The sequence below is a fragment of the Chrysemys picta genome, chromosome 11 (assembly GCF_011386835.1).
Source record: "Chrysemys picta bellii isolate R12L10 chromosome 11, ASM1138683v2, whole genome shotgun sequence".
NCBI lineage: Eukaryota > Metazoa > Chordata > Testudines > Emydidae > Chrysemys > Chrysemys picta.
The window spans coordinates 2,110,305-2,250,213 of NC_088801.1; the positions used below are offsets into that span (position 1 = coordinate 2,110,305).

Here is a 139,909-nt window from a genome sequence, read left to right on the forward strand (position 1 = left end):
CCGGCTCTCTCGGGGTCCCTGCTGTGAGCCCAGGGAGCAAACGGGGCGCAGAATCCGTCCCCAAACACTCAGGCAGTGCTGCCTGTGGGCAGGGGAGCTGGGCACCCCCCGGAAAGTGCCCTAGGGGGGCGGGACCCTTCTGCTCCATCCTGGCCCAGGCCCAGCTAACTTAGGGCTGGGCGGTGATGGATGGGGCTGGCGCTGGGGGGCGGGTGGCTGGGCCGTGGCCTGCCAGAGACAGGCCACAATGGAGACATCTCCATCAATTTGTCCTCGTTACCATGTGAATGGTGCGGGGTGGGGAGAAGGGGCCTCCCCCGCTCCCATCTGGGGCAGCTGCCAGCCCTCCCCATTGGCTCCTCTGGAGGGGGGCGTCTCCCCCGCCTGAGCTCAGGGGATGGGACCCGCTGGCCTCTGTTCCCCGAGTGAAAAGGTGACATGACCCAGAGATGTTAACAAGGGGATCCCCCGCCCCTCTGTCCGCCCACCTCTTGTCCCTCCCCTCCCCTCCAGCCCCAGGCCCCACCCTGCCTGCCAGGGGGGACAGGGCTGGAGGCACAGAGTGGGCATCGTATGTACTCACACGGCTGGGGTTTCATGGGCTTGTAGGTTTTTCCCCTTTACCGGCTTTGCTCTGCTCTGTGCTGGGGGCAGGGACTCTGTCTCCCTGATTCAGTGACCGGGTGACCCAGGGAACCAGCCCGATCCAGTGACCAGGGAACCCGCCCGATCCGGGAACCCGCCTGATCCGGTGACCAGGGAACCCGCCCAATCCGGTGACCCAGGGAACCCGCCCCGACCCAGTGAACCCGCCCTGACCCAGTGACCCAGGGAACCCGCCCGATCCGGGAACCCGCCCGATCCGGTGACCAGGGAACCAGCCCCGACCCAATGACCCAGGGAACCCGCCCGATCCGGGAACCCGTCCGATCCGGTGACCCAGGGAACCAGCCCCGACCCAGTGACTCAGGGAACCCGCCCGATCCGGTGACCCAGGGAACCAGCCCCGACCCAGTGACCCAGGGAACCCGCCCGATCCGGTGACCCAGGGAACCAGCCCCGACCCAGTGACTCAGGGAACCCGCCCGATCCGGTGACCCAGGGAACCAGCCCCGACCCAATGACCCAGGGAACCCGCCCGATCCGGTGACCCAGGGAACCAGCCCCGACCCAGTGACTCAGGGAACCCGCCCGATCCGGTGACCCAGGGAACCAGCCCCGACCCAATGACCCAGGGAACCCGCCCGATCCGGGAACCCGTCCGATCCGGTGACCCAGGGAACCAGCCCCGACCCAGTGACTCAGGGAACCCGCCCGATCCGGGAACCCGCCCGATCCGGTGACCAGGGAACGCGCCCGATCCGGTGACCAGGGAACCCGCCCCGACCCAGGGAGCCCAGCTGGGTACAGGATGCCAAGGGGCACACATGGATCCCTGAGACCCCAGCCACAGGCTGGAGCACCATGACCCCTCCCGCTCATCTGCCCCCAGCCAGGAAGGGCTAAGCCCAGTGGGGAAGGAAAATGGTTTAGTACAAACTGCCAGAAACTCAGGGGCAAAGTGACGCCCCCAACCCGGAGCCCCCTGACGCTGCCAGCGCAGCCCCCGCGGGGCCCAGCCAGCAGGCAGGGCGAGGGCACGATGGCGAAATGGGAGCCGGCCAGGGGGCGAGCGGTGCCCAGTCCATCCAGCAACAGGGAGCTGGGCCCAGCCGGGATGGGAGCGTCCAGATGGAGCCTTTCAGAGCCAGGCACGGGGTCCTGCCCCAAACCGAGCGGAGACCTGGCCGCAGCAGCCCGGCAGCCGGTGACCCCGTTACCTCCGGCCTGGCACGGGGGAGAGAGATCGGCCCCGGGGCTCGAACCCCCACACCTCCCGAAGCACCGTCCTCAGCAGCCCCAAGCCCCTCGCACAGCCCGGCGGCTCTGCCCGCAGCTGGCACGGCCAGTGCTGAACTGCAGCAGGCAGTGACGGGCTCGTCGGGCAGCGAGAAAAGGAGCCACGCGGGCCAGACCCTCGGCCACTTTAATGATGGGCACAGGAGGAGACCCTGGGCAGGGTCAGCCAGGGGCCACACACGGGTATTAGGGCCGAGAGGTGCTGCGGGGGAGGGGGGCGATGTGTGTCAGGGCAAGGGGACACCCCATGGGCATGGGGGGCAGAGAGGCCCTGTGGCTGGGGGGCAGGTGCTCGGTGGGGGGTCTGGGAGTGGGTGGGAGGCCGGGGGCGGGGGCGGGAGGTGCAGTTAAGGCAGCACACAGGGTGGGCTCTGTTTATTGTGGTTAACAAGCTAACAGATGCCTGAGGAGTCTGTCAGCCTCCGACAGCCGCCCCCCTGCCCCCCTTCCCCAGCCCCTCTGCCACCGACACCCTATTGTGCTGTGCAGGCGGGTGTTCCGGGGGCGGGCGCCGGGGGGAGGCACTGGGGGATTCCAGATGCCAGCCACACACTGACACTTTCATTAGCCTAATTACTTCTTCAAGTGCGCTGGGCCCCGGGGGCGGCCGGGCAGGACCTGCTGTGCACTGAGCTGCTGGGAGGGGGGGAAGGACATTCTTGGACTTGCCAGAGCTACTGAGGGCCGGGGACGGGGGCCAGGTGGCTCCGGGGGCTCCGCTGTGCAGCGAGCAGCTGGCCTGGGGCAGCCGGGGCTTCGGGCAGAAATCTCACCCAGGGCTCAGTCTGGGAGAGCTGCTGATTTGGCCCTGGGCTCCCCTGGCTCTGCTGGTGCCCCCCACTCCCGACCCGCAGCCCCTGCTAGCCCAGCCCTGGACTCCCCCTGTCCCCAGCTCTGCCGGTGCCCCTCACTCCCGACCCGCAGCCCCTGCTAGCCCAGCCCTGGGCTCCCCCCACCAGCTCTGCCGGTGCCCCCCAATCCCGACCCGCAGCCCCTGCTAGCCCAGCCCTGGGCTCCCCCCCACCAGCTCTGCCGGTGCCCCCCACTCCCGACCCGCAGCCCCTGCTAGCCCAGCCCTGGGCTCCCCCCCACCAGCTCTGCCGGTGCCCCTCACTCCCGACCCGCAGCCCCTGCTAGCCCAGCCCAGAGCCAGATTGCGATGAGCATCAATGTGAAAGCTCCAAACTTACTTTGCTTCTGCCCAGCACCCAGGTCTGCCCTGATTTGCAGGGCTGGGCCGGTGCCCTCCCCGGTTGGGCCGCTCAGCTCTGCCTGTGGGCAATGCCAGGCCGGCCCTCTAGCGGCAGGAAAGGGGGCGGCCCCAGTGCAGGGGGCTCCCTCCCACACTTTGGATCCAATGCTCCATTGCCCCACATGGCTGAGCGGCTGGCGTGTGAGTCCGATGCTCCTTCCCCCCTCCCCCCGCGCGGCTCAGGCTCCCCCCCCCCATGGGCCCAGGCCCCCCCCATGGGCCCAGGCCCCTGGCCAGAATGCAGCGCTTTCCAATTGAGCTAATGGGGTCTCACGAGAGCCCCCGTGACAGGAGCGATCGATGGGCCGAGGGAAGCCGGCACGGGGCCATTACTCTAATACGCTGGCGCCAGCACTTGCACCCCCCCACCCCCGCCCAGGACCCCCTGGCTGGGCCAGGCTCTGGGGGTTCAGGCTGTATCTGTCCCCTCCAGCTCGCAACCCCCCAGGCACGGCCCCGCCCCAGCCTGTACCAGGGCAGCCCCTGCAGCACGAGCAGAGCCTGGGGGTGTTGGTGGTCAGACCGGCCCTGAAACCCTTTGCAGGAGGCTTGTTGTGCCCAAGGGGATCAGCCACCTTGGTCCCCCACTCGTTCCTCTCACCTCCCCGCCCTGGGCCAGGCTGGAGCGAAAGGAGAATCACCATTAGCCATCAGCAGTATAGGGGCTCTGATGTAAAGCTGAGCAGCCCCGATTTCCTCCTGGAGAGGGCAGTGCTGCATGTGCGCGCACACACACACACACGTGCACAAACATGTGCACACACACACATGCGCACAAACACACACATGCACACGTGCGCACGCACGCACATGCACGCTGTGACGAACTGGGACTGTTCTTGCTGGGGTGTGGGAATGCTGACAGGGGAGTGTGGCTAGGATGGTCTGCATCGGGGGATGGGAGCCGGCCCAAGGGAACATACCTGAGCTTGTAACATGAGAACCAGGAAGGGGTTGGAGGTCAGGTGACTCCGGGGCCCGGGAAACTGAACAAAGGCTGTGGGAGGGGTCGCTGAAGCCAGAGTGCTGGAAGCAGGCTGGAAGGAGGCTGGAGAGATGGCTGGGAGGCAGAGATGGCTCTGACCCCCCAAGGGAGGTGGGCTGGCATGCCCTGGGACCCCAAGCTGGACCTAACTGAGGGGGGCCCTGTTGTCTGTGCCTGCAAGACCTGTCTTGGACTGTATTCCTGTCATCCAAATAAACCTTCTTCTTTACTGGCCGGCTGAGAGTCATGGTGAATCGCAGGAAGCCGGGGGTGCAGGGCCCTGAGTCCCCCAATACTCTGTGACAACTGGTGGCAGCGGTGGGATCTACTGCACCCCGTGGACGGCGCTTCCTGCAGTAAGTGACTGGGGAGCAGTAAAACGAAGGGGGATTGACGGGGACCAGGCCTGCTGAAGAGTGGGAGAGAGACGGTTATTACCCCTGGGAGTGTGTGACCAGCGAGAAGGACTTTTGCAGTAACAGGGTCCCCCGGGGGGATCGCAGCGAGTGGTCCCAGGGGCGGAGGAGTCTGCAGCTCGACCCTGGCAGAGAGGTGGTGACCTCGAGAAGGGCTGGCACACTAGGGGTCCCCCTGGGAACTGTGGGGAGCTGTGAGCACACAGGCCGGTGAGTGGCCAGCAGGAAGATGTATGCCAAGCGGCTTAAGAGTGACCTGGTGGAGCTGTGCAAGCAGAGGCGGCTGCGCATTGGGAGGCTCACCAAAGAACAGCTCATTGCCCAGCTAGAGGCGGAAGATCGCGCGAATGAACCGATCCCTGTGTCTCAGGGAAGCAGCCTGGCAAATGCAGCGCAGGCACCAGTGTCTGTCCCAGCTGGGAGTGGTCAGCCGGCTGCTGAGGGCTTCCCGAGACCCCTCCTTCCTATGCCTAGGGGAGGGGTGGGGAGGAGCCCAGCAAATACCGAAGGCGCCGTGACCCCCCCGGCCAGCAGGGGACCCTCCCGGCGAAGCTCGCCGGCCAGCAGAGGATCCTCCCGGCGACGTTCGGCATCCGGGGAGCGGAATTGGCTGGAATGGGAGAAAGAGCTAAAACTGAGAGAGCTGGAGGATCGTGAACAACAGAGACAGCATGAAGAGAGACAGCATCAGCGTGAAGAGAGACAGCGTCAGCAGGAACGGGAGGAGAATGAGAGACAGAGACAGGAGAATGAGAGACAGCGTCAGCATGACCTGGAACTGGCGAGATTGAAGGGCAGCGAACCCCCGGCTGCGGTGAGTGAGGGGGGACCCAGGACTGCACGGAGCTTTGATAAGTGCATCATGGCCCCATACAAGGAGGGGGAGGACATGGATGACTTCCTGGAGGCCTTTGAGACGGCCTGCGAGCTGCACCGGGTGGATCCCGCGGACAGACTCCGGGTCCTTACCCCCTTACTGGACCCCAAATCCGTGGCATTGTACCGCCAACTGGGAGAGGCAGAGAAAGGGGACTACGAACTATTCAAAAAGGCCCTGCTACGTGAGTTTGGGCTGACTCCTGAGATGTACCGGGGAAGGTTCCGGAGTCAAGATAAAACCCCTGAGATCTCATATCTGCAACTAGCCGTCCGCATGGAAAGATACGCCAGCAAGTGGGCTGGTGGGGCCCAGACGAAGGAGGACCTGATTAAACTGCTGGTACTGGAGCAACTGTATGAGCGGTGCCCATCCGACCTGAGGCTGTGGTTGGTGGACAGAAAGCCAGAGAACCCGCGACACGCCGGGCAGCTGGCTGATGAGTTTGTAAAGAGCCGGTCAGGGGGTGGCAGGGAGGAGCCCCAAAGGAACAGGCCCGCCGTGATGCAGAGAGAGAGTCACCCTGGGACCTCCCAAAGAGGGAATATGGGGAATCCCCTCCCACGGGGAATGCCCAGCGTCAGGGACAACCGACCGGCTCGAGGGGACCCACAGGACATGAGCTGCTATTACTGCGGCCGAAGAGGCCACGTTCGGGCCCAGTGCCCCAAGCTCAAGGACAGACTGAGCAGACCGAACCCGCATAGGGTTAACTTGGTAGAGGCCCAGACGGACGAGGGGCAGGCTTCTCACGCAAGAGGGGCTGGCAGCTTATCAACTGCTCAAGAGAGAGAAGGGCCCCAGGCCAGCTCCTCTAGGGGGCTGGATGCCCCAGACTCAGGGTTTTTGGTTTATACGGTGGGCGCGGGGCTGTCCCTCCGGAGAGAGTACCTTGTTCCCCTGGAGGTGGATGGGAGGAAGGTCAATGGATACTGGGATACGGGCGCAGAGGTGACGCTGGCCCGGCCCGAGGTGGTGGCCCCAGATCAGGTGGTGCCCAACTCCTACCTGACCCTGACGGGGGTGGGCGGAACACCAGTCAAAGTGCCCGTGGCAAGGGTACACCTGAAGTGGGGGGCCAAGGAGGGCCCCAAGGATGTGGGGGTACACCCGTATTTGCCCACTGAGGTATTGATGGGGGGGGACCTGGAGAACTGGCCAAGCAACCCCCAAAAGGCACTGGTTGTGACCCGCAGTCAGAGCCGGCGAGGGGCACTGCGCCCTGGCCTTGGGGGGGGTGCCTTGCCTGAGGCGCAGGACCCTAACCTGGTGGGGAGGGAACGCCCAGGGACGCGGCTCAGGGAGGCTGCAGCTTCGGACCCAGCGGGCGAGAAAGAGCAGGTGGCCATCCCTGTCCCAGCTGCTGAGTTCCAGGCCGAGTTACAGAGAGACCCCTCCTTGCGGAAGATAAGGGACCTGGCCGACCTCAATGCGGTACAGACCATGGAACGAGGTGGCCGGAAAAGGTTCCTGTGGGAGAAGGGGTTCCTGTACCGAGAATGGGCTCCCCCAGGGAAAATGGAGTCAGGGGGGATCAGGAGGCAGCTGGTGGTACCCCAGAAGTATCGCCGCCAGCTGCTGTGCCGGGCCCATGACATTCCCCTCTCAGGGCACCAGGGAACCTGGCGTACCCAGCAGAGGCTGCTACGGAGCTTTTACTGGCCTGGGGTCTTTGTTACTGTCCGACAGTACTGCGGATCCTGTGACCCCTGTCAGAGGGGGAGGAAGGCCTGGGACAAGGGGAAAACAGCTTTAGGACCCTTGCCCAGCATAAAGGATCCTTTCCAGAGGGTGGCCAAGGTTAAAAGGGCGGCTCTAAACCAAGAGAGCCCAAAGCACAGACCTCCAGACTGGAGCGCTGGGAGAAGACCACAGCCCAGTTGGAACCCCAGAGGTATGGGGGTGGGAAAAGGGCACAGGCCGCATAAACCTTCCCACATGCGAACTGCGAGTGCCATCAAGCACCCCCGACCTAAGGGGGGGCGTGGAACGGAAGGGGCCTGGTGTAACTCCCACCAAGGAACTGGAGGGATGCGGGGGCATCCATGGGAACGGGGGTAGGTTCGAACTTCCCCAGGTCACTGGCTAAAGTGACCCCGCTCAGTTCGGTCTCGAAGGGGGGAGAGATGTGACGAACTGGGACTGTTCTTGCTGGGGTGTGTGAATGCTGACAGGGGAGTGTGGCTAGGATGGTCTGCATCGGGGGATGGGAGCCGGCCCAAGGGAACATACCTGAGCTTGTAACATGAGAACCAGGAAGGGGTTGGAGGTCAGGTGACTCCGGGGCCCGGGAAACTGAACAAAGGCTGTGGGAGGGGTCGCTGAAGCCAGAGTGCTGGAAGCAGGCTGGAAGGAGGCTGGAGAGATGGCTGGGAGGCAGAGATGGCTCTGACCCCCCAAGGGAGGTGGGCTGGCATGCCCTGGGACCCCAAGCTGGACCTAACTGAGGGGGGCCCTGTTGTCTGTGCCTGCAAGACCTGTCTTGGACTGTATTCCTGTCATCCAAATAAACCTTCTTCTTTACTGGCCGGCTGAGAGTCATGGTGAATCGCAGGAAGCCGGGGGTGCAGGGCCCTGAGTCCCCCAATACTCCGTGACACACGCACACATACACATGCACCTGCAGAAACACGCGCGCACACACACACACACATGTGCGTCTGCACACACGCGGCTGACAGGCCACGCTCGCTGTTCAGCGTTAACCTTCCAAGCCCGGATGCTGTAAAGTAGCCGAACCCAAATCCAGCCCCAGCAGGAATTTTACCCCCTGCGCCCCCCACGTGACTGGCTCCTGGCCTCCCCTGCCCCCCCCCCCCCCACCAGGCTGGCTCTGCCTCCTTTATGTGCTTGTCGCTGGGCCCTGTGTTTGCTTTGGGCTTTGCCCTCCTGGGGCCCGGGCAGGGCGGGGCCTGTCCAGGCTCCCAGCGATGCCACGCGATGCGGATGCCCTGGGGGCAGCTCATCCCCCTGGCGAGTGCCCAGGAAGGACCTTCGCTCCGGTTCAGAGACTGCAGCGGGCACAGACCTGGCAGGCTCAGCGGTGCAGGGCACTCCCTGCAGCATGGGCAGGCATCTGTGGGCGCATCCTGGTCCCTCTGACCTCCGCCCTGAACCCCAGCAAGGCCCCCCAGCTAGAGCCCCTCTGTCCCAAAGTGCTAGACACAAGAATCATTCCCTCCCGCTCCTGGGATGCAGCCACTTCTGGGACGGAGCACACCAGCTCTTTTCAGCCCTGCGCAGCCGCTTAGAACAGGAACGGAAGGCGAATCCAACGTGCAGGCCAAGGATTTAGGGGATGTGAAGTGCACAGCTTGTGAGACCAGCACCCTGGTTTCCTTCCGTTCACCGCAGCTCCCTCCGCCGCCTCCACCCCACCGGAGCCAGCTCCCTCGCGTGTCGGCGCCGGGGCAGGGCAGGGAGCGAAGGGGACAGAGTGCGGGCTTTGCACTCCCGCTTCTGCATGACGTGTCGCGAGCCTGGGCAGAGACAGATCCAGCCTTTCCCGGAGTCGGACCCATCTCTGCTCCAGCGAGCTATTCCCGACTCCTGGCACATCACAGGGAGAGACAGCCCCCCTGCAAAGCCAGCCCTCCCTGCTACAAAGGAGGGCCAGGCATGAGCCCCACTCCCCAAGGACTCACCAGCAGCCCCCACTCGCCTAGCAGCTACCCGGCCCGTCAGGCTGTTCACAAAGGGAGCTGCTCCCCCCAGCCCCTGCTCCTGGCACGTGAGCTCCCACCCAGCCCCCTGGTCTTGGGGTGTCCCCTGCAGCTGGAGAGAGCTGAGGCAGGGGCTGCTGCATCCATACCCCACTCACAGCCTCCCCCGGCGGTGTCTGCCAGCCCCACGGTCCCAGCACTGGCCCAGTGCAGCCCCTCCGGGATCCCACCCACAGCACGGCCCCATGGTGCAGGGCCCTCCCTTCGTGCTCCCGCCTCCTCTCCTGGCCCATTCACGGGAGCCTGCACATGGCCCAGTGCGGCTGTGGGGCCGCGTCTCACCCAGGCCCGACGATGCAGCCTGCAAGCCACTCGGAGCTAGGCCTGCCGGGGCATCCTCATGGGCGATGCCCGAGGGGTCCCTGCAGTGCCCTGGGGGTCCTGGCGAGTCACTGGGGCAGCCCCTGGCCTGCTCCTGCCCAGCCCAGCATCAGGCTGAACCAGGCTGCTGGACTATTGTAATGCCCCCCCGGGGGTGCCTCATTGGGGACTAAACCCCAGAGCTTCAGTGCTGGACGCCCACGACCCTACGTCCGCAGCTAATGGAATGGCTCCACTAGCTGGTAGCAGTAATAGGCTGTTACCTTCTTATATGGACCAGTCACTAGCGAGCCGCAGAACACACGAGGACCAGTGGGCCACATGATAACTAGTAGGACCCTCTCACCTGCTAACAGGGCTTTGCGACGGGCTCCGCGGGAGGTTTGCCGAGGAACGCTCAGCAATTTCATGGTGACCTTCCCACAGACAACTCTGGGGGGCGGGGGGTTGGCCGACAGACTGCAGAGTTGGGGGGGATAAAATCTAATCAGAGCCCTTTTCCTTAATAAATCATTCATCTTAATCAAACGCCCTCCCTCCTGCTCTAATAACTCAAGGCGTCAGGCACCCAGAAGCCACAACAATGCAGCTAATGGAACGATTTATTTTCATAATGGTGCCGGTGGGGAGGGGAGGTGGAGGGGGGGAAATCGGACGCACCGGGGGCAAGAGTTTCTAATTAGTGAATGAAATTTGATGTAAGGCTGGAGGAAGATGGATTCGCGGCTTGACAAGGGCCTTTCAGCTCATCAACGCTCCTGACAAGAGAGGTAAATTAAATTATTTCTAATTCGTCACTAACCTCCGGGGAGTCGCCCTGCCACCAGGGAGAGGTGGGGCCAGGCCTTAGATAAACAGGCAGCTGAAGGACTGCGGCGAAGCGAGTGCGGAGAGACGGGCTGGGTTCTCGTAACGCCGGGGGAGGGAGGTGGTTTGCCAGATGGGGGGTGAATTTCTACATTGTCAACAAATAAAATAATAATGCTGATCAATGACTCCGTTTTCTGTTTGGCTCGAGTCCATCCTGGAGCCTCCCCAATGCTGTGAAGTGCAGCGAGCTCTGGGGTGGAACGCAGCAGGCCACTCACAGCACCTTGGCGGGACGCTGAGACTCGCGCAGCTGCGGAAGGTTTCGATTGTGGGAAAGATTCGCGTTTCCGGCACAATTGGGGTCGCGGGGCCTGAAGCAGCTGCCAGGCGGGTCCTGGTGCCAGTCTCAGGCCCTGCTGGGCACGTGTCTGAGACCAGCAGACAGCATCTGCTTTCAGGACTCAGGACAGGTGATAGCTTGACCCAGCCCAGATCCCGGCCCCTCTTCCAGCGCTGCTGAGGGACTTTTTGGGACATCACCAGCTGCAGGGCTGGGGCAGGAGGCTGTCCTGGTGAATCACACTGGGCCCTCGGTGCCACTAATGCTCGAGATTTGATTGCCAGGCTAGTGAGACTTTGTGTTTTTCCTAAAGCCCCAGCTGCTGGAGTCCTGTGATGAGGGGCCCTGCTCCTGTCTGGGGCTGGAGGGCAGGTGCCAATTGTGGTGATATGACATCTCCAGAGGCCCGCGAGATTTCCCTGGGCAGTGGGAGTGGCGCAGTGCAACCCGCGTGGCTGGGCCCACGGCAGCCAGGGACGAGCACACACGCATTGAGCCCCCCCCGCTGATCCCCCACTGCCCGGTGATGCCATAGGGCTTCTCCCCAGCAGGTCTCCTGAATGATCAGCCACCCTCGTCCTCCCTCGGCTGGTGCCTTCCCTGTGGGTGGCGCGTGGCCTGCCCTGGGCACCGCAGGGGAGACGCCTCCATCGGACAATGGAGGGAAACGGGCTTTGGTCAGGAACCCGGGCGGCCACGTCGAAGGGAAGCTGTGGCCCAGCGGCGTCTGATTTCCCAGATGAGCCGTGCAGGGGATAAAGGTGGGGTTCCCAACCATTCCCTCGGCCACGGGCTGCCCCTTGACAGTGGTTCTCTCAGGCCAGGGACACGGCCGAGCAGGCGTCGGCCAGCCTGGGGCATGTCCCCGTCTCGCTGCCGCTCAAAACTCTTCCATGGGGGAACGATACGAACGGAGCTGGGCCGAGATGGCGTCAATCCCCATCGTGTCGGGCTCCTCACGCTGACGGGCCAGGCCCTGGAGAATGGCCAGGAGGGGACGGCCCCGCCCTGGCTCCGAGGCCTTGGACTGAACTGGCCTCCTCGTTATCATGAATGGGGCTAATGCGGCTCCGTCCGTCTAGCCGCGGTAGCCAGAGGGGATCTGTCCCGCAGAGCAGCCTTCTGAGCGCAGACAGCGGCTTGGGCTGAGTTTAGCTGGAGGGCATCAGAGACCCTGGCGTCTTCTGCAATCTCAAGGACACAAAGCTGGGGGGGAGGAGGGGAGGAGGCTGCCAACCCTTTGGAGGCCAGAGCTAGAATTCAGAGGGATCTGGAGAACTTGGAGAACTGGGCTATAGACAACAACATGAAATTCCCCAAAGCCAAGCGGAAGGTGCTGCACTTTGGAAGCAAAGCCAAACGCACAAACACAGACTGGGGGAGACCTGGCTGGGAGCAGCGCAGCTGAGAAGGAGCTGGGAGTCGTGGTGGGTCACACTCCCAACCGCAACATGGGTCGGCAATGCGATGCTGGTGCAGAAAAAGCCAATGCACTGTTTGGTTGCTCTAACGGAGGCAGAGCCTGCAAGTCACGGGAGGGGCTAGACCTGCTCCTCGGCACTGTTTGGCCGCAGCTGGAGAACTGGGTCCAGTTTTGGGCACCGATGTACAGGAAGGATGCAGAGAACCTGGGAAGGATCCAGAGGCGAGCGACAAAGATGATCACAGGGATGGAACGCAGCCGTGCCAGCAAAGGCCGAAGGAACTGGGTATGTTCCGTTTGGAAAAGAGGAGATTGGGGGGGACGGGATAGGGGGTTTCAGATACCTGAAAGGCTGCCATAAATAAGATGGAGAAAGTTGTTCTCTCTTGCCACAGGGGGCAGGACAAGAGGCGATGGGTTCAAACGACAGCAGGGCAGAGTTAGTCAATCTCAGGAGAAACTCCCTCACTGGAAGAGCAGTCAGACAATGGCACAGACGCCTCGGGAGGTTGTGGAAGCCCCTTCACTGGAGGTTTTCGAGAGGAGGCTGGAGCCGTCTGACTGGGATGGGTTAGACCCAACAAGTCCTGCATTGGCAGGGGTTAGACGAGATGACCCGTGTCCCCCCTGTGGGTCTGTGGTTCTAGGCTTGCTTTGGGGACTGGCCCTGTGCCCTCACCATGGTGCAGTCTGTGGGGTTACCTAACACCAGCTCGGGGGGGACCAGTTCTAGCCGGTGACTCCCCCAGACTGTCGCCTGCGTCCCCTGGGCGCTCTCCTAGCCAGGCTCCACGCCGCTGGGCTTGCCAGGTCTGCCCCGCTCGCAGGTCACTGGCTGGCCGGGCTGGGGCCCTGTAAGCGTGCGGGACTCACCCCTGCGGCGCCTCCTGCTGGTCTCTCAGGGAATTAGCTCATCCAGCCTCCAGAGCGCCCTCTGCAGGCCGGTGATCCGCCTTACCGCTGGCCCCCGTGTCCCTCCCAGGACCCCGGTGCCCCTTTCTCTGGGGTGCTGCCCCTCTGGCAGTAACCCCTCAGTCTCGGGGTCTCCCCACCCAGGGGAACCCCCACCCACTATCCCCACCTTGCCTCAGTGTAAGGCCACTGCCAGTCCCCAACTAGCCCCCGTCCCCTGGGGCAGACTGCAGTGTCAGCCACTCATCACTGGCAAGGGGGGTTTGGCCTGCTGCCTTCTTCCACCCCCAGTACCTCTATGGGCCTGGAACCAGGCCCTGCAGCCTGGGGAATCGCCAGCCTGGAGCTCCCCTGCTCCCCAGCCCTGCCCCACTCCAGGTACCGCTCAACCGCCCAGCAGCCAGGCCTGTCTCCCCCCACAGCTAGAGGAGAGAGTGCTGCGCTTCTGGTGCCCTGGCCTTCTTACAAGGCCCCGTCAGTCTGTCTGGGGCCTGGCCCCGGCTGCAGCCACGTCCCCCAATCAGCCGGGGCTTTGCTCCCTCCCGCAGCCCCCGCCCTCTGCAGGGCTTTCCCGGCTGGCGTGGGTGCTCACCCCGCTACAGGCCCACAGGGCATCAGGGCCTGGGTGCAGGAGTCTGGAGCGGGAAGGCGCAGGATGGAGGACGTGGTCACAGGGCCCACTCCCTTCCCTGAACTTCCTGCTCCCCGGCTGCTCCCTCCCTCGGGGGCTGTGCCCACGATCCCTGGGGCCTGGCAGCTGGCACGGTGGCAGGGCCGGCTCCAGGGGTTTTGCCGCCCCAAGCGGCGTGAAAAAAAAAAAAAAGCCGCAATTGCGATCGGCCGCAGCTCCACCGCGCCGCTTTCTTCTTCGGCGGCAACTCGGCGGCAGGGCCTTCCCTCCGAGAGGGACCGAGGGACCCGCTGCCAAATTGCCGCCTAAGACCCCGACGTGCCGCCCCTTCCCCTTGGCCGCCCCAAGCACCTGCTTGCTGGGCTGGTGCCTGGAGCCGGCCCTGCATGGTGGTACCACACAGCCCCCTCCCGGCGCAGAGTGGGGGTCTGCCAGGCACTGGGCCAGCCCAGCCGCCCAGAATAGCCCAGCCGCCCACCCCGACCCTGCTGCCCGTGATAGCCCCAGCCGCCCGCCCCGGCCCAGCCGCCCGCCCTGGCCCCAGCCGCCCGCGCCGGCCCAGGAATTTCATTTGGTTAATATATTCCCCGGGAAGAAGTCCATAAATAAGCAGCCCCTGGGTGGCCCCTCGTCTCGCTCTCCGAACGAAGGTGGCAGCTTAACGAGCCGAAGCCCTCAGCCTGATTAACCAGCCGCTGGTCCCGCTCAGAGGGAGCTGAGCGGAGTGATTGATATAACGAGCTCGTTAGACTCCGCGGCTTCGCTCGGTTCCGCGCCTGCTTTATTTCTTGCCTTAGCAACCGGCCGACGGGCCCAGGGCACAGGGGAAGGTTGGTTTAGGGGCTCGCACCTTCCACGGGGGGCTTCGCCCCGCCTCCTCCTCCCCCCCGGCCCCCACCACTGCGCCTGGCCACCGGCCCTGCTCTGGCCCTGCAGCACTGGCCTGGCTGTCCCCAGTGCCGAGGCGAGAGGTGCCAACTCCTGGGGGCTGATACCAGCACCAGGGCGGCCCAGGCCCCCATCGACGCTCTCCACAGGACCACCCGAGGGGAGCAAATTCAGTAACATTAGCACCGAGCTGGGGGCTCGAGCCCCAGCCCCACGCCGGCCTCACACAGGGAGCCAGAGCCAGCTCCAGGCACCAGCTTAACAAGCAGGCGCTTGGGGCGGCCAAGGGAGAGGGGCGGCACCTGCGGCAATTCGGGGGCGGCAGGTCCCTCACACCCTCTAGGAGCGAAGGACCTGCCGCAGAACTGCCGCCGCCAATCGCGGCTTTTTTTTTTCAATTGCTGCTCACGCAGAAATGCTGGAGCCGGCCCTGCGGGGAGCTCAGCACCTCGCAGCCTCGGGCCCTGCCAGGCTCCGTCGTCAGAACAGGGGCAGCCCTGCCCACCCCCACCCCCCAGAGACGTCCCGTCACCCCGGCCCCCGGCAGCGAGAGCGGGGCTGAGCTCCAGTCCCCGGGGATGATATCCCCGCAGGGCGAGGGTGGGGGGGCAGCAGCCCCACCAGTGACTTGGGGGGAGGGGGGCTTTGAGAAAAGCTGGGCAGGCCCCTCCCTGGGGCCGGGGGGTCTCAGCGTAGGACCCTCGCTCTCCCTGGATGGGGGGACGCAGGGCAGAGGTGCAGCTGGCTCCAATGTGAGGCTCCGGCCCGGCCCTGGAAAACCCTTGTGCCAGGCCCAGGCCTCGCTCTCTGCACCGAGCCGCGTGGCACTGCAGCGCCCCAGGGCACCTCCTGGATGGGCACGGGGGGAGGAGGCTTATCCCCTCCCCCATCGCTGGCCGCATGGCTCCCTCTCCCAGCAGGATGGGGGTCCCCTGCGTTCCCACCTGCCCCGCACCTCTGCTCAAGACGGGCACGTGCTGCGCACAGGAGCTGTGCGGGGCAGGCCAGGGCTCGGAGGGCAATGGGGCTATGCGGGTGCCTCTGGGAACAGGCTTTGGACTCAGACAGGCACCCCCTGGAAATGCAGCTCTCTCTGGGGTGGGCCATGGCAGCCTCTGACGTCGGTAACTGGAGCTAGGAATCCTGCTGGGAGAGTCCACCAGTCCCATGAGCGCCAGGCCCTGTCACACTGGGCCAGAGCCCAGACCCAATGGAAGAGGAAGCTGCCAGCCAGAGCCCCGTTTCCCCACACTCCTCTGTCTGGCCCCAGCAGCCCCCTGCGAGGGACCCTGCAAGCTCGCCTGGGGCGGGTCTCCGAGCCTGGGCCAGAGCATTCTCCCCACGGTACGGGTGGGGAAACTGAGGCAAGGGGCTAATAACAGTGCCTGTTTCTTCTAGAGCGCGTTTCATCGGTAGATCTCAAAGCCCTTCCCAGGCTGTAACGGATCGAGCCTCACGCATCCCGGGGAGGCCGGGCAGGGCTGTCATCCCCTTTGCACAGTGGGGAAACGGAGGCACAGAGAGGCCAAGTGCCTTGCCCCATTCACACAGGGAGTCCATGGCACTCAGGGAATTGACCCAGAGCTCGTGGGCCCAAGGCCAGGGCCCTAGGCCCCCCTGCCCCTCCTTCCTGCCCAAGGGCACCACCGGGAATAGAACCCAGGAGTCTGGACACTCCAGCTGTGCATCACCACCTTGCTTACTCCCTCGTCTCCCCAAGCCAGACCCTGCCCCCAGAAGTGCCCCCACCCTCCTGCCAGCCCTGCCCTGGAGGCACCTCCAGGGCCTGGCACTGGGTCCCCTGCTGTGGCCACCCCCCACGCTGGGGAAGGGGTTAATCAGCAGCCAGAGAGGCCAGGTAATAAATGGCTGTTATCTTGCTAATGAGCTGACATTAATTAGAGCCCAAGGTCCTGGGAGAAGCGGCTGATTTCAGGGATGCCCTGCGAGCGGGCGCCCGTGAAACCCAGCCCAGGGCTCAGAGGGCTGCATTCCCCCCTGCGTGCCCAGGCCCTTCCCACGCCCTGCGCTGGCCTGGTGCCAGGCTCCCCCTGCCCGCTCCATGGCCAGCGCCCAGAGATGCCATCGCCAGCCTGATGCAGGTGGGGGGTGGGGAGCCTTCTCTGGACAGCTCTGGGGTAGCGACGTTTCGTGCTCGCTCAGGACAAATGGTACTGCCACACCGGGGGAGGGGGCGCTCCACACACGCTCGCTGCCAGGCCGTGGGCACCCCCCTGGCACAAGTGTGTGTGGGGATCTCCTGGAAATGGAACGAGTGAGCACTTTGTGCTGGGACCGGGGCCGGGGGAGAGGGAGGGGAGGAGCAGCTGGTGGTGGAGGGGAATGGTCACCGGGAAGTGGTCATGGGGGACGTGGGGGCAAAGACAGAAAAGTCTTTGCCAACTTTGCCAACTTTCCTGGAAAGTGACACGCAGGTGAACAGAGGCAGATGTGACAAACAGACAGATTGGGGGACGGCAGGCCGCAGCTAAATTCTGGGCTTGTTATCCCAGGCTGCAAAATTGGAGACATGTCACAACCCGTCTCCAAGCCCCGGGGCTGAGGAGACACCTGGAGGTTTGCTCCCTCCCTCTGCGACCCATGAACCAGGCCTGTCAGACACGATCCCTTTGCGCTCCCCACTGAGAGGCAGCCACCTCTGGGGTGGAATGCAGCAGCTTTTTATGCACGGCTTGTCCCCCAGCAACTGAAACGCCATCACCTCTGTCTGTGCTGGGGCCCTGCCCCTGGGTGCACCAGCGCTGGCCACGGCTGGAGACTGGCCATCGGGCGGGGAGGGGCAGGGCTCTGAGGTGGCACCAAGCATTCTCTCTCTCTCGGGTGTGTGGCTGGCTGGCTCTGGCTCACACGCCCAGGGTCTCACTGATTGCCGTATGTGGGGTGGGAAGGGAATTTACCCCCAGCTCAGACTGGCAGGGACCTTGGGGGTTTGTCTCCTTCCTCTGCAGCGTGTGGGTCACTTGCCAGGTTCATCTGGGTGTATCTCACGTCAGCATTGCCCTGCCATGATGGGGGCCTCGGGCACTGGTGCCCCTCGTGCCCTCCTCTCCTCTGCCTGTGGCACATCATGGGCTGGTCTCCTGAGGGTCTCATTTCGGTGGATAGGTTTGTGTGCAGGGGCAGCGGCGGGGGGGCAGACTGGATGATCCCAACTGGCCTCAAACGTCTGTGTTTGTCTACACTGCAACAGAAGACCCGCGGTGCGGCTGGCCCGGGGCAGCTCACTGGGGCCCGCAGGGCTCGGGCTGTGGGGCTAAAGACTGCAGCATAGATGTTTGGGCTGGGCCTGGAGCCCTGGGAAACCCTGACGGAGGGTGGGTCTCTGAGCCTAGGCTCCAGACCGACCCCGAACGGCCTCACTGCAATCTTTAGCCCCGCAGCCCAGCCGGCCCGGGCTCTGAGACCTGGTGCTGCAGGGTTTTATTGTGGTGTGGACGTACCCTAGGAATTCTAGCCTGGTGCCCCTGCCCCCTGGGCCAGCCCCCTTGCTCTGTCCAGCAGGGACCCACTGGCACCAGGGGATCCGGACTCCCGGGCCCCTCCAGCCCTGGCCCCTTAGTTCCTAGGATGTTATTTCTAACGTGTGCGGTGCTGTACAGACACAGCCCCTGCAGCCTGCCGTCTGCTATGATTTGTATTGCAGGAGCAGCTACCGGCCTGGGGGGGGGGTGGCTCAGGCCCCACTGGGCAGGGCGCTGCACGCCCCACGGCCCGACCCCCACGGTGCCCAAGAGGTGGGTGAATCAGAGACGGGGGTGGGGACAAGGCAGCAGGGAACGCCGGAGTCCCGGCTCGCTGCTCGCCTGGCACTGGCCTGGCGATGGATGTGCCGGGCGCTCGTGGGCCTGGTGTCGCAGAGATGGGCCCGGGAGGGGGGCTGAGAACAGCAGGTACCTGGTGTCACGGAGTATTGGGGAACTCAGGGCCCTGCACCCCCGGCTTCCTGCGATTCACCATGACTCTCAGCCAGCCAGTAAAGCAGAAGGTTTATTTGGATGACAGGAACACAGTCCAAGACAGGTCTTGCAGGCACAGACAACAGGGCCCCCCTCAGTTAGGTCCAGCTTGGGGTCCCAGGGCATCCCAGCCCCCCCCTTTGGGGGGTCAGAGCCATCTCTGCCTCCCAGCCATCTCTCCAGCCTCCTTCCAGCCTGCTTCCAGCACCCTGCCCTCAGCGACCCCTCCCACAGCCTTTGTTCAGTTTCCCGGGCCCCGGAGTCATCTGACCTCCAACCCCCTCCTGGGTTCTCATGTTACAAGCTCAGGTATGTTCCCTTGGGCCGGCTCCCATCCCCCGAGGCAGACCATCCTAGTCACACTCCCCTGTCAGCATTCACACACCCCAGCAAGAACAGTCCCAGTTCGTCACATCTCTCCCCCCTTCGAGACCGAACTGAGCGGGGTCACTTTAGCCAGTGACCCGGGGAAGTTCGAACCTACCCCCGTTCCCATGGATGCCCCCGCATCCCTCCAGTTCCTTGGTGAGAATTACACCAGGCCCCTTCCGTTCCACGCCCCCCCTTAGGTCGGGGTGCTTGATGGCACTCGCAGTTCGCATGTGGGAAGGTTTATGCGGCCTGTGCCCTTTTCCCACCCCCATACCTCTGGGGTTCCAACTGGGCTGTGGTCTTCTCCCAGCGCTCCAGTCTGGAGGTCTGTGCTTTGGGCTCTCTTGGTTTAGAGCCGCCCTTTTAACCTTGGCCACCCTCTGGAAAGGATCCTTTATGCTGGGCAAGGGTCCTAAAGCTCTTTTCCCCTTGTCCCAGGCCTTCCTCCCCCTCTGACAGGGGTCACAGGATCCGCAGTACTGTCGGACAGTAACAAAGACCCCAGGCCAGTAAAAGCTCCGTAGCAGCCTCTGCTGGGTACGCCAGGTTCCCTGGTGCCCTGAGAGGGGAATGTCATGGGCCCGGCACAGCAGCTGGCGGCGATACTTCTGGGGTACCACCAGCTGCCTCCTGATCCCCCCTGACTCCATTTTCCCTGGGGGAGCCCATTCTCGGTACAGGAACCCCTTCTCCCACAGGAACCTTTTCCGGCCACCTCGTTCCATGGTCTGTACCGCATTGAGGTCGGCCAGGTCCCTTATCTTCCGCAAGGAGGGGTCTCTCTGTAACTCGGCCTGGAACTCAGCAGCTGGGACAGGGATGGCCACCTGCTCTTTCTCGCCCGCTGGGTCCGAAGCTGCAGCCTCCCTGAGCCGCGTCCCTGGGCGTTCCCTCCCCACCAGGTTAGGGTCCTGCGCCTCAGGCAAGGCACCCCCCCCAAGGCCAGGGCGCAGGGCCCCTCGCCGGCTCTGACTGCGGGTCACAACCAGTGCCTTTTGGGGGTTGCTTGGCCAGTTCTCCAGGTCCCCCCCCATCAATACCTCAGTGGGCAGATACGGGTGTACCCCCACATCCTTGGGGCCCTCCTTGGCCCCCCACTTCAGGTGTACCCTTGCCACGGGCACTTTGACTGGTGTTCCGCCCACCCCCGTCAGGGTCAGGTAGGAGTTGGGCACCACCTGATCTGGGGCCACCACCTCGGGCCGGGCCAGCGTCACCTCTGCGCCCGTATCCCAGTATCCATTGACCTTCCTCCCATCCACCTCCAGGGGAACAAGGTACTCTCTCCGGAGGGACAGCCCCGCGCCCACCGTATAAACCAAAAACCCTGAGTCTGGGGCATCCAGCCCCCTAGAGGAGCTGGCCTGGGGCCCTTCTCTCTCTTGAGCAGTTGATAAGCTGCCAGCCCCTCTTGCGTGAGAAGCCTGCCCCTCGTCCGTCTGGGCCTCTACCAAGTTAACCCTATGCGGGTTCGGTCTGCTCAGTCTGTCCTTGAGCTTGGGGCACTGGGCCCGAACGTGGCCTCTTCGGCCGCAGTAATAGCAGCTCATGTCCTGTGGGTCCCCTCGAGCCGGTCGGTTGTCCCTGACGCTGGGCATTCCCCGTGGGAGGGGATTCCCCATATTCCCTCTTTGGGAGGTCCCAGGGTGACTCTCTCTCTGCATCACGGCGGGCCTGTTCCTTTGGGGCTCCTCCCTGCCACCCCCTGACCGGCTCTTTACAAACTCATCAGCCAGCTGCCCGGCGTGTCGCGGGTTCTCTGGCTTTCTGTCCACCAACCACAGCCTCAGGTCGGATGGGCACCGCTCATACAGTTGCTCCAGTACCAGCAGTTTAATCAGGTCCTCCTTCGTCTGGGCCCCACCAGCCCACTTGCTGGCGTATCTTTCCATGCGGACGGCTAGTTGCAGATATGAGATCTCAGGGGTTTTATCTTGACTCCGGAACCTTCCCCGGTACATCTCAGGAGTCAGCCCAAACTCACGTAGCAGGGCCTTTTTGAATAGTTCGTAGTCCCCTTTCTCTGCCTCTCCCAGTTGGCGGTACAATGCCACGGATTTGGGGTCCAGTAAGGGGGTAAGGACCCGGAGTCTGTCCGCGGGATCAACCCGGTGCAGCTCGCAGGCCGTCTCAAAGGCCTCCAGGAAGTCATCCATGTCCTCCCCCTCCTTGTATGGGGCCATGATGCACTTATCAAAGCTCCGTGCAGTCCTGGGTCCCCCCTCACTCACCGCAGCCGGGGGTTCGCTGCCCCTCAGTCTCGCCAGTTCCAGTTCATGCTGACGCTGTCTCTCATTCTCCTGTCTCTGTCTCTCTTCATGCTGTCTTTGTCTCTCATTCTCCTCCCGTTCACGCTGATGCTGTCTCTCTTTCTCCTCCCGTTCATGCTGACGCTGTCTCTCTTCACGCTGATGCTGTCTCTCTTCATGCTGTCTCTGTTGTTCACGATCCTCCAGCTCCCTCAGTTTTAGCTCTTTCTCCCATTCCAGCCAATTCCGCTCCCCGGATGCCGAACGTCGCCGGGAGGCTCCTCTGCTGGCCGGCGGGCTTCGCCGGGGGGACCCCCTGCTGGCCGGGGGGATCACGGCGCCTTCGGTATTTGCTGGGCTCCTCCCCACCCTTCCCCTAGGCATAGGAAGGAGGGGTCTCGGGAAGCCCTCAGCAGCCGGCTGACCACTCCCAGCTGGGACAGACACTGGTGCCTGCGCTGCATTTGCCAGGCTGCTTCCCTGAGACACAGGGATCAGTTCATTCGCGCGATCTTCCGCCTCCAGCTGGGCAATGAGCTGTTCTTTGGTGAGCCTCCCAATGCGCAGCCGCCTCTGCTTGCACAGCTCCACCAGGTCGCTCTTAAGCCGCTTGGCATACATCTTCCTGCTGGCCACTCACCGGCCTGTGTGCTCACAGCTCCCCACAGTTCCCAGGGAGACCCCTAGTGTGCCAGCCCTTCTCGAGGTCACCACCTCTCTGCCAGGGTCGAGCTGCAGACTCCTCCGCCCCTGGGACCACTCGCTGCGATCCCCCCGGGGGACCCTGTTACTGCAAAAGTCCTTCTCGCTGGTCACACACTCCCAGGGGTAATAACCGTCTCTCTCCCACTCTTCAGCAGGCCTGGTCCCCGTCAATCCCCCTTCGTTTTACTGCTCCCCAGTCACTTACTGCAGGAAGCGCCGTCCACGGGGTGCAGTAGATCCCGTTGCTGCCACCAGTTGTCACGGAGTATTGGGGAACTCAGGGCCCTGCACCCCCGGCTTCCTGCGATTCACCATGACTCTCAGCCAGCCAGTAAAGCAGAAGGTTTATTTGGATGACAGGAACACAGTCCAAGACAGGTCTTGCAGGCACAGACAACAGGGCCCCCCTCAGTTAGGTCCAGCTTGGGGTCCCAGGGCATCCCAGCCCCCCCCTTTGGGGGGTCAGAGCCATCTCTGCCTCCCAGCCATCTCTCCAGCCTCCTTCCAGCCTGCTTCCAGCACCCTGCCCTCAGCGACCCCTCCCACAGCCTTTGTTCAGTTTCCCGGGCCCCGGAGTCATCTGACCTCCAACCCCCTCCTGGGTTCTCATGTTACAAGCTCAGGTATGTTCCCTTGGGCCGGCTCCCATCCCCCGAGGCAGACCATCCTAGTCACACTCCCCTGTCAGCATTCACACACCCCAGCAAGAACAGTCCCAGTTCGTCACACCTGGGGCACTGAGGTGCCTGCTCGCCGGGCAGAGGGGAGTCCGCCCGAGAGGCGGGTACCCCAGTCCTGGGAGGTGGACTCGGCCCTGCTCTGGCGGGGGCCGGGCAGAACTGGTTAAGAGCTGGTTTCTCACGTGCTCTGTGGCCAGTTCATGGTCACAGGTTACTTCTCAGCTCTTCATTTTGCCACAAATCATTGCAGGGCTGGCGGTTTATTTACCTTCCCCACCAGCCGTCCGGGGCTTCCCAGACTCGAGAGCTAGCAGGGACCCAGCGGGAGGCGGCCCAGAGAGGAGGGGCAGCAGCCCAAGGCAGACTCCCAAACCACAGGGCTGGCTCCCAGGAGGCCTGTGAGGTGCTCAAGGCCTCTGGAAAGGCAGTGGCGCCAGGGATCTGTCCAGCTGATCCAGTGAACGGCAGCGTGACCTAGTGGGCTGAGCCCTGAGCTGGGAGCCAGGACTGCTGGGGTCTCCCCCCAGCTCCACGCTGACCCTGCCCAGCCTCCTGGGGGGCAGAAACGTGCGTGCCGCACTATGCACAACCCACGGCTGGGAAGCTGCCGGCTCCGCCTGCGACTCCCTGGGGCCTGATTTCATCCCGTGGCCCTCGCTGTCGTTTCAGGGGTGACTTCGCAAAGGTTGGGGCCTGTGACTCACCGAGAGGGGGGAGGCGCAGGGCAGGTCTGAGAGGGCAGCTGCCCCGTGCAGCAGCGCAGCGCCACTCCCCAGCCAGAGGGGGTGCCGGTGAGCAGCCTAGGGCCACTGGAATTCACGACGGCGGGTCCAACCTGGGCTAGGCACTGACCGCTGAGAGCCAGGCACCGGCAAACTCCCAGAACGTACCTCTGCCAATGCCCCTCAATCCCGATCCGCACCCCCCTGCTAGTCTAGTCCTCGGTCCCTGCTCCCCACCCCTCAGCTGTGCCAATGAACCAACCTCCCAGAGAAAGACACCTCGCTGTGGGATGGATCACAGGGCTGGAACTGTGGTTCCCTGCCCCAGGAAGCTGCGCTGGGAGCAGTGGCCGTGATTGGAAGGACGAAGACCCCTAAGGACGGTACAATGAAGGGAGCGTGGTGAGGTTACCCAGCGTCTCCGGGCTCAGGCGGCACTCAGGCCTTGGCAGAACGCTGCCTTGTGGTTAGTTTGTGGTCGTGCACGTTCCTGGGAAGGACGTTCTTGCAAGCAGCCAGGGAGTTTACTTTCTAACTACAGTCAGTTCTTGGGGCAGTTGGTCCCTGGGAACCAGGGGGTGGCGTTCGGGCTGAAATCCCTGAAAGAGAGGACTTACCTGCCTGCTCCTTGTGACCACCTCTGTCCCAGGACTGGGGAGTAACCAAGCAGCACTAAGAAAACACCCAGACTCCATGTCACTGATTGCCTCTCCAATGGGAAACTGACGTGCAAGGCCCTGACAGCTGCTGCCACTCGACAGAGGGGTGACAACGTGGCCTGGAACTCAGCACCCATCCTGTCTGCATCCTGCTCTCCCCCTGCCCCGCATTGTTCCCAGCCGGCTCTGCCCCCTCCAGCGCTGTGTTCCCGTCCCAGTGAGCACCCTGCATGCCAGGGAGCTGCACAGACCACGATGCACAACGGGGCTTTTGAGCGTACAGCCCCCGTCCCAGCCCTACCCTGCAGCTGCCGCCCACAATCCAGGAGCGCCGGGCTGCACACGGCTGCTCTCACATGGGTCTGGCCTGGCTGTGCCCTGGGGCGGGGGCTGGCAGGGGGAAGGGGCCAGGCCATGATTGCTTTCACTTCCTGCAATCCCCAGTGTTAGTTAGCGGCCAGGTGCTGTCACTCCCGGCTTGATGGATGGGAAAGCCAGCTCCCTCCTTCCTGAGCTGGGAAATGAAGCTAATCAGACCCCAGACACCTTAGTCCAACTCTGATCTGATTAATGACCCCTAAGCCTCTGAACTCATCAGCCGTCCTGGCATCTATCAAGGCCTGGGTGCGTCCCCTGCTGCTGGCTGCCTTGTCAATGGGATTCTCATCTATGCAGGCCCGGGGCCCGTCTCTCTCCCTGCCCCCTTGTTCTCTTCAACCTCCTTTCCCTGCACGCTGCACGGAGCCAGCTGTGCCCAGAGGCGTTGCAGAGGGAGCCCCAGAAGGGCCGTTCTGGGATTGTCCAGCTGGGGATGAGGATTTGCAGAGGGGTCTGCCCTGGGGAGGGGATGCCTGGGGCTGGGGGGCCCGGGGACTGGGCTGGGGCAGCATGCTTGCTAGCAGGGTCACCCTTTGCTCCCCTCGGCTGGCTTTCTAACCTGCTCTTTCCAAATCTCCTCTCGCTTGCAGGGCTCCAGCCATGTCCTCTCCCCAGGGAGCGCCAGGGCCAGGCTCGAAGAGGGAGCCTCTGGGGCGAATCCATCGGATCCCTGGCCCGGGTGCTAGTCATTCACACCCGTGCACAGCGGGTGACTTGCTGGCCTGTCCCACCCGCTTTGCCCGGCTGTTGCTGGCTGCACAAGGCGCAGGGCAAGGACGAACCAGGTGGTTTGATGGGCTGAGGCCCCAGTCTCTGGCCTCTGCCCTACGCAGGAGACTCCCTAGCCCTCCAGCCGGTGTAACCACAGGAAACGGGGCCCACACACAGCAGTTATGGGAGAAACCTGCCTCGGGACGCAGCCAAGCTGGAACAAGGCAAGAGAGAGAACCAGGCCAGCCCTGAAGTCAATGGAACTGCCCCCCAACACCAGCCAGTGGGTCTCCGCTCGCAGGCAGGGCTTGCTGGGGGCATCTCCCTGGAGCTGGCCAGAAAACGGAGTTCCTGTCCTGTGAAAAATGTGGAAACCACATTTTGTCCCAAATCAGGACGAAAAAGCCAACACTGAACGATCTGCAGGAACTGAAATCTGGGGGAAGACCTGTGTTTGCTCCTTGCATGCACTGGCGGGCGGGTATTTTGTTTCAGTTTCGGCCCCTTTGGTATTTAAACAATTTGTGGCTCACACAGAGTAGATTCCGAAGTGACGACTTCGTCCCAGACAGGGCAGAACGCTGCTTCCCCGTTCTTCCTCCTGAGACAAAGGCTGTCAACATCAGGGCTGATTTCATGGGGACAAACGGGTTTAATCAAAGCGGATTTCCCAGCGGAAACCTGTTTGGAGGAAGTTTTCCCGCCCAGCTGCGATCGCCCTGGCTGCTGGCATCACCGTGTGCTGGAGACGGCTCCGCCGGGGGCTATTTGCCTTCTCTGGATGGCATGGCCGGCCCCACCGAAGAGCTCCTTGCTTCCCCTGGAGAACCAGGTTCTGCCTGCAGCGTGTCTGTGCCGGGGGGGCTCCTGGAGTCAGAGATTCCCGCATGCAGCATGGCGTTGTAGGGGATGCTGCCCGCTAGTGCCGGCACCAGCCTCTTCCCGGGGAGGGGAGTGAGCTGCGCTAGACAGAAAATTGGGGGGGCCTGTGCCCCCCCTTGCCACAAGGCCCCTCCTCTCTCCATGGCCCTGCCCCCGTTGCTCCTCAGGTAAGTGCAGGCTCTGTGGATACTCACCCCTTCTTGTCAACTGTTGGGAATGGGCCACACCCACCCTAATTGAATTGGCCTCGTTAGCCCCCACTGACCCCCACTTGGTACGGCAACTCCCATCTTTTCATGTGCTATGTATCTATCTCTGCCTACTGTATGTTCCACTCCATGCATCTGATGAAGTGGGTTCTAGCCCACGAAAGCTTATGCCCAAATAAATCTGTTAGTCTCTAAGGTGCCACAAGGATCCTCGTTGTTTCTGCTGATACAGACTAACACGGCGACCCCTCTGAAACCAGGAGCAAACATTTGAAATCCAGGTATAGAGCCAATACTCATAACTTCCAATACAAACATGATACATGCCTACAGATAGCAGAATCCTAACCAGCCAATCATAACCTTTCCATAGACATCTTACGTGACACATTTTGCACAAGATTTGTTGCAAATCTATAATGGTGGTTGCAACAATGATTTCTATAGTCATAGTTTAATCAGGTAACGTCACACCTGTCCTCAGAAGTTAAGAAGAACAAATTTTCTCCCTCCTCCTTGTAACAACCTTTTATGTACTTGAAAACTGTTATCATGTCCCTGCTCAGTCTTCTCTTCTCCAGACTAAACAAACTCAATTTTCCCAATCTTCCTTCATAGCTCATGTTTACTAGACCTTTAACCACAGCTCTGCCAATGCCCCTCACTCCCGATCTGCAGCCCCCTGATAGCCCAGCCCTGGGCTCCCCCCACCAGCTCTACCAAGGCCCCTCACTCCCGACCTGCAGCCCCCTGATAGCCCAGCCCTGGGCTCCCCCCACCAGCTCTACCAATGCCCCTCACTCCCGACCTGCAGCCCCCTGATAGCCCAGCCCTTGGCATCGGCAGAGATGTGTGGGAATGGCTTGCTCAGAGCCAGCCCTGTCACGGCTCTGCAGTGAAGTGGCAACATTTGCAGATGATACAAAACTACTCAGGATAATTAAGTCTAAAGCTGACTGTGAAGAGCTACAAAGGGATCTCACAAAACTGGGTGACTGGGCAACAACATGGCAGATGAAATTCAGTGTTAATAAATGCAAAGTAATGGACATTGGAAAACATAATCCTAAATGAACTGTTACCACTCAAGAGAGAGATCTTGGAGTCCGTGTGGCCAGTGCTCTGAACACATCCACTCAATGTGCATCGGCGTCAAAAAAGCGAACAGAACGTTGGGAATCATTAAGAAAAGGGAGAGATAATAAGACAGAAAATATCATATTGCCTCTATATAAATCCATGGTAGGCCCACACCTTGAATACTGTGTGCAGATCTGGTCGCCCCATCTCAAAAAAGAGATATTGGACACAGGAAAGGTTCAGGAAAGGGCAACAAAAATGATTAGGGGGGTGGAACAGCTTCCGTATGAGGAGAGATTAATAAGACTGGGACTTTTCAGCTTGGAAAAGAGACGACTAAGGAGGGTTATGATAGAAGTCTATAAAATCATGACTGGTGTGGAGAAAGTAAATAAGAAAGTGCTGGGGTCACCAAATGAAATTAATAGGCAGCACGTTTAAAACAAACAAAAGGAAGTGTTTCTTCACACAACATACAGTCAACCTGTGGAACTCCTTGCCAGAGGATGTTGTGAAGGCCAAGACTATAACTGGGTTCAAAAAAGAACTAGATAAGTACATGGAGGATCGGTCCATCAATGGCTATTGGTCAGGATGGGCAGGGATGGTGTCCCTAGCCTCTGTTTGCCAGGGAATGGGTGACGGGGATGGATCACTTGAGGATTCCCAGTTCTGTTCATTCCCTCTGGGGCACCTGGCATTGGCCACTGTCGGCAGACAGGATACTGGGCTGGATGGACCTTTGGTCTGACCCCGTCTGGCCGTTCTTATGTCCTTATGCCCTTCAAAACAGCAGCAGAGCAGAATCCCGGTATATTGGAGAAACAAGGTTGAGGAGGGGATAGCTTTTATTGGACCAACTTCTGTTGGGCGAGAGAGGAGCTTTGGAGCTCCGGAGAGGACCTGAAGCAGAGCTCTGTGTCAGCCAATGAAAGATTCCCTCCTCCTCCTTGTCTATTACAATCGGGAGCATTGGACCCTGAGGCCTTGTCTAGAAACGTGTCCTGGGTTAACTGTCTACACTAGCTCTCTTGTCGGTATAATTTATGTATCAGAGGGTAGCCGTGTTAGTCTGTATCTACAAAAACAACAAGGAGTCTGGTGGCACCTTAAAGACTAACAGATTTATTTGGGCATAAGCTTTCGTGGGTGTAATTTATGTCACTCAGGGGTGTGGAAAAAAAAGTTTTTTCCCCTGCCTGAGGTAAGTTTCCCTGGCAGAAGGCCGGTGTGGACAGCGTCTCCTGCCTACGTGGCTCCCGCCGCTCCTTAGGGGTGCTTTAATGATGGGGGGGTTCTCTCCCATCACCACAGAGCAGTTACCTGGGAACCCCTACAGCTGTGCCGCTGTTAGCTCTCTAGTGTAGACATGGCCTGAGGAGATAAACCATTTCTAAACCGATTTAAGGACATTCACACACGGGTTTGCCCTGATTTAAGGAAACCGCCTCTGCGAGAAGCTGGGAGTGGAGGGGTGGGGGCGGATCATTCGATAACGGCCCTGGTCTGTTCATTATCTGAGGCCCCGGCACTGGGCGCTGTCGGGGCTGGATGGACCTTGGGGCTGACCAGTCCGGCCCAGCTCTCAGTGCAGGTGTGACTGGAGTAGATTGGTAGAGACAGGCTTGTGAATTTCACCTTCTGGCCTTTTCTGTGGCCTTCCCCTCACCCCCGGGCCGGGCTCTCATTGGCTCCTACAGGCAGGTGTTTCCCGCGGAGGCCTTGGCCAGCTCTGCCTGGGAGCAGGAGCTGCCTTGCGCAGGGAAGTGGGCCCGTGTCTGCCCGAGCCCCGCCCGCAGACATTTGGCAAACAAGCCGGGCAGGAGTTCGACAAACATCGCGCTCGTTATTAATTTCGCCCTTATCTGCAGGGGGTAATTCAGCGCCTGTGTAGACGTTTGCAAGGAAAATAAGCGCTCAGATCAAAGGTGAAACGCCTCCCCCGATCGAAAGTCAACAGCGTGAATAATCTCTGGGGTCAGAGAAAGGCGCGTTTGTGTGGGAAAAGAAACACCCAGGGCCGGGGCGTGAGCGGGAGCCCCGTGAAGGGGGTCGGTGGAGTCCAGCGCTAATGACCCCCATTACCCCCAGGCTAGCGGCTCCGCCGGGGGGAGGGCGGGGACCTGTCAAGGCAGGAATGTGCCGAAGGAATCCGGAGCCGGAGAGGGGGCAGCAGGCAAGCGGAGCGCGGAGGAGACGGGGCAGAGGGGGGGAAGAGAGCAGGGCCGGGGCAGGGTATGGCGCATCCCCCCGGGTAGCTGGAGTGTGGCGCAAAGCAAAAGCAAAGGGCCCGGCTGGGCTCGGCGCTGGCGCAGGAGGGGGGGCAGAGACGGCCCTCGCCCCTCGGAGGAGCCAGCCAGCGAGACGGACACCTCTTCTCTCCCCAAAGCAGGGGCCGCTGCTCCTCCAGCCAGCGCGGCCCTTCCGTTCACACGGGGTCTGCTCCGGTTTAGACCAGTCCCGGAGCGAATCGCCACGAGGCGAGCGTGTAAAGTGGCGATGCACTATTAGCGCGAGGCCGCTGTGGGATTATGGGGCGGGGGCGCGTGGTTCCCCCAGACACCGGCACCCGAACCGATTTCGCTCCAGCTCCTGGGCCAGGAACCGGCGTGTGGCCCGTGCCCAGGGAATGGGCTGTGGCTGGTGCCACAAGAGGTGGATCAACCCCCCCCCCCGTGACACGCACAGACCCCTCCCTAGCGCCCCCGCCCCATAATCCCTCCTTCTCGAACCCGAACGGTTCGGGCCTGACCCAGAGCCAGCGAGCCCAGACTTCCCTTGGGTCCGGCTCTCGTTGGGACCGGCCCAGGAGCTGAGCCGGGCAGGAGGTGGGAGGCTGCCTGGCCCGGGTAGTAACAGCCAGCCCCAGGCAGGGGGCAGGACTCGGGGGACACGACGAGTACCAGGACTAGAGCTGGGGAGCACCTGACCTGCCCCCAGCAGCCTGGATCGCTCCGTCTGCGGGGCTGGGCTGGGCTGGGGGGTTTTACAGTTAGCGACATATTTGGAGTCTCTCTTTGCAACGCAGCTCAGAGCTAAGGAGCCCCCCTCTCCCCCCAGCAATAGTAACAATTAATTAAGCGCCCTCCAGTTACTGGCCAGTCTGTTACTCGGATCTCGCCGGTTCCCGTTGGCCGCCTGGATGTTTAAATTCGCGTTGAAATTTCATGGAGATTCGGATTGAAAATTCACAGAATTCGTTTGGGGTTTGACGTTCTCCGTGTCCTGCTGGTTCCCGTCTCTCCACCAGCCAAAGGCACCGCCCCGGGGCCCTGCAGGCCTGGGGATCTGGGCCTGGGCATAACGGGGCCGGGGTCAGGCCCTGAGTTTGCATTTCACCTGCCCTTGGTCTCCCAGCCTCGCCCTCCGGATCCCACCTCCTCCAAACTGGAGTTTGGCTCGGATCCGACCCGCAAAGGGGGAGTCGCTCGTGCATTAGGGAGGAGTCCACTGCCTGGGGGCAGCAGCGGGGGGGCGGGGGGGGGGCAGTGAGAGCCCGGGAGCAAAGGGGCAGGTGGAGGGGCGATGAACCCGAACCACCGGGGGGGGGGGGGCTGTCCAGAGGCGGGGTGGGGGGGAGGCTGTCCAGAGGCGGGGGGGAGGGGAGGGGGGAAAGGAGCCGGAGGAGGAGGAGGAGAGAGGGAGGTGACTGCAAAGAACCCACCAGCCGCTCGAGCGGCGAAACTTTCCAGCGCCGGGGCCCCCATCCCGGCGGAGCCGCTGCAGGTGCGCTCAGGCAGGGGGTGAAGGCGCCCTGGGGCCGGGAGCCCTCGTGAAGGGACCCGGGCGGCCCCCTGGAGAAGAGGCAGGGCTTGCCCTGGGAGGAGGCTGCGGACGGTCCAGTGAGGAGTGAAGCCGCCGCGGGGAGCTCCTGCCTCCGGGGGAGCAGCGAGTCTCCGGGACTTGGGGTGGCCGAGGGCCCCCCCGCGTCTCTCCCGAGGGCGCCGGGTCCGCAGGGGGCCGGGCTGTGCAGCCCCCATGGAGAAGTCCAGGAACTTTCGGATCGACGCCCTCCTGGCTGAGGAGCGCCCCCGGCCCGTGCCGAGCGCCTCCCCGCAGGGCCTGAGCCCCGAGAGCTCGGCGGGGAGCCCCGGCTCCTGTGCCCGCACCGAGACGCCCTCTCCCCGTGCGCCCCAGGGCGTGGCCCCCTTGCCTGCCCCGGGATTCATCCCCAAACCCGGCTTGTTGCATCTGCCCCCTCCCGGACTGAGCGCCCTGCCGGCCATGTACCCGCCCCCCCTGTACTCGATCGGGGCGCTGGGGGGGCAGCACCCGGCTTTCCCTTATCCCGGCTTCGCCCACCTGCCTCAGCCCGGCCCGGAGCACCTGAAGGCCGCGGCAGTGGCTGGATCGTTCTCGCTGGAGCACTGGATCCGCGCTGGAATGATGGTCCCCCGCCTCTCGGACTTCCACGGTGAGTAACAGCTCTCGGGGGGCAGGAGACCGGGGGCCCAGGGCGCAGCGACCAGTAACTTCCCTAAAGGGAGCGAACTCCCGGGGACCCTTGGGGAAGAACCCCCCTCTCGTGCGTCTGCTCCGGGCTCCCCGGCTCGCACTCGCTGCGGGGCAGAGGCTGGGAGCAGGCGGGTCAAGGGAGGGTTTTTAGGCACCTAGAAACAGGCCGGAGGAGGAGGTGGGAAGCGGGGAATCCCACGTGGGGAAACCGGCGTAAAACCCGGCCACCGCCAGCCGCGCTGCCCAGGGCGCGGGGGAAATGTCTCTCTCTGATGGGTCCCCCCATTGCCCGCCGATATCCACCCGGACCGCCTCCCCGAGGGGTCCCGGGTGCCCAGCGGTGCTCGGAGCCGGTGCCAGGGCCCAGGAATACGGGATCTTGGAGAGTTTGGGGAGCCGGATGCGCTGGGGGGGGAGAGTGTCGTCGGTTCCCCGTGGGGTGTTTCTTCCTGGGGGGGCTTGGGGACGCGATAGGGGGTGCAAGGCACCAGCGTGTCTAGGGTCCACGTGCGCTTTGCGCACCAGGGCCCCGGGGCCTTATCCCCGGAGGCAAGGCCCCGTCTGCGCCTCTAGCCTAGAGAAGCTGAGCGCGGAAACCCGGCAGAGCGCGCAGGGGTCAACGAAGCAGGGTACGCTCGGAGACACGGCCGGCCCCGCGCACCCGGAGCCTGGCTAGTCCCGAGTCACAGGCAGGTCCCTGGACACGGGCCCAGACCCCTCGGCCCCAGGGCACTGGAAGGCGGCTGCTGGGGGTCGGGATTTTGCTTCGGATTTTGCAACATCCGTATAAACGAGCTTTCGGATCACAACCGAACCCGGAGCGCAGCAGAGGCGCGATCCCGGAGTTCACTGGGCTGCGGCCCGGCGCAGCGGCTGCGGGTGGAGATGGGACGATAGATAGATAGATATGGGGGGGATAGATAGATAGATAGATAGAGGGGGTCTGTAGCACACAGCGGCTGGGTGCGGCCATCTCCGTTCTCGGGCCCACTTCTCCTGGGGCCAGGGACAAGCTGTCAGCCTCGCCGCGCTCTTCTGCGGGTCCTCCGCGGCTCCAAAGCCCGACCCCCACCCACAGGAGCTGGCCCCAAACCTATCACCTGCCCCGACCTCGTCTCTCTACTGTCCTGGGATCCACCGGGCCACAACAACACCACAAAGCGCAGCGTTGTGAGCTGGTCCTGTACTCCGATCCCTCCCCCAGTCTGCCGGACTAGGGGATCCTTGCGAGAGACAGACCGGGGTGCGGGATAGATAGATTAGATTGTAAAGATCTGACTATTTTAGTCTCTCTCTCTCTCGCCATACGCCCTATCTATCCCCATCCACGCCCTCTATCTATCTATCTATCTATCTATCTATCTATCTATCTATCTATCTATCTATCTATCTATCTATCTATCCCCATACACCCCATCATCTATCTATCTATCTATCTATCTATCTATCTATCTATCTATCTATCTATCTATCTATCCCCATCCACCCCATCTATCTATCTATCTATCTATCTATCTATCTATCTATCTATCTATCTATCCCCATACACCCCATCTATCTATCTATCTATCTATCTATCTATCTATCTATCTATCTATCCCCATACACCCCATCTATCTATCTATCTATCTATCTATCTATCTATCTATCTATCTATCCCCATACACCCTATCTATCTATCTATCTATCTATCTATCTATCTATCTATCTATCCCCATACACCCCATCTATCTATCTATCTATCTATCTATCTATCTATCTATCTATCTATCTATCCCCATACACCCTATCTATCTATCTATCTATCTATCTATCTATCTATCTATCTATCCCCACACACCCCATCTATCTATCTATCTATCTATCTATCTATCTATCTATCTATCTATCTATCTATCTAATCTATCTATCTATCCCCATACACCCCATCTATCTATCTATCTATCTATCTATCCCCATCCACCCCATCTATCTATCTATCTATCTATCTATCTATCCCCACACACCCCATCTATCTATCTATCTATCTATCTATCTATCTATCTATCTATCTATCGATCCCCATACACCCCATCTATCTATCTATCCCCATGCACCCCATCTATCTATCTATCTATCTATCTATCTATCTATCTATCTATCCCCATCCACCCCATCTATCTATCTATCTATCTATCTATCTATCTATCTATCTATCTATCTATCCCCACACACCCCATCTATCTATCTATCTATCTATCTATCTATCTATCTATCTATCTATCTATCTATCTATCCCCACACACCCCATCTATCTATCTATCTATCTATCTATCTATCTATCCCCATCCACCCCATCATCTATCTATCTATCTATCTATCTATCTATCTATCTATCTATCTATCTATCCCCACACACCCCATCTATCTATCTATCTATCTATCTATCTATCTATCTATCCCCATACACCCCATCATCTATCTATCTATCTATCTATCTATCTATCTATCCCCAGACACCCCCTCTCTCTGTCTAGCGGCAATGATCTCATAGTCCGGCAGAATGATCGAGGAATGAAGTGTAGACGGATCGGGGGGCACCGGGCCTCTGTCTTGCGAGCTGCCGCCGGCACATTTTCAGAATTCAGCGGAAATTACAAAAAATAAAAGTGAAAATCACCTGCCGAAACGAGCGAGCAGCAGGAGCTAGGAATGGAAGGCCAGACAGACAGACGGGCACCTGCGCGCAGTGGATGGGGCAGGGAAAGGGTCCCGCGGGAGTTCGCGCCTCAGCCAACAGTTTTCTCTTGCCGAGAGCGGCGCTTTTCTTGCAATTAACGAATTGTCCCGGTGCCCCGTCAGCCGCGGGGACCCGCCCTGCGGGGTGGGGCCGGGCCGGGCCGGGCGTCTCAGCGGGGAAAATGGAGCCCCGGAGGTTCAAAATCTGCACAGGGCGGCGCAACCAAACCGGGCCGGGACCTTCTGGGCAGAACCGCCCGGAAACCCTCCGGCCTCAGGCCACCGCCCGCTCCTGGGCTGGGTCCCTCCGATTCCCGGGGCGAGGGGCGCTGGGGGGCGGGGGCGGGGCCAGCTTTGCAACCCAGAATCGAAACATTTGTTTCTGCAATTCCTCATTTTCCGTCGCCCCCTCGGTCCGTCTCGTGGGCCAGGCAGCGCCAGGCGAAATGCCCCTCTCCGAGCCCCCCAGCCCGGCAGTTCCGTGCCCCTGGGGAAGCCAAATTCCACCCAATGAAAGTATTTCCCCCGCTCTGAAACGCCGGTTTTCTGCCTAAAGACTGAAACGACCGCCGGGGCGGGGTTGCGAAGACCCCCCCGCTCTTTGCTCCGGGGGGGTCCCGCTGTTCGAACACGAGGCAGGAGCGGGAAGAGACCCGCCAGGCGCCCCGCACGGGACATTTCGATCCCTGCATTACTGCGCACTGACAGCGTCCTGCGCCGCACCGGGCCATTGGCCCAGGGCCTGGCAGCCTCGCTCGGACCCCGCATTGGCTTCAGCACCTGCCCCCGCCAGGCTCCGGGACCCAAAGTCCGGACTTTCGTTTCTAATTAAAACAAAGCTTTTCAGGAGGCAGCGGCGGGAAATTCGGGGGTTTCCGCTCCCCAAAACCTCACCTACCGGGAACCCACTTTCCAGCCTCGCTCCCCAACCGGTCCCTGGCCCGGTCAACCGACCGCAGCCCCCCAAACTCGAAGCGAACTGTTATGACCTCGGTCTGCCCCCCCCGCGTCTATCCAGCGCCCGGCCGGCACACGCCTTGCCCATTCCTCCCCCTGCTCCGGGCTTTGCTCCTGGTCCCCGTGTGAACGGGCCCGGCCGCCTCGGGGTTATTCGGTGCGCGGGTCTCTCCGCCACTCCCTGACGCAGGTTTCACGCGCGGCCAAATCTCGGATTTCCCGGGAATGTGGGTAGGTCGGTTCGTGGCGCCCGGGCTCAGGAGTGAGGGGCAGGGGGAGCAGCTCCCAGCTGGTCCCCCCCAGCGCCTGCGATCTGCCCCCCACCCGGCCGGGGGTCTGCAGGACCCGCCAGCGGAGGAGGGACGGGGCTGCTTGTCCGCAGCGTGGTTCAGACCTGGGATCCCTGGCCGGAGCCAGCGGGAAATCCCCCCCCCCCGCCCTAGCTCCCCGCAGGGGGCCCCAGCCCCCCGGGCAGCGCATCTGGGGCCGTTCCCAGGAGCCCGATCCGGGCCTCAGCGGGGCGTGTCCCCGTTTCTCTCCCGGGGCTGGGTTCCTGGAGCGGGGCGCGGCCCCTGGGAACGGGTGTGAAACGGCTGCGGCCCCAGCGCGTCCGAGCCCGGAGCGGGAGGGGAGCAACCCGCGTGTGGATCTTCCCCGGGGTGTGGGTCTTTCTCCAGCCCAGAGCCCGCGTTCAGTTCCCTGCGGCTCGGCGGTTCCCTGGCCGGCGGCGGGTAGCTCTGGGCGGGAGAGACCCCTTCATCGCCTCCCGGGGCAGGGGGAGACCCGCCTGGGGGTCCTCCTGCCTCTGCGCCTTAATCCTGAACCCGGCGCGCCGCGAACAGGGAGCGGGTCGGGCCGGTTTCTGGCCGGTGCTAACGACCTCTGGACCCCGCGGGGGACAGGCTGGGAAGCTCCCGCGGAAACGCTGATCAGTCCCGGGCCGAGGGGAGACTGGGGTGAAGGTGGCCGAGTTTCTAGACAATGAAAGGGGGGGGGGGGTGTCACTAAATGTTTGTGCTTGAAACACACTGAACAGTAAGGGGGGGGGGGGGATACCAGCCCATAAGCCGCAGACAGGCCAGCAATGGCAGAGATGCCAAGACCAGAAGGAATCGTGTCCAACCTCCTGTATAGGGCAGGCCAGAGAACTGCCCCCCCCATCTCCGGAGCAAAGCTGTTACCCCAGCCAGGCCTGATTTACAGATGGTCAGTGATGGGGAAACCGCCCCCCCCCACTTGTTCCAGGGTTGGCTGTGTGGCATCAGCCACAAACGAGCCAATCCCAGGCGGGTGGAATCAGTGTTGGGGTTGGGGGGGGGCGGGAGTTTTCTCAGGGGGAAGCCGGTTCCTTTGGACTCTGTCCTGCCCCTGGGGAGCGCTGAGCCCCCCCCCCCCCCGGTTCCAGCCCAGTTGTAGAGACTTTCTGAGATGCAAACCCGCTGGGTCCGGGCGAAATCTCTGAAATCAGTTCAGTTTCTTTTGGTCACCTGTCGATTTAAGTTACATTGACACAAGCCAGATTGAAATCGGTTTCAGTGCCTCTGTAGTCGGGGGTTGTAGGGGGCTTGAGTGAACTCACCACTGCAACTTTTCTAGCACGGACCAGCCCGGGAGGGGCGTGATGGCCAGGAAGCTTCGGGCTGATTCTCTGCCCACCGGAGCCGCACAGGGGGCAGGGAAGGGAGGCTGGGAAGAGAGAAGCGGGAATGCACCAGGAGATCCACTCATACAGCTCCGGGCGTTGGGCCTTGCAGGGGCACATGCCTTGTACACTTGCTGCAGGCAGCCAAGGGAGCTGGTGACTTGGCAGAGGCTGACAAGGCGGTTGAATTGACAGGCCGCCAAGGTGACTTTGTTGGCAGCATTTTGGGTGGGGTGGAGGGGACCGACGGGGGCCTCAGAGACCAGGCTGACAATGCTGATCATTAGCTCTGTGTCCATGGAGCTCATCCCTGGTTCCTAGAGCACCAGGCCCGGTACTGGGATGTGCAACACATCGGAGAGTTTGTTAGAGGGGCTGGATCCTCAGGCAGATCGCTCCGTGACTTGTGTGGAGGTTTGGCCCGGGGACGGGCTGAGGGCTGCACGGGGACTTTTGCCCTTGGCTTCAATTGGATCAGGAGCAAGGGGCACTGGGCTGACCCTGTGCAGAGCACAAACAGAGTCACTTCACCCCATGGCTGGTGGGTCACCCTTGAGGCCTGACCGTGAGTCACAGTGAATGAGTCAGAACGTGGCTGTTCCTCTTGTACGGGACCAGCCAGCCTGTTTCTGGGATTGACTCACGAGGGGCAATTCTTTGGAAACAACCCCCGCCAGTGACCCTGGCTCTGCAGAGCATTAGCGGCTTGGGGATAGTTCCTCCTGGTCATTTGTGGTGCTGTTCTGGTCCTGGTCCACGTGGCTCGCAGAGCTAACCCGGCCAGTGCAGACTGGGGATGGGCCAGTTGAACCTACAGTTTGAATTTTGCTTCTGAGGAACGTTCAAACTCAAATTTCACATGTACATGTTTCTGTGCTAGTGACTCTCCATTTTGTGGATATTTGCAGGGAAAAAAACTGAAACAAATATTCACTGGTCGCTTCTTCCCCCGTTTACTCTGCTCTAGTTGTGACAATAACAGAACCGTAATTTGCCTTTGTGTATTTGCAATGACTCCTCCCCACAATGGGGCATTAGCAGGCTTTGAAGTCAGGTCCTGCAGTACCAGAAAACAGCCCTCTACCATTGAAGCTAACAGTGAACATAAGAGCGGCCAGACTGGGTCAGACCAAAGGTCCATCCAGCCCAGTGTCCTGTTGTCACGGACTCACAGGGCGTGCCCACTCTTAGCCGCGTGCAGTCCGTGGGGGAGGTGCCCCTTTCAGTGCGACAGCCCTTCTCGGGGGTCCACTCTCTCTTGGGGTCAGGCCCCTCCACCTCCTGGAGCCGCACCTCTCTGAGCCTTAGCACGTCTGTCTCTGCCGTGGGCCCCCTCAGGGAGTCCCCTCGCTCTGGCCCCCCGGGGCCTCCACCTCCGAAGGGGTTGACACAACCCTGTTCTCTAGACGGGAGGGACTCTCAGCCAGCGTAAAACAGGAGGGTTTATTGAGAGTTGAACACAGCACAGGAAACTCTCAGGGCCTCAGGCCTGGCCTCCCTCAGCCCAGCACATCCCAATCTCTCTGCATCCAGGTGGGCTCTGCCTGCTTCCCCTCTCCAGCCCAGAACCCCCCTTGCTTCCCAGCTGGGCATCTGAGATCCCCGGCCCCAGGCCCCACCTCTGTCCATTGTCTTCTCTCCAGGTAAACAGGGTCGTAAATCGGGGCCTCCTTGCCTCGCTTCTCTCCTCTGGCTGGAACCGGCTGGTTCGGTCACTGGGTCCTCACTCTGCAGCCCATTGTCCGCCCACTGGCCAGAACCGGCTGCAACTCCTGAGCTGGGTCTCTGGGTCGGGGTCTCAGGTCACTGGTCACTGGGGTATCCATCCTCCAGACCATTGGCTGGGGTCCCAAGTTCCCTCTCCAGTTCTCTGCAAAACAAACTCCCTCTCCCCTCCCCTCATTAAACCAGTAACACCCAGGGGAACTGAGTCCCACCCCCTCCGCATGCAAACCATTGAAACCCCACCGAAAACAAGAAAATCCCCCATTTCGTCACACCTGTCTTCCGACAGTGGCCAGTGCCAGGTGCCCCAGAGGGAGTGAACAGAACAGGGAATCATCAAGTGATCCATTCCTTGTAGTCCATTCCCAGTGTCTGGCAAACAGAGGCTAGGGACACCATCCCTGCCCATCTTGGCTAATAGCCATTGCTGGACCTATCCTCCAGGAACTTATCTAGTTCTTTTAAGAACTCTGTTAAAGTCTTGGCCTTCACAACATCCCCTGGCAAGGAGTTCCACAGTTTGACTGTGTGTTGTGTAAAAAAATACTTTTTTTTGTTTGTTTTAAACCTGCTGCCTATTAATTTAATTTGGTGACCCCTAGTTCTTGTGTTATGAGAAGGAGTAAATAACACTTCCTTATTTACTTTCTCCACACCAGTCATGATTTTATAGACCTCTATCATATCCCCCCTTTTGCCGTCTCTTTTCCAAGCTGAAAAGTCCCAGTCTTATTAATCTCTCCTCATATGGAAATTGTTCCTTCCTCCTAATCGTTTTTGTTGCCCTTTTCTGAACCTTTTCCAATTCCAATATATAACTTCAGTGTAACTCTATTAACATGCCTCAGTAGTAGGCTGTTGTCTAGTGAACCAGCCAGTAGAGTGGGACTGGTAACATACGTTTCAAGCATATTAGCCAACACACCAGGCCTATAGCGCTAAGGTGTTGGGACCTTGTTCTGTCCGGAGTTTTCTCTCTAGTTGAGAGGAATAGCTATTTATAGATCTGTGTCCCAAGTCTGTCCTTGCCCTTGTATCTCCCATTGAAGTCAATGGAAATCCTGCTTGTGCGGGATTAGGTCCCGAGTCCTTAAAATGAAGCCCGATTCTTTGATGAATTGGCTATTAAAAGCATGGATTTATTATGTAAGTTTAGTGATTTAATAACTTCAAAGCCCATTTAAAAAAATACAGCCAGGCAATCTGGTTAATTAAAAGCCCAGCCGGATGAGTAATGGAGAGTTAAAAGGAAAAGCCCCATTATCTCCCATCTCCTGAAATTAAACACCTCATGATCGGGCCAAGCCAGCCGTGGGGCCGTTCTCTGGGGATAGGCACCTTCCTATGGAATGTTTCCTCTCTCCTCCCCATGCAGAAGTGGGGTGTGTGTGGGGGGGAGACAGATCCATTTACAGCTTGTATTTGGTGTTGCATTTACAAAGCATCAGGTGTTAACTGGCTGCATTTTCATACTTCATGGGGATAAATACGACTACATTCACTCCCGGGTGGAATTCGCCCCTTTGCCGAAGGCTGGCCTGAGGGTGAGATGCCCTTTGAGCCCCAGGGGCTAAAGAGGGGCTATGGAGTGTCTCGGGCTTGGGGCAGCCTTTGGCAAAGGGGTGAATTTCACTCTTCTAATCACATTTACTGGGCAGAATCTGAACACCTGCAAGACGGGGCATAGTCACCGCTCGGTGCCTGTCTGTTTTCGGTCTGTTATTAATATCGCACCTGTTGCCTGGAAGAACTGGACTCCCAAATGCTACACCAGCAGTTCTCAAACTTCATTGCAACAAACATTACTACACGGTCCCAGGAGGTGGGACCGAAGACCGAGCCCCGCTGTCCTGGGGGGTGGGGGGTGTCAAAGTTGAAGCCAAAGGGCTTCTGCCTTGGGTGGGGGGCATGTAACTTTAGCCCTGGGTGGTGGGGCTTGGGCTTGGGCTTCAGACTTGCTGGGGCCCAGGGCCAACACCAGCTTTGGCGACCCCATTAAAATGGGGTCCCGACCCACAGCTTGAGAACTCCTGGGCTATAGTGACCCCAGACATTGGGCATCTGATCGTCCCCAGAGACACGCAGGCAAGGAGGCAAATCCCGAATCAGACAAATGCCAACGGCCCCGCAAAGACGCGGCTTTACTTCCACGAGTAGCTGAACTGAAATCAATGGGGCTGGCCCAGTGCTGCGTTATTCCTACACTGGCCTGAGATGGGGAAACTAGACAAGGCCCAAGCTCCAAGCATCGCAAGAAGTCCCCGGCAGGAATGGACTGGCCCAGCGGAGCTGCACATGGGAGTAAAATCAACAAACATGTGGCCAAGGGGGATCCAGTGGACATAGTATACTTAGATTTCCAGAAAGCCTTTGACAAGGTCCCTCACCAAAGGCTCTTACATAAATTAAGTTGTCATGGGATAAGAAGGAAGGTCCTTTCATGGATTGAGAACTGGTTAAAAGACAGGGAACAAAGGGCAGGAATTAATGGTAAATTCTCAGAATGGAGAGGGATAACTAGTGGTGTTCCCCGAGGGTCAGTCCTCGGACTGATCCTATTCAACTTATTCATAAATGACCTGGAGAAAGGGGTAAACAGCGAAGTGGCGAAGTTTGCAGATGATACTAAACTGCTCAAGAAGTTGAGACCAAAGCAGATTGTGAAGAACTTCAAAAAGATCTCAGAAAACTAAGTGATTGGGCAACAAAATGGCAAATAAAATTTAATGTGGATAAATGTAAAGTAATGCAGATTGGAAAAATAACCCCAACTATACATACAATATGATGGGGGCTAATTTAGCTACAACAAGTCAGGAAAAAGATCTTGGAGTCGTCGTGGATAGTTCTCTGAAGACGTCCACGCAGTGTGCAGCGGCAGTCAAAAAAGCAAAGAGGATGTTAGGAATCATTTAAAAAGGGATAGAGAATAAGACGGAGAATATCTTATTGCCCTTATATAAATCCATGGTACGCCCACATCTTGAATACTGCGTACAGATGTGGTCTCCTCATCTCAAAAAAGCTATACTGGCATTAGAAAAAGTTCAGAAAAGGGCAACTAAAATGATTAGGGGTTTGGAACAGGTCCCATATGAGGAGAGATTAAAGAGGCTAGGACTTTTCAGCTTGGAAAAGAGGAGACTAAGGGGGGATATGATAGAGGTCTATAAAATCATGAGTGGTGTGGAGAAAGTGAATAAGGAAAAGTTATTTACTTATTCCCATAATATAAGAACTAGGGGTCACCAAATGAAATGAATGGGCAGCAGGTTTAAAACAAATAAAAGGAAGTTCTTCTTCACACAGTGCACAATCAACCTGTGGAACTCCTTGCCTGAGGAGGTTGTGAAGGCTAGGACTATAACAGGGTTTAAAAGAGAACTGGAAAAATTCATGGAGGTTAAGTCCATTAATGGCTATTAGCCAGGATGGGTAAGGAATGGTGTCCCTAGCCTCTGTTTGTCAGAGGGTGGAGATGGATGGCAGGAGAGAGATCACTTGATCATTGCCTGTTAGGTTCACTCCCTCTGGGGCACCTTGCATTGGCCACTGTCGGCAGACAGGACACTGGGCTGGATGGACCTTTGGTCTGACCCAGTCTGGCCGTTCTTATGTTCTTATTTGAGAACCGAAGTGATTGCAGGATCGGGCCCATAATTGTAGCAGGTCCCACTGGTGGTGGCCACCGGACCAAGATAGAGAACCGCAGAGAGGCCACCAAAGCTGCTGAAGCAGGAATAACCGGCAACTCCAGCGCCCGACTGGCACGTGTCCCAGCGGGACGCAGCCAGAAGCGGCAATCTCTTGCCACCGTAAATGGTTTCTTCTTGGGACAGCTGAGACTGGAGTGACGAGCAAAGAGACCGGTCTGGACTGGGTCCTAAGCAACGCCCTGGGGCCAGATCCTGAAGCCCTTCATTGTATTGGGGCAAAGTGTAGCGGAGTCAACGGGAGTCTGGTCCGAGTACAGGCCGAGTTAGGGCGGGAGTCTGGTCCGAGTACAGGCAGAGTTAGGGCGGGAGTCTGGTCCGAGTACAGGCCGAGTTAGGGCGGGAGTCTGGTCCGAGTACAGGCAGAGTTAGGGCGGGAGTCTGGTCCGAGTACAGGCCGAGTTAGGGCGGGAGTCTGGTCCGAGTACAGGCCGAGTTAGGGCGGGAGTCTGGTCCGAGTACAGGCCGAGTTAGGGCGGGAGTCTGGTCCGAGTACAGGCAGAGTTAGGGCGGGAGTCTGGTCCGAGTACAGGCCGAGTTAGGGCGGGAGTCTGGTCCGAGTACAGGCCGAGTTAGGGCGGGAGTCTGGTCCGAGTACAGGCAGAGTTAGGGCGGGAGTTTGGTCCGAGTACAAGCCGAGTTAGGGCGGGAGTCTGGTCCGAGTACAGGCCGAGTTAGGGCGGGAGTCTGGTCCGAGTACAGGCCGAGTTAGGGCGGGAGTCTGGTCCGAGTACAGGCCGAGTTAGGGCGGGAGTCTGGTCCGAGTACAGGCCGAGTTAGGGCGGGAGTCTGGTCCGAGTACAGGCCGAGTTAGGGCGGGAGTCTGGTCCGAGTACAGGCCGAGTTAGGGCGGGAGTCTGGTCCGAGTACAGGCCGAGTTAGGGCGGGAGTCTGGTCCGAGTACAGGCCGAGTTAGGGCGGGAGTCTGGTCCGAGTACAGGCCGAGTTAGGCGGGAGTCTGGTCCGAGTACAGGCCGAGTTAGGGCGGGAGTCTGGTCCGAGTACAGGCCGAGTTAGGGCGGGAGTCTGGTCCGAGTACAGGCCGAGTTAGGGCGGGAGTCTGGTCCGAGTACAGGCCGAGTTAGGGCGGGAGTCTGGTCCGAGTACAGGCCGAGTTAGGGCGGGAGTCTGGTCCGAGTACAGGCCGAGTTAGGGCGGGAGTCTGGTCCGAGTACAGGCAGAGTTAGGGCGGGAGTCTGGTCCGAGTACAGGCCGAGTTAGGGCGGGAGTCTGGTCCGAGTACAGGCAGAGTTAGGGCGGGAGTCTGGTCCGAGTACAGGCAGAGTTAGGGCGGGAGTCTGGTCCGAGTACAGGCCGAGTTAGGGCGGGAGTCTGGTCCGAGTACAGGCAGAGTTAGGGCGGGAGTCTGGTCCGAGTACAGGCCGAGTTAGGGCGGGAGTCTGGTCCGAGTACAGGCAGAGTTAGGGCGGGAGTCTGGTCCGAGTACAGGCCGAGTTAGGGCGGGAGTCTGGTCCGAGTACAGGCCGAGTTAGGGCGGGAGTCTGGTCCGAGTACAGGCAGAGTTAGGGCGGGAGTCTGGTCCGAGTACAGGCCGAGTTAGGGCGGGAGTCTGGTCCGAGTACAGGCCGAGTTAGGGCGGGAGTCTGGTCCGAGTACAGGCAGAGTTAGGGCGGGAGTCTGGTCCGAGTACAGGCAGAGTTAGGGCGGGAGTCTGGTCCGAGTACAGGCAGAGTTAGGGCGGGAGTCTGGTCCGAGTACAGGCCGAGTTAGGGCGGGAGTCTGGTCCAGGAACCGGCTGCTGTGTGTCCTTCAGCTGAGTCACTCCATGGCAGGGGCCACGGTGTAATTACCGTAAGTTCAGCATCCTTGGGGGAAGAACAGCATCACAAATTAACCCTCTGACGCTGATGGTCAGGCAAGAGGATTAAAAACATCTGAGGAAGCTCGTTAGAAAGAACGAACCCAGGAGCCTCACATTAAAATCCTGACACTCACCATGGGGGCTACTTACGCAGCAGGACGTCTTGGAGCCCCAGAAGCCATGTGCACCCCGAAATGCAAACAGAAAGCAGGGAGGAGAAACCACCACTGTGGCTAAAGCACAAAGTGCAGAGATTGCTGGAGCCGCGTCCCTAGCCCCACAGAAATGAGCCCGAGCGGGGACCAGGAAAGTGAGCGCTGGCGATCAGGGGAATGGTAGAATTTGAAGAGCAAATCGCCAAAGACAGAAAAACAAATAAATTCTGTGGGGAGAGCAGAAGCCGGAAGCCGGCGAGTGTCCGTGAGTCCAGCAGGAGGCAAAGGGAGCAGTCAGAGAGGATTAGCATATGGGAGAGAAGCTAAAATGATCCCTTTCTATCCATCTCCACCACGGAAGAGTTGGGGAAAATACCTACTCTTTCCGGGTCGGAGAGGTGCGGGGAGTCCGAAGGGTTAAGAGGAAGGCCTGGAACATCATGATAATGCATGTTCTCCCTGCAACAAGTCACCAGGACTGGTTGGTCCATCCCAGAGCTTTAACTTCAGTGCATGTATCAGAGGGGTAGCTGTGTTAGTCTGAATCTGTAAAAAGCAACAGAGGGTCCTGTGGCACCTTTGAGACTAACAGCCTGGCGCTAACAGCCTGTTAGTCTCAAAGGTGCCACAGGACCCTCTGTTGCAACTTCAGTGCAGTTATTCTGGCTGACGCCTGTGTCAATCAGGAGACAAATCAGGCTCATTCTTTATACACAATATGCATAATTAACCCGTGGAACTCATTGCCACATGATTCAGAGCCCCCCCGCCCCCAGGAAGTAGCTGAGCCCCTCACAAGTTTTGATGGATGTAGACCCACAACACCCCTGTGGGGCAGGGCAGGGCTATTCTCCCATTGTACAGATGGAGAACTGAGGCGCTAGACATTAAGGGACTTGCCCGCGGCCACCCAGGCATTTGTGGCAGAGCAGAGTCGCAGGCTAGTGCCCTCATCACTGGATCATCCTTCCTCTCAGTAGCACTCACCCTGGTACCCCCTGGTTGTCACTTCCTGGGCGAAACCCACCCTAAGCTTTGCTCTGGCCCGCTGCACAGGTTGACCTTCACTCACTAATGAATATACCATCCCCCACCCAGGGGAGCCGGGGTCAATCTCTTTATCCCCATTTCACAGGTGGGGGAAACTGAGGCCCAGGCAGGGGCAGCGACTCTCCCAGGCTCACCCGGAATCATTTTATCTGAGTGAGAAAACAAACGATCCGATTCCCCCCTCCGCTCCTGTGTCTCCACGGCCCCCCGGGACCTAGGGCTCAGCACAAGGCTGAGGGGAGGAATTCTTTTGGGGTTCCCTGAAGTTTTGGCAGAACATCCTGGATTGGCAGCTGCCTCTCAAAGCCAGGCTAGACTGCGTCCAGCCAGGCAGCGTGGCCTCCTGAGCCATCCAAGCTTGGGCACTGGGCTTGGTGTCTGGCCCTGGGACAGCTCAGGGAATCTGTGTGTGTGTGGGGGGGGCTCTCTTCTGCTTCCAGAGCCAGGAGAGATCACGTGGCCTTGCGGCTTCCAGCCCTTGGGTCTGATCCTTCCCAGACTAGCACGTTTGCTCTGTCGCACATCGAGACAGGAGGGATCCAGTCCAGGCGGGCGTGAGCCGGGGCCCAGCGAAGCCAAACAGAGCGGAGTCTGCCAGGGCTGCGTTTCTCCCCAAGCCTTATGAGTTTCTTAGCTGGTGTTGGCTGGGGACCCGCTGGGCTGCGCCGATGGCCACACGTGAAGGGGTGGCTGGCGCAGGAAGCCGGTGTGTGTTCAGATTCCCGGGGGAGGCTCTGATTTCTGTGCCCCCTGCCAGCAGGAGGGAAGTGCCATGCAGGCCGGTGAGGCCCTGTGCACAGAGCTGCCAAGCTGGAGATTTATGGGCATTGAGAGACTTGATATATCTCTCTGGACGGCGAGCGTGTGAAAGCTCTTTGCAAGAGTGAATCATTCTCAACTTTCCCACCTGTGCCTGGCTGGAGTCAGTGAGACCTTGGACAGGAGAGAGGCAGGGCCTCCGGCTCTGCCCGCTGAGCTCCTGCAAAGGGAGCGGCTGGGAAGGCACAGGGCTGTCACGCTCCTGCGGGGGGAAAGGTGTCGTTCTAGGGTCAGAGCCCCCCCTCCCCCAGCTGAAAGAAATCCGGGCTTCTTAGCGGTGGGCTAGGCCCCTCCTGCTCCACCAGTGGGGTGATGGGGTAAACAGACAGGGGATTCCCAGGGCAAGGATGATGCACTGGACTCGGACTCAGGGGATCTAGGTTCAGATCAGCCACCCGCTCCTGGGTGACCCTGGGAAAGTCACTCGGCCTCGCTGGGCTCCAGGTCCCCAGCTGTACAGTGGGGACAATGACCTGTCCTCCCTGTGTTGTCGTGTCCATGTAAAGGGGATGCCCTGTCTCCTCCTACGTGCCTGGACCCTGGTCTTGGTCAGTGCCCAAGTTCTGCCTGCCCAGGCCAACGCAGCACCAGCGCCCAGCACTCCCCCTGGTTTGGATTCAAGCCAGATCCTGGCAGTTAACGCTCGCTGGCCTGTCCCTTTTACACCCTGGGCGGCAGCTTGGAGGTGGGCCTGATGCTCACCCACTTCGGCCCCGTTGTGGTTTAAACCCCGGGAGCTGGGGACAGTGATTCCTTTTCAGCACTGCGGGTCAGAGACCCGAGTGCCCTGGGGCAGTTCCAGCTCACACAGGCAGCCCGATGCACTGTCATTTCAGACAGCTAGCGCCCAGCGTCCAGCGGGTACCACGGTGTGATGATGAGCAGGAGGAGGGAGGGCTAGGAGAGGTCGGGGCGCTGGGGATGCCAGGCCAGGAGGCCGGGGCACTGGGGGACATTGGTCTTGGCAATCAAACCCTATTTCATTCTTTGCGATGACAAGTTTGGTTGATTCAGGTGGCTGCGTAGATGTAACAGACAGAGCCTTCTGTACGGCGTTTGGCTCGGTACCATCCCAAATCAGCAAAGAAGTGGGTGACTGACAGATCTGCAAAGTAGTTGTGAATGGGGCCTCCTCACTGAACGGGGCCTTTCTCGTGAGGTTCTGCAGGGATCAGTTCTAGGTCTGATGCTATTCCAGATTGTCACCAGGGATCTGGAAGAAAATATCTAATCACTGCAGATGACACACGAGTGGCTGGGTGGAAAATGATGCTGAGGACAGGCCAGTCATATAGAGCGATTTGGATTGCTCGGTGTCACGGACTCACACTTTGTGCCCACTCGTGGCCCCGTGCGGTCCGTGGGGGGGGTGCCCCTCTCAGTGAGACAGCCCTTCTCGGGGGTCCACTCTCTCCCGGGGTCAGGCCCCTCCACCTCCTGGAGCCGCACCTCTCTGAGCCTTAGCACGTCTGTCTCTGCCGTGGGCCCCCTCAGGGAGTCCCCTCGCTCTGGACCCCCCGGGGCCTCCACCCCCCGAAGGGGTTGACACAACCCTGTTCTCTAGACCGGAGTGACTCTCAGCCAGCGTAACACAGGAGGTTTATTGAGAGTTGAACCCAGCACAGGAAACTCTCAGGGCCTCAGGCCTGGCCTCCCTCAGCCCAGCACACCCCAGTCTCCCTGCATCCAGGTGGGCTCTGCCTGCTTCCCCTCTCCAGCCCAGAGCCCCCCTTGCTTCCCAGCTGGGCATCTGAGATCACCTCCCCCAAGCCCCCTCTGTCCATTGTCTTCTCTCCAGCTAAACAGGGTCGTAAACCGGGTCGCTTGGGCCTCCTCTCCCCTCTTCTGTCCTCTGGGCTCTCTGGCTGGAACTGGCTGGTCCAGTCACTGGGGTCCTCTCCCCGCAGCCCATTGTCCTCCCACTGGCCAGAACCGTCTGCGTCTCCTGATCTGGGCCTCCGGGTCACCAGTCGCTGTGGTATCCATTCTCCAGGCCATCGGCTGGGGTCCCAAGGTCCCTCTCCGGTCCTGTGTAACAACAAACTCCCTCTCCCCTCACCTTGTTAAACCAGGAACACCCAGGGAAACTGAGTCCCACCCCCTCTGCATGCAAACCATTGGAAAAACAAGGAAAAAACAAGAAAATCCCCCACCTCGTCACACTCGGTAAGCTGGGCCCATTCAAACAAAATGGATTTTAATAAAGCCAAATGCAAGGCCAGACATCGAGGCTCAAGGACTGCAGGGCAGATCTCCAGAATGGTCCTATGGCTAAGACCACCAGAGGGGAAGCGAGAGGAAGGAAACCAGGTGGCGGGGGAGCCCGGGTCCCAGGAGGAAAAGCCAAGGCAGAAGCCCAAAGTGACAGGGTGTAGAAGGTGGCCATTAAGCGCCGTCTGTGGGGCCAGACTGATATAGCCAGTTCAATGGGTCAAGTGGGTCAGCGTCAGCTCTGTTGTCTGCCCCAGCTCCTCGGAGTCCTGACCCTGCACCAGGCCCACCCTGGGCTCCAGTGTGATCCGTTCTGTTAGCGACAGCGAACAAGCACAACGTGTTAGAGACCGAGTGAAAACACAGTCGGTTAATATCAGATCCCAGATGAACCCAGGTACCAGCCGTCGGAGCCAGACCAAAGAAGCCAGCAATTCTTTATCAACGTTACCTAATAATCTAGGGAGGCAGCTGCGTTGTTTAGCGCTTGGCCCCCAAAGCCCCAGTCTGACGGCCAGGCAGTGTCCTGATATTCCAGCCGAATGGCGGATGTGGTGAGCGTCACATCATTTCCAGCCTGCAGCAAATGTGGAAAGTAGCTCGGATGTCAGTCAGGACAGCCGGCCCGATGTTTTCCTCCGAGCTGCAGTAGCTCAAACAGGAATTAACGCAGGCCAATCCCATGGAGCTTCACATTAGGTGATCACAGTGGTCTCTTCTGGCTTTGGAATTGACGAACAGGTCGATATTTCTGCAGGGGGAGCGTACTGTGACCCTGGGAGTTTCGTTCTCTCTCAGGAAGCTGGTACGGGGTCGAATAGACCAGCTGGTGGTTTTATCGGCTTGGCTGATTAGTATCAATGGACTTGCTGGCTGGCCACGGGTTCCTGGCTTGTAGACGTCAAGTCTAGGTGTCACATGTTGCTGGACAGCCCCTCGGTGGCCAGCCGGGGAAGCACAGGCCTCTCTCCAGCATGGTGGTATTGCATGGCCAGAGCCGAGCGGTCAACAGCAGCCTTGGCAGCAGGTGGAAGCCAGGTCCTTCTGTCCCTTGTGCAGATGGTGGCCTGGCTGGTTCCTCCCCTTTGGGGCTTTTCCTGAGCGAGGCTCCTCCTTGGGAGTTTCTTGACAAATCAGAATGGGGCGTTCTCCTTCCGAGGTCATTGGCATCACCCAATGGGGTTGGATTAGGTAAGAACCGCCCCATTCTAGGAATTTCTGTCTCAGAAGGACCTCACAGGTCCTTGTGTGTGGGCCAGTGAGGTCAGGGGTCAGCCCACAGCCATGGGCCACCTGACAAGTCTCGGCTCGGAAACTGTTGCAGGCTGCACGGGTAGCCCAGAGCTGGAAGTGATGTGAACTTGGCCAGAGCAAAAAGCCTTTTACAATTCCCACGAGCAGTTCAGTTTCTAACTGCAGGCCCCTCCCTGCCCCACATGGTGCAACAAGGCAGAGAGCGGGCAGGGCTCCCCTCAGACACAGCCAGGCCCTACGGCTGTGACATCCCTGAAACACACGCCCAATCTACGTGTGTTTCTGGGGTTCATGTGGACACAGGAAGCCATGGATGGGTCTGAAATAATCTGAGTCGAGGTGGTCGCTGCATGGAATTTCACTGCTGCTGCCCTGAGCTGGTGTAACAGGGCTCATCCCTGCCAGGGCGCCCTTGTGTGGGCAACCACAGCAAGGCAGAAAGTTCCTGCCTCGGTTTCCCTAGGGCCATCTGTGACGAACTGGGACTGTTCTTGCTGTGGTCTGTGAATGCTGACAGGGGAGTGTGGCTAGGATAGTCTGCATTGGGGGAGGGGAGACTGACCCAGGGAGAATACCTGAGCATGTAACGTGAGAACCCAGGAAGGGGTTAGAGGCCAGGTGACACCTTTGCCCGGGAAACTGAACAAAGGCTGTGGGAGGGGTTGCTGAAGGGAGAGTTTTCAGAAGCTGGCTGGTGAAATGGCTGGGAGGCAGACAGGGCTCTGACCTCCCAAGGGGCTGGGGTGCCCTGAGACCCCAAGATGGACCCAACTGAGGGGGGTCCTGTTGTCTGTGCCTGCAAGACCTGTCTTGGACTGTGTTCCTGTCGTCTAAATAAACCTTCTGCTTTACTGGCTGGCTGAGAGTCATGGGGAATCGCAGGAAGCCGGGGGTGCAGGGCCCTGAGTCCCCCATACTCTGTGACACCATCGGAGCTGCCCATCCTCCCTGCCACAGATCAGACCAATGGTCACCTCCCCTGCCTGGGAAAGGAATGTCATCCCTCCCAGAGTCCAGTTCAAGCCCTGCTTCTGGGCACAATTTATTTGTATCAGTGCAACCCTCAGCAGATCTGTCAGTCAGACAGTTCCCAAAGCCCCAGAGTAAAATGCAGCCATTCCCCACCCCCATTCCAGGGGCCGCCTCCAGACTGCCCACCGGAGATCCCCCACCTGCAGCATTTCCCAGTTCTTCTGCCTCCCTCGCCAGGCCAGCCACCTGTGAGTGGACAGGCCTCTTCCCCAGTGCCAGCGCCCCTATTCCAGGGCCTCCGCGCCCCTGGCAGTTCTCCATGCTTGCTGCAACTCTTCTCCCACAGCCTCAGCTCAGGCTCCTGCGAGCGAGCTCCCCACGGCACTCCACTCCCCAGGCCCCTTCACGGGCAAGTCCTGCCGGTGCTGAGCAACTTCTCATGGGAACCTGCCTCTGGAGTGAAGCCTCTTTCTCCCGGCCCAGCCTGGCCCGACTGAGCTGGTTGTGATGGGTTCAGTCCCAGAGACCCCCTTGGGACTGTCACCTGACGTGCTGAAATGACCTCTGAGCCCGTTTTCCCTGCCAGCTTGGGATTCCAGAACCCTGCCTTGTTGAGCCAGACACGCCAGCCTGCTACAACACAGACCCAGGTCTGGGCCATGCCCCAAAGCTGCAGGCTTTAACCAAAAACTGCTCAGCAAGTCACCTATCTCCAGCCCCCAGACACCCAGCTCCCAATGGGATCCAAACCCCAAATAAAGCCATGTTACTCTGTATAAAGCTTATACAGGGTCAACTCATAAATTGTCTGCCCTCTCTAACACTGGTAACGAGATATGCACAGCTGTTTGCTCCCCCAGGTATTAATCAGTTACTCTGGGTTAATTAATAAACAAAAGTGATTTTATTAAGTATAAAAAGTAGGATGTAAGTGGTTTCAAGTAATAACAGACAGAACAAAGTAAGTCACCAAGCAAAATAAAACAAAAATACGCAAGGCTAAGCCTAATACATTAAGAAACTGATTACAGGTAAATATCCCCCTCAGAGATATTCCAATAAGCTTCTTTCACAGACTAGACTCCTTCCTAGTCTGGGCCCGATCCTTTCCCCGGTGCAGTCCTTGTTAGGTGTTAACTAGGGGTTTTCTTATGACTGCAGCCCCCTTTATTCTGTTCTAAACTCTTTTATATCTTTGGCACAAGGCAGGAATCTTTTGTCTCTCTGGGTCCCCACCCCCCTTCTAAATGGAAAAGCACCACGTTTAAGATGGATTCCAGTATCAGGTGACATGGTCACATGTCCTGTGAGACCCCAGCCTCCATTCTTCCAGGGCTGGCCCGCACGCACCCAGGAAGGTTTGCAAATAAACAGAGCCATTGACAACCAATTGTCCTAGTCAATGGGAGCCATCAAGCTTCCAAACCACCATTAATGGCCCACACTTTGCATAATTACAATAGGACCTCAGAGTTATACTGGATATTTCTAGCTTCAGATACAAGAATGATACATACATACAAATAGGATGATCACACTCAGTAGATGATAAGCTTTGTAATGATACCTTACAAGAGACCTTTTGCATAAAGCATATCCCACTTACATCATACTCACACTTATAAGCATATTTCCATAAAACATATGGCATGCAACATCACACTGGTGTCTCCCTTTGCCCCGGGGCCTCGGCGCGGACCTTCTGCTCAGCAGGGTTTCGCAGCTGTGGCCGGTTCTCTCCCACAGCTCCCATCAGGTCTCTACCCACCAGCTCCCAACTCCTGCTGTCTCCATGCAGCTCTCACCAGCTCTCAGCCGCGCCTTCTTAACTGCTGCCTGGCTCTTTACAGGGGCCCCCTATCAAGCTCCGTTGGGAGGCAGCTAACTAGTCCCAGGTGAACTGGGCCCGTTCCCTCTTACAGGGGCCAGTGACCCTGGGACAACAGGTGATTTGGGGGTGGGAGCGGATATTGGTGTGGGGGGGTCTAGGCCCTTTGATCCCTGCTGTTTTGGGGCGGGGAAGATCCCTGCAAAGGTGTGAGCCAGGAGGGGGCTGTTTAACATGGTCCCCTGTCTGGCCCAGGCCTCTCTTCTCAGGAGCCGTCCCTTGGCTCTGACAGGCTTTCTCGCTGTCGCCCTGGGCTCAGCCTCCTGTTTTGGGGAGGGGGTGTTGAGCGGGGTGCAAGGGGGCAGCTCTGGCCGCACCTGGCGCTCTCGGACTCCCTTGGCCTGGCCTGGCTGTGGGACAGTAGCTGCTGGTGGCATTGGTTAGTGATCACCCCTGCCGATGGAGGAGGATTGAGTTTTCTGGCCAGCTCTTGTTTGGCCCATAAACTGCCTTCGGTAGCGCTGAGCCCCCGTACTGACTGTGTGCCCTTCCCCAGAGCGGGCAGCTGGAGTCCCCGTCACAGCTCTGCCCTCCGGGGTACCCCGGTCTGCCTCGTCACCCCGGCGAGCGTATCTCTGTGATAGCTCGTCCCTCACACCATGAATCACAGCAACATTCAGGTTACGCCGAGTCCCAAAGGACCCGTCACTCACACCAGGCCAGTTGCTCTTTAGATCTCACACCAAAGCAAACGCTTGTAGCCAAGCCTGTAATAAACGATACCAAGATTTATTAAATAGAAAAAGGAAACGAGAGAGGTTAAAGCAGGTAAACATCTATATGCAAATGAGTCACTATCTTAAATTTCAAAAAGTAATAGAAGCTTTTATAATAAAAATTTGTTAGTCTCTAAGGTGCCACAAGTACTCCTGTTCTTTTTATAATAAACGAGTTCTATATCATAGAGTCATAAGACTGGAAGGGACCTCGCAAGGTCTCTAGTCCAGTCCCCTGCACTCACGGCCGGACTAAGTATTATCTAGACCATTCCTGACAGGTGTTTGTCCAACCTGCTCTTAAAAACCTCCAATGATGGCGATTCCACAACCTCCCTCGGCAATTTATTCCAGTGCTTCACCACCCTGACAGTTAGGAACTTTTTCCTAATGTCCAACCTTAACCTCCCTTGCTGAAGTTTAAGCCCATTGCTTCTTGTCCTGTCCTTAGAGGTTAAGAACAATTTTTCTCCCTCCTCCTTGTAACAACCTTTTATGTACTTGAAACTGTTCTCAGGTCCCCCCTCAGTCTTCTCTTTTCCAGACTAAACAAACCCAATGTTTTCAATCTCCCTCATAGCTCATGTTTTCTAGGCCTTTCATCATTTTTATTGCTCTTCTCTGGACCTTCTCCAATTTGTCCACATCTTTCCTGAATGTGGTGCCCAGAACTGGACACAATACTCCAGTTGAGGCCTAATCAGTGTGGAGTAGCGCAGAAGAATTCCTTCTTGTGTCTTGCTTACAACGCTCTTGCTAATACAGCCCAGAATGATGTTCGCTTTTTTTGCAGCAGCGTTACACTGTTGACTCATATTTAGCTTGTGATCCACTATGAAACCCAGATCCCTTTCCGCAGTACTCCTTCCTAGGCAGTCATTGCCCATTTTCTATGTGTGCAACTGATTGTTCCTCCCTATGTGGAGTGCTTTGCATTTGTCGTTATTGAATTTCATCCTATTGACTTCAGACCATTTCTCCAGTTTGTCCAGATCATTTTGAATTTTAATCCTGTCCTGCAAAGCACTTGCAACCCCTCCCAGCTTGATATCGGCTGCAAACTAGAAGTGTACTCTCTATGCCATTATCTTAATCATGGATGAAGATATTGAATAGAACCGGACCCAGAACTGATCCCTGCTGGACCCCACTCGATATGTCCTTCCAGCCTGACTGTGAACCACTGATAACGACTCTCTGGGAATGATTTTCCAACCAGTTATGCACACACCTTATAGTACAGGTTGCATTTCCCTAGTTTGTTTATGAGACGGTCACGCAAGACAGTATCAAAAGCCTTACTAAAGTCAAGATATACCACGTCTACCATTTCCCCCTAGCCACAAGGCTAGTTACCCTGTCAAAGAAAGCTATTGGGTGACTGTTATTTATCACCTTATTATCTTCTAGGTGTTTGCTTAATGATTTGCTCCATTATCTTTCCCGGCACAGAAGTTAGGCTGACTGGTTTGTAATTCCCCGGGTTGTCCTTATTCTCCTTTTTATAGATGGACACTAGATTTGCCCTTTTCCAGTCCTCTGGAATCTCTCCTGTCTTCCATGACTTTTAGAAGATAATTGCTAATGGCTCAGATATCTCCTCAGTCAGCACCTGGAGTATTCTAGGATGTATTTCATTATATGTCCTTTAGGACAGTGCTAAACACAGGGGATCTCTTACTTATGCCTAGTAAACCTTGCACCTGAGAGTCCAAGCAGCACAGAGATACGGTTCCTTCTTGTTAGGGGTTTTTATACCCGTTCTCCCCTGGGCTCAGAGCTGCAAGCTCAGCTGACGGGAGGAATCCACTTGCAAGACTCATCTTCACCGGGGAGAAACAAGCAATCAGGGCCGGCTCCAGGCCCCAGCCCAGCAAGCAGGTGCTTGGGGCAGCCAATGGAAAGGGGCAGCACATCCGGCTCTTCGGTGGCAATTCGGCAGTGGGTCCCGCAGTCCCTCTTGGAGGGAAGGACTGGCTGCCGAATTGCCACTGTGAAGAATGAAGCGGCGCGGTAGAGCAGCCGCCAAAGTGCCGCCGATCGCGGCTTTTTTTTTTTTCTTCGCTGCTTGGGGCGGCAAAAAAGCTGGAGCCGGCCCTGCAAGCAATGTTTTTTGTCCTCTTTTTCGTCTCACAATAGCCGTAGGGAGTTGGACCTTCCCTGTTGCCCAGGAGATAACACCTTCAGCTGGAGACCAGCACATCGCACTAGTTAATGTCTCTCTCCTGCCTGGTGAGTTCCGATGTTCCCCTACACCACGGCACACAGCTGTTGTAACTGAGATTAACGCTGGGAGCCACTCACAAACATTCAATTAAGTCTAAACACTAAACACGTTCTTATCGTTCTAATACCGATTTTACTAGCACTAACACAGGGTAGCCAGACTAGGCCTAGCTATGTATCTCAGTGTTCAGCTGACACATGGGGACCTTGGCCCAAGCTGGCCTCTGGTCTGCCAGCGTCCCGAAGGTGGAGTTCTATTCCTGCTTTTGCTGAGTGTCCTATTAGCCATGATGTGTGGCACAGCCTGATCTCTAGGCTCTTACATGGCACCTGGCATCTGGGCACCTCGGATTCAACCCAGGGCAACTTTATAACGTTCAGTTAATGCAACATCCATAAATTCCCGCATGACACATCATTAACTCGGTGGCCTAGCCCCAGTTAATTGACTCCTGTTTGTAAAGAGCGGTGACAATGGAAAGTGCTGTCTAAGGGCTGCACACTGCTATTAGCTCAGGGAGGTTCCTTCCTGGTACCTTTGACTTCGGTTCCCATGCCGACAAGTTCCCTGTTTTGCTGCTTTGTCTGTATATTTCTCATGAGCTTGTGAATTTTGAGCAAGCACTTTAGGGTCGCCTGCATCAGTGAGGGTGGGCAGAGGAGGGGTGTCCCTGTACAGAGCCTATGAAATTCCTCCCTTTTTGGACCCATCTATCCGTGAGATCCAGGTCACATCCATGTTCCAGTCCCTTTAACACCTCCCACCCTCCCCCTTCCCTTCCTGGCTACTATCTGCTTCCTCAATCCACTTCTTGAGATGATTGCCCTGCAGATGTCAGTCCCGGAATATACTGACAGCTTTAACCCTTCGAACCCTGGCACTTTGCAGCCGGCTGGCCCAAGGAGATCTCAGCGTTTGGGGGGTGCGTGGCACTGCGGGTGCCAAAAGGTTAACAGCCCCTACGCTTATTTCGGGTGTTTTCTCGCCTGGAGATAGCAAAGGTTGATCCTCTTGTAGAACCAAAAGGGGCAAATTCCATGTGTTGTCAGCTTGTTTTCATCCAAGCCTCTGCCCCCAGTTTCACTTCCAGCCACTGGAAGATGTGGGGCGGGCAGGTAACAGCTGTGCTTTGCAGCCTTCTAGCAGGTTTTTGAGAGCTACAGAGACCCATTTCCTTATGCATATTAAGGGGGATTCTTTTGGAAAGGAGGGCAAGGTGCAGTCCTTGTAATACGACTGGGAGCCACCAGTTGGTGCTGTTAGAGATCGTCTTACAAGTTCCATTTCACTGACTATATGGGCAGATGGATCTTGGAGAAATGTTTGTTGTTAGCTGTGGTGCAGTTCTAAGTGGTTCCCTGCCTGAGTCTCAGGGCTGGGTGTGGAAAGAGCTCCTAGCTACACTCCCACAAACAAGCCACTAATAACACTCGGTGTCAAAGCTTGACATCCTTATTCAGTGCGATGCCGTGCTCCATAAAGAGCAACGGTATCTAAATGTGAATCAGGTTTCGATTTTAACAGGGGCGTCCTGTCTATAGTAGGGTTCAGAACATAAAATCACCTCCTTCCGGTGACACCTTCCGTCAGCTGGTGTCGTGAATGCCGGCTGAGGTCAATGGCAGAGCTGTAGGCCGTCCTAGGGGAGAGTGTAGTGACTGACGTCTGCACAGGATCTGTAAAGCACCCTGCATCCCAAAAGGCCCAAAGTGCTTTACAAGCCGTATGAATCAACTCCTCTACCAGTGGAGGGCAGCCTGCTCAGCAGTGCTCAGTGCCAGGGCAGAGTGTAGGACAGGAAGTGAGCAGAACACCTTACGCAGGGGGCGCTAGGGAAGTCGAATAGGATTACCAGAGCCGAAGCGGGGCCAGGACTCTGGGGTCAATGTTCAAGGTGCCATAGGCGCAGGCTAGGTGTGAGATGCATCTGCTAGAACTGAGCTAAACTTTGTGACTGGCTCTGAGCCGCCTGGCAGAGAAGTGCTGGAGGCAGGAAATTCCTCTTATAAAGGATTATGCGAATTCTCCTGGCAGTCGCTGGCTCTGGGGACATGGGGCAGATCTGCTGGGTGTCAGACGTTCAGTGTTGAGTAGCATGCTGCAATCTCACGGTGTTAAGTCCACCGGATGCTCCGGCACTGCGGACTTCCTCCCTTTTCCGATGGGCATTACAGCGTCTCCGGGTGGGAAGCTAAAAGCTGAGCCGAAGATCCTACCCTCCCACCCACCTTGGGCCTCGTTCACTGCCACTCTGCCCCTTGTGCTGTCCTTGCGCCAGTGCACGGACCGCAGGGTGCCCCACGCGGCCTCTCAGCCCGGACATGCTGCCAGCGTTGCAGGCTGATAATTCTCATGAGCTCTCTCTGGCCTCAGCCTCGCTCGCCCGTCTCCATGCAGAGACTTGGTGGGACATGCCCAGGGACCTGGCTGCAGCCTGACCCCCAGCAGTCTCTCCCGTCACCCCTCCATCTCCTGCTCAGCACCTCCCACCCCGCCACGGACGTGCTGGTTTCGATAGCTGCTGTTCTCCTGAAGAAGGGCCGTAAAAGCGGAGCCCCAAAGAGCCAATAAAGAGGGCAGAGCGGAGATGAAGGCGGAATCAAACAGTGCGTGCCCTGTCTCTGCCATGCAGGGAGACGAGCCGCGCTGGGTTCTCAAAGACTCTTTTGTTCCCCTCTCTCTTGATTCAGCACGGCCCTGCGATAACGGGTGATTAGCGAGATAGCAGGCCCTGGGCCCCGCTGCGCGGGCTGCTGCCCTTATCGCAGACCTTGGCAGCTGGGGGTAATTAAATACACTTCACGCTAATCAAGGAGTTTTCATTTCGCTAACGGAATCGATTTCAATCGCCAAACGACCCTGATAACGTCGCTGCCAGTTTAATATCAGCTGGGCAATAAACCCATTATTGGACGACCAGGCGATGACAGCGACACTTGGCGCTCCGCACCCCCTGCTCTGCCCCGGGGCCAGGGGGCACCGCATCTCCAGCCTGCGCCGGGGTCCTCTGGGGAGCCCTGCCGGCTCTTGGGGGCTGGGCTGTGGCCAGGCCGGGGCTCCTTAGGGAGCAGTAATGGTGACTGGGGAGAAGCCTCATTTCCCTGGGACTGCGCCAGGCGTTCCCACATGCGCTGCTCAGCGTCTGCTCCTCCGAAGGGAGAGCGTCCCCGACCGAACCACCACGTCCTCGGGCACATGGGCTGGCCAGTGGGGCCTGGCCCCCGGGGCTGGCCCTGTTCAGCCATGAGAGCCCCACCCAAGCTGGTTTGGGTGCAGAGAGTCTCGGCAGCAGAATCCCAGCCGGGACGGGGCCAGTTTGCAGGGAAATGAGCTGGGCCAGGGGCCCCACCACGGCCTGGCCTGGCGTGACTGCCCCTCTCCGTGCCCCTCGGCGTGTTTGCGATGAAGCGACCCTCAGTGCCCACATGCCACGAATTCGCCTCCTCATGGGCGGCGGGCGCAATAGGCCAGGGGAGGCCATGCCTCCCCAAACAGGATGCGGTGCACCTCCCTTCGGGGGCGTGCCACCGGCCTGCCGCCTTCGGAGTGCTGCCGACGAACAGGTGCCTGGGCCGTGGCTCCGCCCAGGCCCCATGGCCACACCCACGCCCGCCCTGTGGCCACGCCCACACGGCTCCTCTTCCCGTCCCCGCTCCACCTCTTCTCCCATGGCAAGGGGGCCCCTCGGGAAGGGGCTGAGCGGGAGCAGGGCCTGGGGTGGGATAGGGGTGGAGCATGGGCGGAGGCTGAGCAGGGGCAGGGCAGGGGGTGGGGCCACGGTCCAAGCACCGGTGGCTCCTCCCGCTTCTAGGGAGCTTCGGGCTCTAAAGGCCCAGCCTCCCCAAATGCCCATGCTCCTCCCTGCCTCTAGTGACGTCCCGCAGCCCAGGCCCTCACAGCCACCTGCACTGTCCATCCGCCCTGGACACTTCTTCCATCTTCAGGAAGCGCCTACCCCCTTCCTGCTCTCACCCCCCACCCAAAGGGGCGTCAGGCTTCCCTCGCCCATCCCCTCTCTCGAGCGCCCACCCGTCAGCTTCGCAGGGGCGTCCCGTCTGCTCCATCCTCCTGCCTCGCCTAACCCGGGGTCACCTCAGCGAAATGCCCCCTTGTCTTCATGGGTCACGGCTCCCAAATTCCTGCTGCCCAGCCCCACCTCCTCCCCCTGCCCTGGCCTTTCCCCAGCAGCCCCGTCTGCTCCCCCGCTGCCCTGTCTAGCCAGGGCCCTTAGCTAGCGCCCGCTGCCAGGGGAGCTTAGCACCTCCCACTCTATAGCAGCCGCCCCCCCTGCAGGGCGGAGCAGCGCGAGGGTCCGACTGAGCCTCGCCCACGGTCATGTGCGGTAAAGCGGGACTTGACCCTGGGTCTAGGCGCTCAGCACCGGGCGGGGCAGACGCTTGGCCCTGCCCTCAGGGAGGGGCTCGCTGCGGCTCCCAGCTCCCCTCCCCCGCTCGCTGACCTGTGCCCGCTCATTGCATTTCAGCCCCTCCGCAGGCCGGCCTGATGGGCAAATGCCGCCGGCCTCGCACGGCCTTCACCAGCCAGCAGCTGCTGGAGCTCGAGAACCAGTTCAAGCTCAACAAGTATCTATCCAGGCCCAAGCGCTTCGAGGTGGCCACGTCGCTGATGCTGACCGAGACGCAGGTACGGTCCCCGCAGGGGCTGCGGGATGGGAAAAGGGGGGGGCAGGAGGGGAGTTGCTCACTGGCCTCCCTCTGCACCTATGGGTGAGGGGCAGAGCCGATGGGTCCTGGGCTCCCATCCTGCAATGATGACCCCAGAAGGTTTTCCTCTTTTACTAGCACAGCGACTCCCATCCAGAAACCGGTCACCCAGCAGCAGGGCCCGTCCCCGCGCTGTCCTCCGGGGCTACTGGTCTGGCACCGTGTGTGTGTGTGTGTGTGTGTGCGCGCACACCGTTCTGGGACCCTGGGCTGATTCTAGCCCCTCTAGTCCGTGTGTGTGTCCCCTAACACAATGCTATATCCCTAAGACTCAGCCCCTGGGGGCCCCTCCTAACCCCAACCTCCAGGGCAGCCACACTCACCATGTTCTAGCACTGGGGATACTGGAATCCCATCCAGTGACCCTGATTCTCCATGATGCCGTGTCTGTGCTTGGAGTGGGCACTGGGGGCTGGTAGTTAAGGTGGCTTTAACCTTTCTGCTCCCTGTATTCTAGGGCAGTGTGGGCACCTGACCAACCCTCAGCGCTGCTCTAAATGTCTCCCCAGCACCCGGTGGACCTAGGAGGCAAAGGACAGCTGTAGAACTGAGCACTCTGGCCATGCCCTTGATCCACCCCTATACTGGGGGCTGGGATCAGGGCAGGTTTAGGGTGACCCGGGAGGAGGTGATCTCCAGGGTGGGTGACCCGGGAGGGGGTGATCTCCAGGGTGGGTGACCCGGGAGGAGGTGATCTATTAATTTGTTTGGCTCCTTGGGGTAGGGACTTTCTCACCGGGTGTCGGTCAGCGCCTGGCCCAGCAGGGCCCGGCTCTGCGCTCATGGTAGTATAACGTGTCTCAGTGATAAATGACGACGCGTGTGCCGTGCCCTGCCCTGGGGCTGGCAGCGTGTCAGCGCTGGGAGAGGCTGCCCCCAGATGCGTGGCTGGGGAAACCCTATAGTCACCCTCCTGTCGGTCTTCTGCAGGTGAAGATCTGGTTCCAGAACCGCAGGATGAAGTGGAAACGCAGCCGGAAAGCCAAAGAGCAGGTGGCCCAAGCCGAGGCCGAGAAGCAAAGAGGGGTCAGCAAAGCCGCCGAGAAGCTGCTGCCCAGCGAGCCGCAGGGGCAGGAGCAGGGCCCTGAATTCAACAGGCACAGTGCCAGCGTGGAGCTCCTGCCCCGCCACCCCGCAGAGCTCGGCTACAGCCCGGGCTCCTCGTGCTCCGGGGAGGAAGAGGAGCAGATCAGCTCCACGGACAGGAAGATCGGCTCAGCGTTATGAAAGGCAGCCCCGAGCGATCACCCCACGAAACAGAGCAGGGAGAGCAGCCCAGAGCCGGAGCGAGGGGGCCCGGGCGAGCCAGACAGAGCCGGGTCCGGGGCCACCTCCGCTGCTAGCAGACTCAGAGACCCGACCCAGGCAGGGCACTGGGGAGACTCTGCGGCACCTGCCCGTCTCCGTTAATTTATGTGTGTTTGGATTCTATTTAACTCGTAATTATTCTGTCGGTGTGTACTGGGGGGCTGGGGGCGGGGGGGCTGGACTGAGACCCCCCGCTCTTCCCCCATAAAGATGTTTGCTACAGTGTACAGCAAGCTGGTGCTTTTCCTTACAAGGGGGCCAAGACCAATAAATACGGGGTCTGGCCCCTCCCTTAACCCCCCACGAGCGGCTCTGCTGAAAGTTGGGGCCCGGGTCTCACAGACGAGGGTGCACAGGCAGGCCTGGCGGGGGGCAGTGCTGGACAGGTCTAGATCAAAGCCTCTGCCGGGTGCTGAGCGAGGAGGCCCTGGCGGGTGGACATTAACATGCCCCCCAGGAGGGATCCCCGGCCCCATGTCACCGCACTCCTCCCCCGCCCTGTGTGGGATGCCCGCTGCCCTTTTCCTGACCCACGTTCTCTGCGAGAACCCCAGCAAATTCATGGGGAGAGGGAGCCCAGGGCTCCTTGTCTTGCATTTGGACTCCTCTCAATGCATTTCTGACCCGTAGAGAGCAACGGCTGGCCGCGGTCTCCCTGACGCGTTACGGTGCAGATCCACGGCCAGTGTCCTGGGCCTGCCGGAGCTGCTGCAGGCGGGGTTCTTGTTGCTGCCCACGGGGGAAGGGGGTTTGATCAATGAGCTGCAGGATTTGGCACTTCCTGACTCATGCAAACAAGCATCTGCTGAGCCTGACTTTCCCTGGCGTTGGCTGTGAACCTAGGAACGCTGCTCGCCGTGTGCAGAGGGGGTAACGCAGCCCCATCGTGTGCCGGCACCGAGGTGGGTGTCATCTGCCCCAGGGGCAGAGCCACAGAAGGACGACTACACCTCTCTGGTTCGCCAATTCTAAGGGGTCTGCAGCAAATGTATCGAATGCTGAAAGGTAACCAATCACCCGTCTGCCAGCCCTACCCAGCCATCCAACTAACCAATCACCTGTCCTGCCAGCCCTACCCAGCCATCCAACTAACCAATCACTCATCCTGCCAGCCCTACCCAGCCATCCAACTAACCAGTCACCTGTCTGCCAGCCCTACCCAGCCATCCAACTAACCAATCACCCGTCCTGCCAGCCCCTACCAACCATCCAACTAACCAATCACCTGTCCTGCCAGCCCTACCCAGCCATCCAACTAACCAATCACCCGTCCTGCCAGCCCCTACCAACCATCCAACTAACCAATCACCTGTCCTGCCAGCCCTACACAGCCATCCAACTAACCAATCACCTGTCCTGCCAGCCCTACCCAGCCATCCAACTAACCAATCACTCGTCCTGCCAGCCCTACCCAGCCATCCAACGAACCAATCACCTGTCCTGCCAGCCCTACCCAGCCATCCAACTAACCAATCACCCGTCTGCCAGCCCCTACCAACCATCCAACTAACCAATCACCTGTCCTGCCAGCCCCTCCCAACCATCCAACTAACCAATCACCTGTCCTGCCAGCCCTACCCAGCCATCCAACTAACCAATCACCCGTCTGCCAGCCCTACCCAGCCATCCAACTAACCAATCACCCGTCTGCCAGCCCTACCCAGCCATCCAACGAACCAATCACCTGTCCTGCCAGCCCTACCCAGCCATCCAACTAACCAATCACCCGTCTGCCAGCCCCTACCAACCATCCAACTAACCAATCACCTGTCCTGCCAGCCCTACCCAGCCATCCAACGAACCAATCACCTGTCCTGCCAGCCCTACCCAGCCATCCAACTAACCAATAACCCGTCTGCCAGCCCCTACCAACCATCCAACTAACCAATCACCTGTCCTGCCAGTCCCTACCAACCATCCAACTAACCAATCACCTGTCCTGCCAGCCCTACACAGCCATCCAACTAACCAATCACCCGTCCTGCCAGCCCTACCCAGCCATCCAACGAACCAATCACCTGTCCTGCCAGCCCTACCCAGCCATCCAACTAACCAATCACCCGTCTGCCAGCCCCTACCAACCATCCAACTAACCAATCACCTGTCCTGCCAGCCCTACCCAGCCATCCAACGAACCAATCACCTGTCCTGCCAGCCCTACCCAGCCATCCAACTAACCAATCACCCGTCTGCCAGCCCCTACCAACCATCCAACTAACCAATCACCTGTCCTGCCAGCCCCTACCAACCATCCAACTAACCAATCACCTGTCCTGCCAGCCCTACACAGCCATCCAACTAACCAATCACCCGTCCTGCCAGCCCTACCCAACCATCCAACTAACCAATCACCTGTCCTGCCAGCCCTACACAGCCATCCAACTAACCAATCACCCGTCTGCCTGCCCTACCCAGCCATCCAACTAACAAATCACCTGTCCTGCCAGCCCTACCCAGCCATCCAACTAACCAATCACCCGTCTGCCAGCCCTACCCAGCCATCCAACTAACCAATCACCCGTCTGCCAGCCCTACCCAGCCATCCAACTAACCAATCACCCGTCCTGCCAGCCCCTACCAACCATCCAACTAACCAATCACCCATCTGCCAGCCCTACCCAGCCATCCAACTAACCAATCACCCGTCTGCCAGCCCTACCCAGCCATCCAACTAACCAATCACCCGTCTGCCAGCCCTACCCAGCCATCCAACTAACCAATCACCCGTCTGCCAGCCCTACCCAGCCATCCAACTAACCAATCACCCGTCTGCCAGCCCTACCCAGCCATCCAACTAACCAATCACCCGTCCTGCCAGCCCCTACCAACCATCCAACTAACCAATCACCCGTCTGCCAGCCCTACCCAGCCATCCAACTAACCAATCACCCGTCTGCCAGCCCTACCCAGCCATCCAACTAACCAATCACCCGTCTGCCAGCCCTACCCAGCCATCCAACTAACCAATCACCCGTCTGCCAGCCCTACCCAGCCATCCAATTAACCAATCACCTGTCCTGTCAACCCCTACCCAGCCATACAACTAACCAATCACCCATCTGCCAGCCCTACCCAGCCATCCAACTAACCAATCACCCATCTGCCAGCCCTACCCAGCCATCCAACTAACCAATCACCCATCTGCCAGCCCCTACCAACCATCCAACTAACCAATCACCCATCTGCCAGCCCTACCCAGCCATCCAACTAACCAATCACCCATCTGCCAGCCCCTACCAACCATCCAACTAACCAACTATTCATCTAGCCTAACCCCACTGTGATGGGGTACCTGGTGTGCAACCTGAACTGTGGGACTGCTGAGCTCTCTGTCCCCCCAACCTGGGCTGGCGTTCACACTGTGATGCTAATTTCAAGTTGCAAACCTCTGACAGGCCCTGCACTTACACAGCCATGAGTTACAACCACCATGAGCCATCCATAGGGAGGCTCCAGCCAATTCCCCAGCTCCATAGCCTTGCACCTCAGAACTGCACTGTCTGGCGCTGCTCCGAACTCTGGCCAGTGTAAGTCCATTCGCTAGTTTGTCACGCCGACAAAAGGGTACTGGACGTGCCACAGCCCTTGTAACCTGCGCTGAGAGTTCCCAAGCACTTCCACCCAAACACACGGCTTCAGGTCAAATGTCCAACAGGTTTATTAACTCCAGACAGAGAGACAGTAAGGGATTCTAAGCGGTAGGTCAGAGATAGTTTCCTCAGAATAAAAACAGAAGCACGCTGTGACGGAGCAGGGAGCAGGGCAGATTTGACCTGGGAATGTTGCAGGGGGGTTGCAGTGGGGATGTGGGACTTCCCTTGAAGGGAGCTACCTGAGCTGTAACCTGAGCCAGGAACGGGGGTGGGGAGAATTAACACCTTCTGCCCGGGAGACTGAACAAAGGAGAGGAGCAGCGGGAGGGGCTGGGAGTTTAGTTTCGGTTGGGGCTGGGTGGTGCAACGCAGGGAACCCCAAGCTGGGGTCTAAGCTCCCTGAACCTCCCAGAGGGACCTAATTGAGGGGGGTCTGGTCGTACCTACACGCTCTGCTTGAGACTGTGTTCCTGTCCTTGAATAAACCTTCTGCTTTACTGGCTGGCTGAGAGTCGCAGTGAATCTCGGGAAGAGGGGTGCAGGGCCCTAACTCCCCCACAATCCGCAACCACTGGTGGCAGCGACGGGATCTACTGCACCCCGTGGACGGCGCTTCCTGCAGTAAGTGACTGGGGAGCAGTAAAACGAAGGGGGATTGACGGGGACCAGGCCTGCTGAAGAGTGGGAGAGAGACGGTTATTACCCCTGGGAGTGTGTGACCAGCGAGAAGGACTTTTGCAGTAACAGGGTCCCCCGGGGGGATCGCAGCGAGTGGTCCCAGGGGCGGAGGAGTCTGCAGCTCGACCCTGGCAGAGAGGCGGTGACCTCGAGAAGGGCTGGCACACTAAGGGTCCCCCTGGGAACTGTGGGGAGCTGTGAGCACACAGGCCGGTGAGTGGCCAGCAGGAAGATGTATGCCAAGCGGCTTAAGAGCGACCTGGTGGAGCTGTGCAAGCAGAGGCAGCTGCGCATTGGGAGGCTCACCAAAGAACAGCTCATTGCCCAGCTGGAGGCGGAAGATCGCGCGAATGAACTGATCCCTGTGTCTCAGGGAAGCAGCCTGGCAAATGCAGCGCAGGCACCAGTGTCTGTCCCAGCTGGGAGTGGTCAGCCGGCTGCTGAGGGCTTCCCGAGACCCCTCCTTCCTATGCCTAGGGGAAGGGTGGGGAGGAGCCCAGCAAATACCGAAGGCGCCGTGATCCCCCCGGCCAGCAGGGGGTCCCCCCGGCGAAGCCCGCCGGCCAGCAGAGGAGCCTCCCGGCGACGTTCGGCATCCGGGGAGCGGAATTGGCTGGAATGGGAGAAAGAGCTAAAACTGAGGGAGCTGGAGGATCGTGAACAACAGAGACAGCATGAAGAGAGACAGCGTCAGCATGAACGGGAGGAGAAAGAGAGACAGCATCAGCGTGAACGGGAGGAGAAAGAGAGACAGCATCAGCGTGAACGGGAGGAGAATGAGAGACAGAGACAGGAGAATGAGAGACAGAGACAGGAGAATGAGAGACAGCATCAGCGCGAACTGGAACTGGCGAGACTGAGGGGCAGCGAACCCCCGGCTGCGGTGAGTGATGGGGGACCCAGGACTGCACGGAGCTTTGATAAGTGCATCATGGCCCCATACAAGGAGGGGGAGGACATGGATGACTTCCTGGAGGCCTTTGAGACGGCCTGCGAGCTGCACCGGGTGGATCCCGCGGACAGACTCCGGGTCCTTACCCCCTTACTGGACCCCAAATCCGTGGCATTGTACCGCCAACTGGGAGAGGCAGAGAAAGGGGACTACGAACTATTCAAAAGGGCCCTGCTACGAGAGTTTGGGCTGACTCCTGAGATGTACCGGGAAAGGTTCCGGGGTCAAGATAAAACCCCTGAGATCTCATATTTGCAACTAGCCGTCCGCATGGAAAGATACGCCAGCAAGTGGGCTGGTGGGGCCCAGACGAAGGAGGACCTGATTAAACTGCTGGTACTGGAGCAACTGTATGAGCGGTGCCCATCCGACCTGAGGCTGTGGTTGGTGGACAGAAAGCCAGAGAACCCGCGACACGCCGGGCAGCTGGCTGATGAGTTTGTAAAGAGCCGGTCAGGGGGTGGCAGGGAGGAGCCCCAAAGGAACAGGCCCGCCGCGATGCAGAGAGAGAGTCACCCTGGGACCTCCCAAAGGGGGAATATGGGGAATCCCCTCCCACGGGGAAGGCCCAGCATCAGGGACAACCGACCGGCTCGAGGGGACCCACGGGACCTGAGCTGCTATTACTGCGGCCGAAGAGGCCACGTTCGGGCCCAGTGCCCCAAGCTCAAGGACAGACTGAGCAGACCGAACCCGCACCGGGTTAACTTGGTAGAGGCCCAGACGGACGAGGGGCAGGCTTCCCACGCAAGAGGGGCTGGCAGCTTATCAACTGCTCAAGAGAGAGAAGGGCCCCCGGCCAGCTTCTCTGGGGGGCCAGATGCTCCGGATTCAAAGTTCTCCGTTTACAGGGTTGGCGCGGGGCTGTCCCTGCGGAGCGAGTGCCTTGTTCCCCTGGAGGTGGATGGGAAGAAAGTTTATGGATACTGGGACACGGGCGCAGAGGTGACACTGGCCCGGCCCGAGGTGGTGGCCCCAGATCGGGTGGTGCCCAACACCTTCCTGACCCTGACCGGGGTGGGCGGGACCCCATTCAAGGTTCCCGTAGCGAGGGTACACCTGAAATGGGGGGCCAAGGAGGGCCCCAAGGACGTGGGAGTGCACCACCATTTGCCCACTGAGGTGTTGATGGGGGGGGACCTAGAGGACTGGCCAAGCAGCCCCCAGACCGCCTTAGTCGTGACCCGTAGCCAGAGCCGGCGAGGGGCACTACGCCCTGACCTTGGGAAGGATGTCCCACCGGAGGCACCGAACCCTTCCCGGGTGGGGAGGGAACACCCAAGGACAGGCCGCGGGGTGGCTGGGGCTTCCGACCCAGCCGACGAGAGGGAGCAGGTCCCCATCCCTTCCTCAGCCGCCGAGTTCCAGGCCGAGTTGCAGAAGGACCCCTCCCTGCGGAAGCTAAGGGGCCTGGCTGACCTCAGTGTGGGACAGACCATGAGGAGAGGATGCAAGGAGAGGTTCCTGTGGGAGAAGGGGTTCCTCTACCGAGAGTGGGCTCCCCCGGGGGAAGTGGAGTCGTGGGGGATCAGGAGGCAGCTGGTGGTTCCCCAGAAGTTTCGCCACAAGCTACTGTACCTGGCCCATGACATCCCTCTCGCAGGGCACCAGGGGATCCGGCGCACCAGGCAGAGGCTGCTACAGAACTTTTACTGGCCCGGGGTCTTCACCAACGTCCGGCAGTACTGCCGATCCTGTGACCCCTGCCAGAGGGTGGGGAAGGCCCGGGACAAGGGGAAGGCAGCATTGAGACCTTTGCCCATCATAGAGGAGCCTTTCCAGAAGGTGGCCATGGACATAGTGGGACCTCTCAGCAAGACGACCCGGTCTGGGAAGAAATACATCCTGGTGGTGGTAGATTTCGCCACCCGCTACCCCGAGGCAGTGCCCTTATCGTCCATTGAAGCAGACACTGTGGCGGATGCGCTGCTGACCATTTTCAGCCGAGTGGGGTTCCCCAAGGAAGTCTTGACGGACCAAGGGTCCAACTTCATGTCGGCCCTACTCCGGTGCTTGTGGGAGAGATGTGGGGTCCGGCACAACTGGGCCTCAGCATATCACCCCCAATCCAACGGGCTGGTGGAGAGGTTCAATGGGACGCTAAAAATGATGCTGAAAACATTTATGAATCAGCACCCGCAGGACTGGGACAAGTACTTACCTCACCTGCTGTTTGCGTACAGGGAGGTACCCCAGGAGTCTACCGGGTTTTCGCCTTTCGAACTGCTATATGGAAGGCGGGTAAGGGGGCCCCTCGACCTGATGAGAGACGAATGGGAGGGGAAGGCCACTCCTGACGGAGAGTCGGTGGTGGAGTATGTCCTGACCTTCCGGGAACGACTTGCCGAGCTCATGGGCCTGGCCAGGGAGAATCTGGCCAGAGCCCAGAGGAAGCAGAAGGTCTGGTATGACCGCACAGCACGGGCCCGCGCCTTCGCCACTGGGGATCAGGTGATGGTCCTCATCCCCGTGAGGAAAAACAAACTCCAGGCCGCCTGGGAAGGGCCCTTCAAGGTTGTCAAGCAACTAAACGAGGTAAACTATGTGGTGGAGCTGTCGAACCGGGCACACCACCACCGGGTGTACCATGTGAATATGATGAAGCCATATTATGACAGGGGGAATATGGTGTTGGCCGTGTGTGGACAGTGGGAGGGGCAGGGAGATGACCCTTTAGTAGATCTATTCCCTGGGACAAGAGTTGGCTTCCCCCTGGAAGCAATTCCCCTCTCTGATCGGCTAACCCCTGCCCAGCGAGCTGAGATCGGAGGGGTGCTGCATCTGTACCAGCAGCTGTTTTCCAACCAGCCTGGACGCACTAATCTGACTGTCCACCGGGTGCAGACAGGATCGCACCCACCTATAAAATGCTCCCCCTTCCGAGCCACAGGGAAAACTGCTCAGGACCTGGAAAGAGAGGTCAATGACATGCTGGCTTTGGGGGTGATCCAGCCGTCTTCCAGCCCTTGGGCCTCGCCGGTGGTGCTGGTCCCCAAAAAGGACGGGTCGATCCGGTTCTGTGTGGACTATCGGAAGCTCAATGCCATCACTGTAGCCGATGCCTACCCCATGCCCAGGCCGGACGAGCTCCTAGACAAGCTGGGAGGTGCTCGGTACCTTACCACCATGGATCTTACAAAGGGCTATTGGCAAGTGCCGCTGGATGCAGATGCCAGGCTGAAATCGGCCTTTGTCACCCCTCTGGGGCTCTATGAGTTCCTGACCCTGCCCTTCGGCCTCAAGGGAGCGCCGGCCACCTTCCAGCGCCTGGTGGATCAGCTACTGAGGGGGATGGAGAGTTTTGCCGTGGCGTATATCGATGACATCTGTGTCTTTAGCCAGACCTGGGAGGACCACATATCCCAGGTTAGACAAGTGCTGGACCGACTCCAGAAGGCTGGGCTGACCGTAAAACCGGAGAAGTGCAAGGTGGGGATGGCTGAGGTATCCTACCTAGGCCACCGGGTGGGAAGCGGCTGCCTAAAGCCGGAACCAGCCAAAGTGGAGGTGATCAGAGACTGGCCCGCTCCTCAAACCAAAAAGCAGGTCCAAGCCTTTATTGGGATGGCAGGGTACTATCGGAGGTTCGTGCCCCACTTTAGCGCCATAGCCGCCCCCATCACTGAGCTGTGCAAGAAGGGGAAGCCAGACAAAGTGGTCTGGACCGAGGAGTGCCAGGAGGCTCTCCGGGCGCTGAAGGAGGCTCTGGTCAGTGGCCCAGTTCTGGCAAACCCAGACTTTGACAAGCCCTTTATGGTGTTCACCGACGCCTCAGACACAGGACTGGGGGCGGTGTTAATGCAGGAGGATGAAAAGGGGGAGAGACACCCCATCGTGTACCTGAGCAAGAAGTTACTACCCCGGGAGCAGAACTACGCGGCCATCGAGAAGGAATGCCTGGCCATGGTGTGGGCCCTCAAGAAACTAGAGCCATATCTCTTTGGGCGTCACTTCACCGTGCACACCGACCACTCTCCCCTGACCTGGCTGCACCAGATGAAAGGAGCCAACGCCAAGCTCCTGAGATGGAGCCTGCTCCTGCAGGATTATGACATGGACGTGGTCCATGTGAAGGGGCGTGACAACCTGATAGCGGACGCGTTGTCCCGGAGAGGGAGCCCTGAACTTCCCCAGGTCACTGGTCAGAGTGACCCCGCTCAGTTCAGTCTCGAAGGGGGGAGAGATGTGACGGAGCAGGGAGCAGGGCAGATTTGACCTGGGAATGTTGCAGGGGGGTTGCAGTGGGGATGTGGGACTTCCCTTGAAGGGAGCTACCTGAGCTGTAACCTGAGCCAGGAACGGGGGTGGGGAGAATTAACACCTTCTGCCCGGGAGACTGAACAAAGGAGAGGAGCAGCGGGAGGGGCTGGGAGTTTAGTTTCGGTTGGGGCTGGGTGGTGCAACGCAGGGAACCCCAAGCTGGGGTCTAAGCTCCCTGAACCTCCCAGAGGGACCTAATTGAGGGGGGTCTGGTCGTACCTACACGCTCTGCTTGAGACTGTGTTCCTGTCCTTGAATAAACCTTCTGCTTTACTGGCTGGCTGAGAGTCGCAGTGAATCTCGGGAAGAGGGGTGCAGGGCCCTAACTCCCCCACAATCCGCAACACACGCATTCTAAATCCTAAACTTTTAGTCTAACAACCAGTTGAATCCAACATCTTTTCTCATCCTGACGGGTGGCACAAGCGGTCACAGTTCCTCAGTACACGGGCTGGGACTCCCTTCCAGTCTGGGGCCAAACTGCCCCAGTTCAAAGTCTTTGTCCTCCAGATGTTCTTCCAGGTGTTGCATTGGGGTGGGGGTGGGTAGGGAGATGCCAAGTAATGATGTCACTTCCCCTCGTTTATACTTTCTTTCTGCTTGTTGGAACATCTTTGCTTTGATGTGGGGGTCAGGCAGTCTCCATTGCATCTGGGATAGTGGATTCTTTTGTTGATGGGTGTTGAAGAGCCATTAACACTGTCTGGCTATTGATGTCTACTCCTTTGTTGTACCTGAAAGGCTGGTTGTGGGGGTTCCCAACCTCACAACATATTTCAGTAACACATATAGCAACACTTCATAACTTCACATACAATGATAGTACATACAATCCAACAGGTTATTATTGTTCAACAGGTAAAGACTATTAAAATGACAAAGTATACTTTGAACAAAACATATCATAATCATATCACCATGGTGAATATGGGGTTTCCAGGGTGCTACTTTGAGGTACAGAATTTCACACCCACACATCATCCAACTAATCAATCACCCATAAAGACAGCACCTACCTAGATATCCAACTAACCAACCACCCAGCCAACCAGCTCCCACCCAGCCATCCAACTAACCAACCATTCATCCAGCCAACCCCATCTAGCCATCCAGCTAACCAACCAACCATTCAGCCAGCTCCTACCCAGCCATCCAACTAACCAACCACCCAGCCATCCCCCATTCAACTATCCAACTAACAACCACCCATCCAGCCAACCCTTACCCAACCATCCATCTAACCAACTGCCTTTCCTGCCAGCCCCTACCCATCCATACAACTAACCAATTACCTGTTCAGCCATCCCCCTACTCAGCCATCCAACTAACTAGTCACCTATCCAGTCAGCCCTTCCCATCCATCAAATTAAACAACAACCCACCCAGCCAACCTCTACTCAGCCGTCAAACTAACCAACCATCTGCCCAGCCAACCACTTACCTAGCCAGCCAATCAAACAACCACCCACCTATCCTATCATCCACTCAACCAAACAGCCACCTATTCACCAGTCTACCCACAAATCAACCATTGAGCCAGGCATCTGTGCACCTAACCAGCAAAGCAAACAATCATTCAGATACAATGTTCCTTCACTCCGAACAGACAGCCACCCTCCTGTCCAAAGAAACAACCACTCACCCACCTATCCAAACAACTCTCAACTACCCCCTAACAACCACTCATCTGCATCTCTAACCAGCTAACTAACAAATCACTCATCCACCCACCCAATTAACCACTCACCCACCCACCCAATTAACCACTCGCCTATCCACAACCAATCAGCCGACTGATCACCCGGCTGCTTGTCTAACCAGCTCACCACTTAAGCATGTACCAACCCATCCTACCATCACCAACAAACCACTCTTCGAGCCAATCAGCCAATTCCCCAGCTAGCCCCCCACTTCAGCCCGTCCTCCCAACTTGCCAACCCCAACTGCCCATCCGAACAGCCACTCAGCATGCCAGCCAGCCAGCCATGTACCCACCCATCCAACCACACACCTCTCTGGCCAACCAGGCGGCCAGGTACTACGGAGATGGGCGCCATATAAGCATGTAGAGAAACAGAACCATCCACTCACCTGTCCAACCACCCATCTATCCAATCAACCGGCCAATCATCTATCCCGCAAACCAGCCACCTGCCCTGTTAGCCGTACCAGGTGGATGAGCACCCTCTGTGTCAGAGACCCCGCAACAGACTGGTCACATGGACAGAACTGGTCCCGCTGAGCCCCATGGCCAGAGCACTTCATGTGTGACGAACTGGGACTGTTCTTTTGGGACTCCTCCCTGTTATCTCCTGACCGGCTCTTTACAAACTCATCGGCCAGCCGGCCTGCATGTCGCGGGTTCTCTGGCTTTCTGTCCACCAACCACAGCCTCAGGTCGGATGGGCACCGCTCATACAGTTGCTCCAGTACCAGCAGTTTGACCAGGTCCTCCTTCGTCTGGGCCCCATCAGCCCACTTGCTGGCGTATCCTTCCATGCGGACGGCTAGTTGCAGATATGAGATCTCAGGGGTTTTATCCTGACTCCGGAACCTTTCCCGGTACATCTCAGGAGTCAGCCCAAACTCACGTAGCAGGGCCTTTTTGAATAGTTCGTAGTCCCCTTTCTCTGCCTCTTCCAGTTGGCGGTACAATGCCACGGCTTTGGGGTCCAGTAAGGGGGTAAGGACCCGGAGTCTGTCCGCGGGATCAACCCGGTGCAGCTCGCAGGCCGTCTCAAAGGCCTCCAGGAAGTCATCCATGTCCTCCCCCTCCTTGCGTGGGGCCAGGATGCACTTATCAAAGCTCCGTGCAGTCCTGGGTCCCCCCTCACTCACCGCAGCCGGGGGTTCGCTGCCCCTCAGTCTCGCCAGTTCCAGTTCATGCTGTCTCTGTCTCTCATTCTCCTCCCGTTCATGCTGTCTCTGTCTCTCTTTCTCCTCCCGTTCATGCTGACGCTGTCTCTCTTGTTCACGATCCCCCAGCTCTCTCAGTTTTAGCTCTTTCTCCCATTCCAGCCAATTCCGCTCCACGGATGCCGAACGTCGCCGGGAGGATCCCCTGCTGGCCGGGGGGGTCATGGCGCCCTCGGTATTTGCTGGGCTCCTCCCCACCCTTCCCCTAGGCATAGGAAGGAAGGGTCTCGGGAAGCCCTCAGCAGCCGGCTGACCACTCCCAGCTGGGACAGACACTGGTGCCTGCGCTGCATTTGCCAGGCTGCTTCCCTGAGACACAGGGATCAGTTCATTCGCGCGATCTTCCGCCTCCAGCCGGGCAATGAGCTGTTCTTTGGTGAGCCTCCCAATGCGCAGCCCCCTCTGCTTGCACAGCTCCACCAGGTCGCTCTTAAGCCGCTTGGCATACATCTTCCTGCTGGCCACTCACCGGCCTGTGTGCTCACAGCTCCCCACAGTTCCCAGGGGGACCCCTAGTGTGCCAGCCCTTCTCGAGGTCACCACCTCTCTGCCAGGGTCGAGCTGCAGACTCCTCCGCCCCTGGGACCACTCGCTGCGATCCCCCCGGGGGACCCTGTTACCGCAAAAGTCCTTCTCGCTGGTCACACACTCCCGGGGTAATAACCGTCTCTCTCTCACTCTTCAGCACGCCTGGTCCCCGTCAATCCCCCTTCGTTTTACTGCTCCCCAGTCACTTACTGCAGGAAGCGCCGTCCACGGGGTGCAGTAGATCCCACCGCTGCCACCAGTTGTCACGGAGTATTGGGGAACTCAGGGCCCTGCACCCCCGGCTTCCTGCGATTCACCATGACTCTCAGCCAGCCAGTAAAGTAGAAGGTTTATTTGGATGACAGGAATACAGTCCAAGACAGGTCTTGCAGGCACAGACAACAGGGCCCCCCTCAGTTAGGTCCAGCTTGGGGTCCCAGGGCATCCCAGCCCACCCCCCTTTGGGGGGGGGTCAGAGCCATCTCTGCCTCCCAGCCATCTCTCCAGCCCGCTTCCAGCACTCTGCCTTCAGCGACCCCTCCCACAGCCTTTGTTCAGTTTCCCGGGCCAAGGTGTCACCTGGCCTCCAACCCCTTCCTGGGTTCTCATGTTACACGCTCAGGTATTCGCCTTCGGGCAGACTATCCTAGCTACACTCCCCTGTCAGCATTCACAGACCACAGTAAGAACAGTCCCAGTTCGTCACACCCCGCAACAGACTGGTCACATGGACAGAACTGGTCCCGCTGAGCCCCATGGCCAGAGCTCTCCATGAGGACAGGTGGCGGTTTGGGGGCTCAGATAGCTCCCTTCTGCCAAGAGATGGCTCTGAATGGCCCTTTCCCCCCAAGTGTGACAGTGAAAATCAGCCCCACACCATGAGCAGCACTGGCAGCTGGACACCAGGGTCCAAAGCCCCACGCCCTGGAGGAATTCCCTGCCCAGCCAGTTCCAGCAAGATCCCCTTCTGGGGGGCAGCTGAGCCAGGTAAGTCCAAGCCCCCGGCGGGGCTCAGCACTGCCCCCCCCCAAGCCCCTTTCACAGCCTTTCTGGTTGTAAATCTGCCACTTTCCAAACTGAACCACTGTGCCATGATTAGGATGCACTGACATCCCCACGGTGTGACAGCCGCAGGGAGCCCCTCCCCGTCCTAGCCCAGTCCCGGGGGAGCCCCACATGCTCTGAGGGCTGCGGAGAGGAACCCCCCCACGCTCCCTGGAGCTCTGTGTGTGGGTCTCAAGCTGGGCAATCAGAGCGAGGAGTCTGCCCACCCCTCCCAGCCCCCCGGAAGCAGGCGCGTCAGCCTCCCCCCCCCCCGTCAGACAGGGGCAGCAGGGGGCAGTGGCTTGCCCCAGGCGTGCGGCAGCACTGGAGCTCGTCCTCAGATACCCTTGACTCCCCAGACCACACTGTCCTCCCTGGGGGAGGCGATTTCTCCCCTCCCCCCTTCCAGAGCCAGCCTGCCCGCAGAGCAGCGCTGAGCAGCCCCGGCCATGCTGCCAGTGTCTGCGGCTCTAGTGCAGACAGCCTCATGTGCCAGGCCCCCTCTCCCCACCTCTGAGCCCCAGAGAGGGGCCAGCCCCCCTGCGGTGGCTCACGCTCCTTGTTGCAGCCCCAGAGAGCCGTGGCTGCTGGGGGAGGGGGAGCGTGGCCTGGTGGTAGTGGGGGGGGGTGCGTGGGGCGGGCGCCGGGAGAGAGGACGAGTGTGGAGGTGAATACGTGAGTCCACGGGGGAAGGGGAGAATGAATGTGTGGGGGGAAGGAGCTGAGGTGGAAGGAGGGAAAAGGAGGAAGAGGAAGGCAAGGAGCGCTGGAAAGGACAGAGGCAGGAGATGCGGGGTGCAGGCTGGGCTCCGTAGGTCATGGGGTCAGGGCACAATGCGGGAGCCGACTGCATGCGGGTCCTGCTTTTACATCTTGTCCCAGCTCCATCTCTCCTGCCTCGCTCTCTTTCTACCCCTCAGTCCTGCAGCGGGCAGACCAACCTTCCAGCCCAGGCTCCACTCACTGCCCTGACACATCCCCTGCGGGTGCTGCACCCTCCAGCTGTCTCACTTGCACCAGTACCCTGCAGGAGGCTCAAAGACTGGCCCAGGTTTGCATTGAGACCCATGGGTGCCCAAGCACCCATCTCTGCAGGAGGCTTATCCCAGGGATGGGCACGCGGGACAGGGGCATGGGGGCGGTGGAGCAGGGCGTGCTTGGTGGAGCAGTGCATCTGCACAGAGCTGGAGATGAGGTTTGAATGAGCCTCAACGTGATCCTTGCGACCTCCAGGTCCCAGTGCAAATCTCAGCCTGTCTCAACAACAGCAGAACCCAAGGGGGACAGTGGAGGAGGTTAAGCCTTGCCACGTCTGTCAGGCCCACTCGCCCTGGGGAGTCCCTTGTGGTGGCAGGCCAGGACCAGATCACTGGTTTCTCCATCGTCACCAGGGCAAAGGGCAGCCGGGAGAGTTTGGCACCTGGGCTGGTGCATTTGCACAGTAATTTTGCAGGGCTGGTTAAACCCAGGGAGTTGAGAGGAAGACCCAGCTGCATGCTGTCAATAGTCCAGTGCCCGCCTGCGGTGGGAATAACTAAGCTAGCCCGCAGTCTGTGTGGGGCAAGCGTGACACACGGTGGCTGCCTGGAAGTACTGCAGATCTGCATGTCCCCTTTGTAGCCTGCCTAAGCCGCTCGGGTTATTAGTGGGCCCGGGCCTCCTGGCACGGGGGCACCTGGGATGCTGCACAGCTGGAGAGAGGTGACACGAGAAAGCAAAACCAAAGCCCCTGGTGTTCCAGCAGCAGCTGGGGTCTTAGGGGTCAGGGTTCCACTGGGGGGCTGCTGCTCGGTACCCCACTGACAGGAAGGTGCAGCTCACACAGCACCAGAGAGCCTGGTAGGACAGGTGTTTGCTGCAGGGCCCTTTGAGGGGTGCCTCTAATAACAGACACCTCAGTGACGAGGGCTCTGTGAAGGCCTGACTAGAACTGAGGGCATCTGAGGAGCCAGGGGAACTGGCCAGCCTTGCCCTACACCCAGCATGGGGCAGTGTCCATCTCAAACTCCATAGGCCCTGCCAGGGCTGCAGGAGAACATGAAGCACTCCCACAGCACAGGCTGGTACAGGAGACCAAGGTGGGGGCACCACAGTAAGGAGCCTAGAGCCCAGGACCTTCTGCTCCAGAAACCCAGGCCCCAGGGCTGCTGGGAAAACACCCCAAGGTGACACGCTCACATGGCATGCAGCAAGGTTAACATTCGCTCCAGGAGAGGGGACCCAGCCCAGCCCATACATGGCAAGGGGCAAAGAATGAGGGGCCTGGAGGACCCCCTCAGGATGGGCACTCCGGAGGGATGGTGAGAGATGACTGGAGTGAGAGCTGGATGTGGGAGGGACAGAGGGTTGTAATGAGGTGGGGGAGGTGCAGGGTGCGAGGGAAGGAGAGGACGAAATACAGGAGGATTAACGTTCACAGGGCGAGGGAAGCGGGGCTAGACGATGAACGCTGGCAGCAGAGCCAGGAAAGGAGCAGGCCCCTGGGAGTAGGAGTAGCACTGTCACATGTGCTGTGATGGGGGCACCCTGATCCCCTCTGTGCAGCATGGAGCCTGGGGAGAGCCAGAAGGGGTGGCAGGGGGATCTGCCCATGAGTTCTTGTGGGCATTTTGCCTCCCATAATAAGGCCATAAGAGTTGGATGCTTCCCCCTCGGGCTGTCCCTCCTCACAGACCCCAGTTCATCTCCAACCCTCCCGCAGCCCCTGTAAACCCCTGAGCTGCAGCCTTATAGTGACTTTGGGGAGCTTAGGGTACCCTGCGCCCTGCCTCCAAAACACTGAGCCTGGGCGAGATGCATCACTCCGTTCCCAGCCCCGCCAGCCCGGCGCTGTGGCCTGGGGTTTGGGTGGGTCTGTGGCCTTATACACACCCCTCCCGACGTAAGACACAACCTCCTGGAACTCCAAACCAGCACGGCGGGCACCATGGTCTAGGGCTGAACGAGGCCAAGCGAGAAGGGGGGAGAGCAGGACATGGGGTCGGCCGGCCGGAGAGGAGAGCAAGGACGTGGGAACGAGCCGGAGAAGAAAGAGCGAGCGTGCTCCAGGACACGATGGAAGACGGGGAGGCACGTAGGGATGTCACAGGTTTCAAATGTTCACCTTGATGGGCCGTGACAGGTTTAATTTCCAAAGTACAACCATTAAAGTGATGAATGGGAGGCGTTAATCTTGCGCCAAGTGTGTTTGGGGCCTTTGCTGCTGTGAAAAGGGTTTATTTGCTGCTGTTATTTATGAGGCTGTTTCTGCAGGATCCGGGCACACATCCAGTTCTGGGGGGCCGAGGGGAGGGGACGCTTTGGATGTCTTGGGGGAGATGGGGGCTGATTTACAGCCACTTATCTGCATGACTCATGATGTAAACATAGACAAATGCCATTAAAGACACATTTCTCCCCTCCCGACCCCCTCTGCCCGCATCGCCATGCAGGTCTCCCACCTGAACGGCTCTCTGCCAGGCCAAGGGCACCTGGCCAGGCAGTACCTACTCAAAGGCCTCTGCTAACCCCCCTAGGGACAGGAGATCCACCCAGCCCTACCACTTCGGAAAGCGTCTCAGGTTGGGCCTGGAAATGTTCTGTGACACGTTAAAGGCCTGTTACCTGAGCTTGCAGGACGTGGTATTGGCCTGTGAAAAGCAGGACGGGTGCGGAGAGGGAATGTGTGGTATGTGTGGCCCCTTGCCCTGGGAACTCTGCCCTGTCAGGTTCAGTCTGCCTTTGGGAAGCCACTTTCAATCCCTGCCCCAAAGAGCTCAGAGCCTCACTATCAGCTAAGAGACAACAGGGGGAGAGGCAGATAGACAGCGGTTTTCAAGGAACCAATGAGCCAGTATTGGTCAGCAATGGTATGAGTGCACCAGTGACTTCACCGCTGTTAATTATCGATACCATGGTCGTTCGGAGCCAGGAAACAAGGGTGGATGGACCATTAGTCTGATCTGGTTCGGCAGGAGACAGGTTGCTGCTCCAGATAGACCAACTGATGTAAACCAATCAGGAGAGACAGGAGTCAGGGTCAACCACCTAGATGGACCATCAGTCTCATCTGATATGGGCACCAACTCCAAGGGGCCGTTGGGCTGCTCTAGTCCATGCAGGAGGCAGCGGATGGGACCAGATGCTCTGTTGGCTTCTTAATGATGAGAGGGTCAGAAGGGGAATGTGGCCGGCTGGCAGCCCCCCGCTCCTGTGGGAATCCCTCCATTCTCCCAGGACCCATCCCAGGCTCTGCGCATCCCTGGGCCCAATTCCCACACCACACAGCCCGCCTGGACTCCCCAGAGCCAGCTTCCTAGCCAGCCCCACACAGGGGCCATAGGGCTGGCGGCCCCACCTGGGTAACCCAGTGCTCTCATGCCTGGAACCAGCTACCCCCTCACAACCCCCTCTCCAGTTCCTAACCCCTCTGTCCCCCCCCACCCTCCCTAGCCCCTCCCTAATTACTTCACCCCCCACAGCCCCTCCAACCCCCTCAACCCCTAATATCCCTTCCCTTCCCCATCTCAACCCCCAGCTCCTAACTCCCTCAGCTCCTCCCCCACCCCCTAGCTCCTCCCCCACTACTTCACCCCCCACAGCCCCTCCAACCCCCTCAACCCCTAATATCCCTTCCCTTCCCTGCCCCACCCCCACAGCTCCTAACTCCCTCAGCCCCTCCCCCACCCCTAACCCCTCCCCCACTACTTCACCCCGCACAGCCCCTCCAACCCCCTCAACCCCTAACATCCCTTCCCTTCCCCGTCCCATCCCCCAGCTCCTAACTCCCTCAGCTCCTCCCCCACCCCCTAGCTCCTCCCCCACTACTTCACCCCCACAGCCCCTCCAACCCCCTCGACCCCTAATATCCCTTCCCTTCCCCGTCCCACCCCCCAGCTCCTAACTCCCTCAGCCCCTCCCCATCCCTAACCCCTCCCCCACTACTTCACCCCGCACAGCCCCTCCAACCCCCTCAACCCCTAATATCCCTTCCCTTCCCCATCTCAACCCCCAGCTCCTAACTCCCTCAGCTCCTCCCCCACCCCCTAGCTCCTCCCCCACTACTTCACCCCCACAGCCCCTCCAACCCCCTCGACCCCTAATATCCCTTCCCTTCCCCGTCCCACCCCCCAGCTCCGAACTCCCTCAGCTCCTCCCCCACCCCCTAGCTCCTCCCCCACTACTTCACCCCCACAGCCCCTCCAACCCCCTCGACCCCTAATATCCCTTCCCTTCCCCGTCCCACCCCCCAGCTCCTAACTCCCTCAGCCCCTCCCCATCCATAACCCCTCCCCCACTACTTCACCCCCACACAGCCCCTCCAACTCCCTCAGCCCCTAACATCCCTTCCCTTCCCTCCCCGCCCCACCCCCCCAAGTCCCTAACTCCCTCAGCTCCTCCCCCACCCCCTAGCTCCTCCCCCACTACTTCACCCCCACAGCCCCTCCAACCCCCTCAGCCCCTAACATCCCTTCCCTCCCCGCCCCACCCCCCAGCTCCTAACTCCCTCAGCCCCTCCCCCGAGCCCCGCCCCTCACTGTGGGGGAGGGGGAGTCTCGGCGCTGCCCCCTGGCGGCTGCTCCTGCCGCGGCGCGATTCGCCTCCTGCTCGCCGGGTCCCTCCCGGCCGCCGTCGTTGTTCGGGGTGATGCCGCCGCCGCGTCCAGTTTCCATAGAGACGGCAAGATGGCGGAGTGCGGGGCCCCGCGGCGCTGAATCCCCGCCCCTCCCCCCTCCTGAGGTACCCCCGCCCCCCCTCAGCTACCCCCCCCGCCCTGGGACCCCACTGAACCCCGCCCCCTGGGGAGCTCCAGGTACCTCCCCCCCTCCTCAGCTACCCCCCCCGCCCTGGGACCCCACTGAACCCCGCCCCCCGGGGAACCCCAAGTACCCTCGCCCCTCCCCCCCTCAGCTACCCCCCCCGCCCTGGGACCCCACTGAACCCCGCCCCCTGGGGAGCTCCAGGTACCTCCCCCCCTCCTCAGCTACCCCCCCCCGCCCTGGGACCCCACTGAACCCCGCCCCCCCGGGGAGCCCACCCCAGGAACTCACACCCCAGGATCCCACTTTTTGGTAGCACCTACCCAAAGCCCCAAGCATTGGGCCCCCTGCAGGCTGCCTGTCCCCTGACCAGGACCCACGAGAGGAGACCGGTTCCCTCGCCCAGGTCGGCGGGTGTCGAGGGTGGGAGCCTGGGGGGCCCCCTGGCCAGACTGGAGCAAGTATGAGGGAACAGCCTGGCCCTGGGCAGTGGCTTGAATGGGGCTTGGCAGGTTGGAGCTGGACTACACCGTTCAGCCCATCTCCCGGGCCAGGCGGTCCCTCAGGACACAGGAGCGACCTGCCCCCGTTTGTTCCAGGTGCCCGATGCTCGCTCAGATGCCCAGGGGGCTGCCAAGTGCCGACTCCGGCCGGAGACTCGGGTGCAGCAGCATCAGGCAGGTGAGTGGCTAAAGCAAGGGGCCTTCAGGGACATTCTCAGTGCTACTTGCCTGTTTCATGGCACCCTATAACTTCTGTGGGTTGGGAGGGAGGCCTCCGCATTGTCGTGAAGGAGGGTGAGGAAAGCAGTCCAGCAGCCCTTGGGGCTACGCTGTAGGAAGGATGGACCTCGTCCCCCTTGTGGCAGTTGGAGATCCCAGCACAGGCAGGTGACCAGTATGAGTGACTTCTCCCTCGTCCTTCAGGAAGAGCCAATGTCCCCCCTGAGACCCCCCGAACGCTCTGCGAGGAAGGCCAAGGAGAAGAAAGGCACTTTCTGGGGCACGGAAGTGACAGAGGCTCTCCACTGGCATGGCTGGGAGCTGGGAAAGGAGTTTACCAAACATTTATCCTTGAAAAACGTTCACGTGAAAACCCAGAAGCTGAGTTACAGGTAGGTGCGGGGAGGGGAGATTCTCCTCACTAATGGGAACAATCCATCCCCATCCCTCCTATCACGTTGATACCCTCATGGACTCTTCCATGGATCCCTTCTCCCCCCTCCCATTTACTGTGGGGTGGAGAATGTGCACTCCGAATCACAGGGCAGGGCTGTGCTCTTTGCTTCAGGGCATGCCCCATCTGAAACGTGCCATCTTGGGTACAGAAAGCGTTGTTCCTGGCAATAGTTTTTCAAGTGAAATGGCTTTTTTCTTTAAAATAATATTTCTGCCCTTGAGCCGTTTCTAACCCCAATGAGAATCAGCTTCTAGTGGGGATAGAAATTCAGGCAGGATGTGTATTAGGTTGTCGCTGGTGTGGCCTGGAACCAGTGCATCTGGTAAGCCCACTAGGGCTACTCCTGCATCCCTTGTGAACATCTCAGCTCTGACTGTCACATTTCTGCCCTTTGCAGCTTTATAAGTCATGCTGGGTTGCCTGGGTGCGGGCAGTGTAAAAATATTATTCAGGGAAGGAAAGGGGTCTGGTGCTGAGAGATCGCAATTGTCAGGACACCAGGGTTTTGTTTCTGCTTCTGCTGCTGATTTGCTAGGTGACCTCGGATGCAAAGTTTTGAAAGTGGCCTTTAATTTTGGGTTCCTTAAGTATTTGGATGCTCATCTTAAGACACCCGGGGCCTGATTTTTTTCAGGGATGCTGAGCAACTGCAGCTCCTGCTGCCTTTGGTTGAAGTTTGGGTGCCCTGGATTTCTGAGGACGAGGTCCAAGGTTTTTCAATCTGGACACCTGAAATTAGAGACTGGTTTTGGGGACACTGTCCTTAGCATCTCCGTGCCCTGTTGAATGGGGTAATACTGCTTCCCTACCTGCTGGGGGAGGTGAGGGGGAGGAAGGTGATACGGAAGGGTAAAAGTTATCATGGTTGGGGTAATTGACCAGGTGCTGACATAATCTCCTCTGATGTCTTTCTTGTTTTGATTTGATTTTCTAGACCTCCTGCCACAAGATTTTTCATCACTGTTTTCCCACAGCCGATTGTCCTGAGCCCTGGGATGTCCTTAACTCTTCCCATCATTTTCCGCCCCCTGGAAAAGGTAAAACAGTACCTCCCACAGCCCTTTCTGCTGCTTATATCACAGCTGCCTTCAGGCGAGACTCTGGGAAGGGAGGGAATGGGCCGTGGGGGTCAGCAGATCCCTTTCTCAGACGTCCTTTGGGGTTTTTTTATTTATTTTTAATTTCTTGAGCAAATACATGACTGGGGGAAGGTGCTGAAATGGCAGCCCTGGAGACCAAGAGCTTCTGTCCATCCACAGAATGGGTGCAGCATGGGCAGCAGCAGGGTAACTTTACACCCCATGCTAGTCTGCCTCAGTCCTGCCCTGACAGGACCTCCTATGGAGGGAGCATGGCTTCTCTGCAGAGTTTCCCAGCACGCGGTTTCCACAGGGTACGTTCTCTGTATCTTACACATCGCCTCTCCCTTCTCATCTCAGTGATGCTTGAGTTTACAGTCCCTTATTGTCAATATGGGGCCTGGAACTGGGGGGGTTTAGTGAAGAGCCCTTGATTCTGGAACTCACTTTCCCCCTTGGCCCGACAAAGCCTGAGTCCACTGACCTTCTGGGCACAGTGCATGGGCTATCGATTGACTGCAGGACAGGTCGAATGGCAAGAAGCTCCTCGACTGGGGAATTCATTTAGTGTCATTTTTGGTAGTGTGTTAATCTTGATTATTCTTGTGTATTGTCCATGCGCTGGGACTAGAAAGCTGGTGACGGGTGGTGTGTGTGTGGAGTGTATGTCAAATGAAAAACGCTATGTGAGCAAACAAACGTCAGGGTTCCCACAGTATCTATAACTTGGCCAAGGTGCACAGCTGCTTTATAGAATTCTATGTACTGTGAACTTGTAAACTGGGGGGGCCTCAGAAAAACGGTAAGAAGCCTTTCACCCTGAGGGCATTGGTTCCACTCTGGCCTGAGTTTGGGGACTGGCTGGCTCAGACCTTTGGGAAGGGGATATGGAACATTTCGCCTAGAGGTCTGTGTTTGAGTCCGGACTATGTCAGTGGTGTTACCTTCCGCTTCTGATTCAGTGGGCTGTGTGAAATGAGTCGATGGTCTCGTTCCGCTTTCAGGCAGACAGGGGTCCACATCACACCGTGCCGCCCGTGCAATTGTCCGCCTGTTGGCAGAGACACCAAGGATTGACTGGGCCATAGAGATGGGGTGCCATCTCGCCTACACGAGTATTAGTTCCAAGGCATGAGTGTGGCCCATTGGGGTTGTGGTGTGTGGAAGATGTGTGCCTTGCCGTTCCCTGTACTGTCACTGTTCGCTGGATAAAGAAAGGCCATCAGTCTGCAACACTCCATCTGGCACCTTCCACCCGCATGAAATGTAGTTAGGCCCCAGTCCAGCAAAGCACTTAGTCACATGCATAACTGCTTGTGCTTGCGGAACCCCACTGAAGCAAGGGGAGGTCTCGCAGGCTGAAATTAAGTACACGCAAAAGTGTTTTGCTGGATCAGGGTCTTAAAGAGGTTGAAAAAAGAAAACTGCCGGGAAACAAACAAAGGTTAAATGAATGTGTCTGGTAATTCGAACGCTGTGCTCTCTGCGGCTGCATGATTCACTTCCATGAGACCGTGATTGCCAGTCCCTAGCACCTCTCACGTCCTACCCTCCAGCGGGCACGCTCCATCACCAACTCTCTTCCTAAGGTGCTGGAATGACAGAATCTCCTGTGCCCAGAGGAGGGTGAGAGGCCAGGGAAAGAGCCCCCTGTCTCACTGCCCAGCTCTCTCTCGCCTTATTCTTTGTGCAGAAGGAGTATGAAGACAGCATCTGCTTTGAAAAGCCTGAGGGTGAGTTCTCTGTTGCCCTGCGGGCTACGCTTCCACGCCACAAGCTGCTCTTCCCAGACGCCATCCAGCTGCCTCTCTGCGCCGTCCACGATTTTTCAGAGGCTTCGTTTCCCCTGTGCAACGTCGGGTGAGTGAGCCTGCAAGGCTGCTGCAGGTCGAGCAGAACCACGGTCCAAACCTGCCGGGGCTGAGCCCTCCGCTTTGTGTCCTCGGCCAATTTGGCTTCTTCGGCTCATTGTTTAGATCTTGCCACGATTCCCATTGTAGGCTGACATCAGTCTCTGGAAAGCCACCTCTGCAGCGCAAGACTTTCCAGGGTTAGGTTCTAAAGGGGAGGGCGCAGGGGTTGGGACCGGGAGGCGAGGCACCAGTTCCACCTGATCAAGAGGACTGGCTAGCTCCAGAGGACGGAAGTGGGAAACAGCCTTTCTGATCCAGGTCACTGTTTTGTTAGGGATTGTCTACTCTTGAAATGCTACAGCGGGACAGCTGCAGTGCTCCAGTGTAGACACCACCGATACCGATGGGAGGGTTCTCCTGTCGGTGTAGGTAATCCACCTCCCCGAGAGGCGGTAGCTAGGCCAACGGACGATTTCTGCTGTCGACCTAGCGCTGTCTATACAGGGACTTGGTCAGCTTAGGGGGGCGGGCTTTTCACACCCTTGACTGACAACTAAGCTGACCTAATTTCCTAGTGGAGCCCAGGCCTTTGTTGATTGAAAGTAAGTCTCATCTCTGTGACCTGTTACCTGGCCTGGGGAATGCACTGGGAGCAGGGCCGGCTCTAACTTTTTTGCCGCCCCAGGCTAAAAAGAAGAGCGCTGCCCTGCCTTAACCCCCCCTCCCCCCCCAAGCGGTGCGCCGCCGACCTCCCCCCCCCCCTTGCCGTGCCGTCCAAACCCCCGCCTCCCTCCCCCCCCCGAGCACCAGGCCGGGCCGCCCAAACCCCCGGAGCGCCACGCCGCCCAAACCCCTGCCCCCCCCCAAGCGCCGGGTTGGGCCGCCCAAACCCCCAGTGCGCCGCGACGCCCAAACTCCTGCCCCCCCCCGAGCACCGGGCCGCGCTGCTGAAGCCCCCCCCAGCGCCATGCTGCCAAAACACCTCCCATGCTGCCCGGCTGAAACAAAACAAAAACAAAACCCTCGAGCGCCGCCCCGCCAAACAAAAAAACAAAAACACTACGAGTGCCCCCCACCACCCCAACATTGGCTGCCCCTTCTAAGGTGCCGCCCCAAGCACGTGCTTGGTCGGCTGGTGCCTGGAGCCGGCCCTGATTGGGAGGCTCGCCTAGATTTTAAGGCCAGAAGGGACTGTTATATCATCTACTCTGACTTGTGTAACAGGCCATGGGGGAGGATGCACTAGGTGAGCTCTCGAGGCCCCTGCCAGCCCATATGTTTCTATGATTCCTCACAGGGCAGGTGTCTACATCACCCACCACCAGAGCACCTGTCACCCTGTTGGGAGTCTCGGCTAATGAACCCTGGAGACTAAACTCTCCTCTCACTTCTAGCAGTGGACTCTCCGGGGCAGGCCTGGGGCACGTTGGCAGGGCAGAGTGTGTGGGAAGCTTGCTGTGCTGAGCACGCAGTTGGGAGGGCTTGGTAAGAGGGCCAGCAGTGATGGGACATTCAGGGCAGGAGGGGAAAGAGGGCTATGGTGGGAAAGCAGGTAGGTGGGCTTCAGGCCAACTGGAGTGAGCCAGGCTTCCCCTGGAGTGAAGTGGCCTTTCTTGTTTGGAAACAGTCACATGTTCTAACCCTGGGATGGTGAGTGTGTGGGGCCATTGGCAGTAAATTGTGGCTAGAGGGCACAGATGGCACAAAGGGAGCCAGGTGCGGATGGATCTGCCATAAACCATTTTAAGTGTCCAAGTGCACTGTGGAGGGCTCTTGCCTGTTGCTGAAACTCAGGGGTTGGCTGCTCCAGGAGGCGGGGCACTGGCCCCAAAGGCCCAACTGGGGAGGCACAGCCTCGGTGTGAATGTGCTGGGAGAGAAGCACCGAGAGAGACGTTGGGGGTTTGATGTCTGCTTACCACACATCTCCATTTCCCTAGCGATCTAATTACGTTATTTAACTGGGAGACACCAAGCCCTTTCCACCTGACTCCTGTGAGTGGCATGCTGGAGCCAGGCTCTGAGTGCGTGGTGAAGGTGACCTTCCAGCCCCAGATGGCACTGGTGTACGATGTGATAGCAGTGTGTTGGTTTGGAGACAATGAGGAACAGAAGAGGACCATCAAGCTAAGAGCCATCGGTGAGGCTTTCTAGAGTGCAAAGGCAAAAGAAGCCAGCACAGTCCATAAGCATAGGAGTCTGGGGAATCCTATTCCAGACAAATGCATAAAGAGGCCACGACTAATGGCCCTTCTGTTGTCCCATGCGAACCAGGGGTGGCCAAAGTGAAGCCCGCAGGTTGAAATTGGTCCATGAAATTCTGTAACATGATGTGCGGCCATCGTCATCTTTAATAGAGAGAGTGTGTGGAGACTACAGGTCCCCGCATGCAGTGCTGCGGCTTGGTCCAAAGTGGTAATTCTCTTGCTCTTCAGTAACTTGCTGCGGGAAGACAAGGTGATTTAATTTGCACAGTAGTAAAAACACTAGACGCAGCAGGAGCCTTGCCTATACTAGGGCTCTCATGAGTGCTACCTGTTGGAGTTTTTTTCTAAGGCCAAAGTGTGGTTCCATGCGGGCGATTAGAACTGTTCTTTGCCAAGGGCCCTGCTGGCGTAAAGAGAACAGCCAGTGCCTGATGTGCGTTATCAGGAGAGTGACAAACAGAAGGACTTGCCTGTTGATCGTGTGTTCTAATTTATAATAGGCAAATATCCTCACCTTCTGGTGAGTGTGCTGGGGGAACTGGGGGAAGATGTCGAGCCTGGGGACTTCCGGGATGTGCTGTGCTTTGGTTCTGTGGCTGTTGGTGCCACTGTGGAGAGACACGTGGAGATCTGCAACCCATCCATGGTGAGTTGGCAAGGCGGGTGTAAGTCTGTGTTCCTCCCAGACCTCAGCCGCTAACGTGCTTTATTCTCCCTACTCCAGCTGTACAAATAACCTGGGTGTATGCAGGGGAGAGCGCGGTGGGGGTCTGCGTGTCAGGAAGCTGTGAGCGTGGGCACGGAATAAGGCCGGCAAATTCTAGAGAGACAAATAGATTTATACCCAGTGAAGAAGAGCCATGCGTTTCTCTCTTGTTTCACTGGGCATCAGCCACGCTGAGAGGGTCACTTCTCAGAGCAGAACTGGACTTTGCAAATGAGCGAATGAATATGACGCTTGAGGAAAGGAGGGTGGGTGCGGTTGGCAGTGAGCTCAAGCCAGGCATAGTGCAGACAGCACTGCGCAGGCTTCCCCCACCTCTACAGTTCTGCCAGGGCACCTCACTCCTGACCCTTAGCACCCCGCTATTCTGGTCCTAGCCACCCTGCACCCACATCTGCCAATGCTGGTCAGGCAAATGTCCGATGGCAACACACAAGATAAATAATACCACGGTGTCCTAATTAGCCAAGCAAACTGCCTTTCAATGCTCTTAGCGATGGCGTTAAAATCTGCTGATACACTCAGGAGCCCTGCTGACTTCGATGGGGTTGCATAGTTCTAGCCTGCCCTGTGTTTCAGAGCGATCCCTGTCCGTCCTGGTGCCAGGGAGGTGTCTTTCTTGGGTCGGTGATTTCTCATTCCCAAGTGCCTCTCCTGCAGCTTGTTTGATGTGTCCCCGGGGCTCGCCTAAGCCTCGCCGGCGACGAGGACTTGCTCTACCTTAGGGCTTGAGAACCTTGGTGGTTTTCCCTCAAAACAAACGGCCTGTTTCACACTTCACGGGTTGGATGTGGAAGGGGATCATCGATTTAGAAGATAAGAGCACGGGTTGTAAAGCCTGAGAAACAGACTAAGGAAGCCTTCCCCTTTCGATTACTCTTATTTCTGTTGTGAAAGCACCCAGAAGCCCCAAACAGGGACCAGGGCCCTGTTAGTCAGTCAGTCCCTGCCCTTGTCTAAGATTCTTACACGGTGAAACAGATGGCTGAACAGGCAGACGGGGATGGGGACAGGAAGCAGTAGAGATGGGTATCCGTCTCCGTGGGCAGTAGTCACTAGCCGGACCCTTCTGCAGCTTTACCTTCCCGTTGGCTGAGGCTTTCTGGGACACAAGTGACGCCCATCCCTAAAGAAGCAGAGCTCGGCGCAAGCCTAAAAGCTTGTCTCTCTCACCCCAGAATAAGAGCGATTCCCTCGCCGACCTTGGCTCTCTACCAGCCCTAAAGGCAGCCCAGCAGATGGCAGCATTTCCTGGGAAATCAGGAAAGGCCCCTGCTTTACACTGGGTAGCCTGGTGACCCCAAAGGAGGGTGAGCGGACGGGCATTTTGCTGTCAGGCCTCATTGGCCGCTTAGAGTTTTGGCTGAGTTTGCTGCTGAACAGACTGAGGGACAGATAGTCAGTGGCCGTGCAGGTGGGTGCTGTGCTGGCTCCCTCAGACAGCTCTGCAATGCACCTCCGTTCTGACCTGCGCACCCGCTGGCAAACCCGTTCCTGGTGTCTCCTGACAGAAGCAGCTAACCTTGCTGCTTTGGGAATGTAGGCAGATGCCCACTAGAAACCAGGGGGAGATTCTCCCCAACTCCCGTCACTTGTGACTCGCTATAAATAAGACCCAGCTCTCCAAGGTGAAAGACAAGTACATTTGCCTACGTAGGGCTCAGCTGACATACGAACACAGATCTTAAACTGATAGGCTTCCAAATGCAGAGCAACCTAGTCTGGACCGGAACGGTATGAACCTGCTCATCTTCCCCTCACAGGTCAGCGTCCCGTTTAGGATTGAGAGAGCAAAGGAACCCCTGCTCCGGGATTATGTCTTCTCTTGTGATGTGTCACAGGCCATTGTTCCAGCCAACGGGAAGCTGCTTATCTCTGTGCGCTTTAGCCCCCAGACAGTAGGGGTGCAGAGTGTGGACTATTTCACCCTCGAGCCAGTAGGGAACCTCACCCAAACGGTCCTGAAGGTGATTGGATCATGCAAAGGTATCAAAGGACAGTCCCCCGTGTCTTCAGGCCCCCGTCTCACTGTGGGGTAGGGGAGTGGCTGACAGTGCCCCAGTACATGGGCTGGGACTGGCCTTCTGCAGGGTTCCAGTGGGGTGTAAATTCTACCACTCGCTTGTGCTCGGGCATGAGGCTATTGGAAGAGCACATCCCGCTGTTTGCTGAGGCAGATTGGTTTGGGGAACCTGTCAGATGATTCGCTTCTGATTTGGGATGATCCGCTTGGGCTGAAATAGAGTGTGCTGCAGGGATAGCAATTGGTATGAAAGCTCTAGGCATTGGTGGTTGTTCCAGGTCCCTTGGTGTCCCTGCAACATTCCTTGGTGAACTTTGGCTGGCTCAGCCTTGGAGAGAGTGTGACGCAGCCTTTGGAAATCAGCAACGTTTCGGATGTCCCTGCCTATTACCAGTTTGACATTGATGGCAGAGAGAGCGTCTTCTCCTTTGACCGCCCGTGTGGAGTCCTGAGCGGGATGGCCACTCTCATCCTGAGGGTGACCTTTCGGCCTACTCACCCTATCGTCTGTTACCGCAGAGTGGTTTGCCTCGTCCATCACCAGGTAGGAGGGGCAACAGGTGACGCTGTTACTGAGATGTCAGAGCCCAAAGGAAACCTTTTCTGCTTGGGAACTTGCATCAGAGAGGGGACGAGTCAAATGCTGTTGCGAAGCCTTGCACATCGCTTGGTTCTGTGTCTCCAGAGAAGGAAGGGATCTGCAAGTGGCAGGAGAGGGCTGCATGTCGCTCTGCTGAGGAGATGTGTCTAGGGTCAAGGGCTAGTGGCGTCTATTCGGTCTGGCTGTGTTAGGCACCAGGCAGCTGCACTCCTTTCAGAGCAAGACGTTTGTCACCAACACCAGGTTAAAAAATGAAACACAAATTGCCTCCCCCACCTTGTTTGGTGATGAATGTCGGGCTATGAAGATAGACAGTGTTGGTACAGGTTGTGCTACTCAAACTTCCCCCCCATGACTCTGCCAGCACACCTCAATCCTGACCTGCAGTACCCTCCTATTCCAGTGTGGGGCTCTCTTTCACAGCTCTGCCAATGTACCATAAGCCTGGCCTACAGGGCCCCCCACCTCAACCCTGACCTGTCTGCAGCGCTCCCTTCTTCTAGCCCTGTAAACCCATCACTGCGTCTCCTCCTAATCCAGCCTGGGCCCTTTCTGAGCAGACTCTTCACTGGGGTGTATTCTGCCAGGGGGTGTGTTAGATCTGCAAACTCGTGAGTCAGGTTAGGTGTCTGGAAACGAACGGCTGGTGCACTGACCCTGCATCGTGGCCATCGACATCCCTCCCTAATTCCAGCAAAGATATTGGGCCAAATCCAGAGGCAATGTCAATGGTGTGTGTGTTTACACAGTGCTAAGTCTGTAACTTACACCGGTGTGTGTGTGTGTGTGTGTGTGTGTGTGTGTGTGTGTGTGTGTGTGTGTGTGTGTGTGTGTGTGTGTGTGTGTGTGTGTGTGTGTGTGTGTGTGTGTGAGAGAGAGAGAGAGAGAGAGAGAGAGAGAGATGCGTAACAGGAAAAACAGCCTAACCCAAAGTAGCCTGTTTCCTGCAAGTGTTTCTGGCACTTCCCCAGAATCCATTGTTCCTGGATTTGTTTGGTACCTGCCATTCTGATACAACTAAACCAGCCATCCTGCGGCCAAGACACCTCGTGTGGTACAGGACCAACATGGCACGAGGACTGACCTTCTACCCACCGGACATCCTGAGCTCGATGCTGAGGGAGGGGAAGCTGCAGATGGATGAAAACAGAGCCCTCAAGCTGCCTCCACAGGTATGGGCTGCCCTGTGCAGATGCCACGCTGCCCTTGCTCTGCCCACTAGGGTACTGGTTGCCCACTGCAGATGCCAGGCTGCCCTCATGCTAATTATGCAGTTACAACTGTACATCGCTTATATTGGCATTCATCTGCCTGAGTTCTTATCCCAACTCAGTTACTAGCCCACTGTGTGCTTTTGAACTAATCGCTGGACCTTCTTTTGCCTCAGTCAACCTCCGATTGAAATTTGGCTAAAAAGCAGGAGCCTCCTTGGATCCCAAATGCTGAGCTTTCCTGGGCAACACGCTATAAAGGGGAAGTCCTCTGTGCCGAGCTACAACTGGCTGGTCACATTGGCAGCCAGGACTGTGAGGTCCCCTGGGCTCCCATGTCTTGAGAGCCATTTCCCCGCAGGGAGTGTGCTTTGCTGTAGTGTTACCCCTGGGCTAGACAGAGATCTGCTTCCTTCTCCTAGGTCCCTGAAGATAAGCCCCCGGAGGAGTACCCATACATCGACCCCATGACCGAATACTTCCACGATGGCATAACCAGCGACCTCACCATCTTTCCCCCTCATGTCAGTGTCAGCGTTCGGGAGTTTGATTTTGGTTGCTGTGTGCGGCTCCAGGAGGTGGAACCACTTCCTCTCTGCCTGACCAACCACACGAAAGGAAAGATCACTGTCACATGGATATGCAGGCCCGAGAGTCCCTTCCGGGTTACCCCTGAAACCTGCGACATCCCACCTCTGAAATCCACAGCCTTTCGCCTCGTTTTCCAGCCCTCTCAGCTGAACACTCTGTATGCAGCAGAGCTGGAAGGCTTTGCCTTCTACAAGGTCAGTAGGAATTACCAGAATCCAGCAGCATTAATGGCAAGGGCTTGACTGAAATCTAGACCTATGGCTTTTACCTTGTTGGGCCTAAGATCTGTCCACCCCAGTGCTCCAATCCCAAGGTAGGGAGTGAGTTAAGGAGAAATCGCATTGCCACAACACTGCCTGGGTGGGTTAGGCTGAGTTGGCTTTGTTTAAACGGCGTTTTGTCATATCAGACTTTCTCTGGTCTTAATGAGTGGCCTAGAGGAGGACAAATGCTCCCCAGCCAGCCTCCTGTTCCATTGCTGCTCCTTCCCTCTCTGTGGGCAGGCTTGGAAATACCCACAAAGTTTGACAACAAAATGGTTGAGAATCATTTCACTGACACCCTCCTCTTGCCATGTCCTGAGTTCAGGCCGGTCAGTGTGAGCAGCAGGATGGCTGGGGAGCGAAGAGTTGGTTCAATCATCCAGGACTCAGAAGACCAAGGTTGAGTTCCCAGCTCTTCCACAGGCTTCCTGTGTCACCTTGGGCATGTCACTTAGTTTCTCTGGGCTTCAGTTGCTGTAATATGGGGATAAGTGCACGTCACAGGTGTGTGGTGAGGGTAAATGCATGAAAGATTGTGAAGCTCAGATACCTGCAGTAGTGGGGGACAGATAAGTACATAACTTATCTGGCATTGGGATGTCACTCTCTGGAGGTCATTCCTGATCCCGCCCTGACCGGCCCTGCTTCCCTGACGAGGTCAGCTCCTCCATGTTCCTGGAGGGTGGCGCTCCTATGAATGGCTGCTCATGCTGGCCCCTGTGCTATCTCATTTGAAGATGGTTCTGTGACACTTTCCCTCCCCATGGATGCACGATTCTGTCTCTCCTTTGCCTGCAGGTGCTGAGACACTACAGTAACATCGAGGAGGACAGCACCATGTGTCCATCCTGGTGCCTGACCATCCGGCTGAGGGGCCACACCTTTGAAGCAGATCGGCAGCATTTCATCCCGCATTATGTCCTGGACTCCCCCAAGGTGAGTGTGGTCGGCGTGTGTCACCTGGAAAGTACGTGGTGAATCTTTGATGTGGAGAGTCCCGGAGTACGTAACCCTCTCTCCTGCTGACCCAGTCAGAGATATGCTTTGGGTGGCTTTCTACTCTATGGAGAACTCCCAGCTTAGGACAGGTGTGGGGGGGTCCCCCTGTATCCCAGTTCTCTTGTGTCCCAGCTTGTAGTGAACAGCTTGGTCCTTCCTGTCACAGCTGATCTCGTCACTGGCAAGGACTGCTGAGATAGCCCCTCTCTGCGTGTGCCTTAGCCAGTCTCCAGCCACTGGGGGCGGGGGGCTGGGGGGGGGTCAGTGACAGAGCAGCGCACCAAGACTTTGTTGGAAGAGAGGAATGTGCTGTGCTGAGGGAGGCCAGGCCTGAGGCCCTGAGAGTTTCCTGTGCTGGGTTCAACGCTCAATAACCCTCCTGTTTTACACTGGCTGAGAGTCACTCCGGTCTAGAGAACAGAGTTGCATCGTCCCCTTTGGGGAGTGGAGGCCCCGGGGGTCCAGAGTGAGGGGACTCCTTGAGGGGGCCCATGGCAGACACAGACATGCTAAGGCTCAGAGAGGTGCGGCTCCAGGAGGTGGAGGGGCTTAACCCCGAGAGAGAGTGGACCCCCGAGAAGGGCTGTCTCACTGAGAGGGGCACCCCCCCCACGGACCGCACGGGGCCAAGAGTGGGCACGACCTGTGAGTCCATGACAGAGGTGTCCTGCAAGGCAAAGTGAGACGTAAGTTGTGCTCTTGCTGCTGCTTCTCCCGCACAGGGGTCGTCCTTCCCATGAGGCAAAGCAAGATCTGACTTGCTCCGTCTCCAGGAGCCTACAGCCTTCTAGGAAGAGTCCTCTTGAGAAGTCAGGCGAGACTCCCCAGCTAGCCCAGAGGCACCCAGCAGAGGGGCTGCCTTGGTAACTTGCCAAGAACCCAACAGCCACCCACGATTTGCATAAAGTGGAGCAGGTTGCAGCCATCTTTGTCTTTACCCCAAAGTGGGGCCTGCAGAGGCTGCTGGCCCCAGTGTGCAGCGTGGCTGTTTGGATTGGTAAGAAGCATTGCATGCTGGGCGTGGAGTCTCAGCAGGCCACTTCAGACAAATAAAGGAGTGGGCAGGTGCAGTCCTCACAGCTCCATGGGTTGCTGTCAGTCTGTTGGCCGCACTTTGTCCACCTTACAGTGAATTCACTTTCTTCTCTTGCTTCCTTAGAAGTAGTGGCAGGGTTCACCAAGGGCTCAGGCTGGTGCCTGTCTGTGACAATGCGGATCTGGCGGAACCCAACTGAGAGTGCCAACTCAGGACAAATTGCTCAAACAGGGCAGTTACAGCCCAAGGCTGGGGTTTCTTCCACCTCTAAGGCAAACCAAACCAGCCAGACTAGGAGGACTTCGGTCTCACCCCCTGGCTAACCGCAAGTCTCACAAGCAATCTCCTTAGACACCCCAGTTTCCCAGTATTACCACCAGTGCCACTCGTTATGGGGACAAATGGTTATGAAAACCAATACCCCAGTAAAAGAAAAAGGTTCTCCTGATCCCAAAGGACCAAGCCCCAGACCCAGGTCAATATACAAGTTAGATCTTACCCACAAATCACGCTGTTGCCAATCCTTTAGAATCTAAAATCTAAAGGTTTATTCATAAAAGGAAAAAGATAGAGATGAGAGTTAGAATTGGTTAAATGGAATCAATTACATACAGTAATGGCAAAGTTCTTGGTTCAGGCTTGCAGCAGCGATGGAATAAGCTGCAGGTTCAAATCAAGTCTCTGGAATACATCCCCCGCTGGGATGGGTCATTCAGTCCTTTGTTCAAAGCTCCAGCTTGTAGCGAAGTTCCTCCAGAGGTATGAAGCAGGATTGAAGACAAGATGGAGATGAGACATCAGCCTTATATAGTCTTTTCCAGGTGTAAGAATACCTCTTTGTTCTTACTGTGGAAAATTACAGCAAAATCGAGTCTGGAGTCACATGGGCCAGTCCCTGCATACTTTGCTGAGTTACAAGGCGTATCTGCCTTCTCTCAATGGGTCCATTGTATAGCTGATGGTCCTTAATGGGCCATCAAGCAGGTTAGGCAGAGCTAATCTCAGCTTGTCTGGGATGTCACCCAGAAGCATAGCATAAATTTGCCATACAGACAGTATAGAGCCAATATTCATAACTTCGACCACAAAACTGATACACACATATAGACAGCATAATCATAACCAGTAAACCATAACCTTGTCCTAGACACCCCATTTGACCCCCTTTATACAATATTTGGGTGCCACTACAGGACCTTGGTTGCAACAATGATCTATACGGTCCCAGTTTATGTCAATAACGTCACACCCCCAACGCAAAATTGATGCAGGAAGGGATGACACAAACATCACTGACTGCATCCCAAGAGCTCCCCATCCTGGGTTCTGTCTCACTACAGCTAGTACTGGGGTAGAAGCCGTACCAGTGTATAACAGAAACGGTTTATCAAAATCATGTTCAACCACATGATTGAACCTCTTTACAAACCCAAAGTAAAACTTAGTTAGAACAATAGTGGATTGGATCTGCTCTGGCAGCATCGTCCCTGTATGTCTCATGTGATCTTTCCAAGAGCTAAAGAGAACCGCTACTTTATCCACACAAGCTCGGGCAAATGTTTGGAACCCAATTAACATCAAATAAATGCAGATATTAATGTTCTTCATAGTACAGGAATCTTGGCCTTTAGCCATGAAAGCAATATGGTAGTGTGCCTCAGTCTTCCTTTTCATACAGCACATTAGGTCTGGAATATCTTTTCCCCTGTGAAAAGTTCCCATATTGTTTACAGGCATCAACTGTGAAACATCAATATAGCAAGGCCTTTTAACATAAAGTGTGTTCTTATGTATTCCTTTTAACATGTTCAAGGGATTCTCCAAAAGATCAGGCACATTGTACATTTTTACAGTTTGTGGCAATATCAACACATTCATTACAAAATTTAGCAATAACAACAAGTTCATTGCAAGTGTCCATCTAAAATCGTTTTTGTCATGCCACACCTTTGGCTCAATACCATTGGAATTTGGGCATTTTAGGGTTAACCTGTGGCTTCCCTTTGCAAAATTCAGTTTTCTCTTTCCTCCTTGTCTTGCAGGATCAAACCCTGATTTCTCTTGCTTAACAGAATTCACTGGCTGATGGGGTGGGCCCTCTGTGCTAACAGCTATTAGCAAGTCCTTCCCCTCCCAGCCAGGCAAGTAATTTGCACTACCCCAGACCAGAGCCAGTCCACCAGTTTTCATATTCGTAACTGCTATCATTCCCAAGGCTGGACTCTGTCTTAAAGCGATACCACACAAATCCAAAGAGTCTGCGGGTGAGAGTTTGCTTGCTCTCCCCCGCATGCTCAAGCATTTAGCCATAAAACTGCTCTGCTCTGACACATCAGTAACCAAATTTGTCCTCAAACCCTGAAGCACAAACTGCTCATTTAAAGAATCAGAAAGGAGACATTCCTGTTTCAACACCATTGTCTCCCCAACAAGTTGGCCCCACTCAGCCACTTGGTTATAGGGCTGCCTCAATTCCTTAACAACTTTTACTTCCTCTGAGACCTTCTCAAAGCTACCCACACTGGATCTTTTAAAAGGAAAGTCAGTGGATCCATTCACAACAGACAATTTTTTGCTGCTAGGAACTGAAACTTCCTTGATTAAATCACTCTCATACCCTTCAGTTGCAGGGAACTGCTTGCCCAGATTACCATGAGGATTCCTTTCTCCAGGAGCTTTTCTAAGCAGCAATTCACCCCTCACAGAAATTCTGCCCTTACCCTCTTCACCTAGGGCTTGCTCTAAAGGAACACTTTCCTGAGCAACAACAGACTCTGTCTGGGTCTTACTTACATTCAGGATCACCTTTGGCCCATCAGGCAGATCTCTACACAATCCCCTTTCAGGCGAACCCATAGACTTCCTAGATAAAAGGTTAGAAATATTTCCCTTCTCTTTGCCACACACAAGCTTAGGAATTCTTTCCTTTTTGCTACAAGTTGTTAAACTGTCCGTAGGTATCACAACCAAATTACCTTTCTGCTCTCCTTGTGCCCTGGCTAGGGTATCACCCTGATCAGACAGAGTTGTTACACCCTTCTCCAACCACACATGAGCAACAGGCAAAATACAAGCACCAGAATTGTTTGATCTCTGGGATTTTGCTAAGACACTAACTGGATGCAACCTAGTTACGGCGCCATTCTCCCCAGCAGATGCAAACTTAGGACCATTCCCTTCCTGGGCTTTAGTTGAATCCAGAACCAACTCTGAGACAACTAAATTACTCTCAACCATCACAGGCCGAAAGGCACCTTCTGTCTGCTCCACAGACAAAAAAGAGTTGGAGACGCATTTTCCTTTACTAGACATGCAGCTTGGGATTTCATTTCCCTTGTCCCAGCACACCGGGCTGTTCACAGAGAACTGCTTGGAGACTGGGGTAGCTTCCTCCATAGGCAAGTCAATACCCCTGACAGATACAGGCACATTTCCTTCACTGTCACTATTCTTCGCACAGGAAACAGATAAGGTATAGGGACACTCATCTTCCACTCTCCTTGCCTTCCCAAACTGCTGACTAGATAAAGCCCTTAGCTCACAAGACTGCCTAGGCTCATCCAAAATCTCCTTGTCCTCCTCTCCCTTCGCTTGATCTAATTTCAGATTTACTTCTAAGACATTAGATAGACATTCATAAACTTCATTCACAGCCAAACAGCTACTTTCCAAAGACAAACTTTTGGAGAAACCCTCCCTAGGCACAACCTTAGGATCAATCCTCTCTTGTGCCTGGTTTGTATTAACTTGACTGACCATAGCTTTAATATCATTTCCAATCATAATATCCTTAGGGATTATGTCTTTTACTCCCACAACCATGGTGCCCCCCAATCCCTTCCATTTCAGGTGGACTTTAGCCAAAGGCACCCTGACAAAATACTTAGATAAAGCTACAACAGTTACATCTTCACCTGGCAAATAATCTTCCTTTCTGACAAGACTTGCTTTAACCAGAGTAATATCTGCTGCGGTGTCCCTCCATGCCATACACCTCACTCCATTCACTTCTGCACTGCTAATAAACTCTGCATTATTTCCCCCATATTTAGCTTTAATGTGAGTTTTAAGGTCAAATTCTTCAGAGACCACAGAAACAGCATTTGCACACAGGGCACCAATGCTGGGCTCTGTGTGGCTTGCCTGTGAGTTTACAACAACAGGGTTAGCATTGGCCATGGCATTTGGGGTTGCTGGTTTTGGGCTGCCCTTCAGTGTCGGGCAGTCTGGTCTCATGTGGCCCAGCATACCACAGTGATAGCATGTAACCTGTTCCGTCCTGGGATGAGAGTTCCTACCTTCCGGGCCCCCTTGAACTCCTCTAGAAGAGTCAGGGACAGATTTACTTTTAAATCCTTCCCTCCTCTTGAACTGGGGAGAATGGTGATTAGTTTTCCCCGGGGTTTTACACCCTTCTCGAGCCCTGTTTTGGGTATGGGCATCCGCAATCTCTGCTGCCCGTAGGACTGACTCAGGGTCCCTGTCACACACAGCTGCTCTCACATGGTCAGGCACAATATCTAAGAACTGTTCCAAAGTTATTAAATCCAGCAATTTTTCAAAACTCCCATGCGCCTTGGCTCCCACAACCCACTTTTTAACAAAACCCATCAGCTTATGAGCACATTCTACAAAAGTACAATCCTTAGGCATTTTAAACTCTCTAAACTTAACTCTGTAAGATTCAGGAGTAACCTTGAATCGCCTTAACACAGAATCTTTAAACCGCCCATAATCTAAGGCTTCTTGTTCCCCCAAGTCATTAAATACCTCCCTGGCTTTTCCAGTCAGTCTGGTCAGCAGGACAGGCATTCGCTGACCCTCAGGGATCTGGTACAGATTGCAGAGGCGTTCAAAGGTAGACAAAAACTCCTCTATATCCTCAGTATCGTTGTAAATGGGACACATCCTTTCCCAGTTTTTCTCATGGCGGGGGGGGAAGTGGAGTACCAGGTGGGGATGACTTTCTCCGCTCTTCCAGTACTTGGAGCTGAAGTCTGGCCGTCTCCTGTTCCATCTTGTGAGTCTCCTGCTCCATCCTGTGAGTCTCCTGCTCAGCAGCGAGCAGCTCTAGACGTCCCTTACGAGCTCTCTCTTCTCTCTCATCAGCCTCCTTCTTTCTTTGATCGGCTTCTTTCTCTCTCTCAGCAGCCTCTTTCTCTAACTCTGCTATTTTTTGCTTCTCCAGCAATCGAAGATCTGCTAGCTTCTGTTCATGCTCAAATTGCAGTTTACTTGTCGCCCTTTGCACTCTAATTTTTTCTGCCTCTTCTGCAGCCTCAGGTAAGGGCTGTGCTCTTGCCCCCTGATCACTGGCTATTAACAGATTTCTCAGTTCTTGATTTGTAGCTTTCTTTCTAAAGCTTATCCTCTTTTCTGAACACAAATTTTCCAGGGCTTTTTTGCCAAGTCCCTCATATGCTCTTTGCTCAGCCATTGCAGCAGCTCTTTAACCAACCAAACTCTGGTTTCAGAGTAACAGCCGTGTTAGTCTGTATCCGCAAAAAGAAGAACAGGAGTACTTGTGGCACCTTAGAGACTAACAAATTTATTAGAGCATAAGCTTTCGTGGACTACAGCCCACTTCTTCGGATGCATATAGAATGGAACATATATTGAGGAGATATATATACACACATACAGAGAGCATAAACAGGTGGGAGTTGTCTTACCAACTCTGAGAGGCCAATTAATTAAGAGAAAAAAAAAAACTTTTGAAGTGATAATCAAGCTAGCCGAGTACAGACAGTTTGATAATAAGTGTGAGAGTACTTACAAGGGGAGATAGTCAATGTCTGTAATGGCTCAGCCATTCCCAGTCCTTATTCAAACCGGAGTTGATTGTGTCTAGTTTGCATATCAATTCTAGCTCACCAGTCTCTCTTTGGAGTCTGTTTTTGAAGTTTTTCTGTTGTAATATAGCCACCCGCAGGTCTGTCACTGAATGACCAGACAGGTTAAAGTGTTCTCCCACTGGTTTTTGAGTATTTTGATTCCTGATGTCAGATTTGTGTCCATTAATTCTTTTGCGTAGAGACTGTCCGGTTTGGCCAATGTACATGGCAGAGGGGCATTGCTGGCACATGATGGCATATATCACATTGGTAGATGTGCAGGTGAACGAGCCCCTGATGGTATGGCTGATGTGATTAGGTCCTATGATGATGTCACTTGAATAGATATGTGGACAGAGTTGGCATCGGGGTTTGTTACAAGGATAGGTTCCTGGGTTAGTGGTTTTGTTCAGTGATGTGTGGTTGCTGGTGAGTATTTGCTTTAGGTTGGGGGGTTGTCTGTAAGCGAGGACAGGTCTGTCTCCCAAGATCTGTGAGAGTAAAGGATCATCTTTCAGGATAGGTTGTAGATCTCTGATGATGCGCTGGAGAGGTTTTAGTTGGGGGCTGAAGGTGACAGCTAGTGGTGTTCTGTTATTTTCTTTGTTGGGCCTGTCTTGTAGGAGGTGACTTCTGGGTACTCGTCTGGCTCTGTCAATCTGTTTTATCACTTCAGCAGGTGGGTATTGTAGTTTTAAGAATGCTTGATAGAGATCTTGTAGGTGCTTGTCTCTATCCGAGGGATTGGAGCAAATGCGGTTATATCTTAGAGCTTGGCTGTAGACAATGGATCGTGTGGTGTGTCCTGGATGGAAGCTGGAGGCATGTAGGTAAGTGTAGCGGTCAGTAGGTTTCCGGTATAGGGTGGTATTGATGTGACCATCGCTTATTAGCACAGTAGTGTCCAGGAAATGGACCGCTTGTGTGGATTGATCTAGGCTGAGGTTGATGGTGGGATGGAAATTATTGAAATCATGGTGAAATTCCTCAAGGGCTTCTTTTCCATGGGTCCAGATGATGAAGATGTCATCAATGTAGCGCAAGTAGAGTAGGGGCGTTAGGGGACGAGAGCTAAGGAAGCGTTGTTCTAAGTCAGCCATAAAAATGTTGGCATATTGTGGGGCCATGCGGGTACCCATAGCAGTGCCGCTGACTTGAAGGTATATATTGTCCCCAAATGTGAAATAGTTGTGGGTGAGGACAAAATCACAAAGTTCAGCCACCAGGTTAGCTGTGACATTATCAGGGATACTGTTCCTGATAGCTTGTAGTCCATCTTTGTGTGGAATATTGGTGTAGAGGGCTTCTACGTCCATAGTGGCCAGGATGGTGTTTTCTGGAAGATCACCGATGGATTGTAGTTTCCTCAGGAAGTCAGTGGTATCTCGAAGATAGCTGGGAGTGCTGGTAGCGTAGGGTCTGAGGACAGAGTCTACATAACCAGACAAGCCTGATGTTAGGGTGCCAATGCCTGAGATGATGGGGCGTCCAGGATATCCAGGTTTATGGATCTTGGGTAGCAAATAGAATACCCCTGGTCGGGGTTCTAGGCATGTGTCTATACGGATTTGTTCCTGTGCTTTGTCAGGGAGTTTTTTTAGCAGATGGTGTAGTTTCTTTAGGTAATCCTCAGTGGGATCAGAGGATAATGGCCTGTAGAATGTGGTGTTAGAGAGCTGTCTAGCAGCCTCCTGGTCATATTCCAATTTATTCATGATGACGACAGCACCTCCTTTGTCAGCCTTTTTGATTATGATGTCCGGGTTGTTTCTGAGGCTGTAGATGGCGTTGTGTTCAGCATGGCTGAGGTTATGTGGCAAGTGATGTTGCTTTTCCACAATTTCAGCCTTTGCACGTCGACGGAAGCAATCTATGTAGAAATCCAGTCTGTTGTTTCGACCGTCCGGAGGAGTCCATGCAGAATCCTTTTTTTTGTAGTGCTGGTAGGGAGGATTCTGTGGGTTAGTATGCTGTTCAGAGGTATGTTGGAAATATTCTTTGAGTCGGAGACGTCGAAAGTAGGATTCTAGGTCACCGCAGAACTGTATCATATTCATGGGTCTGGAGGGACAAAAGGAGAGGCCCCGAGATAGGACAGACTCTTCTGCTGGGCTAAGAGTATAGCTGGAAAGATTAAGAATATTGCTGGGTGGGTTAAGGGAACTACTGTTGTGGCTGCTTGTGGCATGTAGCAGTTTAGATAGTTTAGTGTCCTTTTTCCTTTGTAGAGAGGCAAAGTTTGTCTTGTAAATGGCTTGTCTAGTTTTTGTAAAGTCTATCCATGAGGAAGTTTGTGTGGAAGGTTGGTTTCTTATGAGGGTATCCAGTTCTGAGAGCTCATTCTTAATCTTTCCCTGTTTGCTGTATAGGATGCTGATCAGGTGGTTTCGCAGTTTCTTTGAGAGTGTGTGACACAGTCCCTCAGCATAGTCTGTGTGATATGTAGATTGTAATGGATTTTTTACCTTTAGTCCTTTTGGTATGATGTCCATCTGCTTGCATTTGGAAAGGAAGATGATGTCTGTCTGTATCTGTACGAGTTTTTTCATGAGGTTGATGGATTTCCATTCCATACGGCTAAATGCAGTGCCTTGCATAATGACAGGTTTCAGAGTAACAGCCGTGTTAGTCTGTATCCGCAAAAAGAAGAACAGGAGTACTTGTGGCACCTTAGAGACTAACAAATTTATTAGAGCATAAGCTTTCGTGGACTACAGCCCACTTCTTCGGATGCATATAGAATGGAACATATATTGAGGAGATATATATACACACATACAGAGAGCATAAACAGGTGGGAGTTGTCTTACCAACTCTGAGAGGCCAATTAATTAAGAGAAAAAAAAAAACTTTTGAAGTGATAATCAAGCTAGCCGAGTACAGACAGTTTGATAATAAGTGTGAGAGTACTTACAAGGGGAGATAGTCAATGTCTGTAATGGCTCAGCCATTCCCAGTCCTTATTCAAACCGGAGTTGATTGTGTCTAGTTTGCATATCAATTCTAGCTCACCAGTCTCTCTTTGGAGTCTGTTTTTGAAGTTTTTCTGTTGTAATATAGCCACCCGCAGGTCTGTCACTGAATGACCAGACAGGTTAAAGTGTTCTCCCACTGGTTTTTGAGTATTTTGATTCCTGATGTCAGATTTGTGTCCATTAATTCTTTTGCGTAGAGACTGTCCGGTTTGGCCAATGTACATGGCAGAGGGGCATTGCTGGCACATGATGGCATATATCACATTGGTAGATGTGCAGGTGAACGAGCCCCTGATGGTATGGCTGATGTGATTAGGTCCTATGATGATGTCACTTGAATAGATATGTGGACAGAGTTGGCATCGGGGTTTGTTACAAGGATAGGTTCCTGGGTTAGTGGTTTTGTTCAGTGATGTGTGGTTGCTGGTGAGTATTTGCTTTAGGTTGGGGGGTTGTGTGTAAGCGAGGACAGGTCTGTCTCCCAAGATCTGTGAGAGTAAAGGATCATCTTTCAGGATAGGTTGTAGATCTCTGATGATGCGCTGGAGAGGTTATGCTATGCTTCTGGGTGACATCCCAGACAAGCTGAGATTAGCTCTGCCTAACCTGCTTGATGGCCCAAACTCTCAATCCCAAAATTCAAATTTGGATAGCGTGGGGTTCTGACCCAAAGCTTGATTGACCTGGTTCTGTGGATCCAAGCACGACTACGCCACTGTGACAATGCGGATCTGGCGGAACCCAACTGAGAGTGCCAACTCAGGACAAATTGCTCAAACAGGGCAGTTACAGCCCAAGGCTGGGGTTTCTTCCACCTCTAAGGCAAACCAAACCAGCCAGACTAGGAGGACTTCGGTCTCACCCCCTGGCTAACCGCAAGTCTCACAAGCAATCTCCTTAGACACCCCAGTTTCCCAGTATTACCACCAGTGCCACTCGTTATGGGGACAAATGGTTATGAAAACCAATACCCCAGTAAAAGAAAAAGGTTCTCCTGATCCCAAAGGACCAAGCCCCAGACCCAGGTCAATATACAAGTTAGATCTTACCCACAAATCACGCTGTTGCCAATCCTTTAGAATCTAAAATCTAAAGGTTTATTCATAAAAGGAAAAAGATAGAGATGAGAGTTAGAATTGGTTAAATGGAATCAATTACATACAGTAATGGCAAAGTTCTTGGTTCAGGCTTGCAGCAGCGATGGAATAAGCTGCAGGTTCAAATCAAGTCTCTGGAATACATCCCCCGCTGGGATGGGTCATTCAGTCCTTTGTTCAAAGCTCCAGCTTGTAGCGAAGTTCCTCCAGAGGTATGAAGCAGGATTGAAGACAAGATGGAGATGAGACATCAGCCTTATATAGTCTTTTCCAGGTGTAAGAATACCTCTTTGTTCTTACTGTGGAAAATTACAGCAAAATCGAGTCTGGAGTCACATGGGCCAGTCCCTGCATACTTTGCTGAGTTACAAGGCGTATCTGCCTTCTCTCAATGGGTCCATTGTATAGCTGATGGTCCTTAATGGGCCATCAAGCAGGTTAGGCAGAGCTAATCTCAGCTTGTCTGGGATGTCACCCAGAAGCATAGCATAAATTTGCCATACAGACAGTATAGAGCCAATATTCATAACTTCGACCACAAAACTGATACACACATATAGACAGCATAATCATAACCAGTAAACCATAACCTTGTCCTAGACACCCCATTTGACCCCCTTTATACAATATTTGGGTGCCACTACAGGACCTTGGTTGCAACAATGATCTATACGGTCCCAGTTTATGTCAATAACGTCACACTGTCAGACTCCAGAAAGGGGAATTCAACTAGACAAAGATTTCCTGTGTAAACTGGCCTTCTGAAATGAACCCAGCCCTCCTGGCTCGCTTTCTGTCCGTCAGGTGTTCCCTGCGGTGGGTCCAAACACCAACACCTACCGCAGCGTGCTGCTCTGGAACGTTGGCACCTCCCCGATCACCTTCTGCATGAACCAGGACACCTGTCCCTCTGTCTTGGTCAAACCCTGCTCAGGGTACGTAGCTCCAGGAGCCCACCAGATCTTCCTTCTCTCAACGCAGCCGGCGGACATGGCCACACACCAGCACATCCTGTCCTTGCAGCTGAACTCCTATCCCAAGTACACCCAGGTAGGGCGAGGGTAGAAGGGCTGTTTTGTTCTCTCCCTTCATGATAACCTTCACCGTGGGCCTGGTTATTTCTCTTTTTTGGTACTTTGGTTTCTTCTGTTTTGGAAATGGGAATTTAAAGTCTTCTAAAATGTCCTTTGGGTGGCATCAATGTGCCCATTTCTTATTGGCACAGCAGGTGCCTTCCAGGGCCTGGTGCCCCTCGTTCTCCTGCCTGCCTTGTGCCAAGGTTTCATCAGGACTCTCCGAGACAGCACAACAGGCAGGCCCGGAGTCCTTCCCCCCTCCGAGCTCAGCCCTGTTGTGATCCCAGATGCCTTTTGGAAGGAGCTGCAAATTTGCCTGGTCCTTTTAGAGCTTAGCTAAGGTTTCCTGCTACTGTCTATTCCCTTTCCCTGAGTCCCATAGGAGATCTCGCTCCGGAGCAGTGGCGAGTCCCTTCTGTTGCTCTTAGAAGGAGATGGGAATCTGTACTTCAAGCCTACCTGTGTGGGGACCTCAACCACACGCACTTACACCATAAAGAACTGCACAAGGTTACCGATGCAGTTCAAGTGGAAGATCCAGGAGTCTGACAGGAAGGTTCTCTCCGTCAAGCCCGCCACAGGGGTCATCCAGCCCAACGAAGCCTTGGTGAGTTCTGCCGAAGTCATTTTCTTCTGCCACCCACCATACAGCTGAGAGCAAAAACACATGGCAGCAGTTCACAGCCCCATAGGCCAAGAGCAGAGAGTGCCAGGACATGTCTTGGGTAGGGTAGCTAGCCAGCTTCCTCCAGCTTGATCCTGAAGTAGGTTTGCTCCACCACATCCTTGTTTCCTTCCAGACACTAGGAGCAAATATATTGTAAACCACTGTGCAGGTTTCCCTCTACATCTCCTGTGGAGGGTAGCAAGAACTGGTGCATCTGAGAAGGCCAGGCTGTGAGTGTCTAGGCATGTGCTCCCAGTAAGAACCCCCAACACAGGGGTCAGGTAATGGGCAGAGAATCGATCGGGAGTCAGGACAGAGCTGAATGGAAGGATGGTCGCTGGAGTGTGACTGAGACACCAGTGAGAGAGGAAGGTGCTGTCTGTCTTATACACCCAGGATTGTCATCTGCTCCATAATGTCTTTGGAATTGACTCCCTGGCCCGGGCCGTGGAAAGGCTGGGAACACCAGTGACTGCCCTCTCCCTCCTGTGATTCCAGGCTCAGACATGGACCTTTACTCCTGGGGAGGAGACCAAGTATCTCCTGCGAAGCTGGGTGTCAGTGTGGAGAGCCCATGGGAGTTCAGGCCCTGAGTCTCCTGAGAGAACCCGCTACACCCTGCGGGTTATTGGCGAGGGGGCACTGGGCACCATTAGGGTAAGTACCAGAGTGTGGGAGAGGGGGAAGAGGAGGAGTGTCCCCCGGGGGATTAATTGGCTAAGCAGAATCTCCAGCCTCCTAGTAAAGTACTAGAGGAGGGTGGGACAACTGGTGCTTGGAGCCCAATGGCAGCTTCTTTCCAGAGGGAGGGAGGTGATAGTAGAGGAAAGAATGTTACTGTCGCTCTGCTGTACTTCTGGGTTGGCCTTGCATTCAGCAAGAGTCCATCACCCCTCCACCCTTTTGTTATCAGGTGCCTATGCAGTTCCCCTCCTCTTTGCGTGGGGCAAGGCTCCATAGTAAGACTACAAGTCCCAGCAGGCAATGCTGTATCATCTCTATGGTACATAGTGGGTCCCAGAGTCAAACGTTGCACATCCCTGGGCTACACTGTGTCTATTGGCCTAGCCCGATAGCAGCCTTGTCCTGCCCCCTGAGCAGTCTGCGCTGATGTAACAATACCAGCCTGATCCTTGTGTGCCGGCTTTGGGCTCTAGGCTCAGGAGGAACAGCGGGACCTAGGGAACATTCTGGTTGGCGGCCTGCAGTCCTGTGACCTTGTACTGTTGAATAATGGGATCTGTTCTCTGAACTACATCCTCCACGTGGAGCAGATAATCACAGGACCGTGTGACCCTGAGGAAGTCCTCAGCGATCCGCTAGGTATTAAAAGAATGTTTGGGGAGGCGGGTTGGGGGGCATTGGGCCTTGTTTTCTAAAATGGATGAATTGCTCTTGCCAGCTGGAGAAACACCTATTCTTTCTGTGACAGCCGGTATGTTTGAGAAGGTACAGGTGTGTCCTGGCTGGCTGGCTGCCTCTCATTCTATACTGGGTACCTCGTACAAACCTCTGCCACTAATATTAAAGCTGTAACAAAGTTCTACTAAAACAAAAGCTTCCTGTTCTCATCACTCACCAGTTCTGCCAGTATTGCTCACTTCAGCGGAAAATGTCCAGGCTGGGGCCCTGCTCAAAGTTTCCGCTCAAAGGGTAACATTTTGAGCAAAATCAATTCAGAAGTTTTTGGATTTGGAAAAAAAAAAACATTTTCTTTTAAAAATAATATCCGTGCCCAGATTTCTAAACAGGGCTAGAAGCAAAACCATCTCCGGATTGACACTTGGAGCTTGTCCTGGAGAGTCGTCCATGAGGACTAGCGTGTGTCCGTGTTTGGTTTGGATTGAGCAGTTAGCTCGTACACTGTGTATATAGCATTATATATACAGAGAGAATTATACTGAGACCAAGAGGTCAGTGCCCTCCCGGTACTCACTTCCTTTCCTTTCTCTCGCAGCTTTAGAACTGGATCATTACAAGGGGATGATTCCCGCAAGGTCAAAGGCCATTGTCCAAGCAACCGTCAGCCCAGCCCGTCAGCTGCATTACACCTGGTCAATCAGTTACACCATTTCCACGCCCAAAGGTGAGCGCCCCAGCTTGCCAGGAAGGACCAAAAGGGCCGTTCCATTGCATCCAGCCAGGGGGCCCTTTCCACACCAGACATAAACTGTCTGAATCTACCAAGATGTCAGCTCCCAGCTGCGCCCCTCCTTCCATTCCCAGTGGATTACTCTGTGCTGAACAGCTCAGCTGGACTCACAGGGGATGTTTTTCTTTCTCCCTTGCCCCATCCTGTCTGCAGAGATGGCGACGGTTAGACACAGCTGAGCCCTGGGGTGCCGAGGCAGAGATGGCGTTAGACACACGGGTGCTGAGGCAGAGACGGCGTTAGACACGGGGGTGCCGAGGCAGAGGCGGCGTTAGACGCGGGGGTGCCGAGGCAGAGGCGGCGTTAGACGCGGGGGTGGTGAGGCAGAGACGGCGTTAGACGCGGGGGTGGTGAGGCAGAGACGGCGTTAGACGCGGGGGTGGTGAGGCAGAGACGGCGTTAGACGCGGGGGTGGTGAGGCAGAGACGGCGTTAGACGCGGGGGTGGTGAGGCAGAGACGGCGTTAGACGCGGGGGTGCAGAGGCAGAGACGGCGTTAGACACACGGGTGCCGAGGCAGAGACGGCGTTAGACGCGGGGGTGCCGAGGCAGAGACGGCGTTAGACACACGGGTGCCGAGGCAGAGACGGCGTTAGACGCGGGGGTGGTGAGGCAGAGACGGCGTTAGACGCGGGGGTGCTGAGGCAGAGACGGCGTTAGACGCGGGGGTGCAGAGGCAGAGGCGGCGTTAGACGCGGGGGTGCAGAGGCAGAGGCGGCGTTAGACGCGGGGGTGCCGAGGCAGAGGCGGCGTTAGACGCGGGGGTGCCGAGGCAGAGACGGCGTTAGACGCGGGGGTGCCGAGGCAGAGACGGCGTTAGACGCGGGGGTGCCGAGGCAGAGACGGCGTTAGACGCGGGGGTGCAGAGGCAGAGACGGCGTTAGACGCGGGGGTGCCGAGGCAGAGACGGCGTTAGACGCGGGGGTGCCGAGGCAGAGACGGCGTTAGACGCGGGGGTGCCGAGGCAGAGACGGCGTTAGACACACGGGTGCCGAGGCAGAGACGGCGTTAGACACACGGGTGCCGAGGCAGAGACGGCGTTAGACGCGGGGGTGCCGAGGCAGAGACGGCGTTAGACGCGGGGGTGCCGAGGCAGAGACGGCGTTAGACGCGGGGGTGGTGAGGCAGAGACGGCGTTAGACGCGGGGGTGCAGAGGCAGAGACGGCGTTAGACGCGGGGGTGCAGAGGCAGAGACGGCGTTAGACGCGGGGGTGCAGAGGCAGAGGCGGCGTTAGACGCGGGGGTGCCGAGGCAGAGACGGCGGTAGACGCGGGGGTGCCGAGGCAGAGACGGCGGTAGACGCGGGGGTGCCGAGGCAGAGACGGCGTTAGACGCGGGTGCTGAGGCAGAGACGGCGTTAGGCACACGGGTGCTGAGGCAGAGACGGCGTTAGACACACGGGTGCTGAAGCAGAGATGGCGTTAGACACGGGGGTGCTGAGGCAGAGATGGCGTTAGACACGGGGGTGCTGAGGCAGAGACGGCGTTAGACGCGGGGGTGCTGAGGCAGGGGTGCTGAAGCAGAGACGGCGGTAGACGCGGGGGTGCTGAGGCAGAGACTGCGTTAGACACGGGGGTGCTGAGGCAGGGGTGCTGAAGCAGAGACGGCGTTAGACGCGGGGGTGCCGAGGCAGAGACGGCGTTAGACGCGGGGGTGCTGAGGCAGAGACGGCGTTAGACACGGGTGCTGAGGCAGAGACGGCGTTAGACACGGGGGTGCTGAGGCAGAGACGGCGTTAGACACACGGGTGCCGAGGCAGAGACGGCGTTAGACGCGGGGGTGCTGAGGCAGAGACGGCGTTAGACGCGGGGGTGCTGAGGCAGAGACGGCGTTAGACACACGGGTGCTGAGGCAGAGACGGCGTTAGATACGGGGGTGCTGAGGCAGAGACGGCGTTAGATACGGGGGTGCTGAGGCAGGGGTGCTGAAGCAGAGACGGCGGTAGACGCGGGGGTGCCGAGGCAGAGGCGGCGGTAGACGCGGGGGTGCCGAGGCAGAGAGGGCGCTAGACGCGGGGGTGCCGAGGCAGAGACGGCGTTAGACGCGGGGGTGCCGAGGCAGAGACGGCGGTAGACGCGGGGGTGCCGAGGCAGAGACGGCGGTAGACACACGGGTCCCGGGGCAGAGACGGCGTTAGACGCGGGGGTGCGGAGGCAGAGACGGCGTTAGACGCGGGGGTGCGGAGGCAGAGACGGCGTTAGACGCGGGGGTGCCGAGGCAGAGGCGGCGTTAGACGCGGGGGTGCCGAGGCAGAGGCGGCGTTAGACGCGGGGGTGCCGAGGCAGAGGCGGCGTTAGACGCGGGGGTGCCGGGGCAGAGACGGCGTTAGACGCGGGGGTGCAGAGGCAGAGACGGCGTTAGACGCGGGGGTGCCGAGGCAGAGACGGCGTTAGACGCGGGGGTGCCGAGGCAGAGACGGCGTTAGACGCGGGGGTGCCGGGGCAGAGACGGCGTTAGACGCGGGGGTGCCGAGGCAGAGACGGCGTTAGACACGGGGGTGCAGAGGCAGAGACGGCGGTAGACGCGGGGGTGCCGAGGCAGAGGCGGCGTTAGACGCGGGGGTGCCGAGGCAGAGGCGGCGTTAGACGCGGGGGTGCCGGGGCAGAGATGGTGTTAGACACGCGGGGGTGCCGAGGCAGAGACGGCGTTAGACACGGGGGTGCTGAGGCAGAGACGGCGTTAGACGCGGGGGTGCCGGGGCAGAGACGGCGTTAGACGCGGGGGTGCTGAGGCAGAGACGGCGTTAGACACGGGGGTGCAGAGGCAGAGACGGCGGTAGACGCGGGGGTGCCGAGGCAGAGGCGGCGTTAGACGCGGGGGTGCCGAGGCAGAGGCGGCGTTAGACGCGGGGGTGCCGGGGCAGAGATGGTGTTAGACACGCGGGGGTGCCGAGGCAGAGACGGCGTTAGACGCGGGGGTGCCGGGGCAGAGGCGGCGTTAGACGCGGGGGTGCCGGGGCAGAGATGGTTCCCAGTCCACCCATTCCCCACATTGTCCCCTCTCCTCCACATGCTGATGCCCCACCCGTGCAGCTTCCCGTTATATGTTTTATAACAGACATGTTCATGTGTTGGTTGCTTCTGACACGTGTGCCCAGGCATCCCAGGCAGGGGTCTGGCTCTCCGGTGGGGATCCAGACCCTACTTCTAGCCCACCCCGGGCAGCTTCCCTCGACATTGCACTGACTAGTTCTGGTCTTTTCTCCTGCCAGCTCTGGATCCTGCAAACGCCGTAGGGGAGCAGCAGGCCCTCTGCTGTGTAGTAGCGACGGGCGTCTACCCCTCTGTGTGCGTCACGGATGTGTGTGCGGCAGGAAGTGCCCGCGGCATCAGCAAGCTGCATCTCTGGAGGCTCTTCACACTGGAAACTCTGAACCAGTACCTGGAGCGAGACCCCACCTCCGCAGAGCTCACCTACAGGGTTCCCACACGGCACAGGTGACTAGAGACCCAGCCCAGAGGAGCCTGGAACCTGCAGTACAATCCAGGAAGGGAAAGCATGGCCGGAGGGTTTGATTTGCAGCTCGGTGTCACCTTCGCTGACTCCTTCCCAGCCCCAAAGCAGGCAGCTCCTCACCTCTCCCTGGCCCACTGCCTGTGCTCCCTGTCTTGTCCTTTCCCCTCTGCGGGGAGGCTGTAAGCCTTGAAACTTCACCTCGCCTTTCTCCCTCTCTTCTCGGGTCCATCTCCATGGGCTCAGCATTGCCCTGCTGGATGGTAGCAGGGAATGAGTCCCACCCCGCTCCCCTGTCTGCAGTCATCCCGAGGTGATGCACTGAGCCTGGGTGGGCACTGCTCTCCCTCAGGACCCCGTCTCCTCTCCAGGGCCCAGCATCCGGCTGAGCTGCCACTCTGTTCCTGGGGTTCCTGGCTATGACCTGTGTTGTGCCCGCTCTAGGCGCTAAGTGCACTGTGCCTACCCAGCATGCCCAGCCCTCGCTGGGTGTTGAGAGTCCCAGTGTGGCAGTTTATGGGTGTGGAGGGAAGAGCCACCTTAGACAGAGGCAGCTCTCAGGAGGAGGGGAAAGTGTTTAAGCATCTGGGTGCCTCCTCTCTGGGCAGCTGATGTTCCTGGAGTGTGGAGCCCTCATGAGGCGTGAAGGTCACTAGCTTCTGCTGGTACCCAAGGGAGGAGCCTCCCGGCAGTTGTGTTGCATCCATCTCTTGCAGCACCTCCAGTGAGCTTTCCCTCCTCTTGGCTTGATTTCATCTCCTCTTCCTCTGCCCTGCACAGCGTCTGCCCAGTCCCCCCCGTGCACACCCCCGTCCTGCTGGATTTCAACTTTGGGGCTGCTCCGATAGAAGCTGAGCCGTCCGTGGTGATCCTCATGCTGGAGAACAATGGGGTGGTGCCAGTGGAATGGTACGTAGCTCTCGTTAAAGCCTGTGCCCTCCTCTGGAATCAGAGCTGCTCCTGGGCATGGAGCCGCTCCCAGGGCACTGAGTGCACGTGGCATCCAAGGGGCTCTATGTTCTGAGGGGTTTAGCTAGAGGAGACTTGACAGGGGACTTCAGCAGGAGGGTTCTGAATCCCCGACTGGGCTGAACTCCGTCCTATCACCCGTCTGGGGTCCTTCTACGGAGCTGCCCAGCACAAACTGTGCGGGACTGTCCCAGTTTTCATGGATTCATCTTGTGTCCTGCAGGCCAGGCCTGAGACTCATGGCTGTATCTGGGTGGGGAACCCAGGGCTGGGTTCCCAGAGGGTTCTGCAGCCAGGCCTGAGGGGGATGGCAGGATGGCAGTGGTGAGGAGTTTCCAGCACTTCCATGCCTTGTGCTAAAGCTGATACCTTCATGATCCCAGGCCTTGACACATTTACTATCAGAACAAGCCCCCGTGTGGGAGTGATGCCCATTCTCATTCCTGCTCTGGCTGACTGGCTTTGCTGGGTCCATAGGGCCTTTCTGTTCCCCTCTGACCAGAAGATTGATGTGGAGCACTGGGCAGAAAACACAGAGTTCAACCCCAGTGAGCTGCACCAGATGAGAGTTCAGGACAACCAGCTCTTCAGTGTTTCCCCAAAGTCAGGAAGACTTTTCCCAGGACAGGAGCAAACAGTGCTGCTCTCGCACAGGTGACAGTTCATGCCCTCCTCTCTTGGGCCTTCCCTTCCCCAGGGGTCAGTGCTTACCTGCCGGGATCCTCCCATACCGCAGTGCTGGAACCATTCCCATCACACGGGGCATCCCCAGCAGGGCCCCAGAGAAGTCCCTCTGACTTTGTCCCCTTTTTTCTGACCCCAGTGTGGTCTTTATCGGTATCATGTCAATATCTTTTAAAACTGGATTGGCCAAGGCATTCGGGAATGTGCTGTCTGGACCAACCCTGTGCCAGCCGGACAGAGTGGGGAATGGAGAGATGGCTGGATAGCTCCTTTCCAGAGCCAGTTTGTGTGGTTTTATCTATTAGTAGTTTTGAAAAATCAGGCTGGGCCTAGAGACTGGCTGTGTCAGCGACAGTGGCTCCATATAGAAAAATTAACCAGCTTTTACTTGGGGTCTAATCCTGATTGTCTCTAACTCTTCTGGACTTCAGGAACTCCAGGGCTGAGGCCTGTAATTTGGTGCGTGTCTATATCAAATACAATTGTGCCCCTCCCTGTGTCAATGGCCGTTATGCTACAGTGACTCTCTTTAGCAGGGAAATGAATTGTCTCCTTCACTGTGTGATCCTTGATTCTGTCACTCCAGGCACAGGGTTAGATTTTTAATGTTTTTCTCTCTCGCTGACCCTGGTGTTTTTTCTTGCCCTGCTAGACATGATTTCATCGGCACTGATCGGCTCCCGGTCCTGCTGAAGGTCTCCCATGGCCGTGAGATTCTGGTAAGATAGCAGGCATTGCTTGCCACACAGCTGGCAGGCCAGTACGTTCCAGGGGCTGAATTCACCCGGAGGCATTTTACGCAGGAGCTGCAAAGCATTCAATAAAGGTGGCCTTCCTGTGGAGTCAGCGCCGAACCAGTACCTTAGCCTGGGGCGCTGTGATGGAGGTGCCTTCTTGCGGATGAGGCATGAAACCCAGATTCAGACAGCTTGTGGTCCCCTAGATTAGGGACCATTAAATCATCTAGTCTGACCACCTGCATGGCACAGGCCATTGACATTCACCCAGTTACACCAGGATTGAGCCCAAGAACTTGTTCGATTATTACAGCTTCCAGAAAGGCTCCAGTCTGGAGCTGACGACATCAAGAGAAGGAGAATCCAGCCCTTCCCGTGGGAGTTGGTTCCAATGGTTAATCACCCTCTGTTAAAAATTGTGCTTTATTTGTAATTGGACTTGGTCTGGCTTCCGCTTCCAGCCGTTGGCCCTTGTTCTGCCTTTCTCGATTACAGAGACTACAGGCCCTTTACTACCTAGTGTTTTCTCCCCACGTGCATACTATACCCTCTACTTCAGTCACCCCTCAGTCTTCCTTTTGAGAAACTAAACGGACTGAGCTCCTTGAGTCTCCCTCTAGGGCATTTCTCCAGCCCTTGAATCATTTTTGTGGCTCTTTTCTGCACCATCTCCAGGTTTTCAACATCCTCTTTAAAATGTGCACCCCAGAACTGGATGCACTATTCCAGTGTCTGTCTCACCAGTGCTGTGTACAGACGTAAAATCACCTCGCTACTTCACTCCCTATTCCCCTATTTATACGCCCAAGGGTCACATTAACCCTCTTTGCCATATCATCGCACTGGGAGCTCATGTTCAGTTGCTTTCCCACTGTGAGCCCTAAACCCTTGTCAGGGTCCCTGCTTTCCAGGATACAGTCCCCCATTCTGTAGGTGTGGCCTGCAGGCCTTGTTCCTAGATGTGTCACCTTGCAGTTGGCTCTAACGAAATGCAAACGATCCAGCTCGCTCTGTAGGACAGCCCTGCCCTCCTCGTTACTGCCATTCCACCAACGTTTGTGTCATCTGCAAATGTTAGCAGCAGCAATTTTATATTTACATCCAGATCATGGATGAAAATGTTGACTAGCCTCAGGCCTAGAACCGTTCCCTGCTGGACCCCATAGAAACACCGCTATTTGATGAGGATGCCCCACTGATGACTATTGTTGGAGATCTGTGAGTTAGCCAGTTCTCAATGCATTTAAAATGCACTTTGTTGGACGAGACCAATTTTCCATAAACCGCGTTGGCTGGTTAATTCTGTTCCTGTCCTTTATCAATCCAGCCCTGTAGAGTGGGCTATAAATGTCAGTGCCAACGTCCTGCAACCTGAACCCCGCTGGCGTTCTCCTGGGAGGGGGTCTGTGATTCTGCCCGACGTATTGTTACATTGTACAGCTAATGCAGAGCACCCCATTCTTAGACAGCTCCGCTGGCGCCACACTCATTTCAGGAGCCAGCTCAAAACGGCCTTTCTGGTTTTTCAGTCGTCCACACGCTGACCCACCCTGTGGTATCTCCTGCACCTTGTTTCTCTGCTTGCTTCCAGACGCCCTTTCCTAGTCTCACACTGGCCTCCTCTCTGCCGCTCCACACATTTGGTGCAAGAGTCTTCACCTCTGCAGTTCATGCCCTCTTTCTGGTATATTGACCCTCCCTTCATCGCTCCTCCTCATCAACGCTGTCTCATTTCAAATCCCTCGGAGATGGGCCTTCTCCTAAAGCACCAGCTGCTCTGAGCTCCAGCATGTGATCGGCAGGATCTCCCACAGCTTCTGAGGTGTGGAGGCAGCTGTTCCCCCAGTGCCAGCAGGTAGTACGTTCTGTCCTGTCTGTGCAAAGGTGGGGACAGCAGCCACGTGCCTTCAGCTGTCAGTTCCTTTCTCCCCACCCATGATTGAGGAGCGGCCACTCATTCTCCCTGCCTTGCCGATCACTAAAGCAGCTCAGAGCTGCTCCTGTTTTGCATTTTTCTCTGAGGGTTTCCTCAGGATTGGAACTAATTTCTCTCTCTCAGTTCGAGCCAAAGTCACCTTGTGCTCCGCCGGGCACGGCTCAGACCCCTCTGAGCCTTCCTGTCTGTCTCTGAGAGCTTTGTGTTCACATCACGTTTTATTTTCCGTTCCTTTCTTTTAGGGCTATCGTCAGCTGGAAATCCAGCCTGTTGAACAAATTGTCCAAACAGTGGCTTAACTGTACCTTTCCCTGAAACCCTTGGATGGGCTCCCTGTGCGATGCCGGCTTGGCACACTCCAGAGAGGGATTAGGCCTAGAGCTCCAGAGGCACGTGGCCCTGCCTTGCCCAGTAGAGACTCTGGTGGCTTAAGACCAGTGGTCACCACCCTGCCTCAGAATGAGGAGCAGAGGAGAGTGAGAATGGAACGATGCTGAAGGAGTCTTGGAGGAGCTGCCGCAGCCAATACACAGAGAGCTGCGCCGGCCCCTGTGCTCAAGGAGACCTGGACCAATGGAGGGGCAAATGCAGCATCAGTGCACTGAAGGGAACACCTCCCCCCAGTGCACTCACAAGTGTCGTACGGGCTACGGAGCACCCGTGTGTCAAGGGTGCTGATATGCTGCATCAGAAAGGAGCTGCCTGTGCCCCACACTTTCCCTCTCCTGCAGTGATACATTGTGCGGTGAGAGAGAGAAGGGGAAAAGGGAGACAGGAGCTGAAGCATGATATAGAATCGTAGGACTGGAAGGGATCCCGAGAGGGCATCTAGGCCAGTCCCCTGCACTCAAGGCAGGATTAAGTATTATCTAGACCATCCCGGTCAGGTATTTGTCTAACCTGCTCTTAAAAATCTCCAATGATGGAGATTCCACAACCTCCCTAGGCAATTTACTCCAGTGCTTAACCATCCTGACAGGAAGTTTTTCCTAATGTCCAACCTAAACCTACCTTGCTGCAATTTAAACCCATTGCTTCTTGTCCTGTCCTCAGAGGCAGGGGTCGGCACTACCATGTTGCGCGACGGACACTTGATAAAATTACCGTACTTAGTGACGGACATTTTCAACATTTCTTGAAAAATTACCATGGACCTCAACATTTTTACCATGAACACGTTGTGACCCCTGCTCAGAGGTTAAGAAGAACAATTCTTCTCCCTCCTCCTTGTAACATCCGTTTATGTACTTGAAAACTGTTATCATGTCCCCGCTCAGTCTTCTCTTCTCCATGCTAAACAAACCCAATTTTTTCAATCTTCCCTCAGAGGTCATGTTTTCTAGACCTTTCATCATTTTTGTTGCTCTTCTCTGGACTTTCTCCACTTTGCCCACATCTTTCCTGAATGTGGTGCCCAGAACTGGACACAATACTCCAGTTGAGGCCTAATCAGTGCGGAGCAGAGCGGAAGAATTACTGCTTGTGTCTTGCTTACAATGCTCCTTTCAATATGGCTCCTCCCCTCTCAAGAGGAACAGGAGTGGTGCAGAAGATTGCTCTCTGCCTGCACTCATGGGAAAGAAGGGGAAGAGACACATGCCTGGGAATTCATTGAGGCTTGGAGCCATTTGGAGAATCCATTGTAGCCTCGAGCCCAAGGGCTGAACCTGGGATATCTCAGATGGCATCAGTAAGCAGCTCCGGGGTGGGGGTCGTCGCCATCTGTGTGCTTCGAGACTGGAGAGCAGACTGCTTGCGGGCCGGGGTCTGTATGATGATGTTAGGGGCAGGTGGGCCCAACCCAAGGCATGGATTTTCTTTGTCCATCTTTGAGCCCCAAGCACAGCTTGGTGCTGATCACTAGCGAGCCAGGCGGGAAAGGCTCAAGACGATGGATCTGTTCCCATCTCTCTCTTCCTCCGCTGGCACTGCCCCTCTTCATAAGTGACCTTTTTCATCTGGAGTGAGGTCTCTTGTGGGGCCTTCACTCCCTCCCCTCCCACTGGGATGCAGGCTAATGGTCTAAAGTGACTTGTTCTGGCTTTGAGGTGACTCTAGGTTTATGGGGGTTTTGAGGGAAATCACATTGATTCCTGCAGGAAACTTTTTGCAGGAAAAAATCCCCAGCTCTGGGAACCTGCATGCCCCACTCTTCCAGAGAGGTGGTAGCTTTTGGCACGGGAAACCCTTTGCCCGGTCACTCTCCATTATCCAAACCACTGCAGCTCTGACTTCTCTGTCGGAGCACAGTGGCGGATCAGGAGAGTGGGTTGGGCAGAATTTGCCGCCATCAGCGGTTTTGAAAGGAAGCCCACTGCAGGCTGCAGATGTTGCGCCATAGAGCCTGGTTCCCAGAGCTCGATCACTTCCACTGAAGGGCAGGATCCTGGGGGGGATCCCCACTGGCGTGTGGAATCCACAGGGTGGACCCGCAAATGCTTCAAGATTTCAAAGCTTATTAACTGGTCATGACATATGGTTACCTGGAGTTGGCATTCTCTGAGCAAGCTCTGCTCCTGTGTGGGTGTCTGCTGTCTCTGGGCTCTGCATGCTTAGACCAGGGCCGCCCTAGGGGGGTGGGGGGGCAAGTGGGGCAATTTGCCCCAGGCCACAGACCCCACAGGGGCCCCGTGAGCCCTGGCCGAGAATCCCTTTCCTGACCCGGCGGCGGTCCGGGTCTTCGGCGGCATTTCGGCGACGGGGGGCCCTTCAGTGCTGCTGAAGACATGGAGCGACTGAAGGGCCCCATGCTGCCGAAATGCTGCCACTGCCGCCGCAGACTCGGCGCACCGCCCGGTGAGTACAAGCTCCCCCGCTTTGCTCCAGGCCCCCTGAATCCTCTGGGCGGGCCTGGCTTGGACAGACAGTAATCATTGCGGGCAGACTTCCAGCGCCTACAGAGTCCATCAGGAAAGCATTGATCTCAGCAAGCCTGAGCCTGTTGGTCTCGTTCTCTAAGTTCCATCCTGCTACTTTGGTTGTCAGTTCTATGGAGACGACCGCCTGTAGGTAACCTCCCCTGCGCCCAGGGGAACGGGTGTCTCACCTTGGGGATCAGAGGCCTGTGGAAGAGCCCGCTGGATAAAATCAGCAGGCCTGGCTCCCTGAGTCAAGCTCAGGAAATGGACTCTCCCACTCTCATCGGAGTGCAGGCTTCGGGGACTGTCTCATGCCTAGGCACCCTTGCTTGTCTTTCTTGATTGTGAGCTGTATGGAGCAGGAACTGTCTTCCCTTGTATTTGTGCAGAGCCTGGCACAATGGAGCGCTGATCCCTGGGGTGCTAAGTATTTGTACGGTGCTTTGAGATGATAAATACTGATATTGTGCCTTGGGAATCCGTTACTGCCTGTTTGTCTAGTCCTGTTCTCTTCTTGTATCCGGCTCAGCTCCCTGCTCAGGGTGAGGAGGTACTTTAGAGGTACCACCAGCATCTTGTCTGCTTGGCTCTTGTTTCACTACTGAATTACATCAGCCTCGCCTGTGGGTTTCTGACAACCCAGGAATTCTGTGGCTCATCACAGCTCCTGTCTCCCCCTTGCTTTAGTAGTTCTCCCATCTGGGCTCTTAAAACAGTTTCACATTTGGCTCAGCCATTTCACTGTGGAGTTCTGAGGCCTCCAAGCTTCTTGTGAACCCTGCCTACATCCTGTCCAACAGCTGTATCTGGGGCTTCCTCGGCAGTCTCCACCCTCAACGCTGCCGTCACGCTCTAGATCAAACAGCTTTGGGTTTCTCCGGTGCGCTCCAACGGGGAATTATAGCCTGCAGTTCCCTGCCCCGTGTGGCTTGAGGTCTGCTCTCTCAGGGGCTCTGTAGAGCTAGTGAGAGGAGGACACCCAGTCTCTGGGGTTCCTTCCTGCTGCGTTGCAGAGGGGACACTGTTGATATCTCCACTGGTTTGCCACTTCACATTTATGCTTGGCGGTTCCTGTGGCAGCTTCTAGGCTCCCATGCTTTAGAGACCGAGCGTGAGGGCCTTTGACTGAGAACTGGAGGAAGGACAATCACTTACAGCCCTTCCGTGATAAGGTGGGTACCATCTCCTGGTACAGGGGATAAAGTGCCAAAGCTCTGTCTCACAGCTGTCAGGCTGGGAGTGGGCGGGGGGTGGGGATTGGTGCAATGCAAACCTTCCGAGAGGAAGAATGTACAGGTCAGTAATATTTACCTCCCTTGCTTATGCCTCTTAGCTCCTGTCTGCCTCTCCTGTTATTACTGATTTAGTTCTGTAACTGTGATAGCGTGATGTTCTCTTCCTGGAGAGAATTATTGTTTTTTTTCCCTTGCCTGCACCGTAGCTGAATTTCATTGGCGTGACGGTGGAACGGGAGCAGCGGTACGTTCACTTTACCTCCACTAAGCATGTGTTCACCCCCATCGCCATCGGCAGCTCCAGCCCGCCCAAACAGGTGAGCGGCCACGACTCACACCTACCAGCAGGCAGAGCAAAATAGCTAGAATGCCGACCTGTGCTGGGGGGGTGGAGGAAGCAGTGGCACGTGTTAGCTATGGAATAGCCTCTCAAGGGAAGTAGTGAAGCCCCATCACATGGGTGGTTTGAGACTGGAACTAGCCAAAGCCCTGGAGATGGGCTGTAGGGCCGGTTCTGCACTGGGGAGGCGGGCGGGAGGTCCCCATCTCTGAACTCTGGTTCCCATCTCCAAAGAGCTGACTGGACTGATTGTCCCATAAGATGCGAGCTTATATTGTTGATTCCCGCAGCCTGCTGCCACTGGATCTGAGTAAAACTGTGTTCGGTGGGCAGTTTGAGGGGGTCAGCAAGCATGCGGACAAAGGAGATCCAGTGGATATAGTGTATTTAGATTTTCAGAAAGCCTTTGACAAGGTCCCTCACCAAAGGCTCTTAAGCAAAATAAGCAGTCATGGGATAAGAGGGAAAGTTCCCTCATGGATTGGTAACTGGTTAAAAGATAGGGAACAAGGGTAGGAATAAATGGTCAGTTTTCACACAATCACGGTCAACCTCTGGAACTCCTTGCCAGAGGGTATTGTGAAGGCCAAGACTATAACGGGGTTCAAAAGGGAGCTAGATAGATTCATGGAGGATAGGTCCATCAATGGCTATTAGCCAGAATGGGCAGGGATGGTGTCCCTAGCCTGTTTGCCAGAAGATGGGATTGGGTGACAGGGCATGGATCACTTGATGATAACCTGTCTGTTCATTCCCTTTGGGGCACCTGCCATTGGCCACTGTCAGAGGAAAGGATACTGGGCTGGATGGACCTTTGGTCTGACCCAGTATGGCCGTTCTTATGTTCTTATATAGTGTGTGGGAGGCGCTGTAGCAGAAAGAGTGTCTGTAGGTGTGGTGATAGATGTTGGCTTTGTGTGGTCACCTGCCAGACCCTCTGTTATAAATTCTGGCGTTATGGGGTCTCCTCCCTCTGAACCTCTGTTCTATTAAATGCCCTGACTTATGAACTTCATTAATCCTCATCTGAGGCCTGAGGGCTGTTGCTAACTAGTTTAACTTCAGCGTGGTCCAGTGAGCGCTGCATCCCTCTTCTGTTACCTGCAGATCTATGAGCTGTACAATGGGGGCTCCATGGCTGTGGCTTATGAGATTCAGCTGGACTCTGTGATGAAAATCCAGGAGGAGAATTTCCAGCACCCTGTGTTTGTCTGTCTGAATCCCAGGGGGGAGACCCTTCCCGGCATGACAAGCCACATCGAGTGGGTCTTCTCGCCACTGGAAGCCAGAACATACTCTGTAAGATGCTCCTCGGCATAAACGAGTGATAGTGTCAAGTACTTTCCCTGGGGCGGCTGAGTAGGCCAAGATCCTGCAGCCCTCTCTGTTCACATCAGAACTTGGCTTGTAGGGTTTGATTGAAATCATTGATTTCACCTGCACACTGACATTGACAAAAAACCATCTGTTGGTTACAGAGGGCAAGCACAGCCTCTGCTGGACTTAGCGCCTGCAGGGGCCTGGTGTCACTCCTGGTACTGGGACTGTTCAGCTGCCCTCTGCAGCCCCGTTCTCATGACTCACTGCTGCAGGAGCCGTTCAGCAATGGGTGGTGTGCCCCCCAGCCAGGGGCTTGTCCTCATCCTTGTGCTCCTGGCCAGGGGTCTCTGCTCTGCCTCGCCAGAACCGTAGCTTGCAGGGATCTAGTGTCACTGGCCCCATGGCCAGACAGGGAGCCCCCTGCAGCCCCACCATGAAACTGTGGGGCGAGGAAACAGGGTGAGAACAGAGAGAGCCTAAATACTAGAGACTCTGGGTCTGAGTGGTGTAAAGGGGCCTTGGTGCAAAGGAGAATCAGGCCCTTGAAGTTGCAACACATCCATAATTGGCTGTAGGATCAGACTGGGAAGTCTTTCAAAAGTAGTTACTCCAAGGAGGCATCTGTTGTACAGTACTGTTCTGTAACCCACATACCCAGCAGGCAGCTAGTGTCCCCGCCCTTAGTGGGTCTTGGGGGGACGTGGCTAGTCAGTGTTGCACAGGTCACTTACTCCAAATGAGGAGGCCGCAGTCCTGCTCCATTAGCAAAGACATTGCTTTGTATGGGGGTCCCTCAAAATGCAGCCCTGAATTTATCCCTGTTGCCCTTTCTGTGGCAGGTGGATGTTCCCATCCACATCTTGGAGGGAGATTCGGCTCTGATCACCTTCCAGGGAATAGGCTACGATCCACATATTATGGGAGAGACTGCCCAGTTCGACCAAGTCTTGTCTCCTTCAGTGACTCCAGGTTCTTCCAAACTAACAGTGCCCGGGCAGGTAAGCACCAGGTGCGATATTACCATAGCCACAGCATGATAAAGGCAGTCATTCCAGAAGTGCATGAAAAGGTTTGAAATTGGCGGGGGGCCTCTTTTCTAGAGGCTCTGATTGCATGGGGAGCTCCTTGGCCTGATATTGGACAAGCCAGATTCCTGCCCACGGTAGCTGTTGTCCTGAAAGACTATTTACTCGCAATTCCATCTCCAGTGGCACCCGAATCAAGATGGTTGCTGGGGTGTCGTCATGTGACCATCGCGTTATTGAAGATTAAAGCTAACTAACAGTCACCTTTAGTGAGTACAGCAGCTTTTCCTTGGTCATTTATTCATTAAAGGAAAGCTCTGCTCCTTTCATTCCTGGGCCAGCCTCGCACACCCATGTGCTAACAGCAGTACACTGGGCATCACTTGATCCGGACACAGACAGCAGGGTGGCTACTTAAACAGGGCAACTAACAACTTGTTCACAGTGAAAAGTGTAGTGGGACTTGGTTGCTGGCTGCCTGGCCCAGCTGAGAGCTGGCCTGCCAGAGCCCAGATCCAGCGGTGTAACACAAGTTGAGAGGATTCAGCGTGATCACTTATGGTGGAGACGCTCTAAACTGGCGGGAGAGAGCTCTCCTGGTGGCTTAATAATGCTGCAAGAGGCGGCAGCTATATCAGCGGGAGAAGCTCTTTTGCTGAGAGACCGCTGTCTACACCAGCACGTGGGTCACGTCACTCAGGGGGGGGATTCTTCACACCCCTGCGTGATGCAAGTTAGACCGACATAACCTGTAGTCTAGACAAGGTCTTAGTAAGAGCGGAGCAGACTTCCCGTAAGGAAGATCGCACTCTTGCGGAAAGCAAACGGGACAATTTACAATGTGCTCTAGAATGCCATGCATGTCAGTGTCCCTAGAGGGGTCTGAAATTTTTAACCTTCTCTAACTCTTCAGTGTAATTAATTAGTGTTTGCAGCACCTTGCGCCAGGCTGAGTTATGGAGTCCTTACCTGGAACTCGCAGTCAGGTCAGTGGGGATTTTGTCCAAGTCACTGAGTGGGGATGTTCAGAACTTGCCAAAGGAGCAGCTGCTCTGATTGGAGACTCTGGCTTAGCTCGGGCTCTTGTGCTCCAGGGAGGTCTCTTGCCTAACCCAGCGTTACACCGCGCAGCCTGGAGCCTCCTGCTGCCGAAAAGAGACAGCGTTTGTAACCTGGGCAGGGCAGTGGGAGGAGCCGCATGCCCCAGTTTGCTAACCCCACCTTGGAGGACAGGAATGGCCCTGGAACCAGGCAGTAATTGTCTTGTTGGAACAGTATGTCCAGCATTATATAAATGACTAGTGTACCTGGGTGCTAGCCAAACGTGACCCATCGATTGCCGGACATCAGACAGATACAGGATAGAGTTGGGCATCTGCTTATCTCTCTGGGACGTGCACCCATCTTCTCTGCCTGGTTTCTCTTTTCCAGACAGCCTTCTTATCCCAGCACAGGATTTGCCTTGGAAACATCCCAGTCTACAGCAAGTCCAGCCGGCTCGTCTTTCTCAACAATGCCTCCGAGAGCGAGGCAGTCATCTTTGCCTGGCACGTTGGCACTTCTAACGCCAGCGAGGTAAGTTCTGCTTTCAGCTCTGCAACACTGGGCCATGAAAGGGCCCTGCTGTCTGATTGCATCAGAACAATGGGAGAGCTGGCAGTCTGATGGAGGTGGCATGTACATTAGCACATGGGGGAAGAAGGCTACTTAGAAACCTGAAGGTGATGACTGGGGATTTGGGCGAAGCACAAGAGCTCAGAAGAAGATAGGGAATGGGAGGTCTGGAGACTGGACTTGAGTGGAGTTCTATCTGCATAGAATCAGCAGTAGTGCATCACGCCTCCTGTTTGGAAGCCTGGGTCCCCATCACCCTACCACACCAACGAAACCTGTGGTGGCTCTTTAAATGTGGACCCAGGATCCCTCCCAGGTCTAGTGATTTCATGTGGAGGGCAGCCTGGGAGAATTCCCGAGGCTCTGTGTTACCCAGCCGGTGAGGAGAGACAGACCAGACACAGGTCACTGTAATGAATCCTCACTGTGTCTTAGATGCTACAGATCGTACCGGAGATGGGGGTCGTGCAGCCCGGGGAGAGCACCCACTGCATCATCACGCTGCAAGCGTCTGGGAACGCATGCTTCTACAACGTGGATCTGGTGTGTGAGGTGAGACATGGGAGGTTCCTGCCGCTTTCATGGGCTCAGTGATGCCGTCATGTCTCCCTCTAGGGCTGCCCCCAGCAGCTAACAGCCTACTACTGACAACAGAGTTCTCCTTTCGCTCATGTGCTGGAGGCCATTGGTGTTTAGCACTGGGCGTTCGGGGTTCGATCCCCATTCGTGACGGAGGCGTGGCTCGTCACACTAAGATTCACGGTGAGAAATGCTTGTGTAATGAGTAATGTACTGGCATGGGGCAATCACTGAATTGGGGCACTTGCTTCTTGTACTGCTGGGAGCCGAGTGTGTGATGCACCCTTGCTGCTAATACTCTCTTGGGTTCAAGTGATGCGAGATCGGCCCACCTCTCTGCAGTTCTCAAGGCATATCCTCCGAGGTACTGGAAGGCCTGGCAAGGGAAAAGGCTCTGTCCAGCACCGCGGGTTTGAATGCTGACTCACATGACTGTTGATGGTCATGTATTATGAGCCAGAGAGAGTGAACCATACGCTGTCCATGGTCTTACACCGTTGCAGGAAGAATGTGGCAAGAACAGCTCTCTACACCTTCCTGCTGGCCTTGCTCGTTCTAATCTAGGGTTAGTTTCCTAGGTTGTCATGCAGCAGCCACTGGCTAAGTACGAGAAGGCGCTCCAGGAGTGGGAGGCTGAGAAGCAACGGCAAACTGTGGAATTCACCATCACCGAGCAGGACCTGGGGGCCGAGACCAATCTGAAGCAGCCTGCCAGAGTAAGGAACAGTTCCTGGGGATTCTCAGCTCCCCAAAGGACAAGACGCTTCTTTGTGTGTAATTTGTTTTTCCAGCTTCTCAGCTGCAGAGGAGCATCTGGGTTTCCGTGAGGAACCGTCTCTAAAAATAAACCCCGCTGGGCCGATGACGGGCAAGGGGGTCATGTGATTTTCCCACGCGCACGTGGTCAGTGGCTCCCTGGCTATTAGAATCCAAGATGATCTTGGCTCCTAGTCTTTAGATTTACCCACAAGAATACCTCAGACCCTTGTGCTGCGTGTGGAACACTGGAGAAGGGCTGGCCTATGTGGTAGTTTTGTAAGGAAATCATAATGATCCTTGGCCAGCAAACTCTGAAGTTACTAAAGATCATCTGAAACTTGGAAGGGAATATCTGATCAGAGCCTGGTGAAGAGCAGAACCGCAGGCTCTGGAAACTGACCAGCTGGGGAGTGAGATTGCTCTGTTGCAGTTGGGAGGGGGTAAAACACAACCTGGTTCTCGTTTCCCTTCCTCTAGAGCTCAGCAGACTCCTCGGCAGAAGAAAAACTCGCTAAGTCGCCTGCTGTGACCAGACAGTGCAAGGTAAGATGGCTCCATCCCCGCAAGTGGAATGAGCCCAGCCCAGCAGTGAGATGCTGGGGATTGCGGGGCGAGGAGGCTGGCTGGCTGGGGAGCATGGAGCTTGAAAGGCTAGACTGCCAAGCTGGGGGAGGCGTTGGTACATAGAAGTGAGATACTGGGGATTGCGGGGCGAGGAGGCTGGCTGGCTGGGGAGCACGGAGCTCGAAAGGCTAGACTGCCAAGCTGGGGGAGGCGTTGGTACATAGAAGAATTAGGCTGTTTGGCTGTGACTGTCGGCTGCTAGCTACAGAAGAGGTGGGTTAAATTAGAGCCAAACATACATTGATGGCCGGAGATCAGATGCTGCTGGGTGAAGGGTTTGGCACCGTGGACAGAGGGTTTTGTCTGCCACGCGGTTCATCGGCAGCGTGTTGGGGTGTCTCGAACGTGGGCCGCTCCATGGGGGGCTGTACTAAAGGGCTGTGAGATGAAGGGTGTGACCTTAGAAAGGGTTTCAGGATGCAGGGAGTTCGAAGAGCGGGGCCTGTAGGACAGACTGGGACTGAAGATGGCTCTGTGCATCTAGCCTGGTGAGTCTCTCGAACTGCCAGAGCCAGCCCAAGGAGATCCCTGGGGTGAGTGTGGGGCTGGGGGCATTCGCCAGACATCAGACTGGAATGGAAGGGAGCTGGCTGGGGAAGGGGGATGACTGAGAAGGGGTCAGCAGTTTAGGTGGAAGCTGCAGGCTTTTACTCTAGTCCCTGATTGGAACCTGCTAGCGATGCTCCACCTCCCCGGTGTGAAATGTGTAGGGAGGGGGCGTCCCTCACAGAAATGTCACTAATTCCCCTTTGTCAGCAGAGAAGCCAGGGCGTGACCACAGAGACTGAATTGCCCTTTCACCTGTGGATCTGTCTTCACTGCAGAGTTAACACAAACTCTTCCCGGGTGTTGCCCCAACCTCCTCCCAGCCGTACACAAAACCCTCTCACCCGAGACTGACGGTGCTGTGAACGGAGGCTAGCTGGGGGTATAGGCTTTCACAGGGGCTGGTAGCAGTCTACTCTGGAGTGAAGATGCAGGCTAAATCACTCGAGTGCCAATAGTCTTCCAATGCATTCCTACAATTCCACCTGTGCCCAGCTGGGCAGACAAGTTGTCCCTCAGTTCACTGGGAAAGAATCAGAGGGACTCAGCTTAATGCAGCACAGAGAACTCTGGGGTCTGCCTCCAGAAGTCCAGGCGACGCACTCGGGGGTGCGCAGTGACTTGGGCCGGGCTTTGCAGTGCGGCTGCTCACCCCTGGGCTGGACTAACCCGGGCACTCAGACCTGGGCGCCGATCACCCAGGCTGACACTGCCATGAAAGGAGCTCTCTGCGGGTCAGGCTGAGGTGCTGGGTCTTGAGCAGGGTAAGGAGGAAGTTGGCCCTGCTGCTAACCTGTTGCAAGGCTGGGCAGAGGGGTCAGTCTTCATTTCATCCCTTTTGGCCTCCGTGTTTTGACGCTTCCTCCTTCTCTGGTCACGGTGTGGATGGTAATGTGAGATCAGGTATCCGCACCCAGTTCTGGTCATTTCCTGCACCAGTGCTGAGTGCTGAAGGAGAAGTTAGTGCCTGCAGTAGGCTCAGTAAAGGGCTAATTTTTCTTCTTCCCCAACAGACTCTGCCCCCCATTAAAAACCTCCTTGCGCCCAATCCACCCGTCAGCCGCAGTCAGAGGAGGCACCTGATGGACAAAGAAGCCAGTAGACTGTGGGCCAAACCAGAGCCTCCCAAGTCCCATCTGCTACACCTCGGCGTGACAGCCAGGTCCCATTCCATGGACGACTTCCTGAGTAACTTCTGCTCTGAGCTCCCCAAATTCTTCCTTTGCCGGTAAGAAAAGACAGGCCTCTTGTTTGGAATGACATCTCCACCCGACCCAGAGCTCTTCCTGCTCCGACGCGTGCCTGTGTACGCCGACTTGCCCCTTGGATTAGAACACGGCAGCTGTCTCACAGTGCACAGCCATTGCATGGGGACAGGAAGTGACAATGGATGTTTCTCCGTGAGCTGCAGGGGGAATTTAGGGAGGCTGAATCCAGCAGCCTGAGCTGCGGTCTGGCTGGGATAACAGGTTTGACAGCTGGCTCTTGGGAAGTGAAACCGGGGATCTGTAGTGCCACTGTGTCCCTTTACCTCAGGGGGTCTCAAACTGGGGGTCGGGACCCCTCAGGGGGTCGCGAGGTTATTCCATGGGGGTTGCGAGCTGTCAGCCTCCACCTCAAACCCCACTTCCCCTCCAGCATTGATAATGGTGTTAAATATTTTAAAAAATGTGTTTTGAATGTATATGGGGGGGGGTCTCACTAAGAGGTTTGCTGTGTAAAAGGGGTCACCAGGACAAAAGTTTGAGAACCCCCAAGTGGCACCTTGTCTTCCCCTCCGCTGCCACCAGCCCTAGCTCAGAACCCACCGGCTGATTCCCTGCCTGGCCCGATCTGTGCGTACAGGGCTCTGCCGCTGGTGGGGATCAGGGCAGCGCTCTGCTCATTGTCAGCAGCATTAAATCCCTCAACGCCTGGAGCCAAGCAAGGGCCGAGCTCCCGGCTCTCTCCCATCGACACACAGGCACTGTAACCCCCAAGTCACTGGCACTTGCCTGGGGCGTGAGACCCCTCTCACTGATCCTGATGTGAATCGGAGCCGTTCCTCTGGAGGGGCGAATCGGGCCCTTTGGGGGATGGTGATTGAGGGCTTCAATCATAGCTCTCTCGAGTGAGCTGCCAGCACATGGCCTCTCTCCTGCTGGCAGCCTCCCTGCTCACACCTTCCCTGAGTCTTCTGTTGGCCCAGGTAATGCATGTTGGCTGGCGCACAAGGCTGCTGCTTGGACTCGTGGGCAGGGAGCACAGGTCCCTCAGCCGTGGCGCTGAGAGCCAGGTTTCAGACTGGCTGCAATTTATTGGCGTCCGTAAATCCCTGTGGAACGACACTGATCTGGTCATTGCACGTGTCACCAGAAGTGGTTGCTGCTTGTCTGCGCAGAGCCTGCGTGTGGCACAGGGGGGCGCACTTTCAGTCCATTCTCTCACCCAGAGGTGCCTCCACACTGGCACTTCTGTGCCCTCCCTTGTTCCCCTTTGCTTCCAGCTGTTTGCCAGCACCGCAGGCCCGCTGCTCTACAGCCTCGTCCCTCCGATGGATCCTGCGGGGTCCCGGGAGAGAGACGGGCCGTGTCTTTCCAAAGCTCTGTTGATGTGAATCCTTAGAGCTGTGGTAAAAATGATTCTCTGCACCAAAACTTACTCGGTGCAAGGTTGGGTGAGCCAGGTGCCCCGCTCCAGCCTCTAGTGATCTGCTTGATGCTACCAACTCTAATTACCTGATCCCATCCTGGTTTCCCTCAGGCCCCCTGCCACGGTCCAGGCACTGTACTTTGTCTCGAAGGCCCCCTCTGCTTTTTCTCACTGTGCAGGCATCTCCAGGAGACAGTGGGAGACAAGGCTGTGGACAAGAGGAAGGACGAGGGAGGCGTCAGGACGGACCCTGTTCTTCTGGTGCTGGCTGGCTCTTCCGAACAGGAGATGCAGGTGGTGACTGACCTGCTGACTGCTGTGATCAGGTACAAGCTCCCCTTTCCTTTCGGAGTCAGTGTCCCCCCGCTGAAATAGGGGCTGCGGGGGGAGATGGGAGGGGGACTGCTGCAGATGGGCCCGATTCTCCGCTCCGTTCTACTGCCCTTCCGCTGGTGGGACCGTTGTGTCAGACCAGTGGCGTGGACTGGGGAATTGGGCCTGCGGAAGACAGAAGTGCAGGAGCCCTGCCCTGGGGATTGTGCATCGCCGGCCATGCTAAGCCAGGAGCGCGATGGTTGAACGGAGGGTGTCCGCTCCCTCGCTGCTGGGGAGGAGCTGTCGTAAATACCAGTGCAGCTGCTTGCTGGATTCTGGAACTGTCGTTTGTCCTGGCTTCAGAGGCAGTGCCAATTCCCCTGCCGGGGCCTTGGCACCACACCCATCTGCGGAGTGCGAGGTCCCACTGGAGGACGCTACATTAAGACTAACTGGCTGCACAAGCTCTGGGCACAGGCACTCAGGATCGATGCCATCTTCCCCGGGGCTAGCAGGGGGCCAAGCTGGCCACTGACTCAAGTGAGAGCAGCTGGCTTTCAGTGATCCCTAGGGGTCATTACTCTGCCAAGGACATCGGCCTCGCGGGCATGCGTCTACTTGTGCAGAGGTGTTGTTTCTGATCCCTTTGTTCCTTTCCCTCCCATCCTAGAGGCCTGTTGGAGGACACCCAGTTCCACCAAGCAGTGAGCAGGAGCCTGGCCGAGCCCATGCCTTATTTCCACCAGTTCTGGACTGCAGAATCAGCAAAGCATCAGGGCAGGAAGCGAAGCCCGGGTGGCTCCTCCAGAGCGTCTCCGTCCCCAGCCCCTTGTGCGAAGGACAAGCCGGGAGAGGAGGAGGAGAGGCAGGAAGAATGTGAGATGAGCCTGGTCACCTCTCCCATGGCGGCTGGGGAGGAGCCTCCGGATAGCTTGCGTGACATCCTTCACCAGGAACAGCTCCGGGAGGAGAAGGAGACAATCACCAGGTGAGGAGGGGCCCCGGCCGGTGTGATGCAGGGAGCACGAATCTGTCTTCCCCTCTCTCACGTTATACCTCCAGTGGGCTAGCCGTGCACTCCGTGTGGCCACCCACTGAGTTCTCCCGCGCAGCCTGCTAGCCACCCTCCTCTTGCGTAGGGAGGTGCGGCCTGAGCAGATGACAAGTCCCAGCATGCATTGCTCCTGCCCCGAATGCAATGTTGCAGATGAGAGCAGCTGTGGACAGAGAGATTCAGTGCAGATGAGGCAGGGTTTGGAGGCTCCCGCCCATCAGCCCCGATTCAGGCAGTCTGTGCCGAGAGGGCGGCTGGGCTGCTCTAGGGGAGGGCGTGGGGTCAGGTGCTGCATTTCTCCGCTCTTAGTGCAGCTGGCCGTGGCACCTCGGCACCTGCTGGGGCCCTGTGTGTGCCGGGGAAACCCAGCTGCCCACACCGCAGGGCCTGCGCCCATGGACAACCTCTCCTGCGGCATTAAACATCCCCAGCCTGCACCTCCGGGCTCTCTAGGCTGCCTGCGTTCGGGAACCTGCTGGAGCTGGTGCTGGAGAACACGCTGCAGAACATAATGGTGGAGGCCAGCCGCGGCGAGGTGGTTCTGACGGCCCGTCCCAGGGTGATTGCCCTGCCCCCCTCCTCCGCCCAAAGGTAAGGGGCGGGAATGCCTTGCAGAGGCCTCGCTGTGTCCTGTGTAGCACACCTCCACTCCTGTCGTCCCATCTGCCAGCAGCTCATGCGCCTTGTGTGAAATGGGCAGGTTCCTCCCAGGGAGAGCGACCACCACCCCGCTGCAGGAGCCAGAGGGGGCAGGAGCCTGGCACATGCCCAGCAGCTGCAGGAATGGCCCAGGGCACTGGAGAATCCAGGCCAAGAGTGTGGGTTCTGGGGGGGTCGGTCTCCCTTTGCGTCGTCTAATTCCCTTCCAGCGGGGGAAGGGGGCGGACGGGTGGACACCCGTCGTTTGGAGCCCTACAGTGCACTCATTACCCCCTTTAATAGGAGCATTCAGCCTCCCCTGCCCCACCGTGCTCTTCCCCACAGCGAGTCCGCCCAGGCGGGGTCCTGAGGAAGCCACAGGGCCCTGCACCCCAACTCCGCAGTGAGACGTGACTCTCAGCCAGCCAGTAACACAGAAGGTTTATTAGATGACAGGAGCATGGTCTAAAACAGAGCTTGTAGGTCAGGAAACAGGAGCCCCTAAGTCAGGTCCATCTTGGGGAGGCCGGAAGCCCAGAGCCTCGTCTGGCCCCTCCCTCCATTTCCCCAGCCAGCTCCAAACTGAAACTCCCCCCGCTCCTCCTCCAGCCTGTGTCCAATTTCCGGGGCAAAGGTGTCACCTGGCTCCATCCCCCTCCTGGGTTCTCATGTTACCTGCTCAGGTATCCTCCCTTAAGGCCAGTCTCCCATCCCCCAATGCAGCCAGTCCCAGCCAAACTCCCCTGCCACCTGCCCAGGTCCATACTCCCCCCTCCCTGCTGCCCCTACCCAGGAGTCAAAGAAAACATTGAGAACATCCCCCTTCGTCACAGGGGGCACTTCCTTACAGGCAGAGCTCTCGCCCGCTGCTTGTGGCTGGGCCAGAGAGGCCAAGGGAGGCAGCGCCAAGTGGTTTCATGCAGCAGGGCTGGGCACTGAGAAGCCCTTTGCACGAGAGAAGAGGCAGCTGTAGGTGCTGAGGAAGGAGATTGTGGGCAGGGCAGAGGCAGTGTTTAAATTTAAATTAATGGAGATATCCCATCTCCTAGAACTGGAAGGGACCTTGTAAGGTCATCAAGTCCAGCCTCCTGCCTTCACTAGCAGGACCAAGTACTGATTTTGCCCCAGATCCTTAAGTGGCCCCCTCAAGGATTGAACTCACAACCCTGGGTTTAGCAGGCCAATGCTCAAACCACTGAGCTATCCCTCCCCCCCGATAGGGATGGGGTGGGAGAGGCTTGGTGGTTGACATGTGAGAGCCTGCCCATCTCCTGGCCTTACGGGGGCAGCGCCTCCTGCTGGATCCCCCAGGGCTGTTTGGTGGAGGAGGAGGGTGACTTGCAGGAGGAAAGGCCACAGGCCGGAGGCTGCCAGATCCAAAGGGGAATCTCTTCTCTTTCAGAGGCATCAGCCCAGCCACGCCTGGTCACCCCGCATCGTTGCTGCGCACGGCAGGGCCTGGGCCCAGCCTCCCCACTGAAGGCAAGGAAACCGAGGGTTACCCTCAGATTGTCCTGTCCACCTAGATGGCTGGTGTGGCTCAGAACCGCTGCCCACGGTAGCCGAGTTCAGCGCTCAGTCTGCTCTCTGAGGAACGGCAGCGGCCACAGCCCCTACTGGAATCTCCCATGGCAGCCGGCTCCTGGGAACCAGGCCTTCTGCACTGCTGGCCAGGTCAGAGAGGAGCCAGCCCCAAGACCGGAGGTGGGTGGCTGTGCCCAGGGGAGTTCAGCCACCTGGCAGTGAGCGTGGAGGGCATCCTGCCGTGCAGCGAGCTGGGCATGTGGAGCGGGACTCTGTCGGTGACGTGTCCCCTGCATGCCCCAGGTTGTCCCTGGGGGAGGGATGTGGTTTTTGAACCTGCCTACTTTGAAATCGAGCCTGCCGCTGACGACTCCCTCCCTGCGCGCTGTTCCGGTTCACACTCGCTCTCTGCGGTGGCGGCAGGAACCCGGGCCCTTCTGCTGCCTCGATGCCCAACGTCAGTGAAACTGGGACAGCTCCGCTCAGGAACGGCCCCCCGCCGTGCAGCTACCTGGTTGGCTGCAGCTGACTCCCTCGGGTGCTACCCCAAATAAAACGGGCTGTATGGCCCTGCCATTCTCTGGGAGAGTGTGGTGTGGCTAATGCGTCCGGACTGAGCTCCTGCCACTGCTGGGTGTCCCCCTGGCCGCCTGGAGTCCTGTTATGGCACATAGGCCCCTGCATGCTGCTCCCCCGGGAGGGAGGGGAATTGGGACCCTAGGGACTGTGCATGGCCTGTCTGTGTCTCGCCCTCAGCACCCCGTGGCCTGGCAGGCAGAACAGGGCCAAGACCCGAGTGTCAGAGGAGAGAGGCTTCGCCCTAAACAAGCAGGGTTAGCAATTGCCAATAGGTGGCACCAGCACCATTAGTAAAAGTACCAAATGGTTCAGCCAGACTCCCGGCCAAGTCCTCCCCTGCTCCCAGGCTTTGTGGGCTCTGGGGAGTGGCTGGGCAGGGGGAGTCACTCCGAGGAGCCCCACCCCTCCTGCCAGCTCCTGCGTGGGGTAACACGAGGGTGCAAGACACAGCTCTGGCCTCCCCCCTCTACCCCTTTTTCCAGCCATCTTGTGGGCACATGCCTGGCTGTGAGCCAGGCCAGCCGTACTGTGCCTAGCACACAGGGCAGTGCGGGCTGGCACCATGGTCCTGGTGCAGCAGTCTGGACACTGCATGTTCCTCTGCATTTGGGTCCCGTGGTACTGAGCCGATACCTCTGGTGCCTGGGGAGGGAGGCAGGGAGGGGCGTGCGCCCCAGCTGCCCAGAGCAGTGCTGGCAAGGGGGTACAGGAGGCGCTTGCTGTACCCGGGGACATGGCACAGCTGAACCCAGCAGTTGCTTGTTTGTAAATGTCCCCACGCCGCAGGGCTGGGCTGTTCCTTTTGTCAGAGAGGCAGCAAGGGCCCATCTGGCTGCTCCAGAGCTCAGCCAGGTGCCTGGGGGCTCCAGATGGAGTCTGGACCCTTCTGAGCAGCGTGCTCCCCGCCTCTGAGCTGGGCCTCCAGTTCTCCCGCAGCAGGGCCTTCTGCTCGCCCGAGCTGAGAGCACAGCGGGCGGTGCCACCACCGGCCAGCCCAGCTCATCGCACCAGGGCGCTGGCTGTGCTCCCCGCCTGGGCGGAGCCTGTGCTCCGTGGCTGCCTGGCCGGGGTGACCCTGCCCCAGTGCAGTGGAATGCTTGGGTCGGGCTTCTGGCACATCATGCTGTCACGGAGTATTGGGGAACTCAGGGCCCTGCACCCCCGGCTTCCTGCGATTCACCATGACTCTCAGCCAGCCAGTAAAGTAGAAGGTTTATTTGGATGACAGGAATACAGTCCAAGACAGGTCTTGCAGGCACAGACAACAGGGCCCCCCCTCAGTTAGGTCCAGCTTGGGGTCCCAGGGCATGCCAGCCCACCCCCCTTGGGGGGTCAGAGCCATCTCTGCCTCCCAGCCATCTCTCCAGCCTCCTTCCAGCCTGCTTCCAGCACTCTCGCTTCAGCGACCCCTCCCACAGCCTTTGTTCAGTTTCCCGGGCCCCGGAGTCATCTGACCTCCAACCCCCTCCTGGGTTCTCATGTTACAAGCTCAGGTATGTTCCCTTGGGCCGGCTCCCATCCCCCGATGCAGACCATCCTAGTCACACTCCCCTGTCAGCATTCACACACCCCAGCAAGAACAGTCCCAGTTCGTCACATCTCTCCCCCCTTCGAGACCGAACTGAGCAGGGTCACTTTAGCCAGTGACCCGCGGAAGTTCGAACCTACCCCCGTTCCCATGGATGCCCCCGCATCCCTCCAGTTCCTTGGTGGGAGTTACACCAGGCCCCTTCCGTTCCACGCCCCCCCTTAGGTCGGGGTGCTTGATGGCACTCGCAGTTCGCATGTGGGAAGGTTTATGCGGCCTGTGCCCTTTTCCCACCCCCATACCTCTGGGGTTCCAACTGGGCTGTGGTCTTCTCCCAGCGCTCCAGTCTGGAGGTCTGTGCTTTGGGCTCTCTTGGTTTAGAGCCGCCCTTTTAACCTTGGCCACCCTCTGGAAAGGATCCTTTATGCTGGGCAAGGGTCCTAAAGCTGTTTTCCCCTTGTCCCAGGCCTTCCTCCCCCTCTGACAGGGGTCACAGGATCCGCAGTACTGTCGGACAGTAACAAAGACCCCAGGCCAGTAAAAGCTCCGTAGCAGCCTCTGCTGGGTACGCCAGGCTCCCTGGTGCCCTGAGAGGGGAATGTCATGGGCCCGGCACAGCAGCTGGCGGCGATACTTCTGGGGTACCACCAGCTGCCTCCTGATCCCCCCTGACTCCATTTTCCCTGGGGGAGCCCATTCTCGGTACAGGAACCCCTTCTCCCACAGGAACCTTTTCCGGCCACCTCGCTCCATGGTCTGTACCGCATTGAGGTCGGCCAGGTCCCTTATCTTCCGCAAGGAGGGGTCTCTCTGTAACTCGGCCTGGAACTCAGCAGCTGGGACAGGGATGGCCACCTGCTCTTTCTCGCCCGCTGGGTCCGAAGCTGCAGCCTCCCTGAGCCGCGTCCCTGGGCGTTCCCTCCCCACCAGGTTAGGGTCCTGCGCCTCAGGCAAGGCACCCCCCCCAAGGCCAGGGCGCAGGGCCCCTCGCCGGCTCTGACTGCGGGTCACAACCAGTGCCTTTTGGGGGTTGCTTGGCCAGTTCTCCAGGTCCCCCCCCATCAATACCTCAGTGGGCAGATACGGGTGTACCCCCACATCCTTGGGGCCCTCCTTGGCCCCCCACTTCAGGTGTACCCTTGCCACGGGCACTTTGACTGGTGTTCCGCCCACCCCCGTCAGGGTCAGGTAGGAGTTGGGCACCACCTGATCTGGGGCCACCACCTCGGGCCGGGCCAGCGTCACCTCTGCGCCCGTATCCCAGTATCCATTGACCTTCCTCCCATCCACCTCCAGGGGAACAAGGTACTCTCTCCGGAGGGACAGCCCCGCGCCCACCGTATAAACCAAAAACCCTGAGTCTGGGGCATCCAGCCCCCTAGAGGAGCTGGCCTGGGGCCCTTCTCTCTCTTGAGCAGTTGATAAGCTGCCAGCCCCTCTTGCGTGAGAAGCCTGCCCCTCGTCCGTCTGGGCCTCTACCAAGTTAACCCTATGCGGGTTCGGTCTGCTCAGTCTGTCCTTGAGCTTGGGGCACTGGGCCCGAACGTGGCCTCTTCGGCCGCAGTAATAGCAGCTCATGTCCTGTGGGTCCCCTCGAGCCGGTCGGTTGTCCCTGACGCTGGGCATTCCCCGTGGGAGGGGATTCCCCATATTCCCTCTTTGGGAGGTCCCAGGGTGACTCTCTCTCTGCATCACGGCGGGCCTGTTCCTTTGGGGCTCCTCCCTGCCACCCCCTGACCGGCTCTTTACAAACTCATCAGCCAGCTGCCCGGCGTGTCGCGGGTTCTCTGGCTTTCTGTCCACCAACCACAGCCTCAGGTCGGATGGGCACCGCTCATACAGTTGCTCCAGTACCAGCAGTTTAATCAGGTCCTCCTTCGTCTGGGCCCCACCAGCCCACTTGCTGGCGTATCTTTCCATGCGGACGGCTAGTTGCAGATATGAGATCTCAGGGGTTTTATCTTGACTCCGGAACCTTCCCCGGTACATCTCAGGAGTCAGCCCAAACTCACGTAGCAGGGCCTTTTTGAATAGTTCGTAGTCCCCTTTCTCTGCCTCTCCCAGTTGGCGGTACAATGCCACGGATTTGGGGTCCAGTAAGGGGGTAAGGACCCGGAGTCTGTCCGCGGGATCAACCCGGTGCAGCTCGCAGGCCGTCTCAAAGGCCTCCAGGAAGTCATCCATGTCCTCCCCCTCCTTGTATGGGGCCATGATGCACTTATCAAAGCTCCGTGCAGTCCTGGGTCCCCCCTCACTCACCGCAGCCGGGGGTTCGCTGCCCTTCAATCTCGCCAGTTCCAGGTCATGCTGACGCTGTCTCTCATTCTCCTGTCTCTGTCTCTCTTTCTCCTCCCGTTCCTGCTGACGCTGTCTCTCTTCACGCTGATGCTGTCTCTCTTCATGCTGTCTCTGTTGTTCACGATCCTCCAGCTCTCTCAGTTTTAGCTCTTTCTCCCATTCCAGCCAATTCCGCTCCCCGGATGCCGAACGTCGCCGGGAGGATCCTCTGCTGGCCGGCGAGCTTCGCCGGGAGGGTCCCCTGCTGGCCGGGGGGGCCACGGCGCCTTCGGTATTTGCTGGGCTCCTCCCCACCCTTCCCCTAGGCATAGGAAGGAGGGGTCTCGGGAAGCCCTCAGCAGCCGGCTGACCACTCCCAGCTGGGACAGACACTGGTGCCTGCGCTGCATTTGCCAGGCTGCTTCCCTGAGACACAGGGATCGGTTCATTCGCGCGATCTTCCGCCTCTAGCTGGGCAATGAGCTGTTCTTTGGTGAGCCTCCCAATGCGCAGCCGCCTCTGCTTGCACAGCTCCACCAGGTCGCTCTTAAGCCGCTTGGCATACATCTTCCTGCTGGCCACTCACCGGCCTGTGTGCTCACAGCTCCCCACAGTTCCCAGGGGGACCCCTAGTGTGCCAGCCCTTCTCGAGGTCACCACCTCTCTGCCAGGGTCGAGCTGCAGACTCCTCCGCCCCTGGGACCACTCGCTGCGATCCCCCCGGGGGACCCTGTTACTGCAAAAGTCCTTCTCGCTGGTCACACACTCCCAGGGGTAATAACCGTCTCTCTCCCACTCTTCAGCAGGCCTGGTCCCCGTCAATCCCCCTTCGTTTTACTGCTCCCCAGTCACTTACTGCAGGAAGCGCCGTCCACGGGGTGCAGTAGATCCCACCGCTGCCACCAGTTGTCACGGAGTATTGGGGAACTCAGGGCCCTGCACCCCCGGCTTCCTGCGATTCACCATGACTCTCAGCCAGCCAGTAAAGTAGAAGGTTTATTTGGATGACAGGAATACAGTCCAAGACAGGTCTTGCAGGCACAGACAACAGGGCCCCCCCTCAGTTAGGTCCAGCTTGGGGTCCCAGGGCATGCCAGCCCACCCCCCTTGGGGGGTCAGAGCCATCTCTGCCTCCCAGCCATCTCTCCAGCCTCCTTCCAGCCTGCTTCCAGCACTCTCGCTTCAGCGACCCCTCCCACAGCCTTTGTTCAGTTTCCCGGGCCCCGGAGTCATCTGACCTCCAACCCCCTCCTGGGTTCTCATGTTACAAGCTCAGGTATGTTCCCTTGGGCCGGCTCCCATCCCCCGATGCAGACCATCCTAGTCACACTCCCCTGTCAGCATTCACACACCCCAGCAAGAACAGTCCCAGTTCGTCACACATGCAAGCTCCCCCTGGCTGGGGAGGGGCCGAGCTGGTGCTGGTAATTCAATAGGGGGCACTCTCCCGTCCGAGTCCTGCTGACCCAGCATGGTTGTAGTCTAGGGGCACTGTACTGCAGGGAGCGGGGTGGGTGAATCGTTCGGGGGTGCTGGCCCCCTCCCCTCTGAGTCAGTGCAGACCTCAGTGTCCCAGCTCAGGGAGGGAGAAATGGACCTGTTGACTCCTGGATCACACCAAGAACGGGGGTGAACCCAGCGCCCAGGCCGAGTCCTGACACACACAACTCCCTCCTGCCAAGTCAGCTGGCTGCAGGCGTCTTCCTGTCGCAAACTGTCCTTTCTCCCGGGGTGTCAACCGCTCGCGGGAATTCTCCTTCAGGGCTGCCCAGCTGCCGTGCAGGCCCAAAGGACTCCTGGGCTGTCCAGCAAAGGCATCGAACTGCTCCCAGGCCCAGGAGGTTGGAAGCACAGGCCTCTACCGCTTGAGCTAAAGGGGCAACTTCATTAGCTGGCAGCTGCAGTAGATAGTTACCATCTTAATCACTTGGGGGCCGTTCTCCAGCCTGTGT

The 139,909-nt window shown here is 57.2% G+C and overlaps 2 protein-coding genes across 4 annotated transcripts; both read left to right on the forward strand.

Annotated features, from left to right (window-relative positions):
- The first annotated feature begins 30,724 nt into the window (after positions 1-30,724).
- Positions 30,725-62,024, forward strand: LOC101931663 (motor neuron and pancreas homeobox protein 1-like). Its single transcript, XM_065561351.1, has 3 exons — positions 30,725-31,514; positions 59,908-60,068; positions 61,079-62,024. Exons 1-3 carry the CDS (start codon positions 31,079-31,081, stop codon positions 61,373-61,375), a joined length of 894 nt encoding a protein of 297 aa, XP_065417423.1. The 5' UTR covers positions 30,725-31,078; the 3' UTR covers positions 61,376-62,024.
- Positions 62,025-80,990: 18,966 nt separating this feature from the next.
- On the forward strand, positions 80,991-134,151 carry CFAP65 (cilia and flagella associated protein 65). 3 transcript variants are annotated; one of them, XM_024104748.3, is made up of 33 exons: positions 80,995-81,145; positions 81,765-81,846; positions 82,092-82,279; positions 83,279-83,381; positions 85,117-85,283; positions 87,216-87,415; positions 87,983-88,128; positions 89,970-90,192; positions 90,508-90,773; positions 91,802-92,002; positions 92,464-92,826; positions 93,694-93,831; positions 105,641-105,886; positions 106,295-106,519; positions 107,078-107,236; positions 107,737-107,902; positions 108,537-108,665; positions 111,943-112,168; positions 112,965-113,093; positions 113,631-113,807; positions 114,490-114,556; positions 120,810-120,920; positions 122,051-122,242; positions 123,103-123,261; positions 124,720-124,863; positions 125,338-125,454; positions 126,060-126,197; positions 126,718-126,783; positions 128,424-128,638; positions 130,221-130,367; positions 131,027-131,344; positions 131,864-132,001; positions 133,452-134,151. In XM_024104748.3, exons 2-33 carry the CDS (start codon positions 81,772-81,774, stop codon positions 133,573-133,575), a joined length of 5,463 nt encoding a protein of 1,820 aa, XP_023960516.2. In that variant the 5' UTR covers positions 80,995-81,145; positions 81,765-81,771; the 3' UTR covers positions 133,576-134,151. The 3 variants fall into 3 exon arrangements, with proteins under 3 accessions (XP_065416526.1, XP_023960516.2, XP_065416527.1); XM_065560454.1 differs by lacking the exon at positions 133,452-134,151 and having other exon boundaries at positions 80,991-81,145; positions 131,842-131,964; XM_065560455.1 differs by lacking the exons at positions 89,970-90,192; positions 90,508-90,773; positions 91,802-92,002; positions 92,464-92,826 and having other exon boundaries at positions 80,996-81,145; positions 133,452-134,150.
- Positions 134,152-139,909: the final 5,758 nt, after the last annotated feature.

Coding starts and splice junctions, on each gene's coding strand:
- LOC101931663 (XM_065561351.1), top strand. CDS start 31,079: ATGGAGAAGTCCAGGAACTTTCGGATCGACGCCCTCCTGGCTGAGGAG. Junction 31,515..59,907: donor CCGCCTCTCGGACTTCCACG/GTGAGTAACAGC, acceptor ATTGCATTTCAG/CCCCTCCGCAGGCCGGCCTG. Junction 60,069..61,078: donor TGATGCTGACCGAGACGCAG/GTACGGTCCCCG, acceptor GGTCTTCTGCAG/GTGAAGATCTGGTTCCAGAA.
- CFAP65 (XM_024104748.3), top strand. CDS start 81,772: ATGCTCGCTCAGATGCCCAGGGGGCTGCCAAGTGCCGACTCCGGCCGG. Junction 81,847..82,091: donor GGTGCAGCAGCATCAGGCAG/GTGAGTGGCTAA, acceptor CTCGTCCTTCAG/GAAGAGCCAATGTCCCCCCT. Junction 112,169..112,964: donor AGGGTTCCCACACGGCACAG/GTGACTAGAGAC, acceptor TGCCCTGCACAG/CGTCTGCCCAGTCCCCCCCG.